Source organism: Aythya fuligula, chromosome Z, assembly GCF_009819795.1.
Source record: "Aythya fuligula isolate bAytFul2 chromosome Z, bAytFul2.pri, whole genome shotgun sequence".
NCBI classification, from domain to species: Eukaryota; Metazoa; Chordata; class Aves; order Anseriformes; family Anatidae; genus Aythya; species Aythya fuligula.
This window is the reverse complement of record NC_045593.1, coordinates 14,965,985-15,110,163: the sequence shown is the minus strand read 5'-3', so window position 1 is coordinate 15,110,163 and position 144,179 is coordinate 14,965,985. Positions and strand designations below refer to the sequence as shown.

General features: G+C 41.6%; 1 protein-coding gene across 1 annotated transcript; it reads left to right on the top strand.

Annotated features, from left to right (window-relative positions):
• Positions 1–34,137: 34,137 nt before the first annotated feature.
• Positions 34,138–121,921, top strand: PLCXD3 (phosphatidylinositol specific phospholipase C X domain containing 3). Its single transcript, XM_032205493.1, has 3 exons — positions 34,138–34,284; positions 88,296–89,004; positions 120,627–121,921. The coding sequence occupies exons 1-3, from the start codon at positions 34,182–34,184 to the stop codon at positions 120,781–120,783; spliced, it is 969 nt and encodes a 322-aa protein (XP_032061384.1). The 5' UTR covers positions 34,138–34,181; the 3' UTR covers positions 120,784–121,921.
• The last annotated feature ends 22,258 nt before the right edge of the window (positions 121,922–144,179 follow it).

Below are 144,179 nucleotides of genomic sequence, written 5' to 3'. Positions count from 1 at the left end.
TGTATGCTAAGACTATCTAGCGATGATCAGGAGTTTGTCCCTTTTCTTTGGTGGATGATTAAACCTCAAAATGAAGAGAACTACCACTATGCAAAGGACACTTCAGATAACCTGCCTTTTCCTTGTGAGCCTTGAAATAGTACTTTCTTGGAAATACAACTGATCATTTCAAAACACAGCAGAAGACAATTCTGCTGCCACCTCCAGAAATTAGCACATTGATAAATTGATGAAATAATACAAATTCTGACCATGTCAGGTCAAACTCAGCTGCACTTTGTACGTGGCCCCACATTGCATTATTGTTTTATGATGACCATATTAAAAACAGAAAAAAGAAAAAGGCCAGAGAAATCAACATCCCTGCAGAAATCTCATTCAGACTCCACCTAAGCACAGCTGAGAACTCTTGTCTTCTTGGTGTTACTATTACAGCAGGTACATAGATCATCTCTCTCCCGGGCATATCTGCGTTGGACAAATCAAACTCTTCAACAGCTCTGTAATGCACAGGTTATGTGCTTCATAATTCTGACAGACAGTTATGTTTTTAAGTGTTCTCTTCTTGTTTCTAAGGCAAAATTAGAGTGATGTTTTCTTAGACAGAGGTATCAACACCTAAAAATTTGCCTTACTGGAAATAAGAGCCACTGTCTCAAGAACAACCCAGAAGCTGTTAGTGGTTTAGTGAACACCAGTTCAGAGGCTGCACTGTCCTCAGGCTGCAGTCACTGAGAACAGCCATTTTTTGAGGCTTCTGGTGGGACTGAACATTAGAGAGGGTCAAAGATTTCACATGAGGGGTTGTGGCCCTCCATGCACAGAGATACAACTTTTCGGATCCTAGGTAGACAGACAGTTTTGGCTATATCGCTGTGTTCAATGGTGAGCATACCAGGATCTCTTTCTCACTTTTTTTTTTTTTTTTTAATTTATTATTATTATTATTTTTCTCAGCCTCAGAGAGCTTGTGAGGTGTCACTCACACTTTTATAGAGATAGAGATAGTTTGCTGTCCTTTCCTTCTTTTTGTAGAAACCCCAGAGCTTCTAAAATTTGAACTGATAGGCAAAGAGCAGTAGACAGAAGTTTTACCCAGGTTGGACAGCTTTAGTACTTTTGTACCATTATCACGAAACACTTTGAGGATCACCTTCGTACTTTAATCTGTCTCACTATGATTTTGAGCAGCTGAAAGCAGGCTAACAAAATAGAACATAGCATTGCTTCATGTTTAGTTTTGGTCAGAAAGTTGTTAAAGTTCCACAAACTTTCTTTTTTCTCAAGCAAGGAAACATATCTACTGATCCATATTCTTGTCATGTCCAGCACAGACTCTCACAACTCTTTTTTCCTCAGTATTAATACGAACACTACAGGAAGACTGTGCAGCGTGCAGCGACATGCTCTTAAACAATGATGGCCAAGGCAAGCAATTCACAGTGTGCTCTGCTAACTGTGTCATCCTCCTCAAATTCAGAACAAAGTTCAAAATCTTCATCATAACCTACAAAGTCACTGGTAGAATAATGATGGGCTCTGCTTTAGGGACTTCTCCAGCCTCCGGGGATAATAATGCTTCTGGGACAGCTTGTCTATAGCTTGAGATGCACAGGGCATCTGCAGTCGAGTATCTCTTTAGTAAGAAGGGGGGTGTGCTGAGCATGTGCCTGAATGCAATAATATACAGAAGCGTATGGAACATTCTTGTTTAAGACCAGAGATTGGTACTAATGCATGTTTAATTTAAAAATAAAAATAAATAAAAATATAAAAATAATAATTAAAAAAATAAAAGTAAAAACTCACCCTAACCTACTCCAATATATATGTATTCACAACCTGCAGTAGAATAAGGGAATGAGACAAGCAAGGGAGAAGATGACATGACTTGTGATAAGGGTCTTGCCCTTAGGATTTACTGTGCCTCATGACTCCTGTTGCCAAATCTGTAGTTCTTTCTGGACTTTGCTATCTCATCTCATCATTGTAAAATGATGGCTTGAAATAGGGCTTTGATCTTTTGTCCAGATAAGATAAGATTATGTTAATGAATAATTGTAAGAGACTGGGATATTATGTTGAAGGGAAAAACTACATTTGTTTTTGACTCTGTGGTCCTACTTAGATAAAATCAAACTACAGCAGAGATTTATTTATTTATTTTTTTTAATTACAAATGATGGACAAATAAATAATCCGAGATATGTTTAATTAAAGCCCTTGGAGCAGACTGGGTGAAAGTCACCATAAAATTGCTCGTTGTATTCCTACACAGAACTAAAAAGTAGAAGCACTATAATTATTACTTTTTTCATTCAGCCTTGCTTTCTTACTGGCATGTTTGATGTCACTGATATTGTTTCTTGCTTAAACGATGAGGCCACTTTTTCTACAAAATGGCATGGATCCAGAGCACATATCACACTTGTGCTTGTCCGAGAAGTCACCACAATATTCCATGCTGTGCCTACAAGTGTGACTAAGCCACTGTTGTCAGTAGCAATCCATGCCCTGGTTAAACCCCAAATAACAGCTTGCTGCTGATGGTGAAGAAGCTGCCAAGCTGAAGAACTGCCCCCCTCATGCTGCTTATTGCCCTGCTGCCATGCTCAGGCTGGTGGGATGGGAGGACATGTGTCCTCATAGGCTTCTGCTGATGCTCAGGAGAGCCCAGACCTGCCCACCACAGGCATGCATGGTCAGGACAGAGGTGGGGAGGACATGTCAGGCTACCCACAGCAAGCACTCAGGCAAAACAGCAAGCACTCAGGCAAAACAAAGCTTTCAGATTGAGCTTTATGTGTAGCAGCCTAACCAACGAGTCTCAGGCACAGGGAGATGTTCGGCTGCTTTTATTTTGTCTTAGAAAATCATATGGTAAGAAATTACTTAGTCTAGCTAGGATTTAATAAAGCACTTCTATTACATTTTATGTTGTGGAAAATGATGTTGAAGGAAGAACATATTTGGTAGGAAAGAGGATTTGCCCTTTCCTCATGGCTGTCTCCCTTAGAGAAGATGTCTGCTTGCTGCCAGGACTGGCTGTTCCACCTCTCCCGATATTTGGGGTCCCAGATCTCATTGTCATCAGTGAGGCTCGCTCCTTAAAGCCAGCCCTGCTGGCAGCAAGAAAATTCAGCCACGTTTTTTCCCTCCCTTCTTCAAAGTTTTTGTAATTTTGTAAATAATGGCTATTACTGTTTTGAAATCAGTGACCTCTGAAAGTGTAAGATCATGCAAATACCTCTGAGAAAAAAAAAAAAAAAGACTGTGAAAATGGTGTTGCAGGTAGCAAGTACAGCACTATGAATTAAAATTGGTCACGTTACTACAGGAAAATCTATTGTGATTATAAAGTAAATAGCATGTTCAGGGTTTATTCCCAATTAATTTGATATACATGACATTCATTCTCTTTGCTGTACACACTAACTATTTCTACATTAGCCAATAAAATTAAGCTATCCATAAACCTGAAGGCTCTGCTCTCATATGCAGTTTAATATGCCAATAAGAACAATGCAATTTCCTGAGGATGAATAACTGGGGGCTTGCTGGGAGCTAATGGGCCAAGGTGTGCAGAGAAACAATCAAACCCTTCTGGTCATTAATCCCCAGGATCAGCATGTTCTGATTATTACTGCATAATTAGTTAATAAAGCCCCTTTTAACAGGAAGAAAACTGCTTTCTCTGAGCACAATGTGCACAGCATCTGTGATGGTTTATTCATTGTGGATGAATCTGATACTCATTTTAGAGGACGTATTCTGCAAATATAACATCTCCATTTTAATGTTTCTGTTGCTTTCAACACTGAGAAAATTAAAGATGGTGATGATAATTAATTATTTTCAACTGAAGCAAATTTTTTAAAAACTACTCAGATGGGGAACAGTGTTTTGGGCTAGGTATAAAAAGTAGAGGTGAAGTAGGGGAAAGAGAGAGACATTTGCATTTCTGACTTAGATTTGCACATCTGACTTAGATCTGACTTATATCACATATAACTCGAACAACAAATGTTTTAATTTTCTGTTGACCAGAAATAGGGTGAGATTTGGTTTACCGGTTGATTTACTATTTGATGCATTTTTAAAATAACTGCTTTGAAGAGCAACTAGCCTTCAAAACAAATGATCTTGAGCTGTTTTAATTTAAAACAAACATTGCATGGCATTTGGGTTTGAGTTGCCAGGCCAAAGGTTTGGGAATTCAAAACAACTTTCCATGCCAGATCACAGGGTGAATTCATTGAACAAAATGTTCACATAAACAAATACAAAGAGACCTCCTTGTAAACAGGGGAAAATCATGTAAAATCTTAAATGAATATTCACAGGCAGTTTTGCTGTTGGTGGCTTTTCTTTTCTGGCAGTACTTGGACAGTTTGACTGACTTCTCAAATGAGAAAGCAGAGCTTTTCCATTCCTCTGTGAAAGCTTGATATGTTTAGGTCCTAGTCCAGAAGATGCTGTGGGAATCAAATCCAGTCAAAATTGTCTTAATCCCTGATCAGTGGCAGCTTAGTCTTTTACATTATTAAAAATCTCTATTTCAAGATGCAGATAACACTGTTTGCAGCCTGAAATGGGAACACTGAGCATCTTGTTGATATTACTTGGCCAATGGAGCTATTACAAGTCAATGCAAAAAATGAACAAAAATTTACCTCCTCCTACCATCAGCAGAGTCTATTTTAATTACAAATCTCTGCTAGAAAATCAATGGGAGACCTTTGTAGCCTTTTATTGTACAAATAAACCTGAGTAAGAGGTGGATTAGGTGGACTGAGTCCAGTGAAGGGCCAATGGGATGTTCAGGGGTAGAGCACCTACCATGCAAATGGGCTGCTTCAGCCTGGAGAAGGAGAGGCTTTGTGGGCACTTCAGAGCAGCCTTCCCCTACTTAATAGCAGGTCACCAAGAAAACAAAGCTAGGATTTCCACAGGTGTGCAAGGCAGCAGGATGAGAGAGGTGGGTCTAAGCTGAAAGAGGAGAAGCTCATATTAGATGTAAAGGGAAAACTTTTTTCCCATGGGACAGTCCAGAGAGGAGAAGGTTGCCCAGGAAGGCTACATGTATGTGGCTTTCTTGGAGATTTTCAAGAAAACAAAGGGATAGAGAAAGCCCTGGGCCACATATTCTGACCTCCTTTCAGTAGGAGGGTGCACCTGAGGCCAACTAAACCCTTCCAAGCTATGTTATTCTTCAAGACCTTTATAAGACGGCCCAGGAACATCTCTGGGTCATGTTTATTTGTCAAAATTGTGATGTGCTGAATTTGATGAACCATGGAAGTTCTTCCAGTCCTCTCCTCATAAGAGTTTTTTTTTTTTTTTTTTTTTTCCTGTTTTGTTTTTGTTTTGATGGCTTGTTTTTGTTTTGTTTTGTTTTCTGTTTGTCTAACTTGTTTTCTCAAGTGCATGTACCTCATTTAATTCTGCTGCCATGCAAGCTTTAGGTATAATTGAGCTTGTTTCATGCTTTTGCTCATTGCTTAGGTTATAAGCAAACCACTGTGCACTGGTGTTCAAGAAACGATAACTAACAATGCTTTTTTTCAAAATTCAGGGAACATTCTTCTCTATTATCTTGCAAGAAATATTCCATCTCATTAGACAGTTCAAGTGCTTTGAAAATATTTTAGTCCACTCATTTTTCAGTCATAAATTTCTATAGAACAAAGTCAAACACACATTGCTAATGTTCAAGACTTCAAGCCAGTTACCTTTATCCACTCAATAAATTAAATCAGTTGTCTGGCAAGACTTGTTTTACAGAAAATCACATTGACTCAAGTTAATTATTGTCTTCCTCTAATTCTTTATCAGTTGTACTCCTATGATAAATTAGATAGACTCTATGCAGCCAATGAAGATTCAATATACAAGTTTCACCATCAACAGCTGAGGAGTGTTGGCTCTGGAAAGAGGAAGGAAGAAGTTAAGAAGCATGGAAAAGGCAGAAAGGTGCGGGTAAGGCCAAGAAGGTTTTAACCTTTGAGTTAAGTTGGATCTTGTTGTCTGCAGAGCAAAAACCTTCACTTTTGGGGCAGAATAAAGAGCAACAGTGGCAAATATGTTGCTATGGCAGATGTAAGATGGCTCATTTTCTGTGGGCTGAATCTCCTACAATTGATTATTTGATTTCCCACTATTTTGCCTGAGATTGCTATCAAATTAACCCACCATCTGTCATCCTGTTTGCTCCTGCTGAAGTGTGGACAATGTTGCAGCTTTTACAGTCACCAGGTATTTTCTCTGGCCTCTCCTGAATTTTATTTTATATAGAAAATCAACAGTCTAGAATCTTCCTCAGTAAACTGATTCCATGACTTGTGAAGAAGTTAACAGGCCCCATTGTATCAAGTGTTTATCCCCTATGTGTAGCTTGATGTGCCTCCTTGGTTATTGCTGGCCTGGGAATCCTTTTATCATTGTTGTGAAATTAATTTATCTAGTGCTTCATCTTGCCTTTTTTCCAGATACAGAGCAGTAAATGATTGTAGAAAGGATGTTACTAATGAGATATAGTTTTTTATAGTTTGATAAAAGGGTACCCATCTTGCTTGCCTTTTTTTTTTTTTTTTTCCTCCTCTTAAAACATGTAGATATGTAGATGGAAATTACTTAGTTCTTTACCCTGCCTGCCACGGATTTTTATCTAACATTGTTAACTTTTCTTGTTACACTTTCCTATATTCTGAGCTAGACATTATGTTCATTTTGCCCATTTCTCCTTGTTTCTTTATTATAAATCTTTTTGTCTTCATTTATCCAATAGGAACTTTTCCTCAAAGAAGTTTGGTCTTGATTCTAGTTTTTTTGACCATCTAAAACTTTTCTTAAAGAACTAAATGTTTGTTCTTATTCCTTCACTTTGACCTGTTTTTTTTTTCCTTTCAGATGAAGTTGCCTAAAACTTTCCTCATATGCAAGAAAAGACCAGTACTGACACTAACCCAAAGATCTTACATTACAAGATTCAAAAGAACTGGAACAGGTAAAAGTTTCAGACTTTGAAAGACTTATAGGCAGGAATGTAAATAATGAAATTATAGGGAGAATAAAAACAACTTTGTTCAACGATCTTTTAATGCTGAAGTACATTTTATGAAAATTTACAGAAAGTTAGAAATAAAAATAAAAACACCAGTTAGCACTCTGAAGGGGTGAACAGAGGAGGACAAGATCCACCAGCGTGCCAGACAGCATTTGAGTCAAAGAACTGAATGTCAGAATAGCAAGCTGGCTAAGATAACAGTTTTATCCTCTACGTATATACTCTTCTAATCGATGTTCAAACTATCCATATGCGTCAAGCACAAAAAAAAAAGACCTAAAAAAAGCAAACCAACTCGTAGGTGGTATACCCAGATTTCAAGCTGCCGCCCGTTCTTCTCTTCGTTATTATATTTATTCTCTGTAGTTTCAAGTCCCTAAGGTGAGCAACCAAACCTGTGACACATGGTATAATTCTTGGTGTAATTCTCTTACCTGCTTTATCCCTCTTAACCAGGTTATAAGCAATGTTTTTAACATTCCAGGCATGAAAATCCTCCCACTAGGTTTCTATAATGCCAATTATATTAAATGTCTTCTTGTAAATGAGAAATTTCCAATTCTTATTGCTTCTTACTGCAAGTTCCAGCAATTGTGATACTACTTCTTTTCACATTTTCTGTCATTGTAGGTCAATTTGTTCATGATTTGCTGGGTTAGTGTCTGTGTTACATTTGTCTCCTTTGCATACTCCCATATATTTTCTGAAGTAATACGTTCTTTACTGCTCTCCTTGCCTTCATTCACAATAATTATTGCTGCAACACAGGAGATACTGATCACCCAGTCTTTCAAAAAAAATAAATAATAATAATCCTCCTGCGTCAGTCTCTGCAAAAAGAAAACCTGCTTCACTTTAGTAAAACTATTAATGTGTCTCCATTATTTTCTTCCTGTCCTGTCTCACTAATGGGGACCAAAAAAAAATGAGACGAGTTTTTTTCTTCTGATCTGTTTAGTTTAGTTAGATATAATATTGGTCCCAGCGTGTATCATTATTAGCAGTGGTTTTCTGTATGTCTTCATAATTCTATCCAATTCCTGCAATTCAAGTAAAAAGACAGGACTTGTACTTTTCTCCTTAAGAGAGACAATATGCACTGTTATGTTGTTCTTGTGCCAATTACTAAAGTCTTCCTTCACACAGTGATTTGGAACCTCCAAGGGGAATGGTTCATAATCTCAGTATTGATAATAGCTGTCTTAAAGAACATCTCTTGGTTGATGTTTCATACCACAGGGGTGACTAGCAGGTTACACCCCATTTAGCTGAATATTGTTTCTCCATCGGCAGGTTTCTTGGCAGCTGACTTGCTGACAGCCTGGTAACCATTTGATGCCTCCAGCTGAGTTAAAAACTGTTTCTGTTTCTAATTTTTTACTAGCATTCTCCAATCTGGACTGCACGTGATTATGAATAGAGGGGTATGTGGCTTTTATCCAGACTTGCAAAAAGTCTTGGATATCACCGCAAACTTGAAGGGACTTTATTTTAACATTTAATTTGATTGTTTATTGAAAGGGTCATTTGACCTTGGCCAACATTGCTATCTGCCTAGCTTTGTAGAGTGAAGGAGATTTTAAAACTGTTAAAGATCTCAGCTGAAATTTCTTCATTGGCATGGCTGAGGATGAGAAGGTCACAATTCTTTCCTACAGCTTGAGAAACATAAGGTGCCAGTGGGGTTCCCACACAAAAACTGCAGAGCACATCTTTGTTATTTATGCCTAAGCAAACACAGGGATGCCAGCAGAGTTAAAAATCATACCATATGAGGCTATAGTGATATTTTGTCCTTATAGTTCACCAGTGAATAAACCATGAGGATGAGAAATGGTGGAAGTGGTTGAGTCACCACTCCTGAAGTTATTTAATTGTTGTGTAGATGTGGTGCTTAGAGACGTGGTTAGTGATGGACTTGGCAGCACTAGGTTAATGGTTGGACTTGACAGTCTTAGGGGTATTTTCTAACCTAAATGATTCTACGATTCTCAGACCTTGTATTTGGCTGATGACTGCAAAATGCCCTTCAGAGAAAATGCTTTCTTCAAAGGAAGGGACTTGTCTAACTGCTCTTAACATACACACAGGGCAATTGTCTTGTAGTTAATGTGATGTTGCTTTCATTGAATTCTGAGATGCACCTGGGTGTACAAGGAAAGCTTGGGCCAATTATTATTTTGTAAGCAAATAGTGATATTTCAGCACAGTCTGTAAGGCATGGCTGTAAGCAACATAGGAGAGAAAGGGAAAGAATTGTGCACAAAAGAGAATAAACAAACAAGGGCCCCAAATTACTTAGTAGATATAAAGTTACACGTCAATAAATTATGACCATGCTTTATACTTTGAGTGATAGCCTGCAGGTGCTTTCACCCGGGGAATGGACATGCAAACACCTGATTGTTGTTACTCCTCTGACATCCCTGTGCCCTGGTGTGCTATTGCCTGCACATCTTATGCCTTGTCTGTTCCTTGGGCAAACCGACCATAAAAGCAACTATACTGTGGAGAAACACAGTGAAAATGGGTCCCAGTGAGTTTCTGACTGTTATTACCAGGACACCGTGAACAGCAGGCTGGAGGAAGCGTGCCTTGGCTTAGTGATGTGGCCGAGGGGCTGGATATTGATATGAACGAGAGAAAGGCAAGATTAAGAGAAGTTGCTAAGCAACGAGGGGAAATTATTCTTGGAAATGACATTTGGACTGAAAAGGGCCAATGTCTGATCTCAGTCTTCCTGCTGCAGAGGGGTTAACCTAATAAGAGTGCCACACACAGTTATCTGCAGTGGGCTCTTCACCGTCTTAAATAGAAGTTACTTAATAGCAAGAGAACTAATTTGACGATGGAAAAGCTGTAACTTGCAGAAGTAAAATTGGCTAAGATAAAACTAAAGGGAAAAGACAGGATAATAACTGCTTGCAATGAGGGTGGTAAAGCCCTGTCATTGCTGCAGTTTGAGCACAGATAACAGTGTTAAAAAGAGCACATAACTGTTCAGCACATCAGGTTGTATGCAGTATATTTATGTGTGGTATGTTAAGTATGTTTTTTGCTTAAGAATACAGTCTGACAGTATAGTAATATGTTGAAAAATGTAACACCATGCAAAAAGGGAAAAGAATTATAATGGATTGCAACAGCCACTCATGCATTGGCCTTCTGAATTCATGTTCATTATTTTAAAAAATCATATAGTTCATTCCCAGTGGGTAAGAAGAGTGGGAATAGTCACTTGATAACACCACATTTATAACCTGATAGTACACTCTTATAGAGATATAGATGATATAGATATAAATGTGATCCCAGGGAAGTGGTCACTGCACCGAGCCTGTCTGAATTTAAGAAGAGATTGGACTGTGCACTTAGTCACACGGTCTGAACTTTTGGGTAGACCTGTGCGGTGTCAAGAGTTGGACTTGATGATCCTTAAGGGTCCCTTCCAACTCAGGATATTCTATGATTCTATGAAATGATATAGATGTAGATGATAGATATAGATATATAGATGATATAGATGTAGATACAGGTATAGGGATAGATAGGCAGATAGACAGATAGATACATAGATACATAGAGGTAGATGTGTGTGTGTGTTCTTCAGTGCTTCACTGGCAAGGTCAAAATCTTTAAAGGACTCTGAAGAGTTCAGATGACATGGTAAACTCCCGTTAATTTCAAAAAGAGATTGAGTATTGGATTATCTCAGGAATTTGGCCATGGTTCCTACCAAAGGATTAGAGTCTCATCTAGACTGTGTCAAGAGTACAGGTATGAAGTGTTTATTTCTAATAACTTTTATGATTAAAATGCTTTATGGATAATAGTCTGAACTGGCAATGTCTGTTGTACTAGTATAACTTGCCTTATGTCTCCATGAGGAGGGATATAGCTTATTTTGGTGGAAGAGAGAAGTGTAGAGAGCTGAGCCAAGTTCTCCTCCTTATCGAAGCAGAAGGATGCCCTAGGCGGTCCCAGAGTGCCAAGAACAGGCTCACATTAAGATCAGGGAAAATCGTTATATGGTTCTAAACTCTTACATTTCTCATTTATCCATGTTGTTTTGCACAAGTCATTTAGCCCCCCAGAAAAGAGCTGGAGTAGGCAATGTTAAGAGTTATTCTAACTGGAACCAATACACTAATTTTTTACCTTTCTGTAGCACGGACATTTACAATGATAGAAAAGGATTTCAACAATATAGATCATTTCTGCAAATTTGTTGGAGAAGGTGGCCTTTTTGTTATGAAACCACTGCATGAGCCTCAGCAAGGAAAAATACACTCTTAAAAAGAAGAACAGTTTGGTATTTTAACTTTGAATTTGGTATCATGAAAAGTTAAGGTCTAAATTGGCTACCATTTAAACATTTTGACCATTCCTGTAGCCAGACACAATACAAGAGGAGTTGGCACCCTTGATTCTTGAATTCTTGCTCACCTATCTTCTTTTTCAGCATATGCTATATGCTTACATCTCTGCTGCACCAAATGAAAAACAAACCCGACTTCCCCCAAGCAAAATAATGCCAAGCAGTGCATGTCTGCTGTCAAATTTTCAAAAGATGTCAAAATCCTGAAATAATATCACTGGTTATACATCTGGAAAAAAATGTCTGAAGCAATGAACCAACTTTTGGTTGAAAATGCCCATTTTGTATCTGCAAAGACTATATGATTTCCCTCAAATAGATCTACCAAAGATGATTTCCCACAAAAATGAAAGTCAGCTGGGAGCAGAAAAAGTAGACGAGCTTTTTTTTTTTTTTTTTTTTTTTTTTTTTTTTTTTTTTTTTTTTTTTTTTCTGTTTATGAATAAAAATGAAGTGTAGAAGGAAAATGTATTGGTTCTAAAATCTTGAAGGACATCATCACCAGGAACAATCTGTTCAGTTCAGTGTATTTCTTAATAAATCAGTTTTTAATGTAGAATATGATTTAATAGGCTTATTTTTCTTCTTTTGTGTCCAGCAAATTCAAGGCAATTTAACAAATAAAACTGCTCTTAAATTCTACTGCATGTAATTTAGCTGCCTTCCAATTTCCATCTAAATGTTGCTTTGACAAATACAAAGTTTCTTAGAGACAGGGCATACACTGCTTACATTTATGGAAGCAGCTATTTGATTGTAAGTGGTTATGTAGCTTAACACAGTTATTCAGTCTTATTTAATCTTGTGAAGACATTGTACATGTCCTTGTGTTACCAAAATTACGAAATTTAGTGAAAGAACTATAATAGTTGAAAATTCACATCATTATAGCTTTCACGATATGAATCATTTTTTTCTTCAGGAAAATAGAAAGAGAACAAGATTAAAATGTGTGACAACATGAATGAAGTCTTCTTCTGTGGTGTTGATATGGTGTTTTACATCAATTTATCCTGAGAAAACTTTGCGGCTCAGGCTTTTGAGTCAGCCTAGCATCATTTGAGCATTAGGAGACATCAGACACTCCAACGCCAGCAGGAAGGGCTGCAGCCCCAGATCTGGCAGTGCTGGAGAGGATGCACCAACAGGGGTGTTGCATTTTCCTTCCCCTGAGTTTTAACACCACTTAGGATGGGGAACAGCATTGGGATTGACTTAACACACACAGATAGAAGTTTTTACCAACAGAGAGTGTTCTCCGGCCAGTTGTTCTGTAGCCGGGAGTCAGATGTAAGTGGCTTAACTGCAGGGTCAGGGGGTCCGGTGCATTAAAGCTGTCTCTCACTCCAGGGAAATCTCCTGCTTCCAGAAGGACGGCTTCCTGGCCTTTTCTGGCATTAAAGCACTGCTCTGAGTGTAATGGGATTGACCTGGTTTTGATTAGGTGTCTATAGTAATATCTGCAGTCACATAAACAGGCTAAAATGTAGGGGAGGAAATGAAAAGACAGGAAACTTGTTGCTGTTTCAACTGTGTTTTTCTCCTGTCTTTAGACACTTAAAGCAGCACAACTTTCTGTCCAGTTCAGCAGGTGAATGCATGAGTGTTTGCTGTGCCATGCTGAGCAGTGGCACTGTTTGACACTGTGTGGTGGCCCTGTTTGTTTGTCTGTGCCAGGGAGCTCAGGGACTGACCATGTTGGTGTCATTACGGATGCCCTGACTGCACCTCTCCATGGCCATGGCAGAAGGTTGTCACAGATACAAGGTTACCACTACATCAGGAGACATCACTTACCACTCCATGAAGACATGTGGCAGCACTAAAGTTACAAAAATATTGCACTTCAGATTTAATTCCTATAATGACAAAAATCTCCCTAGCAAACCTTAGATTTAAGACAAGCAGAAACATCCATACAACATACAGGGTTTTAGTGTCAAAGGCCAACTTTTGAATTCTAGTTGCACAAACCTGCTCTCTTGTTCTCCTGCTGTGGCAATAAGCACCTAAATAATTCAAGCAGATGCTGATGGGGACAGCCCAACCTGGTTCCCAGCTGTGATTCCCACCTTCCTTTCCAGCTGTGCTGTGAGCCTTGGTGTAGTCCATGTCATAGTGTCATGCATGATCAGTGGCCCCACCAAGGCTGTGTGCAGGTGGGTAGACAAAGCCACAGCCCCCCGAGAGCCTCCTGACCCTACTGGAGGGTGCAGCAGACCTGGGTGAAAGCTGAGACTTTGGGCAATGCCTGTGTGTTGGGCAGTAACGTGCTGCTTCTTGGAATTTTCCTTTGGGTTTGGCAGCCCAGGATCTGGTGCTTGCTGCAAATCCAGTGATTGGTTTGAATGGTAATCTCAGAAGCCCTAAATATTTCTTAAAAATCAGTTTAAACTGAAAATTAACATCACTGTCGGGGTTTGTTTATGTGTGAGTAACAGGAATTTAAGCTTTTTAAGCTGTCATTACAGCTGCATTAGTAGAAGGCTGCGTGCAACTATTTTATTTCATCTGACAGCACTTACGAGTTCACAAACTGAAAAACATAATGAAATAATATGTATCTGAGTTTTGGAAGAGCCAGGGTGTCCTTTCTTCATCCTGTGTCCAGATTCCCAGAGCGATGGGCATGCAACAGTCACAACATGGGATCCTTTGGACTGAGGATGCTGAACGGATTTGTATCTGGCAACACGGGTAATATTTGCTTCATCTGATTTATGTTTTTATGCTGGCATACATAAATATCACATCTAGGTGCGCACAAGCATCTGCTGCCTAATTGCTTATATGTTGGTAATGGCACTCAAGCTTGCTTTTGGCTGCTTTTTTATTTTATTTTATTTTATTTTGGTGCATGTAGCAACATAGAGAAAAATGGAAAAAGGAATAGAAAAGCTGGCCTCTGTCAAGGCAGATCGAGGCAGCTATCAACCAGCACATGAGCTTCTTCAACTTCCTTGTGGGTGTTGGTGCTGAGGCTGCTCAGCCAGAGGCTGGGACACCTGGTTCTTGCTTTTTGGGAGGCAGAGGGGAGCCATACGGCTGCATGGCTTGCAGATAACTTCCTTCTCCTCAGGGTGCCTGTGGGCACAGCATAGTTCTGGTCTCACCCCAATTTCTTCCTCACCACACTTCCACATCCATCACACTGAGATTTTAACCACTGAACTTAATCTTTTCAAATTATCAAAAAGGGTAATTTGTAATTCAGATCAAAAATTTTTAATTGCAGTTTAAATTACGTTTTGCATTACCAGCATGGGGAACGCCCCTCCCTGAGTTTCCTTTTCGTTCCCACAAGAGGCTGTGATGACTGCAAGGCAAATGCTGCCCATAAACCATGGCCATGATCTGGCTGGCTTCTCCTCCATCATGAGCATCTTGGGGTTGCCCAGGGAGATGGTGGAGTCACCGTCCCTGGGGGTGTTTAAGGAAGGTTGGGCAGGGAGCTTAAGGACGTGGTTTAGTGGGTGATAGTGGTGGTAGGAGGATGGTTGGACCAGATGATCTTGGAGGGCTTTTCCAACCTTAACGATTCTGTTATTCTTTGATTCTTCTGATGATCTCTGCAAAGTGTCTCACCTCCTTTTAGATTCTGTGAAATAAACAAGAAAAGAAGTTTTTTGCTTTGTTATATGGGCAGGGACACGTGTATGTATGTATGTGTGTATGCATGTATATGTTCATACATGCATAAAATAATTCTTTAAAACTCTTTTCAGGAAGAAGGACAGTCATGAAAACTAAGCAGATGGAATTTAAGAGGCAGGAAAGTCATCCAGGCTGTTTAAAATCCTAAATCTCATTTACGGTCTCTCTTAAAACAGGCCTATTGAATATATGAGTGTTCCCCATAATAAATAGATATATTTTATTGTGCTGTCAGATGCTGTCAGATTATCTTGTGGGAGAGATACCAGAATCTTAAAAGCAATCATAATCTGGTTATCAGTTACAAACTCTATTGATTTACTTTTTAAATGAGAATGTAACTGGGAAGGTACAATATTTGCTTTTAAAAAATGACAATTTTACTGACTTGTGTGGGTTGAAAATAAAAGTGGCATCCGACGGAAAGCCTGCAGATCTGACTGAAGAATCAAACAGAAAATGATTCCTGCATGTGCTGAGGCACAGACAAACAGCCTGGTTTGCTGTGTTCGTGACAGCTGTTAGTGGTCTGGGATCAGAGAGGAGGCAGGGATTAATAATATCATAGTGCTGTTTAGGGAAATTTTAAACGGAGCCATCGTGTGCCTGGTTAGAGCCTCGCTGGAGGATTTTATTCTTGAGAAATGAGTCTGCTAGGGAGCGAGGAAAGAAGCAGGAGCTTCTCACAGATGGGTTTTGCCTGTCGATGGGGAATTGGCACCTCGAGAGCTAATGTATGTGCTTGTGCTATGGATTGCAGGCACAGAGGACTACTTCACCAGCCAGACAGAAACCTCTTCTCAAACTCTGCAGGCTTATTTTAAGGCATTTTTTTCAACTCACATAGGCCAAAGAAAAATTTTGGGGAAAGAACATATATGCCATTTAAAGAAATCTTCAAATCTATCACACTGCTCAAAGGGAGATGGAGAAACAAAAAAAAAAAAAAAAACAACAATATATATAGATACATTCACAAAATCCCAGCTATGATGTACTGAGCTGCTGCTGAAAGAGGTGTACCAGGACTGGAAGCCCATTTCATAAATATAAAGTGTAGGTATTTTAGAGATAATTCTCAATTCCTATAGCAATAAGAAAGGAAGGAAAAGAGGAAAGTGCTGAATTCAGGATATAAAAATTCCAACAATGAGCTGCTTCAGAGGGCAGAGAGGTATGGTCAGTTCAGTGTTTTTTTCCCCAAGATGTAGGAAGTCACTCCATAATTTCTGTGCTCCCAGCAAGATGGAAGGTGAAAATTCCCTAGCCTCCAACACTGAGTGTCCCAGAGGGTCAGGCTAAAACCCTCTCACACTTACAAATCTGACCTTCACATTGTGAACCCCTTGTTATTCACTTTTTTTTTTTTTTTTTTTTTTTGTAATGAGCATGCAGAGTCTGGGCCTCCCGCAGAGGGAGAGGATTTTTCTGCCATCATCCACCCTGGCCTTTCTGTTCCAATGTTCCAATAACAGGAGAGGGTGTAGGATGTGCACCTCTCTTGGCCTCTCATCCTCTCCCCTTTGGGCCAACTCTTAAGGAGTTGCAAGAAGAAAAGGCTGTCTGGTGGACATTAGGTTTGTTTGGGAGCTTCTCTCTAACGATCGCAGACTGTTTCCTTTAATTTAAACAACAAACCTGAATGAAGTTATGCCACTTAAGGAGAGCTTGCCAGAAGCAAACAAGTGCACATTAGACATAAGGGCTAATAAAAGGATAGTCTGCCGACAAACAATAAAACTTTTAGTACTTCTAGCTTAGTCTTTAAACAGTTCTATAAGGAAGGGGCACCAAAGCCAAAAATAGTTTGTGTGATTTGAAACATTTTTTGTTTTTTACTCTTTCAGGCATAAAATCTGCAATTCCAGGAAAGCTTACACAGGGTTATTTCCATTGGGGTTCTTTCAAGCTTCATATTAAAATACATATGCAAATAAGCAGGTGAGCATTAAAACAATAGGAATGGGTTTGTATTTTCCACAGGTCTGGTTCTCCTTTTGCAGCAGTTTGATAGAAGAAAAATGTTATTTGCTTCAGTATATTTACATGCGCAAGAAGTTTCAAAGTTTTAGCTTTTCAGAGTGACTGTGTTTGGAAGGGGCCTCTAGAGGCCACCTGGTCCAGCCACCCTGCAGATGGCCTCCAGAGCTCTCTTCCAGCCTCAGTCTCTCCGTGACTCCAGAAGGACCCCAAGCTCTGAGCCGTTAATAGGAGAGGTGGAGAGGCAGCATTTCCTCATGTTGCACAGAGGATCAGTTTCTCCGATTAAGCCACTTCATGCTGAGAGGCAGCATGCCTCACTGCAAATGGCAGCAGACAAGTGCAGGCCATGAAAGTGTATTTGAATTTGGATCCTCAATTAAAGAAGATATTTGAGCCTTTTGTTAGCATTAGGCATGCAATTAGTCTCATGGATTTGGTGATACTCTTCACGTGGTTGAAGATCTTTTGTAACTCATAAAAGAAATTAGACACATTCTTAGCTATTTTGCTGTAATAGGGCCAGATAGCATTTCTTGAGCCTCTGAAGGCTGCAAAAGTTCGATTATGCTTGGTTAAAACAGGGAAATGCCTGATTTTGGTGCTTTTTGCTCTTAAAGATAAACTGCATTTTTGTTTGTTTGTTTTAATATTTAAAATCACAGTGAGACCTGAGCTAAAACAACAGCATCAACAGGAGTGTATAGCTGGCGTCAAGTAACAAATTCTAATTTATTTATTTGTTATTCAATATTTAGCATAAATCCAGGCTTTTACCACTGCAAGTATTTATCACTTCAGTGGGAAACAACTGTTGATATATATCAACAATTTTATGTTCTTTTTAAATTAAGGAACAGCTGCCACTGATGATAATTTCAGCAGCTTGTCATAAAAAGTTTTAAGTGGTAGCTCTCCTAGGGAAGCTGTACAAAAGATAACTTTTAAAATCAGGACAAAAATAAGAAGCTGTGGATTCCCCATCCCTGGAGGTGTTCAAAGCCAGGCTGGATGGGGCTTTGGGCAACCTGGTCTGGTGGGAAGTGTTCCTGCCCATGGCAGAGGGGTTGGAATTATATGAGCTTTAAGGGCCCTTCCAACCCAAACTGCTCTGTGATTCTGTGATGCTACCAAGAGGAGCAGCACAAGGCAACTTGCCTCCAGAGGCTCAGTGCACCCACGCAGAGGTTCAGAGCCTGACCCTTCCACAAAGCAGGGGAAGCCTAGCCATCTTCCATGTGTCCTTCCTGTCTCCCAGCCAATGTTTCTGGGCAGCAAACACCACTATATTTTCAGCAGTGGATTGAATATTGGTATTTTAGGGGGTTTTATGGATTTCCAGTAAGAGCAATTTAGGGACAGGTGTGAAATGTTGACTTGAGGGAGTGTTTGCTTGGTTTTTGTAACCTGCAGGTGTTCAGGTGTTAGCTCTGCACCTAAAATGCATTGGCTCAAACTGATGCATAAACTGCAGCTTTTTCCTCTGAAATCTCAGTTTTCTAAGTAAATTTCACCTTAACTAAAACAGTATTTTATTTATTTATTTATTTTAGGAGAACAATGCTATCTATCATGCTTACATTTGGCAAGCCTTAGTACCTTCTTGTTATTTAGAAACTCAGTGTTTGCTGACACAATAACCATTGTATATGTGAGTCTCTTTACTTCAAAGAGGAATTAGTTTTGAGATGGCAAATGAAAATTTTGGCAAATTGTGGCAACTAGTGTAACACTGAGTTATTACTGTAAATATTTTTTGCTATGCCATTGCTCCATTTTCCCCACCGAGCCAGCTCTGGGACAGCAGGTGTAGCAGCCCCACGTTGGCATGCTAAGGAAAAGTCTCAGCAAAATACATCTACATCTGCCCCCTGAGTGCTGCTTGTGTTAAAATAGATTATTCTTCACATACCCAGTGCCTGGCAGGCCGAATGGAAATGCCTGGGTTGCTCGATCGATTTCCATTTCTCTGACAACCTCGTGTTTGCTCGGTCTTGCCTCCTGCTCGATGCCGGAGCAGGCGTTGGGGCTGGGAGCTCATCTCATCCCCATCCCCATCCTCACTGGCATCGTGGTGGCTTTGTTGCTTGGAGACAGCTGCGGGGACACGCTGGTGGCACCGAGCACACCTGGCTCAGTTGCCAAGGAGATGGGAGCATCTCCTGCTTCCCCTTCAGGCCTCATCACGAGAGAGGAGAGCGAAACCCATCCCCAGGATGTTTAAAATATTGCTTTAATTTAACCAAAGTGAGAGGGAAGCTACCTAATGTGCATCTGCAGCAGCCTGCCCGGGGAACAAGTGCTGTGTTTTGTGTCTTCTGGAGGTGGTGGCTGGAAGCACGAGGTTACAGCACATTGTGTGATGAAGGAGAATAATTAGACACAATCTGGATTTAGGGCATAAAAATGCCATAAACTTTCTGGAGGTTTTAAACTCACAGAACAGCACCTTCTGCTCACCCTAATGTTTATGGAGTTTCAGGGAAAAACATGAAAATTTTGCTACCAGAAGCTTGATTGCAAAAGTGAAGATTGGACTTGAGAAGTTCATTTTTCCTTCAAGACCGTAAAAGAAACAAAATCCAGGCACATCTATTTCATCCCTCTCCGTGGAGAATCGCAGATGCACACTTCAGCTGGCCTTAATAAAATGCTTGATACAGAGGTAGCGGAGAAAATGTATTTGGGGAAGAGCAAAGATCCTGTGAACATATTTTCCAGTCTCCCTCAGCTTTCTCAAGGCTTCTTTCTCCTTGACGGGACTGGGAAGGGGTGCAAATGAGGTGGCTGCTCAGGAAGGCATCAGGCATCAGCTCTTTCTGAGCTGTTCTCTCCCCACAGTGAAAGCAGGTACAGATAGCTGCTCCCCTGTGACATGGCTTTGCAATGGGCTTCGTAGCTTCTGACCTTTCTTTATCTTTCCTTCCTTCCTTCCTTCCTTCCTTCCTTCCTTCCTTCCTTCCTTCCTTCCTTCCTTCCTTCCTTCCTTCCTTCCTTCCTTCCTTCCTTCCTTCCTTCCTTCAAACAGGTTTACTCTCTTTTATCCTTTGCAAAATCCACAAGTCACTCATCAGCACAGCATATACATGTATGGGGTTGGGTGGTGTTGGAAACAAAGTTTTTGATTTATAAAGCCAATAAAACAAAAACCTATCCCAGTCCCTAGGCACTCCTCCTAACTTTTGAGGTAAGTATCTTAGCTCACCAAGCTTTACCAGACAGAACACCAACAAGGATATTTATCCCCCGTCATGAATATTTTAGAGACCCCCCCGTCTCGCAGATCTCCCCACCAAAGGGGACTTCAGAGCCACAGAGGAGAGCAGCAGAAACACCAAAGCAAAAACCCACCCTGAATTTCACAGGCACGTTTTAACCACTGGAATACTGCTGTGTTAATTATTCACTCGGGATATGAATTTGCATGGCATTAATGAGGAGATGTCGCTATTAGCACGTCAATGAAAAAATAAAAAAAGCACCTGAGCTGAAGAATTTACTACTGTATTAGAGAAATTATTGTAGGGCAAGGGGTGAACAGCAAGGAGTGGTAAAGGAAAGAAGCAGTGAGGCACTTCTGGTCAGGGTAGCGTGCAATGCTGCTGGTGTGTCTGCCTCATAATTGCATGGTTTTTTGTCAGTGCTGTGCTGTAAATGGATTAAAAGGAGAATTTAAAAGAAATTACTGTTCTTTCTCCTTTCTCCTGCCCTCTTATCTCTCAGAGACAGAGGCAGTTTTAGCAGATATTCATTGCCTTTTCATACTTATACTTTTAAATATTTTCTTTGTGAATTATGTGTACATGAAGTGCCAGAAGTTCCTTCTATATCTAGCAAGACTTCCTTTTTTTTCAAGCACTGGATGCACAGTAAAAGGATGTTCTGATTATTCCAGTGTACTTTTGTGAAGACTTTTTTTTTTTTTTTCTCCAAAGGTATTATTCCTTGGTCAGCAAGCCATTTATCCACGGCTGGCACACACTCAGCTACTGAAATCCTTTGCTCTCACAATTTTCTTAATTATTCTTCCTCATTGTCCTACAGCCCCTCTCTGTGCATCAGAAAAGAGCTGGCACTTCAACCCACTCTCAGCTGAACTGCTCTAACTTCCTGAAAGTTGCTCAAAGAGCTTCTTCCAATAAAGACAATTTCCAGAAAATATTGCAATGAGAAGTACCAGAGAAGAGAGTCGGAGTGGTGACACACCACATCCCAGATGGACTTTTGTGTGCACCCATGAAAGTGTGCATGCACTTTGCTCAAAATTACTTTGCTTTTTCTGGAGGGAATACCATTTCAAAGCACTTGCTTTTTGGAATGCCTTTGGTTTGTGGGGTTAAGGATGTCTGTCTCCACACAGGTCAAGAAAATTTTTGACCTGGGATCCCCAGTTTGTTATCAGGGAAGAGGAGAGATGCAGTAGGTAAGTGCATGGTTCTGGTTCTTGTTTGCAATGGAAAAAAAAAAAAAAAAGAAAACAGTAGTTCCCAATTTTCCTTTTTCTTCCACAACACTGTGGCTGTTTAGCCAACAATGTGAGTTGCAAAGCTCTTGCTACATCCCAGGGAAAGCCAAAACAGTGCCGGTGAAGGCTGGCTCCCTCATGTTTGGAGCCAAACCTCCCATTGACTTCAAAGGGGAGAGGATTTTACCCACTGCATCTTCTCCATCTGTGTGCCATTCAAGCTGCTTATCACTCTGAACATTCACAAACCTCCCGCTGCTGGTTCTCTTTCAGCAACGGAAAACTCTTCCAAAAATGAAATTCTAAAAATGGGCCCAAGTTTTGCTGGCATTTTCACTTCATATGGCTGGTAGAATAACACATCAACACTCCTGCTTTTCAGATGGCATATGCTCAACGTAACAGCAAGGAAACATTATTGGTCTATCCTCACCATGTAGATGCTGATGAATGTGCTGCATCACTTCCACACAGAGATTTTCAACAACATACTTACACTGTGAATCAATGTACTCTTTCTTCCATTCATAAATATGTATTGTCTGATTTTGAGAAGCTTATATACATATACAGGCATCAGTCTGTTGATTTAGACAGAGCTACACCTCACCATACTTTAACACAGAAATCATATTGTTAAAATAATAGACCACTTAAAAATCGTTAGATTCAACCTATCACTTTAAATGAAACTAATTAAACTAAATAAATTCTTTTCAAATTAAAAATTAAATTAAACTAAATAAACCCTTTGTTATGTTCTGTCCCTGTGCAGAAAGACCTTTTAGTTTGTCCAAAGATGAATCCAAGTACAGGGCTCTCTCCCTGCAGCTTCAGCCTCTTCTCCAAGTCCATCTGCATCCCCTTCACTTGCCCGTGCCCATGCTAGTGCTGGTGGCTGTCCTCATGGCTGCTGTGGACAACACTGAGCCATTCATGGGGCTTTCCAGGCCCAGGCTCTGCTTCTGAGCCACTGACACCTAAATGCCCAGCCATCTCTTGCCACTTGCCATCTGAGGTTATTTTAATTTCATTCTCAGGTAAGAGGGCTTTGTGAAGCCATAATTACCAGGTGAAAACTTCCCAGGATCTTCTCCTAGGTGTGAAAACAGCAGGAGCACAACCCAGATTAAGTTTCAGCTTTCCACAGCAGTAGAAATTGGAAATCATCACTTTGTGCAGACACAAAATGTATTTCAGTAAAGTTTTACACCTGTGTGCAAATTATTGTAGCCAGCATGGCTTTGGGAACTTGAATTCTTTCACTTTTTGTTGTCTTGCCTGTGTGAGCCCCATAATCTCCACGGGTCTGGAGTCGACATGAGGAAAAGCAGATACTGCACGTTACAGCCCTGCGCTGCTCTAGCCTGCTTGGCATGTACAAAAACGTGTGTTGGATGCAGCCCATTCATGGAAATACCATGGAACACTGATAGCAGCAAAGGGTTGATTTTCCCTATTGCCTTGAAAAACTGTAATGAGAAGACCGGGTATCTGGAAAAAAAAAAAAAAAAAAAGGATCAGACATATTTTAAGATAAAGCAGTTGTACCTTGCGTTCAGGCGAGTAGGTCAAGGAAATGAGCTGCCCAGAGCCCTGTGAAATGCTGGGGCTTTATTTCATTGTAGGAGTGAGACTGAAAATGAAATTCACTGGCGTGATCCTTCACTGAGGGCTGTGCCGCCAGCTGGACCTCACTGTGCTCCCCAGGACAGTGGGACTCGGGCACAGCGAGTTACCATAGTGGGCCGTAACCTCTCCCTCCAGCTTGCTGGTTTATGGTGCTTGCAGGTTACATGTAGAGAAGTCTCTGACGAATTCTTTAACCCCATTTTTTTTCTAAGGGAATTAGCCAAATATTTTACAGCCCAGCAGCTAAAATATGTGACTTTATATTGAGAAAAAAAATAGTTCTAATCCTAAGGGGTTTGTATATTTACTACGAATTCTTCTTATCTTTTATTCGCCCAGCGTCATATGGATCATTACTTTTGCAAACTTAATTATCTTTATAATCCAGAGCTACACTGCATTTAATGAAACTGTTTTTAACATCTTTTCACTCTGGTAGCAAGTCATGATGCACAGTAATTAGGGCTCGATCCTGTGGACAGAAAATTACTTTGGAAACCGATGCCTGATTTCCAAGCTTTAGCTAGAAACACTTGTGTCCTTCTGGAATTGTTCATTAGGTACAGTGCTATCAAGCAATTAAGGTGTTAGGTGCATAATTTAATTTGCTGCACAGGTCAAGGGTGAGGAAGCAATTCAAAGCAGAGATGAGTCCGCGGGTATTGGGAGGAGCCAGGAGGCAGAGGGACAGATGCTCTTTGAAGGAAATGTGGTCTCTAATCACTGGAGCTATCTCTGTTTCTCCAGTGCTCAGCAGAATTACATAGCTGGCTTCCCATGCAGACATGTCAAGGACTACATGAGCCCCTGTGAGAAAACTAGAATTACAGTGCAACTTCTCTTACATGCTTCTTTTACAAGGGTGTGTGGGATGCTGCTGTGGTCCACTGGCCCCTGTCACTCTTTCAGTTCACAGCCAGCCCTGCCTTACCAAGCAGCCTTGCTTGACCCCCAGACACGGTCCTTTATTAGGCAGTAAGAGAAACCATACTGTCATACAACTGTTATGCAAACATCAAGTTCCTGTGTGTACTCGCCAGCCTGGATCCAAAGCTGTGATTCCATGTTCCCCTTCTAATTATGTATTTTCATTGCATTGTTTCAATTGTTCTATTGATTACTTTTATATGTTTAATTCAACCACTATCACATTGAGTTTTGCAGGCTATATTGTGTGGTTCCTTCCATTCTTAAAGACCTTGCAAGATCTGAAGAGCAATCTTGCACTATATTTCTCTCCAGGGCTGATGTGAGTCAAGCCCTTCCTTTAATTAGCCTGGGTTCAATAGCATGTTTAGTTTGGCCTGTTGACGTCTCCATTGCTTTGTTACTTGGCTGCAAACAATTAGCCCCACAGGCAGGTTAGATGAGATTTCCAGGTGTGCGTTTTTCTTGTGCCCAGCTGTTAGCTACAGGGCATTTGGCTGAAACAAGCTGTGCTTGCTGTCTTCCAAGCCTTTGTGCTTTATAAAAGACATTCATCCTCCAAGCTTATAGTTCTCCTCCTTTCGCTGATTTTGGAAGATATGTAGAACAAGGTGTTTAGGATCTTGATGACCTATGATCTGCACATAGGTTTCAAGGTGTTTCATCACCCAGCAGACAGCTAAAACCCTGCCATCTGCTGATGAAACTCCTCTGCCAACAGATACTCGTGGAGTCTGCCTTCCTGGGGATTTGGTCAGGACATAGCATCTGACAGATTTTTTTGCAGCCTCTGGTTTGCTGACAACATTGAACCCTGTGGTAATCTGCAGGCATGTCGTTATCAGGAATCACCTTTGGATTTCAGCATTCTCCATTTCCTTGAGCAGTTACTTTCTCTCTCCATGACCAGCTACTTTTTGATTCTCTTCTTCTTTCCCTCTTTCCTTCTGACCTCATTCTCCTGGGCTGGAAAAACAAATATTCCTGGTTTCAGGAGAAAGGTTCTTTGTTGTTGTATAGGATACTACCTTTGAGCAATGACTGTATAACATTCCTTACTAACACACGGCAGAGCCTGGCATGCTACAGAAATGCCGACTCCCCAGAATTAGTTGTCATCTTTATTTCTTTGGCATCCATGCCTACCTCTTCCTCTAGAGAAGACAGATGAATCATGCATTTCTCTGGAGCTGAGACTCTGCCCTGCATTCTGTACTACCTGGCCTGCAAATACCAAGACAGTATGAGTATTTTGTTCATACTGATCACGGGGTGTGTCTAATTAGAAAGGAACATTACTTCTCATTCCCACAGCATGCACTGACTGCAGCCCATAAAATGTGGCTACCCTACTGATTCCAGAAGTGTGCTAAAATCTCATTACTCCTGCTGACCATTTTCAACACCGCTGCCCAATGCTTCATTACTATGCAAACAGCAAGAGCCTGTTTAGGAAGCCTTGTCCAGGACGCTGAAATGCATCTTTCATGAAACATAGTTCCAGTTGCCAAAAGTGGAAGTGACCACTGTTAACACTCTGCAGCTCCTGTTGGGAACACTCTGTGTCATCCATCATGGTTTCTGTTTAAAAATAGAAGAGACTTCTCATCCCTAGTGGCTTTGGATATAAGCACTGTAGAAGCATCAGCAATTAACCAACTGACACTGGTTCTCCATCCAGGGAATCCAAATCCTACTGAATCCAGCAGAGAATTTCATTTTCTTCACTGATTTTGGTTTATTTTTCCAACAGGCAAAGAAATAAAAATAATTTGCTTATTATTGCTTAATATTAATCGCTTAAGGAGCCATTCTATATTTATTCACTTTTGCAGTTTTCTCACTTAATTCAGTTCCCATTTCTTTTAGCCTCCTTTAAATAACATTTACTACAGAACATGAATGGCTTGACTGATGTTTGCTCTTTTAAAAATAATCCTACAGCAAAGAAATGGGAACTACACAGAAGTGCATGTGCTCTTCATTCACAGCCAAGATCAATTACAAGATATCATTCAGAATATCTTGATTGTGATGAAAGCTCTGTAGAATTTGAGACTCGTTTTTTATAAAACTTGTTTTCCATACTTTAACAAATAAAAAAAACTATTTTCCTCTTTTCCCTTGGTAGCTAAATACCCTGTCAGGGAGGTCTGAACTTCATCCTAAATGGCTGACACACACAGAATGATTGCATCTTCTATTTCTGATGGTCCACTGTAAAATCCTGCAGATGCTTCAGGGTGGAAGATTACACAAGTGGAAGATTATCCACTTTGGGTAATCTCAACCATTTTTTTCCTGCTACATTCACTGATTTTTCTGTGTGTGGGCTTGTCTTTTCATATTACCATGGGATAACTTAATAAATATTGACAATTTCTTTTTCTTGACTTGGTTCTGTCTTGCATTTTTAACAGTTTTTACCCTGCCATGGAAGTTCCTTATTTGTCTCTGCTAGCTACAGCCTCCTAAAGTAAGATCTCAGTATCTAGATACTCTGAATTCTTCTGGAATATATTGTCCAGTATCATATCACTTTTCAGTGCACATTTTAATTAGACTAGCCAAAAAATATATTCATACAAAGGGGTGGGTTTTCTGACAAAACTAGGTAGCTTCATTGTCTGTCTGACTGCCTTGAAAACTTTTTTTTCATACGTGCTGCTGGAAAACTTAAAACTTGGGAGGAGGGAGGAAGAAATTGGAGGAGAAGATATTGATTGGGGGCTTTCAACTCTACTTTTTAACCAAAGGTAGACATTTTCCTGTTGAAGAAGTCTCCTGTGACCATCTCAACACTATGCTGGGTGGCTACGTATTTTATGATTAGCACTGGGACTTACTTCTGCATTGTCTGTGATACCTCCACCTTTAAACTAGTTCAGTTAGCTCTGGTTTTGTTAAATCTCAGTTTTCATTCCTGACAATGAGCTGAAGTTAATATGCTGTAATTCAGCCTGCTGTGAAAGGTTTTCACTGAGTTAAACATGGGGCCTTCAAAATCACAGAGACACTTATTAATGGCAAAATGTTCCTGAGCTTCTGTAGGGTATTTTGAAACATTGTCAGGCCTGTTTGGATTAAAAACAAACAAACAAACAAACAAACAAAAACACCTCTCTCCAATCCCTCCCTGTACTGAAGTTGAGTATATATATTTTTTTCTGTGATCTTATGCTACTGTGCAGAAAATAGGGTTTATCATGATTTGCCATCACCAAAATCAGTAATGCCACTACAGTCTTTGCAATTATGCCAATATTACCAACCTTGTTTGTTTTTAACCAAATAAAAGAGTAGTTACCATAGCTGTATTTTTAAACAAACTTCTTTGATAAAACATGCTGTAGGTGATTACTGAACATGTTTCATTTCATCACAAGTACAATGTTCTGTACCTTTTAGTCATTTTCTTGTTTTATATAGCCTTTTCTAAACAATAAATAACTCTGCATGACAATCTTAGAAACGAGAAGAAACAAAACAAAACACTCTCTTCCAGAAACCTTAGATATACACGTAATGTTCATAGAGGGGTAGCTATGGTGAAATTGATTTCCACCTGCATGCTGGACATTTGTATTATAATTCACCTTTCAGCCACTTTATCACAACTTTTGAGAGTTGGTTAATTATAACAAACTGTCTTTCCATACATGTTAATTATTTTATTCTGGGTTAACAGTAGATGGAGTATACATTTTGGACCTGTGTTTTTTGTTTGTTTGTTTCGGTTTAGTTTGTTTGTTTGTTGTTTTTCATTAAGACATGCATATTTTCTTGGGTCACCTGTATATTATAGTGAAGTTTCTACTTTGGTTGTAAAGTATGCTACTATAAATGCAAGTTGGATCTTTAGATTCACCCGTTTCATTCGTAGTGCCTGTAGTTCACTATGACAAATGGGAATAACATAGAATCCTTTTCATCAGCTGCCTAGTACAACTACAATGACTTCTGCTCAGATTCAACACCAGTAACAGGAAGGATGTTCAGTTCTTCTTAGCAGAGAATAACAAATCAGAGTGCACAGTAAAATACTTTTTTTTTTTCCTTGAAAAAAAAAAAAAAGACAGAAACACAAATATTCTTTCCTATAAAATGAAAAGTAGACTATTTACCCTAATTTTACAAGCCTTCATTTTATATTTACTCATAAATTTTGTAAGCTGTTTTGCCAGGATGAGTACTGCCAAATAAAGATTGCTTAATGAAGGCAATCTGAGATTGTTGAAGTATCCAGATGAAGTCTGAAATGACAAAAATACTTGTCACTTCTTGTATTAATCCATATGGTCATTTTAAAAATCATGTCCTTCAACCAACCTCTGATTCTTTAGGGTTTTGCTTGTTTTCAGGATAAAAATGTCTATTTATTCCTGTTAGCCGTGAGGACTAACAATGCTGAGAATAGCATGGTTTCAGTGTTTGTGGAGGTAACAAGAAGATAAGTAGAAATTCAGCTGCAAACAACTGGAAGGATTTTGCTGTCCAGTTGTGACTGATGGCATCATTTAAAGACATGAGAGCTGCTAATGTGGGGTTGTGGCCAGGATGTATTCTGAAAAACTTCTATTCATAGAAATGGGCAAAGAAGGAGGAAGAGACCAAACCTCAGAAGCAGGATCTACTGCAAAACTTCAAATATCTAAAGAATATCAGTTCTTCTGTGCAGAGCCTCATTGTGAATTCTTTAACAACAGATTTATAGTAGCCTCTAAATAAATCACATGTAACAGGAAAACTACAGGGAGACAATGTCTCGCTAAGCCATTTTTTTTCTTTTACCTTTCAGAGTAGAATGTACTTTATGCTATTTAGAGAAAAAGATCCTATTACTACTCTTTTGTTATTCACATGATCAAAATAGATGCCAAGGACATGCGAAAAGACAAAGCATCTGACTGTTAAAATGACAGAATTTAACAATGAATGTTTACCATTAAAATGCTAATTTTTAAGAGAATGAAAACAATGGAAAACCTTTTTTTTTAACAATGAAATTAATTTTGAGTGCTGAAGTAACATTCCTACTGGCTAAATTACTGTGTTTTCCTGTTCCAGAGAAGCAGAGGTGTCACTGTTCATCAATGCGGTTATAGTTGCAGACTGGAGAGAACACAATATGCCATGAACAAATAGTACAATTTCAATTCTCCTTCTCTTCATGGCGTCTTCAGTGAGCTCAACAAAGTTGCGAATAAAAGAGTGAAGATGGTATTTTTCACTATCTGTGCATTGCCTTTCATTTTCATTGTATCTGGTCCCTCTTAAACTTTTAAAGTATTTAATTCCTGGAATTTGCTTCCTTGAACACTCCAGACTTGCTGTGTGTAGGGATTAGGTAATTTGAACAAAGATGCAATTAAAAAAAAATATATATATGTATATTTTTATATAATTAAATTAAATATAATATATATTAATTATATTAAATATAAATATATTAATATATTAATTATATTAAATATATTAATTAAAATATAATAAAATAAAATAATATATTAATTATATTGAATATAAGTATTAATATAAAATTATAAATATTAGTATAAATATTTATATATTTAAATATTAAATATAAATAAATGTTTATAAATTTATAAATATTAATATAAATATAAATTAATTATATTAAATATAAATATATTAATTAATATATATATATATATTTTAAATAGGAACAAAAGATTGTATGGAAACTCTGGCTTTGTTTTACTTGCTGCCACAGTTTAAATTTTCTTTAAGATAACAAAAAATGTTTTAAGATAACAAAAATTCTTTTTACAAATGTATTAACAGTAAGGGGAGAGCCAAAGAGGATCTTCATCCTTTCTGGATGCAGTAGGGAACATGACTACTGAGGATAAGGAAACACTGAGATTCCCAATGCCTTCTTTACATCTCTCTTTAATAGTCAGATCAGTTATCCTCGGGGTACTCATCCTCCTGACCTGGAAGTCTGGGACAGGGAGCAGAATAAACCCCTCACAGTTCAGGTGGAAACAGAGTTGCTGCTTCACCTGGACTGCCATAAGCCCATGGGGCCAGATGCAATCAATCCAAGCTCATGGTTGGGCTGCTTTCCATCATCTATCAGCAGTCATGGTCAACTGGAGAGGTCCCAGATGACTGGAGACTAGCCAACATGACACCCCTTTATAAGAAAGGTTGTAAGGAGGATGCAGGGAACTGCAGGCAAGTCAGCTTGACCTCAGTGCCAGAGAAGGTGATGGAACAGGTCATCCTGAGTACAATCACATAGCATGTGTGGGACAATCAGGGGATCAGGCCCAGTCAGCATGGGTACATGAAAGGCAAGTCCTTCCTGACCAACCTCATCTCCTTCTATGACCGGGTGACCTGCCTGGTGGATGAGGTTGTTGACATAGTCTACCTAGATTTCAGCAAGGTCTTTGACATGGCCTCCCCCAGTGTTCTCCTGGAGAAGCTGTCAGCCCATGGCTTGGACAGGTACACTCTTGGCTGTCTTAAAAACTGGCTGGGTGGCTGGACCCAGAGAGTGGTGGTGAATGGAGTGAAATCCAGCTGGTGACCAGTCACCAGTGATGTTCCCCAGGGGTCAGTGTTGGGCCCCATCCTCTTTAATATCTTTATTGATGACTTGGATGAGGGAATTGAGTGCACACAGTAAGTTTTCAGAAGACACCAAGCTGGTAGGAAGTGTTGACCTTCTGGAGGGTAGGAAGGCCCTGCAGAGGGTCCTGGCCAGGTTGGGTCAATGGGCAGAGGCCAATGGGATGAGGTTCAACATGGCTAAGTGTCAGATCCTGCACTTTGGCCACAACAACCCCATGCAGCACAACAGGCTTGGGACAGAATTGCTGGAAAGCTGTGCAAAGGAGAAGGCTCTGGAGGTTTTAGTAATGCTCACCTGAACATGAGCTGGCAGTGTGCCCAGGTGGCCAAGAAAACCAATGTCATCCTGGCTTGTATCAGGAATAGTGCAGCCAGCAGGACCAGGGAGGTGATCGTCCCCCTGTACTCTGTTCCAGTGAGGCCACACCTCGAGTACTGTGTTAAGTTTTGGGCCCCTTGCTACAAGAAGGACATCAAGGCCTTGGAGCATGTCCAGAAAAGGGCTACAAAGCTGGTGAAGGGCCTGGAGCACAAGTCCTGTGAGGAGCGGCTGAGGGAACTGGGGTTGTTTAGTCTGGAGAAGAGGATGCTCAGGGGAGACCTTATTGATCTCTACAACTACCTGAAAGGAAGGTGGGGGGAGCTGGGGGTCAGCCTCTTCTCACAGATAACTAGTGATAGGACTAGAGAGAATGGCCTCAGGTTCAGGTTGGAAATGAGGAGACATTTCTTCTCAGAAAGAGTAGTCAGGCCTTGGAACAGGTTGCCCAGGGAGGTGGTAGAGTCACCGTCCCTGGGGGTGTTTAAGGAAAGGCTGGATGTGGTGCTTAGGGACGTGGTTTAGCAGGTGATATTGGTGGTAGGGGGATGGTTGGACCAGATCATCTTGGAGGTCTTTTCCAGCCTTAATGAATCTGTGACTCTAAATCCGTTAAAATCCATAAAATAGGTTTAGGCCAAACCAAAGTAAGCTGCTCTTCAACCAAGAGAGGCATTTGCTCTGTTTTTTTTTGTTTGTTTGTTTGTTTGTTTGTTTGTTTTTTTAATTAACCTCTTCCCAAACATGGATGTTTTGTTATTCTGAATTTACAGATCACTGAAGCGCTCAAGAGAAAGCTATCTTTATGTTTTAAGTAAAAAATTCCACATAAGTGTTTTCTCAAGTTGCTAGAGAAGTATTTCCTACCTTCTGTCCCATTGGAGCTTCCTCTTCTGCACCACTTCCCTCTAAATTACTTATGTGTGCTTTCTCAGAAGTTCATAGGGAATCAGTGACAGATTACAAGTCTGCTATCTTAGCAGTTACAGTACATTGCAAACAGAGGCAAACCTCTTCAACATGGTTAGTGTGAGACATACTAGGGGGGGACTGGTTTTTAGAAAGCAGGGTATCCATGGTTTGAAAATCCAGACTTTTAAGATATCCTGCTTTGCATGCTGAAACAAAAACAAAACAAAACAAATAAAAATAAAATAAAATAAAATAAAATAAAATAAAATAAAATAAAATAAAATAAAATAAAATAAAATAAAATAAAATAAAATAAAATAAAATAAAATCAGATACAAAAGCTCCAATTACCTGTGGAAGCAAAGGCCCACAAATTTCTAGCTATTACAAAGAGGGACACTTACAGTTCTCCAGTAAAGTAGAAAGCATTCCTGAGAGACCTGGAATGATATCAGATAGTTCTGGCATTATTATAAAAAATAATACATCAAAAAATGACAGGACTTTCATGTATTTGTTTTATTTTGCTCTGAGTTAGACCCAAAGCTTTAGAGACTGAAAGAGATCAACAGTAGTTATTAATAACATGTTTAACCTTTCAAAAAGCAATATACATCAGTTTTGTGTCAGAAAAGATACAACACATAGTGGAGTGGATAAAAATTCAGCAGCCGTTTTCCAGGTAAACAGTGCAATCCACTACTAATGTTGCCACTTAAACTGATTTGTTCCAATCATGTTAATAAAAATATTCATTACTCCTCACTTGAATGCTCTTTGGAAATTTATAATTTTTGACTATTATTTCTTACCATCTTTTGAAAATTAAGTAAGGCAGCATCTTCCTTTTCCATGTCCTTAGTGGGTTTTATGCCTTCATATTCAAAATCTGGATTTTTTTTTTTTTTCCTCATGTTTACTAATACCAGTGATTTTGGAAGGGGCAGATTAGCATACTAGTATTCAGGGAACTAACACTGCAAAAATTAAACCTGTCACCATGACTGTTTACTCCATCCCTTTTTTCATGTACTACCAATTGCGATCCAATGTCTCTCACAAGGTCAACCATCTGTTCACATTTCTGCACACGGATCCCACCTTAAGAGCTGTTTCTATTGCAATAAGTGAGTCAGCAATTTTCCTTTTTTTGAATACCTCAGAAATATTCAGTCATTTTTCAAGAAATCCTTCTTTTGAATTGTGCTTGAAGGAAGAGGTTTTTTTGTTTGTTTTGTTTTTCAAACTTGCACTGAAAAAGAAATAATGGTTATTAATAATTGCTCCTTCCATGCTTACTTCCAAAGCCAGCCGCTAGTGAAAATGTTGAGGAAGAACACAAACTACAGGACCAGAGCTGGCTCTCCTAGGACTTCAGGGCAAAGCGAGCATTGCTTGTGTATCTCTTCAGGCATTGTTTATGGCAGATCCACCAGGTGAACATCTCCAGAACTCCACATACATATCACCTACTAGCTACTTTAATACAACATAAGTGGTCACATTGAGGTCAAAAGATCAGGATTGCTGTAACAGCTCAAGATGGTCACTGAGCTTTATCAGCTTCACTAATTCATTGATCCAAAGGCAGAAATAAAATTGCTTTGCCAATGCCAACCTTTAAGAAGCTGCCTCTCGAAATAAAGTTTGGTTGGGAATGATAGTGGATGATACTACTTTACACCATCTTCAATAGCCACTACAAAATCACAGACCCTAAAAAAAAAACATATCATTGAAGAGGGTTCAGGTGAGGAACGATGTTTTTTAACGCAACCCACTGCACAGAGTTTATATGAGGAGCAACCTGAGCCAGTCATGGGCTGAGAGACCCCTGGGGGGCCACCTGTCCCAGCACAGCAGGCATTTATTTAACCCACCCCCTGCCGAGCTCAGGGGGCTGTCATCGACCCCACTGCTCGCCCTGAGGCAGAGGAGGCAGCCGACCTCCCCCGGAGCCCCCTCCCAGGAGCAGGCCAAGCTCGCAGCGCCCGGGTGGCTCCGGGGGGTAAACGGCGGAGCCCGGCAGCCCCCCGGGGGGCGGCGGCAGCGGGGGCCGAGCGGAGCCCGGCGGGGGGTGAGAGGGCGGTGGCCCCGCGGGGGAGAGGCGGCGAGGAGCGGGGCGGTGCCGGGCGGGCGGAGCCGAGCCGGGCCGGGCCGGGCTGGGCTTGGGCTGGGCTGGGCTGAGCTGAAACGAGCGAGCGAGCGGCTGGCGGTGGGAGAGCGGCAGGGGCACGGCGGCGGCATGGCTTCGTCTCAAGGCAAGAACGAGCTGCGTTTCGCCGACTGGATGGCAGCCCTGCCCGACAGCATCCACGGCACGCCGCTCACCAACCTGGCCATCCCAGGTAAGGGCCGCCCCGAGGGTTCCCTGCCCCTCAGCCGCCCCCGGGGCTGGTGGGGGAGATGGACGAGGGACGCGGTGGCCCGGCGGCGGCTGGCCCCTCGCCCGGGACATCGCGGGGTCTGGGCCTCGGAGCCCGGCTACAGCCGAAAACATCAGGAAAAAGAATTTAAAAAAAAAAAAAAAAAGAAAAAAAAAAAGCATGCGGTGTTGCTGTCCGGGCTCCATCCCGGCCGCAGTTCCAGCGGCATCGCGGCGTGCCGGCTGTGAACTCTGTCTCTCTCTCTCTCTCTCTTCCCCTCCTGGACTTTCGCATCCTTTCCCTGAGGAAGATGAGAGCCGCGGCTGCACCCAGGCAGAGCAATCGTCGCAGTCCAGAGCGCCACGGGGCTGGGGCGGCCCTGGTGAGGGGCACCCCACCTGCCAAACCTCTTCTCCAGCACCCCGTCCCCTCCACGATCCCCTCAGGAACAGGGCTGCAGGGGTGCTGAGGTGTCTCATAACAACCCCCTTAGGAGAAATGCCCACTTCTTGCAAGTTTTGTGTAGCAGCTGCTTGCGTTTTGTAACGCTGGTCAAAGAGGGTCTTAGTATTTGAAGTCTGTAGAATCGTAGCGGCATTTTTACTCAAGCGTGTCCTCAGTAGTTGCTCTGTTCAAATGCAGGTGTGCTGTTTTAAAACACTTCATGCACCTCGTAGTCCCTCACAGTTTATGCAGGCTATGGGTAGCATTTTTACTTCTACAAGATTTTATTTATTTATTTATTGCTTGATTGTATGTTGAATGTATGGTGTAAAAACCTGCTCCTCCTCAGCATAGGAAACCAGCATCTGTAACTGTAACTTGACATATGTCAAGCCCTGCTGGAGCTATAAAAACCCTTTGGTGTTAATAATTCTTCCACAACCCATAGGCTGTAGGATATTCTTACAGAATACTGGCTGTGATGAGGGGTGAGGTGGTTTGCATTCGTTGGGTCTTTACAACTTAAGTATATTGTTCTAGTCTTTTTCTTGGTTTTGAGATCACGATCAAACTTACTTGTGTGAAATTGCTTTAGAAGTGCATCAACTTTAACTGGTTTCCTTCACTGAGGCTTTACTGGGGCATCTCTCACCAAGTGCTCACAGTTACTTTTTCATAGTCTTTTTGCAAAATACAAGGCAGGTTTTCACAGTAGACCTATCTCAGAGCTTTGGTGCAGCTTAGGCAGTAAATAATACAGGCTTTCAGACGTTTTATTAACATGTCTGAATTGTTTCTTAAAAAATAACCTCCTGCAGATTCTAAGTGCCAGTTAATGCCAGCACACCATTAAGCAGTGGGCAGGTTCTGCAGCCTTTAAGTGCAGACAGTGACCCCTCATATTGACAGAAGGGTTTTCTTGTAACAGTGATGTGTGCAATCTTGTCTTTTGTGAAATCAGCTTCAAAACTTCTATTACTTATGTGGCATATGGTGAAGACCTTTGAAGTTTGCCCTTCTGTTGACAGAAATTGGCATAAACCTCACTTGTTTGTCCATTTCGCTTTTAAAATGCTATCTTTGGAAAAAAAAAGAGCTGTCTGGGGAGTGGAGAAGTACAGCTCACAAATTTGTCGGTATCAGAGCATGCAACACAGGCTCTGTGGGTATCAGTGCAGTTGAAGTAGTAGCATCTTCTGAAAGTAGATTTACTATCATGTTCAACATATGATGCATGGAAATACGCAATGTTAGTGCAAAGGCAAACCTGGCATTGATTTAATCAGTCAAGAACAAATAATACTGTAGACATTAATCATGTTTGTTTGCAGGTTTTTTCCTATATGACCTCAGCCAAACATTAATGCTATATGTGTGTTATAGCTATTAACAAAAGTACTGCTACCCAAGTAGGTAATGTAAGGAGTGTGCAGAAGCAGAAATCTATTATGCCAGGTTTATAGTTTTAACACGAATTTTTAACTATTTTTGGAAACTAATTTTTTCAACTTTCCAATTACTGTCTTAACGCAGTCATAGAATTATTGCTATGTCTTATAAATAGCATTTTCTCTGCATTTATTTTTATTTTATTTTCCATACTCAAAGAAGTAAGCAGTAATTTTTTTGTTGTTGTTGTTTGTGTTTTTTTTTTTGAGCAGGATATAAATTTTACTTGCAGTAGAAGGAATACTGACTTTGAACTTAATCCAGCCAGATAGAATTCAGTTCAGGAGCCTGAGTAACAGTCCAATGCTAATGTCAAGAAAACCTAGTATTAGCTTGAAAATATTAGAATGAATTTTCCAAATGGATGTATGGATTCCAAATGGATCCAATACGGATGATGTCCTGGTATATTAGGGAAAAATGTTGTTTTATTAAAAGTCATTGGTAAAGTTCTTATTATTTAGAGGGACTACCTGGAATTGAGGTGATACACTGTGTTTGCACTAGCATGCATGCTGTTGCAGAAGTGAAACACCAAAAATGTAGCATTTTCTCATGATAGTATTTGAACAATTCTGTTGAAGGTAGTGCTCATACTATGTTTAAAAACACGATAGATCACACATAATCTGTTGTTGTTGTTTTTTTAATGGTCAGTTAAGCTTATGCAGGCACAAATATATACTGTTCATTAACACTTAGGCTTCTATAGTGTTGGATTTTGTCAGTATCCCAGTAAATCCATTCACTCATTTCACTCTCTGCAACTCAGGCCAAGAATTTTTTGTGAGATGAAGAGTCTGATAGAGTATGCAGAGATCCCTAACACCAACTTTATCTGTCAAACTTTTCCATTTGAGTGAGGATGGTTCCATATACCATAGTGTTTCCTTTGGTTCTGCTGGCTGTACCTGTGCTCTCTTGTACTGCAAATGGCAGATTTTTCTCAAATGAAGGATACCAGTAACAACTAATGGTATGCGCTATGTAGAAATAACAAAATCTCTTAGCTACCAGGAAATAATACCATGCATATTTAATCTTCTATTGCTATGACAATTAGAACAATGAAGGAATATATTCAGCCTTAGGTGTGTGTCTCCTAGTGCTTGTAAACTCCCTCGTATGTTAAAAGATCTGCCTGGCTGAAGACTAATAGTGTGGTTAAGGAAAAGGTGAAGGATTGTGGGTTGCTGCTTGGTTGGCTGTGGGGGTGTTTTATGGTCGTCAGTAAGGTGTAGCATTGTTGAATGCCTGTGCCTATTTTACCAGGGTAAGAAATAGCTTTCTGTAGATAATGCAGGTTTATAGAACTGAAATCTTTAGGCCCCCAAACTGAGGTTAGAAGGCAAAGTATTGAGTCTGCTCTGCTGTAGTAATGCTCACTTCTTAATCCAGGTTGAGGACATGAGCTATGTGCAATGCAGTAAAATAGACGTCAGTAGGCAGCATTTCCTCATGAATTGACCCACTTAGTGATCAATTAACTTTATCTTATTGACAGTCTGGAAATATGTATGTAGTTTTATGAGTCTGAAGTTTTTATACAAATCATTTCTAATATGTTACCTTTTCCCCTAGTGCTGATATTCCAAGCTTCTGAGAAACTCTTTAAGAATAATTTACAGTGGGGAAAAAAGTGTTTTCCTTCCCCAAGTAGCTATTCCTTCCACCAAAATTGGTGCTTGCCTAAGATCAGCTTTATGAGCAATTCTGATGTGTGCTAGGGATGTGTCTATTGTCCAAGTAGTGCAGATAAAATCTTCTGAATGAATTTAAGGCCCAAAATACCTCTTGAGTGCCTCATTTTGAGAGCTGGGACTCTTCAAGCATTTGTTTCTTATGTTTTTTGTGCTGTCTTTGAGTAGATGAAACCTTTGGCCTCAGCATGTGCTCTTTTTGCCTCAGGATTCTCTGTGAGCAATGAAATTCTCAGTGAAAATTATTTTCACAGTGATACCAGCTTGGCAGCAGAATTTTCTCAATGTTACTTCCTTAGGAGGAATGCACAGGATCTGAAGAACGTCTTTTGTTTCTCAGATGAGATTTTTTTTTTCTATTTTGACCTATAAAGTTCTTTGTTCATTGGCCAGAAAGCAATTACTAGACACAGTAGAGCTAAAGTTGGCTCATTTTAAATGAGAAGGAGCTTTTGGCAGGTGGAATTTTTTTTTTGTGCTACCCAAATTTAGAAAGAGGCTCAGAGACTTGAAATTTGTATTCCCTACTCTCCTACCATCATCATGCTTTGAAAAGAAAAAGCAAGACCTTACAAAAAATCATGTTATAAGAAGGGACGATGTCTGTCAGTGTTGAAGATTTTTAGTAAGTGTATTAAGGTACGGGAGATAGTGCCAGGAGACCTGGGAAAAGCATGCATGTTGTAACTGCAATATTTTAGCCATTTGTGAATGACAGCACTGCTGAAGTAATATAGCAGCTCTTTTCCTAATGATACTTTAAATTCCTGTCTTTCATTTTAATATCTTGCAGATGTTTGAGTGATTACTTCTTGGGCGGACAATTCTCATTTTCAGCCCCATGGGGAACTTCTTTCATCTTTAAAAGGGCTAAAAATACTTCCTTGTCGGTTACATACATACGCGACATTTTCACTTTTTAAGTGTTACTAGGGAGCTCTGTAATTTTGAGCCCGAAGAGCCAATACATTGGATTACCTTAGAGTAATGTATTTGGGAAGTGTCTGGGACCTGTTTCATCCTTATCTGTCCACTAGTGGTCAACAGAGTACCTATTCTTCCCTTTCCAGGGTCTGTACAAAATTACTTCTGCTTAGAACTGGGAACTAATAATGCAGGTAACCTTCTAAATAAGTTTATAATGCAAGTTGCTCACTTAGCTTTTGGCCTAGACATCAAAGTCTAGAAGAACTCTTTCCAGTGCACCCTCTCTTCTTTTTCAGTGTTCTTCTACCTGAAATAAGTACTTCACACTTTATTTTCTGGTCTGAAAATGAAGATCATCATAACTGACATTCCTGACTTTTTTCTTTCCCTTTGGTAGCTATTTTCTTGATAATGAGCTTTTTTTCATCACTTACTGTATGATGAAAACCTCTCACTGGCCTTCGACATGCTAATAGGTTATTACCAGTCTGTTCAGAAATATTTCTGTGTCACAGTTTCTTGTAGAATTCACCATTAATTCACTCTGCCATGATGTGTTTCTAGTATGCAGAGAATGAGGCTGTATGGTTCCTCTTACTGCCACGGAAAAAGGGGAATTCAGGCCCTTAAGTTACCTGCCCATCTAATACAAGAAGTAGTTTGAAACTGCTTTTTCTCGGTTTCCCAGCAGGAGTTTCTTATTTAATAAAGCAGTCTCCTCTGCCTTAGTTCCTGCAGAGCTGGCTTCTTCTCTGACCCTCCTAGGATCCCACTATGTTGGCAGGTGCAGCAGAGGAAAAGGCTGCATTGCCATCTGGAATTATTCCTTTCTTTCCACCTCACTGAATTTCTGTTTCATTTCATCTCTTGGCTGAAAACTTCCTTCCTCTTCTGTCTGTGTATCAGAACTGCACTTCTAAAAATTTTTAACTCTGCAAATGTTTTATATTTGGTAAGTTTCTGCAGTTCTTACTGCATTACAACTTGTTCTGTATCTTTCATATGAGACGATACTGCTTTGCATATGCTCAGACATACTCAAACATGCAAATAATTAAAAACGTAGGAGCAAAGCAGACCAAGTAATTAAAATGTATCTTTAAGTAGAGGGTTTAGCCCTTATAGTGGGCTTATTGTATTTAAAGAAAAACTGTAATGTCTTCTACTGCTCTGCAGATAGAGATTAACTACGTTACTAAATCCAAAAAGTATTTATTAAAAATCAATATCTATTTCTAATATATCTATAATCAATATCTAACTAAAATGTTAGCAAATAACAGAACTGTTAAACAGCAGTCTCTTCAAAGATCAGAACAGGGAGAATAGGATTTTTACCCATACATATCTATTTGACAAAGCTTTCAGTACTGTACAGAATCCTTCTGGAGCACATTTCCAGCATACAGATAGACAAAGACATAATGTGATGGGCAAGTGATTAGCTGATGGGTTGGGCTCACAGGGTTCTAGTAAATGGTGTTACATCAGGCTGGTGGACAGTCACCAGTGGGGTTCCACAGGGCTCCATTTTGGGTCTAGTTCTCTTCTATGTTTTTATGACTGACTTGGATGCAGGACTTGAAGGTATACTGAGTAGGTTTGCAGATGGTACTAAACTGGGAGGAGCTGTTGACTCCCTTGAGCGTGCAGAGGCCTTGCAGAGAGATCTTGACAAATGAGAGGACTGGGCGATCACCAACAATGTGCAGTTTAACAAGAGCAAGTGCCTTATTCTGCACCTGGATTGTGGCAACCCTGGCTATGTGTATAGAGTGAGGGATGAGAGGCTGGAGAGAAACCCCACAGAAAGGGATCTGATTTTGGTTGATAGTTGAATGTGAGCCAGTATTGTGCCCTGGCAGCCAGGAGGGCCAACCATACCCTGGGGTGATTAAACCCAGCACTGCTAGCCGGTCAGTGGAGGGGATTGTCCTTCTGTGCTGTGCTGGTGTGGCCTCACCTCCAGCCTCACTGTGTGCAGTTTGGGGCACCACAATATAAGAAGGGCATAAAACTAGTAGTGTCCAGAGGAGGGCTACAAAGATGGTGAAGGGTTGAGAGGGCAAGATGTAGGGGGGAAAGCTGAGGTCCCTTGGTTTGTTCATCACAGAGCAGAGCAGGCTGAGGGGAGGCCTCATGACAGCCTGCAGCTCCCTCACGAGGGGAGCGGAGGGGCAGGCGCTGAGCTCTGCTGGACAGCGACAGGACCCGAGGGAACGGCATGGAGCTGGGACAGGGGAGGGTCAGGCTGGGGGTTAGGGAAAGGTTCTGCACCCAGAGGGTGGTCGGGCACTGGGACAGGCTCCCCAGGGCAGTGGTCATTACAGCACCGAGCTGTCGGAGTTCAAGAAGTGTTTGGACAATGCTCTCAGATGTATGGTTTTGTTTTTGGTGGTCCTTTGTGTAGCCAGAAGTTGGACTTGGTGATCCTTGTGGGTCCCTTCCAACTCAGGCTATTCTGTGATTTTTTTATGATCTTGTTCCTTCAAAGTAGGTGTAAGTTATGGGTGCTTAGTTTGTGAGCATATCTGCTTGTGTAGTCCTTACAGTCCATGGGACATTGCAAATAATATAGTTTGGGAGAAAGAAGATTCAAAATCTGAAAGTGTGGTTTTTAATTTAAACTTTTACAACTTTGGATGTTTTCTGTTTGACCTACAGTAGCATATGTTGGTTTAATCTTTTTTCACTATTCTCAACAGCTCTATATTATCAACTGATAACTATATGGAAGTACTGAAATGCTAGGGTAGGCATAAATCAATGTAAACAAATGCATTATTTTCCCTTTTCAAGTAGCCTGCCAGAAATTGGAATCACTAGTGGTTTCCTCTAGGGGGATTTCAGTGATGAATAGTTTGTGTGCTTATTTTCATGTATATATGCTTGTGATGGAAAACTGTGCTGCTTATGTTTGCATGGCTAGACCAACTGAGGTCATATTTCACACCTTTGTAGTAAGGGTTCGGTTTCTTTATTCAGTATAGGAAGGTAGCAAAGAGATAGTTTGTGCTGAAAGTGGTTGGGTAATCTGGAGCTCTGAAACAATGTTATGTGGTTGTGTTTTTTTCTACTTTTGACTGTAAAAATACAGAATTGCAGTTTATAACAATAGTAGCCCCTCCCCAAATTGTCATCCATCCAAAATGCATGAAGCAAAGCTGAGGATCTTTTTTTCCCTAGAAGATGGATGCCTGGTAGATACCCTGCTAAAAGGTGCTGAGTGCTGCCAGCTCCAATGGGAGCTGAGGGTGCTTGGTCTTTCATCAGCTCAAGCCCAAGTGTTCTGAAAGGATCTTTTTTGTAGTGTTCCTAATGTACCAGAATGTCATATCAACTTAAAAGGTGTTTCTCTTGGGGTGAGATGTAATATATTCTGTTCTCTTCTTTTGGAAGTACAGATTCTGTTTTTTCCTGTCTAGAATGAAACTGTGTCATGGTTTCCACCATGATCTAAAACAAATCACCAAAATGTTTTTCAAATGCTTCGCTGCCTTTTAAAATGTCCCTGTTCCTATTAAATAATGTTTGATCTTTTCTTCATCTATTCTTTTATCTGTTTAGCTTGCATACCCGGTGATTAAATGCTTCATCTGAGTGTTTCAACTATGGAACAAAGTATTCCAGAATACCTGGAATAAGAGAAAAGGAGGGAAGGAAACAACAGACGCCCTTAGCTATGGTTCCAGACTTGGCTCCCCTCTGTCTGTGACACTTGGGTTGTCTCAGGTGATTGGGAATGTATGATGAACTACTGCTACAAAGGTGAAAACTATCCAGGAAGTTTACTGGATTATAATTTTTGCTAGTGATTTGAAAAAGCCGGGATAAAGGGCATTGAGCTAACCTGACCTTTAAATAACTTCTACAGCTGCTTTTTTTAACAAAATGAAGCACAGTGAGATGAGTAGTGTACTTTCTTCTTTTCTTTGTTGTGGTGCTATCATCCACAATGTATTAGTGTTTTTTGTTTTCTCATTTTTTTTTCCCTTTAAATCTTATTAAGCATTTGGCAAGTACTTATAGTTTGGCAGCCATGCAACTTGCTTTTTTAACTACAAAAGGTTATGTTGTGGCTTAACCTGACAGGCAGCTCAGTACTGCAAGGCTGCTCACTCACTCTACCTGGGTGCAATTAAGGAGAGAATTGAAGAGGTAAAAGTGTGAGAACTCATGGGTCGAAACAAGGGCAGCTTACCAGGTAAAGCAGAGCAAACCAAGGAACCCACTCGCTGCTTGCCATCAGCAGGAGGTGTTCAGCCCCTCCAGGACAGCAGGGCTCATCACCTGTAATGGTTTCTTGGGCAGACAAATGCCATCACTCTGAACGTCCCCCCTTTCTCCTTCGTTACACCAGCTGTTATTGCTGAGCACGGCACCACACAGCGTGTGACATCCCTTTGGCCAGCCCACGCCAGCTGTCCTGGCTCTGTCCCCTCCCAGCTCCTGGTGCACCCCCAGCCCCTCGCTGGCAGGGCGACAAGAGGAGCTGAAATGCCCTAGGCTCTATGCAAACACTGGCAATAACTAACACATCAGTGTGTTAGCACCAGGGTTTTCATGCTAAATCCAAAACATAGCATCATGCAAGCCTCTGTGAAGCAAATTAACTCTATCCCAGCCAAAATCATGACAGATTGCTAAACTGGGACTGAAGTGAGAGCATTTAATATGTGAGTAGTGTAGAGCATTATGCAATCAGGCTGTTGGTTTACTGCCTCAAAACGTTTTAGTTTGTGTTTACTAAGTACTTCTGGAATATACATGTTGAGGAATATTCCTCAATTCATTCCTCAAAAATGAATTGCGAATGTGTGTGCATGGTCATGCCGAAGCCAAATGACATGTTCAGAAGATGTGCTAACCAGAGAATGACTGGAATTGTCTTCTGATGTTTCCCTTTGGTGTCTGCCATTAGAATGTAAAGAAGATATGGAGAAGTTTTAGCTTTTATTATCTGTGAAGGTGCTGTATGATCTTACAAAAGCTGTCAAAAATCTCTGCGGTCTCTTCCAGTGTAGACTAGAGCTATTAATCTCAGGAAGACTACTCGTGTTATGCTCCATGGGATGTGGAACAATACACTCACTCCTAAACAGTTTTATAGGAGAAGTTTTTTTTTTTTTTTTTTCTATTTGTGAATCATTAGTCAGTGCACTGGGGTGAGCTGGGGCTGGATGAGGCTATTCATTATCAGAAATTCCTGTTATCCACAAAAAGGGGGAAGAGGGTGCTGACTGAAAGTTCTCCTAGAGACGAAGATCTGACTTGGACATTAAATAGCAGATGTGGCATGCATTCATCTCTGTATCCAGCTGCACTGAACAGCATGTTTGGGGGTTGCATCATTGGATCCCCAAAACCTCCTATCCACAGAAGTGCACTGGAGGTGGCTTTGCTCACTGCCTGTGTGTAACAGGCCTCTGAGTACAATGCAGGAGTCAGCAGCATATTTCTTGGTCAAATGAGCGTGCACTTAAATATTATTTAGGCCATTTAAGTATGTGAACACAAATCCAGAATTTTCCATTTCAGGCAGTGTTTTCTGGTGTGTTTTGTGTTTTTTGTTTTTTCTTTCTTTCTTTGTAGTACAACTTTCTCCTATTTGTCTCATCATTTCTAGAGCTGAAATGGAGGCTTTTGCAGTGCCATGGAGATGCTTAGTTTTGATTAACTTTAATCTGTAAAGTGTAGCCCAATTGGAGTTCTGGCTTACCCTACTTATGATGCAAAATTGACAGCCTTTACCCTTTCCAGTAGGAGAGGTTGTCTCAAATGAGTCCTGTCTGTGCTGGGAAGAAGTGCATGTATTTTGACCTTCCAGCCCATGCTTCAGAGCTTATCTAGTAGTGCAGGCTTTTGCTGCAAGAGGGAGTTGGACTCATGCCGTCAGCTAAGTGTTATTTAGGACATGTGCCTAGTGAGTGTTTTGAAAAACATATTTTATAAGTTGACAGTAAATAAGTACAAATCAAGCCAGCCTCAGTACTTTTTGGATGTAGCTGTCTTACAGGGGAAACAAGCCAAGGGACACTGTGAAGGACATGAACAGTGCATGTGCAGTTGAATGCTGTTGTTTCTAGTGTGTAAGAAGCAGGAAACACTTTGGCAATCACAGTGTATAATATGGAGAACGCTGGGTATTTTTCTAAGGTCAGTTTTAATGAAGCGGCTGTTAGTGATGCAGCCTCTTCTGGATGGAAATAGCATGAGTATGAACTGATAAAAACAGACACTGAATTGTTTGAGAGCTCAGGACAGCGTGGTAGTGGTAATGAGGAGACGTGGTTTGGTTTTGACCCATTCTGCATTTGGTCTGGTTGGGTCCCCCTGCTTTGCAGTGACTGGAACAAGTCACTAAAAGACTTGTCTGGTTCGTCCTATGATTGAAGTCCCTAGCTGTTGGGAAGTGTACTGTCTACACCTCGGAATTACTGGTTTGCTTTGAGACTGCATCCTTTACAGAACCAGGAATGATCTCTGGATTTGGAAAGTGTCTTCCAAAGTGTGGCAGGAGTGTCCTGTTGTTATACAGACAAATAGACTTAACGAGGATTAAAATGAGCTGGGGTTATGTGGCCATGTGTAAGACAAGGCTAAGAACTGCTCTGCTGAATGAGATCAAATGTGTGGTTGGCTTAGGGTACTGACTTTGCCATCTTCTGTGGCCTGTGTCCATTGCTCCTCTGGCCTGAGCATTTCTTGGAGCAAAAGGTGTCATACAGATTATTATGTTTTGTAATCCTTGATGGATTTTTTTTTTCCCAAATAGCTTTCAATCCATTAGACCATGAGTAAGGTTCAGTCAGTCTTTCCCTATTCCCCTTGGCCATTGGAGAATGCAGGGTTTGCAAGATCATGAGGAGAGGACACAAGGCTTTGTGACACTACAGATCAGTGATGGGAAAGCTTAGCTAGGACAAGAGGGGATGGAGAGAAGTTTGGTTCGTTGCCTCTGCAATTGCTCAGGTTTTTGACAGTAAATAGATGCTGGAAATAGCAACAGAAGGTGTCCTGGGAGCAGCAGATACAACCTGAGCTCTTCCTTCACAGCTGAGCGTGGCTGTGTGACAGTGATGGAGGTCTTGTTCGTGGTCTCCTGGAGCCTGTGAATCTCTGACTGCTGCAGACTTGGAGGGGGGAGTCTGGAAATTGTCCTCATTGTTCCACCAATGCTCAGCAGCTTCTGGCTGCTTACAACATTCCCCAGCTTTGGAGGAGGAAAGCATCTTTCTGAATCTCATGCAGTGTGCTGCTTACCCTAGAGGGGCTAACATTTGTGGTAGTATTTGTCCAGTCTAGCCTGCTTCTCAAGTCTGCAGGCAACAATAGGCCACCGCTACAATGTTCAGATCTGGATTTTATCTTTCTTTGGCATTGCTTCCCCAGATGTGCCAAGAGATAAGGTTTCTTAATCTTCAAAACACCTTTGTCAGTGTGAAATAGCTTGAATTTTATCAGAGGGAGGTAGTGGTGGTGTTTTGTTGTCATTTTAAGCTTTTAATAATAAGTGCTTTCATATTTTGAATAGCACTCAGAAGTGCTGATAAACAAACAAACTTAGTGCATTGAAAGCAACTTCTGAGTCAAGTGGGAGATAATGCCCTTTCCTTTCAAAATTACTGTTGTCTACAAAAGTATCTGTTCTTGGAACACAGAAGCAGGGAAGGTAAATGCAAACTGTTTTGCATTGAGCTTTCTTTCATCTATTATTTTATTAAGTGTGCGGTATGAACTGAAGCTAACAAACTGATGCTTTGTTAGAGGATATGTAAAGCAAGTGGAAGTATGGAGGCACATATTTCTAACACATAATCCTTTAAAAATAATTGGGGGGGGGGAAATCCAGCAATCATGTCTCTCAAACTTGAATAATAAATCGTGAACACTGTGCTAATCTAGGAAGCAAATTAATGCATTTTCAAAGCTTCCACCAATGCATGAGTAAACCAGGAAAGGCTGTGTGGAGGGAGGGAAGCAAATCTTATACTCAAAGCTTATTACTGGAGTTCAACCTATTTCACAGGCAAGTTTGTTTTGGTATTGGATATTTGATTGGATAATAGAATTTACCAGCTGCTAGGACAAATTTTGAAATCACTCTGCTGCTGCTGGGCCTGGTTTCCCACTGCCATGCACTATGTGTCATAAGTTCAGAACTGTCCAAAATGTCACTAAATCGGAGCAATTACTCTGTATTTTTACCTTGCGTGGTGTATTTAGCTATGTGGTAGGGATCAGAGTCTCTTTTGGTTAGCTCTTGATGAGCTCTAAGCGGCTTAAGAAAGCAATGCTGATTAGGTGACGGACTTCAATACGACCCTGTTAAAATACCCAATGCAACTTATTTGTCAGAGGGATGAGTACCAGCTTACGTTGCTTCCAGTCTCCAACTGAACCATTATTAAATAGCTACATGAAAGGAAAAATAGTCTGTCTTCAAAGTGCTGGAGAATTTCAGAAGTTTTACAACTTAGCCTTATCCCGAAATTCATTGTCTTTCATTATGACCTAAATATAAATTAAGGAAAAACTAGAACAGAAAAGGAGGATTTGGGATCTTACCTACTGCACTGTTAAAGTCAACTGGCAGATGCCCTGCAATGACTAATGGTGCTGGATCAGGCCTTTGGTTTGTTGTTGTAGTGGGTTAAGGAATGTACAGAAGAGAAGCAAGTCACAGGTAATGTAATCCTTGTTTGAGACAATGTGTTGCTGAAATATCACGAACTATACTTTGGATTTGGTCTGCAACATAATGGTGAGTGAAGCCAATTGGCCTTTCACAGACTTGCCCTGTTTTACTGTAAGAAAATACATGAGGCTTTCAAGTGCTTCAATGTTTACTTATAATAACATGTTAACATTTAGGCAGCAGTATTTCAAAACAAGCTAGTTTATTTTCAAAGCCTTCTCAGGGCTTTTCAGGTGTTCATTTATCTAAGTCCAGATAACTCTTGGGACAGGTCGAGGTTATAACTTCTGGTTTTGTCTCCAGTCCAAATGTAGTGAGTACAGAGGGGTTGAGATACACACAGAAACAGAAAATATTTTCCAAGAAAGGGCTTTAAAATGTCCATGGTGTATCTGAGGCAGTATATGGTTGTTTCATGATACCAGTATCAGTCTGTTTTCTGAAGCCTTGAAACACCAGGATGTTTATTTTTTCTTTTGAGCACCTTCCTCCAGAAAATCAATCCTTTTGCTTTGATCTCTGTTTGATCTCTGATCTTGATGGGATTGTTGTGTGATAGCACTTGGTGTGGGATAATTTGAAACTAAGTAGTTTAAATATTTAAGTTTTGGGGTGCAAGGGGAGAAGAACAGCTGTCAGAAACAGCATGTGGATTTGTGTATCGAAGCTAAGGATTTTTAGAATTTTGATGTCTCGACTGGTGCTGAGAAGAGCAGTGGAGATCCTTCAGATGTCACGGTGCAAATTACTGGGCTGGATGGCTTTGATATTAGCACAACCAAAGTGTGCAGCAGACTAAGGCAACATCTCTCTATCAGTGTGTAAGAACACAGATACTTGGTGTGGCTCAGCAAGGACCGGTGTCTCGCTTCTCGCTTTTACTGATGCTTCCAGAGCAAGGTGTGAGATCAGATTTGGTAAAGGGGACTTATGGTCTGACATGTACTTAAAACTTGTCTAAAAGAAACAGAACTTGAACAGTGTGCCTGTCACTTACCCATCTCTGCAGCCTCAGTACTGAAGACAGATTGTGAAGGGTTCATATCCTGTGTTACGGCAGGACTTTTTCTATGCTTCACAGAGACAGAAAGTTAAATGGGTTGTTTAAAGTGGGGAGCTGAAGCAAGACGGGAAGCGAACCCAAATTTCACAGAACTTGATGTAGTGATTTAGCCTTTGAGCCATGCTGTTTCCTGAAGAGTAGTGTAATTCAGAATGGACGTATTCTGCTCTGACAATGAATTACAGCTATTATAGAGGACAAATGGGTATCCAAAGCATCTCATTACAGACATCACATTAGAAGTTGATGTCTTGTACATGAGACTTGTGTGGTTTGTGCTTCATAGAATCGTTAAAGTTGGAGAAGCCCTCCAAGGCCATCTGGTTCAACCATTCCCCTACCACCACTGTCACCCACTAAACCATGTCCCTAAGCACCACATCCAACCTTTTCTTGAACACTCCCAGGGACAGTGACTCCACCACCGCCCTGGGCAATCTGTTCCAGTGCCTGACTTCTCTTTCTGAGAAGAAATGTCTCCTATTTCCAGCCTGGTGCAACTTGAGGCCATTCCCTCTAGTCCTATCACTAGTTACCTCTGAGAAGAGGCTGACCCCCAGCTTCCCACACCTTCCTTTCAGGCAGTCGTAGAGAGCAATAAGGTCTCTCCTGAGACCTTCATTACATCAGTGAGGAAAGGAAGTGTTTCTTGCAGGAGAGTGTCACAAGTTCACTGGTCATCAAAGGGCATGATGGCACACAGAGCAATAGGTTGCACAGCCTTGGGGGTCTCTGAAGAGGAAGAACAGTCCAAGGCAAGCAATCATAGGGAGGCTAGAAGGGGAACCAACAAAGCCAAGGTTCCTCACCTCATTTGAAAACCAAAGAAAGCATTACAGTAATGTCAGCTAAATAGCAGGTTTGCAAGTTCTGGAGAGAAGGAGCTGGCCAGTCAGCCATGGTCGTGCCTACTGCCTGTGAGAGTGATGCACCCCCACTACCTGTTCTGCTGAATGTTTCACAGGGCTATCCAGCAGCACTTCTTTCCTTCTCCCCAGCTGAATCATAACTGGTTTGTTTTATCCACGGTCCTCAGTCCCTCATGCAAAGCTTCTGAGTGTGGGGTTTGTTTTCTGAAATTGAAATATTTGAGGAAATTGTGCATCACTATAGTCTTTGGTATATGCTATTGCTGAGGAGTGGGAGCACTCAGAAGCCTCCTCTTGCGCTGTCTGAAAGCTTGGAGGAGGCACGAGTAGTTTCACCTGTTCATCCAAAACCATGCAAGAGACAGAAGACAATATAGTAAGTTGAAAGGGGAATAAATATCCTGTGGGCTGGAGGGATGAGTACAAGCAATTTAGGTTATTTCAAAATAATGTTTTTGTTACCCCTCAGTCAGCAGAGATGCATCTGGGTGACTTCTTGAGCACTGCAGAAGATGGAATAACCCAGGGAGGTCGTTTGCACTCTCCTTGTCTATCTCACTGATGCTGCGTATGTGGTTGTGTAAGACAACTGTAAATACCTGTTACCATCTCTCACAGATTCACAAAGAGAAGGGGATTATAACAGAGAGAAGGTAGGCTGCTGCTGTGTTCACTTGTTAAATTTGTTGTATCAGCCTAGGGTATCGTCATGCTCTTTCACTGAAGCATGATAAAGAAACTGAATTTCTGAGAATGCTGAGTCCCAGTCTGCTCCTAAACCCAGGGGCTTCCACACAGATTAGAAAGTGAATGCTGCCAGATTCATCTCCATCTTTTCAAAGCATTGTTTCAGAAAGCATCTGGAGTGCAACCCAGGAGTGGTTTGCCGACTGATTTTGCTTCTAATACTTGAGCAAAAGCAAAGGAAAACATACCCTCAGAAAGAGGGGGCACAGGCATTACAGTGTTATTGGGAAAATAAGCAAAACTTGCAATAACCAAAATGATACTTTACTGCTAAACAAAGAGGATATACCAGCCACTTCAGCAGATGCTGAGATCGTATGTGGGATCTGAGAAGACTGATTTATTTCTGTCATTCTTAAGTATGTTCTGAAAATACATATTGTTGTGATATCCCTATCCTTTAAATTTTACCCTCAGGATCTCTATTCGGAAAGAACTTCCTGTATACTGTTGCAGCACAGATCCTTCGTGCAAAAATAAATAAATAAAGCAACAATGCTTGCTGTAGAGAAGTTAAAGTAAAATGAGTGTTAAACCATACAGAAATGTGTGTTCCTAGCAGGATGAGGCTCTATTCTGAAGATTTGGCACAGAGACTGAGTTATTTTTGCAGTATTCAAATATTCCTTGAGTGCCAAGCTAGAATATTTAAAGTGAAAGATATCGAGGGAAGATGTCTTTATAGCTGCCAAGTTTAAATCAGTATATGGAACTGGTGAGGGCCAAAAATGATGTTTGCCAGTAGGGCTGTTTTTGTTGCCACATGCATCTCGACAGTGAATTTGTATTGATTTCAGAGTAAGTTTGAAGTATGTTTTGAGGGTGGAACTGATTGATGGCTTTAGGGGGAAAGAAAACCACCCATAGTTTAAAACCCTTTTACTGTTGTGTTCTATATCTGTATAGCTTGGTAGCAGTGCTTGTATCCAGTCAGTTTGAAAGGCATTCAGATGAAGACAGCACAAACTTGGTGACATTAAGTTCTGGGCAGAGCTGTTTTTTCGCTACTAAAATGTCTGGATATTGTTTCATTTAATGTTTTTCATTAATGAGCTAGATGAGAACAGGCTCATTACTGAAATACAGGGCTAATAACAGTTGAAAGAGGAAAACATTACCCCATACTGCACCACAGTGAAATGAACTTCAATTGGATAAAAATAAACTAATAGGTTGGGGCTGGACTACAGAATTATTTTAAAGTTACTGGGCAGAAGAGGGACTTACGTAGTAATTCTGGAAGAGATCTGTAGGGGAATGATGGCTGTGATTTTAACACATGAGGCAGCAGGGAAGAAATTGCCATTGCAGGTCTCAGCTGCGTATTCTGAAGTGTTGTGTTTATGGTGGAGATGCCTGTATGCTGCTGCTGCAAATGCAGTATTGTGTTTGTCGTTACTAAAAATATATGCAGAAATAGAAGCTGAAAGTAAAGTGACAAAACCCTTAACCATGCCTGAGTGCAAGGAGAGGGAGTGAAGTAACACTGTAAGGATAGTACCCAGATACAACTCTGAAAATAGCACTGAGATGAGTAAGAGGTAATAATGACAGGAAAATACGTTGTTGGTGGATTAACATACTACATTATTCAGGAAAAAAAGAAATGAGGTATGATCCCCCTGAACTCCTTTAAACTTGGCTCACAAAGTCTTCCCTGCTATTACACAGGAATTTACATACTACCAGGTAGGTGCCCTGCCTGACACCAGAAACAGACTTTTCCCATCCTTTACTCATCTTCAGAAAACATGAGTTAAAATATGGTGTTTTCAAACCAAACTCAGTTGAAGTAATGAGCTGTAAATCACAATAATCCATATATAAAAACTAGAGGGCTTCTGCAGTATCAAGCTTACACAATCTTGTTGTGGCTGCAGCTTGGTATGACTTCACCATCACCTCTAGCTATCTTCGTATCTCAGTTCTCTTCCAATAGCTTTGGCTTTCAGGCTTCTTAGAAAAGCTACACTGCATGGGGGTAATGTCAGATGGACTGCAGCGAGCACTGGGCATCAGCAACACAGTAAGTCTCATTGATTTCTTCCAAACTGAGATCACCTTCTGGCAATATATATATATATATATATATATATATATATATATATATATATATATATATATATTCTGTAAAAGTAATTTAAAGAATAGCAATTCATATTATTTATCCTTGTTCATCAGGGACAAGACTGGAGGGGGTACTCTACATTCAGAGGGCTGCTAGTGCAAACTGTGTGGGAGTTGCTCTAACTGATGCTGTATAAAAATTAATGCTGCTAGTGCCTTGGGAAGGTGTTCTTGCCATGCTGTATAAAAAGCCTGGGTGTGTATTGGAAGATTGAATTCTCTTACATGGCTTGACCTGCTCTATGAGTTCTGCTCTGCAGGGGGCATCAGACTCTGTCAAAGTGATGCGCCTTTTCAGTGAAGTTTTGTGCTGAGTAGCTCTGTCTGGTAAAGAGCCAAGATCTGTGACCTTGGAGCCTCTCTGTAGACGTTTTTGTGTATGGCAGAGCCTAGCCAATTGAATTACAACCTAATAATTATGGAGAAATCACTCCTCATCAAGAAGCAAATTTTGAACTCTTTTGCCACTGAGTTGTGTGTGTGTGTGGGGGGGGGGGGGGGGGGGGGGGGGGGAGGTTTTTTTCTTTCTCTTTGTTGTTGTTGTTTGGTTTTTCTTTTTGCTTGAATAAGCTCTCCAGTAGGATGAGAACCATGGAGGATGGAGAACCACAGTTGAGCCTTAACTAGCCATTGCCCATTGCTATAATTCACATGAGAATTAAATCCTTAATGTTCTGCAGGAACCAAGGTGTATTCTGTCTTAGCAGAACTGAAAACTGGGCAGATGCAGGGAGAGGCACCAACAATTAAATGCACTGCTTCTTTACAAGGTGTAGTAGTACTTGTAGGTTAGCTGTCCCTAAGCCATGAGCAACACCTTACCAAACACTGTACGAGAGTTAATTCCTGACTGTCATACTGCCTGTAGATTGCTTCTCATCATTCTTAACCTAGGCAGTCCAAGGCATTGTTTTTGGCTACTGCCTACACTGCCCTTTACTGCTGTGCCAGCACTTAAGCCCTAATCACATGGAGAACCCTCTGAGAGATCCAATCCAGGCAGCGAGAAAATGTGATTCCTCCGTGTGGTTCCAGGGTGCTAGTCATGTTCTGTGACGCAGAATCACTTCCATTAGGTGAAGGCAAAACAGAGGTTAGACGATGTTGGAAGAAACAAGTGGTGTCTTCCTGTCTGAAGTTCATTTCATATATTAAATCTAACAGGAATTATTTTTAAGTGTGTATGTATAGAGGTGTGTGTGTGTGTAGATATATACAAACAGACACTATTTTTTTTATCTATTCTTACAGTTCCTAAGTGAGTATATTATAATGGTGTGATGCCTATGATATCAAATTACCCTGTTCTTTTCTGGAGAATGGTACTCGTTTCCTGACCAGGTCCTGAATCCTGAATCTCCAAAGAAAAGAAAGAAAGAAAACAAACCCCAGGAGATTACCACCGTATCTGTTCATCTGTCCATACTATCTAAACAGCTCTTCCATCCCTAAATAGTCCCCTTTTTACCTGTGTAAAGACATTATGCTTTTCAAAAAGTAGTTGAGGTTCACATGTGTGGCAGTGCCATTCTCTATGAATAAATGCATTTCTTACTGTGCTTTGCTTCATAACACAGTGCTGTGGTTGCTTAAGCTGTGTGTCACTGTGTAATCTCTTGCAGTGGAGTTTCAAAGCCTCAAGAAGAGCAAGTGGTGAGGAATTGCTCAGCCACAGGGAGGAGAGGGAAGCTGGTGGTGGAGGAGAGGACCAAATCCTTGCTGCTTCCTTGCGTTTCAGCCCTGGTATCCTGAGGGTTCAGTTGAAAATGATGTCCTGTAAATTATTGCATGAGCTGCCCCTTTACAGCTTTTAATGACGTTTTATTATGATATTAGAAATGATGAATTCCAGAGGAGGCCATTTGCTGCATCAAGACCATGAAGAAGATTAGTGTTAGAGACCCTGTGAGATTCATATTTTTGATGGAACTATTTCTTCCTACAGAGTATGAAAATGTTTCTGGGTCTGATTAAAGAATATGAGCAATGTTTTTGCAGGATGGCTCTCCTGTAGGAACATAACTATCACAGCATGCTCTGGGGGTAGTCAAGAAGTGAAATATAAATGTCATTTCTACTCCACATATATTCAGCTTGGAATTAAACAGTGTTCTTTTACCAATGAGGCTGCTAGCACAACTGATGGATTGAGAAATGAAATCTGTTAAAGCAAGATTAGAGTTCTTTCCAGAAAAAAAACAAAAACAAAAACAAAACAAACAAACAAACAAACAAACAAAAAAAACAAAACAAAACAAAACAAAACAAAACAAAAAAAAAAAAACAAAAAAAAAAAAAAAACCTTGAGGTTTCAGGGTTGCTGTAGAGTCTATCAAATGCAATAATTCTGTGTCCTGAACTGATTTCTTGTGTGCTACCTAACAGTGCAACCTGAGTAATCATTATCTATCATGGCCTTAGAAGTCTGTAGAGATCCTGATCTGAAATCCCTGAAGACTGTCATCTCTTTTCCAGTAAGTTCCATGTTGTCGGGGAAAAAAAAAAACCTTGGGAAGTAAGATACCTTTTTTCATTAACAGTTTAGCAGTTGAAAAAAGACAAGAGAAAAGGAATGCTTTATTTAGGGTAGAAAAATATTCATTTTCTGATTTAAAATAAGTTATAATACAGTTATGAACCAACTTAACTGCATGAACTCAGTAATGGCCAGATACATCAAACATAAAGAAATATTTCAAACCAAGACATTGTTTACAGCACTATGTAGATAGATGTACTAGCATCTCCTTCTTATCTTGCTGTCCAGCAGTGACTGTGTTTGCAGACTCCTAGGGAAGGGCAAGAACAGAGGCAAGAAGATCTGCTACTTCCCGTGTATATTCTTGCAAGCTTACTTTTATTTCACTGAAATGCTTGTGCATCTTCTAAACCTTGTGGTGGTGCTAGGTTAAGAGGCGTGTTTTTTCAAGATAATGAAAAAGTTCAACTAGTTCTGTTCAGAACACCTCTGAGGTTGAAATAACTCTTTATACTGTGACTTTCTCTGGATTCGAGTGTTTTCGAACTTCTGGGTTGCTTTACAAATAGGACATTTCTTATAAAGGACTAATTTGCAGGGAGCTGAATGCCCCTGTACAGAGTACAGTACTCCACTGAAACACTCCAGATTAACCTCCTATTTTAAAGGTGTTTGAAAATGGAACAAATTTTTAGTTGAAAGCTTCCTTTTCTGTGACATTTGCAATCGAGATTTAAAAAACAGCAACAACAACAAACACACTTGTCACACATAGTAGTCTTCTGTGAGTGTGGACCTGGATCAGAATCAGGACTTGAAGAATGGAAACTCTTGAGAGTGCCAAGAGGAGCTGTACGTACCTGAGAACTACATACATTTCTACATACTACATACATTCCAGTGTTTTCAGTCCACTTCTCTTCTGTAGTTAGTTGTTGATGGCTGTCTTTGTTGAATAACCTATATTGAATTCTGTTTGGATTTGCTGTGAATCTGCGATTGTGGTCTGCTAATTCCCTCGGATGTTTGTTTTGTGAACCAACTGTGTAAGATTACTTTCCTCCAAAATAATATACTGTAGGCATTCTTGAATAGTAAGATATGTAAGCTTAGATCAATGGAATCACACACTTAAATCAGAATTACTTACTTATTTTTAAGTAACAGGAAATATTTCATGAAGTGGACAACACATCTCCTTAGTTTAGGATCAGTGATGTTACAAAAATAATCATTTTTCTGTTATCTTCAAGATATGAAAATGAGCTAATACCACCACTTGCAGAGAATTATGAGATATCTGTTAGAAACAAAACCATTATCACTTACTGTTATTTATTTATTTATTTTAAAAGCAAAAACAAACAAAAAAGCCTGCAAAAGGCAGAGGATGCTCCTGACAAGGTAATGAAAGAATGTTTCACTGTAATACCACTTCTGCTGTTTCCCCCAGTAGGAATTGTATTCAGTAGGAATTGTACCTGAATGACTAATGAAATGATTTACTTGTATGTGCCCTGAAGAACTGAGTTGTCTTGAGTCTTTAAGGAGCAAAAGTTTGTTTTCTTTTTTTAGAAGCCAGAAACAGGCAGTGATTTCTGAAAATACTCTTCTGAACACTGTGCAGAGAATATGTGGGCTGATGCAGTTTTTTGCTCTCCAGATTGAACAAGGAGTGAGAGTTGTAGCACAGTTAATCAGGGGAGTTTAATCATGGATTCAACATTTTATTACAAACAGATTTTTTCTCACTTTATTGCTTCCTTCATACCCGTTAGACTTACTCAATTGACTCACACAACAGACAGTTAATCCCATTGGTTGATAGATTTTTTTTTTAATCTTATTGTCTTTCAACATTATTTATGAAAATTTTATCCTCAATCTTTTAAAAATCAAACTATTATTCTGTAGTATTTTTGTTAGGTAGTTGCTTTTCTTTTCCTCCTTTTTTTGGGCAGGAAAAAATGTTTGGTAGGGATTTTTCTTTGGATTTTTTTTTCCTGCAATAATTAAGATCCCAAATATGGATAGTTTAGAATTAATTTATAAACATAGACTGTTTTGGGGTAGATTGTGGCTGGATGTTTTGGGGCAGACCTGAAAACAATGTGTTTTCCATTGCTTTAACTTACATTTTTAGTTTTTCTGGGTGAAGTATAATCCATCTGGTATCACAGTTGCTTGGGTAGGGCTCTTGCTCTCAAGATATTTTATAACGCTCAGATTCTAGAAGCTTACTCCTGTGCTCAAAAGACAGAAGGTCAGAATGTGAATAGGGTACAATGTGGCTGTGGTCTTGGTTCAGCAAGATGAAAAAAGATTGGTATATGCTGAATTAAAAATATGAGAAGGTATATCTTGAATGAAGTGACCCAGTGAACTTTCCTGAGCACTCATCTAGCTATTTTTATGAAAAGCAATTATGTGTGTGAAAGTAATATGAAGGAGTTTACTCACCACTGTGTGCTCTAAGGACTGTTCACAGGAGAGCAGATTGATGAATCTGACTGATAAATAGGCTGCAAAATGCAGACAGTATTATTAGTCACAGCTAAATTCACTCTTTCAAAGTAGAATGTGGACTAAGCTACATAATAGGGAGAGTAAGTTAAACTTCTAGGTCTGTTAAGTGTAAGGACTGGAAACATAAGCAGCTGGGCTGCAGAAGGTTGTTAGATGTGCCACACAAAGGCAGTGGACCTTTTTGGCAGGTGATCAGCAAAAAGTGAAGGTAGTATAGATAAAAACATTTTTAATTCCTTGTTTATGACATGAGCACCAGACTCCCAGGAAACAGATGATACCTGTTTTCAGGCTTCCAGGTGCTTAATGTCAGGTGGTGATTTATAGAAAGCAATATTTTTTTCAGTACATAACAGTGACAAGTGCATACCTGCCAAACTGGGATTTATTTTTTTTTCCTGGCTCTTGCTGAAATACGGTGTATGAGTTCACTTTCATGGGAATTGGTAAAAGCTTAAATAAGGATTTTCAGGTGCACCTGGAATTCACCAAATGTTGCTCTCAAGAAGCTGGACTTAGTCCAGTGATGAGGTGCACGTACATCTTGCCCTAGGCTGACCCATTCAAACCTCTAGCAAACCCATCAGCTCCCCCGAGGGCAGCAAGCATTTTGTTTTCTCAAGGCATTTTAAAAGCAACATCATAGTGTGTCCAAGTTCATGATTCCCTTCCCTACTCCAGGCTAGGATGCTTGTGTGCCTCCGTCTGGGCATCCAGATTTTACCACAAATTCTTGAATTGCTGGAGAGGAATGGGATTAGTATGTAACAACAGCTGCTTGTGAGGATCCATCATGGCCTTATAAAGGTTGTTCTATGAGTTGCAGGGTAGCTCTTTAGACTGCCATTCAAAAAGTCCTGCACACTTTTTCATATATACATAATTCATGCATCAGTGTTTTTTTCATCCACCTGCTTAGACAGGATTTCATCTGTGGTGGTCTTCTCAGGTAGTTACCGTCTGTGTCTAGTTCATCAGGGTAAAGATGTAAAAATGCAGTACGACTTTTCTACTCAAAAGATCATTGCTACTTGATTTGTACATTGGAGCTGGCAATATTTAGTATCCGTAGCTCTGTGTGGGACACCAGCTGTGCAAGGGATTTGAGAGGTAGTTATTAAAAAAAAAACAAAAGACTGAATTCTCCTGATCAGATATTGTAACCAGCTGAACACAGGGCTTTGTAACAAACCTATGGCCTTGAACCTGAGTGAGAGCAGTAGTATGACTCTATCAGGACTTCAAGGCTGCTGGCTCTCCTTTCCTCCAGAGGCACTTTAGCAACCCATGTTCCTTTCTTAAATTCTGGAAATTTGTTCTTTGAAACCCATTGTTAGAAATGGCCTCCCAGGGCAGGTAGGTCCAACGTTTTCCTCTCCCTGCTGTGAACGCTCAAAGGATGGGAAGATTAAAGAGAGCCTGGGCTTGCTCTGCACCGTGCTTGGGCACAGACCTCACATGCTGCAGTGAGGAGTTCAGAGACACATTATTTTGGAGGCTTGTTGGATTTGTGCAGTTGCATGATGAAAGGTGTACTGGAAGGCAGCACAGTGCTGCTTCTGAGATCCAGAGGCTTGTTAGAACAGCCCTACAGGTAGAGGACGTGCGGGTGGCCCTGGAGTAGCTGTGCTTCTCTTTATGCACCGGGAATAACTATGCAAAACCAACACGAGCATGGAAAAGGAATGGAAAAGTGAATTTTCTCCCTGATCATGGTTTCCACCAGTAGTGCTATGCAACGTTGTCCTTTTCCTCCTTTAAGCTCTTTTGCTTGCCCATCTTTTGTCCCTGTTTTAGGTTGTATGATGTCCTGGGCAGAGACTGCGCACAGCTTAGCATCTTTAAGATCTGCACAGGTGATGCATGATGATGTTGCATGGTAAGCTCCTAAATTCTTCAGAAAAAAAGAACAGGGTCGAGGATCACACTTGGTGTGCCCTGGCTGTTCTGATGGGTGATTGAGAGCCGAGGTGTCCAGAACTGAAAAGCTGTCTTGAGCCAAATCCAGATGGATCTGAAGTCACAGCAAAACTTTTCCTTTCCAGGAAACTATGTTCCCCTTTCAAAGGTTAAAGAACTACGTTTCAGGTGATGCTAGAAAAATCAGTTGGTTAATGGATACTTTGTATTTGGACATACATTAATCACTGCATTGACTCCAACTAGATACATGGGTATGCCTGTTTTTATGTGTGCGCATATGTTTTTCTCTTTGGTCATTCAGGGGACAGCTGCCTGTTAAATGTTTTATAAGAGATGAAATTAGAATTTATTTTGCCAGCTTTACAAAGTATGGGATGAATTGAATGATAGAAGAGATGAATGAGCTAGGAGAACTCTTAGGAAAGTCTTTTCTTACAATTTTGCTCAGCTCTTGAGCATTTGCTACTAACGATCCTGTTTTCAGAGAAAATATTGCAACCTTCCCTGATTCTCTGTTCCCATTTTCCATGTGTTGCACCGTTGAGCACATGGGTGATGCAGAAGCAGCTGAGCAGCAACACCCATCTTGCTCAGACAAGAACCTGTCTGGAAACTCTCAGAGAAGAACCCATGTAAGTTGCTTCATAGTAATGATTGCTGTGCTGTTTGATGAAGAAAAAAAGTGTATGTGCCAAAACAAGTTGTTTTATCTGCTATGAAGTTCATACCTTCACTGCTTGTAAATGAAGGTACCCAGGAAAAGTTAAGTTCAATTACCAGAGCTTTGCACAGACGTGCTACTGTAATGTCTGGGCATCTCACAGGTATTTGTGATATAAATTATAATTATTTCCTTTATCTCAGTTTATTTTTTTCTCTCACATTTGTATATGATCTAGCTGATTTGTCTGGAAGAAAATGCTGGAAGAAAGCAAACTGCAAGTGTGATTTGTGTTTTGGTGCAGGGTGGTTTAATGCCAGAGCTCCTCTTGGTGTGAATACTGCCGTTCACCCTTTTGTTGCAGGGCAATTGCAGCAGACCCATACTTGGATCTTGCGTCTTTGTAAGATCACTATGGAGCTCAATAACCCTGTCCTGAGAGTACGTTTCCTGCAGATAACTCTGTGCTGATACATCCTCTTAGGTTCTGAAATTCAAGGACTTAGGGACATAGGTCAAGTGCCATCTGTCTACCCCAGAGCCTATCTAACTTATGCCTTTCCACAGCTCTGTCTGTGTGTGGACAGCAGCATGGAGTCTCCTCCTTTGAGGCTTACTATTAAGAGCAACTTCGCAAAGCAGCATCCCTGGAACACACACGTTTTGCCTATAGACTAAGCCATGGGTAATCTTGAAGCAAAACAACAAATTCCTAAACCTCCTCTACATTTCTTTGGCTCTGCTGAAAATCTCCTGCACTGCAGGCAAGGTTATTATGACTGTTTCTATTTCTGTCATCTACCACAGCCTTTTCTTCTGTTCTTGTCTGGTCTCTTCTGCTATAGATGATCTGTTTTACTGCATTGTCTCATCCTGCTTGTTTGTTTTTGTTTTGTTTTGTTTTTTCATTTTCTCTTTGAGTTGTGATTTTTGATATTTTCTCTCTGCCCTCCTTTTCCCCCTGCACTCTCTGGCTGCTCAATATTTGTGTTTGATACAGCAGTTAAGAACCATTAGCAAGACAGTCATTTTTTGCCAGGAGTCATCATTGCCAAGGATCAGTAATGACTTTCTCTGGACAGACAGATTTTTCATCTCCCTTCTCAAGAAGAAGAGTCATGGTGAGAGTCTGGAGTAAAAGTTAAAAGCAATTCAGAGAGCTGCTGCAATGAGATTGGAATTTGAAGCTGATGTGGTCAGATTAACCACATTACTCAATGCCACAGTTAGTATCCAGTTATAACGTTGTTCTGATGACTTTGAAAGGCTTCAGAAACAGTGATAGCTGTGGAGAGAGCAGTCACCAGTCCAGAGGCAATATTATGAAAAATGTGAACTAAGTTATAAGTCCAAAAATGGTAAGTTGATTGTGTTTTTCCCTTGCAAGAGCAAGCAGAAATCAGTGTTATCTCTGTAAATGCACATACTGTCAGCTGGACCGAAGGAGAAGTCTTAAAGTTCACTGTGATGCCACTTTTGAAATAAAGGTTTTAAATCTCTAGGCAGAACAAAATGGTCACGGGGACCTTGTTTGCCAGGGTTCAATAGAAGTAAGAAAACTTTCCAAAGTATGGAATACAAGATGTAGAATTAAACTTGTGGCAGTGAAATGTGCACTGGTTTTGGAACAGTGTGAGAAAAAGGCTTGAGGTAAACTCTGTCCTTCTACCTTCAGCTATAAACGTGTGTCATCCTCCCCAGATCCACTGTGATTGCTCTGTAGGACACTCCTGGATGCATGCTAAGGACGTTCGCTACTGAATGCAACCTGATAGTGCTTTGAAATATTGATGAATAAAAGGTTAATTTTTAATTCCCCATCAATCTGAACTAATTAGAACTCAATGTGTTTTTCTCCCAGAGACTTTCCTACGTTATACGACCTGATATGGCTGCCCATTTAAATAGACACAGAGCTACAGAATAGTACTGTACCAGGGGCCAAGATGTTAGGTTTAATAGAAGAAAATGGGTTTGCCTGCTTCTATTTGTGGTGATGCCAGTGGACCAAATTCTGCTTTTACAATTCTTTGACTATCATCATGTGATGCCACTTGCGTTGAGCTCATCTTGCCACGAGGTCTTCAAGAGCTCATGGAGCAGATCAAATATGAATAAATTAATATTGAGGCCATCTGAATAATAATATTCCACATGCATAGACCTAAATCTTGTTGATGCATATTTATGAGTTGCTTCCTTGTATTGATCACCAACCCACTTTGGCATCAGTCTTGAATGCCTGCATTTGTGCTTATGGCTGGGAAGGCCTGAGCCAGCTAGGGTGATGTTTATCTTGCTTCTGTCCTCATTCATATTTTGATTGTCTGTTTCACCTAATTGAAGTTCATATATTCCTGTTGTATGTCCATATTCAGAAATATAGAACAGCGGTCACAAGTCCTGATTCTTCATTAATGGGATGGAATTTATTAAAGTATAGTGGAAAAGAAATTTTAATCCCTCTGTGTCTTAGCCAAATGTTGCTTCATTTGAAACAGATTAAATATGAACACCTGATAGCCTCTGTATGCTACTAGAATAAAGGAGCTAATCTCACTCTGAGCAATAGTAGCAGAGAACTGAAGAAGATGAGGAAATATACTTCTGCCCCAGGAATGTGCATTATTCAGTGACTGCTACTGTGATATGTGCATGACTGAGCCAAAACCCGAAGTAGTTGGTGGTCATATTGTTTCCTTTTGAGTGGGCTGTGTTTGCATAAACAATAGCCATGCAGTAGGTACAGCCCCAAGGAGAAACTCCTAATGGTAGGTCATTGAAATACCTATTTAGTTGGTGGTTAGCCAAAAGTTCAGTGCTGTTTGTGTATTTGCTATTGAAACATTCATGTGAGGCTATCTCTGGCATCGGGAGTTTAGCTGCTCCACTGCCAAAGACAAACTTGGACCCTTTTGCTTTTTGCCTTCTTAATGTGTTTTTTTTTTTTTTTTTTTTCCTGCAAAACTGGGTAAGTGATTGCTGGTGTATGCACAGTAATAAAGCTTGTCAGACACAGCCAGCCAGAATTCTTCTGAATTCACATTTAATTTATTCACAGCACAGCATGCAGCAGAGCTGATGGCTGCAAGTTAATGTGCTGCACTTTAATGAGATAACCATTTACCTCCCAGGTTTTGAGGCGTATGGTAGTTTTATTTGTCAACCTGGCCAAAGCTAGACCTATAAGAAATCTCTACACAGGAGTATTTTATTTACTTAGATGCTTTTGCCGGGAAAGAAATCAGTGAAGTAATTAAGTAGTGCTTCTTTTATTTTAGCACAGGATATTTATTTATTTGTTTATTTAAGTTATTTATTTATGGAGCCTGCAGTTTGCAATATGTCCTTGTCTGTATTCTGGCTCACAAGTGTTACCTAGATAAAAATGTTCTATTCACAATTTCTTTGTACTTGTGGAATTAAATTTCCACCAGTGTCTGAAAACAGATCGTCTCCTTTCCTTTAGATGCATGTATTTCTGGGGAGGACAGTCAGCAGGAGAAATGCAGGAACTCTGCAGCATGAGATGCAGATACAGAAGTGTCAGTGTGACAGAGCTGCACAGTCTGCCTTTAAACAGTAAATTGTGTGGTTCCACTCAGGTCTTGAAATCCAGTTGATGTCCACAGAGTCACAGAGTGGTTTGGGTTGGAAGGGACCTGAAAGATCACCCAGTTCCCATGCCCCTGCCCATGGGCAGGCACACCTCCAACCAGAACAGGTTGCCCAAAGCCCCATCCAGCCTGGCCTTGAACACCTCCAGGGATGGGTGCTGTGCTTTAACCCCTCGGACAGCTCAGCACCACACAGCCATTTGCTCACCAGTGAGGTGGGGAAGAGAATTGTAGAAAATGGTAAAAGCTCATGGGTTTAGATAAAGATGGTTTAACAGGACAGAAAAGGAAAAAAAAAATAATAATGATGATCGTAATAATAATGATATGTACAAAGCAAGCGATGCACACCACCCCATGCCCAACCTGTCCCCAGGCAGCAGTCCCCCCCACTCCTCCCTGCCAGCCACCTCATATAATTGCTGAGCACAGCACCACATGGTGTAGGACATCCCTTTGGGCAGCCCAGGCCAGCTGTCCTGGCCCTGTCCCCTCCAGCTCTTGGTGCACCCCCAGCCCCTCATCACTGGCAGGGCAGCATGAGGGGCTGAAACATCCTGGGCTCTTTGTGAGCACTGCTCAACAGCTAACGCGTCGGTGTGCTATCAGCATTGTTCTCATCATAAATACAAACCACAGCACCATGCCAGATACTAGGAAAAAAAATAACTCTCTATTCTGTCCAAAGCCAGGGCAATGGGGTGTCTGCAACTTCTCTAGGCAACTTTTCCATTGCCTCACCACCCTTGTAAGTGAAGAATTTCCTTTTAACATCTCATCTAAATCTCCCCTCTTTTAGATAAAACCATTCCCCCTTCTCCTATCACTATTTGCTTAAGCAAAAAGTTGTTCATCTTTTTTATTAACCCCCTTTAAGTATTGAAATGCCACAATGAGGTCTCCCCAGAGCCTTCTCTTCTCCAGTCTGAAAATCCCCAGCTCTCTCAGCTTGTCCTCGTAGGAGAGGTGCTCCAGCCTTCTGGTCATTTTCGTGGCCTTCCTCTGGACCCTCTCCAATAGCCCCACATCCTTCTTGTGCTGGGGGCCCCAGCCCAGGACGCAGCACTCCAGGTGGGGCCTCACCAGGGCAGAGCAGAGGGGCACAATCCCCTCCCTCCACCTGCTGCCCACCCCTCTGTTGCTGCAGCCCAGGATGCAGTTGGCCTTCTGGGCTGCAGGCACACGCTGCTGGCTCGTGTCGAGCTTTTTCTCCACCAGAGCCCCCAGGTCCTTCTCTGCAGGGCTGCTCTCAGTGGGTTTTTCTGCCAGTCTGTGCTCATGTCTGGGATTGCCCTGACCCAGGTGCAGCACCTTGCACTTGGACTTGTTGAACCTCATTAGGTTCACGTGGGCCCAATTCTCCAGCTTGTCCAGGTCCCTCTGGGTGCTTTCCCTTCCTTCTGATGTATCGACTGCACCACTCAGCTTGGTGTTATTGCAAACTTGCTGAGGGTTCACTCAATCCCACTGCGTATGTTGTTGATAAAGATATCAACAACAGTTGTTGATAAACAGTACCCGTCCCGAGACCCATCTAGTCCTTGAGTACAACTCAGTCTTTTAACAGTGGCAGTTCCTCCTCATAAACAATCATGGCATCCGTAACAAAAAGATGACCCTTCCTCAAGAAAAACAAGGCCTTGGTGCACCCCCAGGGAGACCATTCGTGCCAGCCTGTGGGAGCTGAGGCCACCCATTCCCTAAGGTGGCTGTTGTGAGTCCCCTTGTGGTGCTGCTGTCCTGGCTGGAGCCCCTGCTGGGATGGGATGAGTTGGGACAGGATGGGATGGGATGGGATGGGATGGGATGGGATGGGATGGGATGGGATGGGATGGGATGGGATGGACTGTCACGGACTCCCTCTGCTCTTCCATGCCACGGTTGGTTTCTAGCCTGCTCCAGGAGCACAGCACACAGACACTATGTTCCTCTTTAAAGTTGGCTTCCATCAGACTTGCTGTCTAAGCTGCTGAAATCAATGTGACCATCCTCAGAGAGGCCTGCATTGATTTATCTGAAGCCAGCTAAAATATCATTTTAAGTCTCACTTGTACCCATGCAGAAACATTGTTTCTGTACACAAAAGAGTGTTTGAAAAGGAGTCTTGAAGATGGAGCTAAGGTCTTTTGTGTGTGTTAACCTTTAATGTTTAAAACCTGTCAAAGTGAAGGTCAGATTGACCTTTCACTTCAGCCATTGTACTCTAGCAGTATGTTTTCTGCAAAAACAAAGCCTGTTGGACGTCCCACCATGTGCAGTGGGAGTACAGGCATGCTAAGAAACCTTGTTGTTCTCTGTCAGTTTTGTGCACCATTTGTGACACGAGCTATTGTCCGTTCAAATAAAAATGCACAAATAAGCCATTATTAGGAAATAACCGATAGATTTGTGGGAAAAATGTTATAATAGCCTTCAGCTGACATGTGCCTGGCATTGGTTATAGCCTCCTGTTTTCTTGTTTCTTTGCTGTTAACAGACATTTAGGAGAGGCGGAAGGGGTAGGGAGCACATGTGTAAGAGGGAACGTGCCACTGAGCATAACTGGGGTTGGGAACAGGGAGCCCTGTTTGTGTCCAGCCCTTTGCTGACAGACTTCAAAAAAACCAAAGATGTGCAGGCACTATACTTGAAAACATTAAACTGCGTTTGACAATAGTCAGGCGATGTAGCCTGCAGAAAGCACCAGATTGAGCCAACCTTTCTTTTATTTATTCAACAAAATTTAAAAAAAAAAATAATCTTGGTTTCAAGCACCATGCAGGTGGAAAGAAGCATGTAGGCAAAATACAGGCACATTTGCCTGTGCCTAATCCTTTTTGTGTATAAGCATCCTACCTCTCTCTTGGACGATAAGCTGCCCGTTATGTGTGTGTTTTCCCCAGGTACGTATAGCACATCAAAAGGAGAAATCAGGAGTCTGGCTTTGCCTTTTTGCAAGTGCCACTTCTATGGCAAGATGGTTAACACAGCTTCTGGGGTGTCTTTATGCTCTTAATGACAGAGCTTTAGATATTGGAACAGTCTGAGATTAATAGTTATGTACTTGGCTGACGAAAAGTTAAATTACAGCCGTGGATTGCCAAATGCAGTTTCCTGTACCATTAGGAACTGGCAGCCGAGTTTGTTACCTGTTGATCAGAAGTTAATGGGATTAGCTTAATGAAGAGATTTAAGGTTCAGAAAATTATTAAAAAGTTTAAGAGGTCTGGGTTTTTATTAGCCTCCTGCCGTGCAAGAAATAAAGTCCTATTAAGGATTTTGCTACAAATTTGTGTCCAAGGTTGTCCAACCTGATGTCACTGTTATTTTTCTTGATGTTTTCACAGGGTTCCCAGGTCAATTTGTAGCTGGCAGTGGGTGTTTTCATCATGTTAATGAGATTTCATATTTTTCTTGTTTTGTCTGTTACCAAATTATTTTGGCAGCATTTTAGGGTTTGCTCTATGGTGCTTGTTGTTTTTTTTTGTTGTTGTTTGTTTGTTTCTGGGGTGTTTTCTTTTAGTCTGTTGGAATGCATTTCTTGTTTTGGTTGTTTCCTGGTGAGTTGAATAGCTGAGTGCACGAGATGGTTTCTCAGTGCCTTTGCAGTTCTCTACCTAGTTGCACAGTATAGCATGGTAACTAAAAATGAGGAATACTTAAAGGAGTGAGGGTAGTTTTCTTCTAAGGACAGTGTGTTTCTGTGTAAATTTGAGAACTAAATGATAATGTGGCCTCATTTTTCTTCATCTTAAGCAATCTCCATTCAGATGACAAATTCAGTGTCTCCCTATATTTCAGTAGTTTCCTTATGGCTGTGATAGCCTACAAATATCAAGACCTAGGCATGTAGCAACAGTTATATCTTTTGAGGACCAGTGGCTATAATAAAAAAGATTACATAAAGTTTCAGGTATAGAAGCCTTTCTCCAAGCCTGGAATGGAAGCAATGGACTTCAATTTAAGTACAAAAATACATCCTGACACTAATCTAATGCTAGTGCCGCCTAAGAATAAACACATCCTGAGTAGCTCAACCTGTGAAGCATGAAACTGGCACTGCCTGCATATTCAGCGGAGTCTGGCCAGGGTTGGGCTGGGCTGGGACTACCCCAGAGGCTGCTTTTCCTTGGCACTCCAGCAGTTGGTTGTCTGGGCACCGTCCTTATGCAGTAGGCTGGGGGAGAATAACAAGAGTTTTGCTGTTGTTGTAATTGTGACTTTGTCCTGCATGACAGCAGCAGAGGTATGGAGGATATGGAGGAACAATGCTTTAAAAAAATCTGGTGGTTTTGATACTGTGGGAAGGAAGAGAATTGTCAAAAACATTACTTTTCTGTTCAAATGATGGTGTACAGTGCAGGTAGGAAAGACCAGAAAGTGGTCAGGAGAATCAAACCTTCAAAATCAGCAAATACTTGAATTAAGGTTGCTCGTGCAGTTTTTTGTTTGTCTCCACTTTGTGTGACACACTTTGTGTGAGACACAGAGTATTACGGGATGGTATGCTGTTTCTCACTGCAGGATTCCTGTCCCGTAGCTTCTGGTGAGTGCTCTGGTAAGCATCTATTTTGGTTCTCTTTGGGCCGCATAAAGCTTCATACCTTACTGCTTTCATGCACAGACAGAGCAGTTCAATTTCCCACAGATGTTTCTGCAGGAGTGATCTTGCAGGCTCTCCTTTCTCTTGTCTTGTCCAGACCCCCTTGCCTGTGGTATCAAACACAGAGTGCTCATCCTTGGCTTCAGAGTCCCAGCTCACCTCACCTGACCTGAGTCCTGGCTGCTGTGGAGGGCTGATTGTTGCCATTTTCAGTAGCGGTGGTCCCTTCTCTTGAATGACAGTCAGCATTTCCCACAAGCACCATCACCTTTTCTTTTAGACTTCTCTGTATTTCTGGGATGGGGTTGGAAATACTGTTTCAGAATGGGAGTCTAACTCCCATCATTTCCTAAAAGTAAGCTCCACCATGATGCAAAATTATCAAGCACTTGGAAAACAATTGATGAGCTGTGACCTTTTTATATGCTGTTCATAATTACCTTAGTGATTCTTTCAGCTCTCCTCTTTGGATTGTTATTTTCTAATTCATGCATTTCTTTTTATTCTTAGAGGGTTAGATCCTTGCAGAGATGCAGGCTGTCTGTGAAGTCTCTGAAAAAGTGTCTGTAACAGGTACCTAGAGCAAGGCAGCCATGCCCAAGCATGATGAGGACTTTTTGCAGCTATCCCAGTACAGCTGTTGCTGCTACAATTGTATCTCAATGAGACAGAAAAGAAATGGAGGTATGGCTGAATATGGGAGAGTATGTTTAAAAACAAACAGAAACGTTTCTGGTGCTCAATTTGAAATATCGTGGGCCTGGATTTCCAGACTTCTTATGCTCCCAACAGCCGTCACACCACCACCACCCCCAGCAAGCACACCTCAGGCTGTAACCACAGTCCTTTCTCTGGACTATGTGGCCTGGTGTCTGTACTCATCCCCTTCAGGTCTGTCTTATGTTGTCTTGGATGTGATTTAGAGCAATGACACCTTACGTTTCTGGGCCCAAACAGGGTTTATATGCTTTTTGGGCACTCAGCTTTTCAGCTTTGAGACTGACTTGGTTGTGGGCAACTGTCGTGGCTTGGGAAATACCATGGTAAGGAGACTGTGGCACATGAGCAAGGCATACAAAAGGGTTTTCAGAGTCACAGTTTTAGACTTTAAGCTTCAGTTCCACATAGTAGGTCTTTAAATTCTTTTAAAATATGATTTCCACCCTCTCAAGACCATGCCTTGCCCATTAATAATAGAGAGATAATATTTCTCTTCCCTTAGATGTATTCATTAATACCTGAGGTATGTATGCTGGGATTCACCTAACTTTAGCTGCTTGAATTGAGCTGTTTGTTTCATCAAAAGAGGAGAGAAAAGGACCACCTCCACAGGAGAATCACTCTGAAATATATTAGACACCTGAATCTGGACAAGGATGAGCAGCCACCACAGGTCTCCCTCTCTTCCTCTGTCTCTGCAGGAATTTAGATGACCAGCTTAGATTAGAGGATTAATTTTAAGTGGCTACAGTTGAGTTGGGAGGCTGAGGTAATAAACATAGAACAGAAAGTGGATGTTCATCCGTGTGATTAAATATCCAAAACATTGCTGTTCCTACAAGCACCATGTGTTCAGCTGGGGACAATTGTACTTCTAGAATCAAGTAGAGATTTCTAACACTTATTTTTTGGTAAGGAGGATTTGAATCCACCAAGATCCTGGGAATCTTCTCTGCCTAAATACCACTTTACAACTTCACTCCTTCAAGTATGTTTCTATCCTTTGGCTTGGTTTCAAATAGGGTGACATCATTTTTATCAAACTGCCTCTATTAGTGCTTTAATTCAGCAAATAGAGATTGCTAAGTAAGGTTCCTTTTCCAGCCAAAGTGTCAATCAGCACTGCATACTCCCCAGAGTACTGTACAAATTAACATTTTAACAACGCTATTGTAGTAATTATTCTGAGCATCTTTCTTTTATGACACTCACAAGAAAAGGGATGACTTTTTGCTGAGTTTCCAGACTCTAATTTTCTCCCTGTGTAAGTGTGCTCTGCCGACATCTCTTTCCCCTCTGGCTGTGCAGTGTTTCTCCACGGCTGGCACCCAGCTGGGAGCTCTCTGGCTTCGTTATTGTACTGCCACAATAGAGGGCAGGAAGGATCCAAACAGCCTTTGTGTCTGTGAACAGGTGGTTTGAATGTTCAGAGGAGCTGATGAATAGACAAACATATGATTTGACTGCTAGGGAGATGATTTGATAGCAAACAAAAGGTCACATACTGGCAAAACTTTTCACTGGTGGCATGAGGGTGGGGACTGCTCTGCTCACTACTCATTTTCCTCCTACACTGAGGGATGGATTCTGCCGCAGTTAAAACTGCTTGCTGCACCAGACAAGAAAGCTTCTTGGGTGATGTACAGCAGACTTACCCTAGCACAATCACTAATGGAGCATGCAGCAGGCTAGGAATGGATTTCAGAGCAGGTTGATTGCTCTGTCTCCTCTTCCTTTTCATGGACGTTTTTGTGCAGTCATATACAAAAATGTGCCTGGCACCTGCCTTCATGCTTGCCTTGTCATCCTTGAGCTGTCATCCATTTGCTGTCCACAGCGCAATGCCCATGTGTGCCTCTTTGTGTCTGCTTGACTGCTGAAAGTCAACCAGTGCCATGAAATCTGGTTTCTGCATGCAAATAATTGAACTGTCTTGTTTCTGGACTTCTTCAGAGGAGGCTCACTCATGGAACAAGAAAGCAGTGTTTCATGTGGATTAATGTGGGTTTTTATCTCTTCACCGAGAGAGATGTGTTAGTGGAATAAGGTAAAAGGTAGAATACATCTTTTGCCTGGGGATTGGGTACAACTCTTTTTCTTTGTTTTTGGTTGTTGTTTTTTTTGGATGGCTAGGAACTTGGAGTGAGAAACACCTATGCTTGAAGTGCATTGCAGCAAATAAAATAGCTGTTGTATTTCCAATCTCTTCTCAGACTAAATAGCTTGTAAATTCAAAAGCTTTTCTTCTCAAGGCTTTGTCCTGATTATTCCTTTGGCTTTCATTCACCTGCATCTCCTTTTTTTGTTGTTGCTTTTGTTTGTTGTTTTTTCTTCTTAAGGGAAATTATGTTTCACTCAGTAGACCCAGCAAATTCATAAAAACCTTGCACTGGTAACTGGGCTGTGTTAAACCTGCCTGGAATAGTGCTAGGAAATATGCTGCTGAAATAATGAACTGTGGATGCTGAAGAACTGTACAGTAATGAGATCTGAACATTAGCAACACCAACTGCTACCTCACTATTATAAAGGGTGGAGATCTTAAATTTCAATTTCAAACTTCCTCTTCAATAACAATGAAGCACTGCCAAGCTTTTAAAGTGTGCATCTTGCTCAAAAAAGCCTAGATGTCACCAAGTCCCAGCAATAGCCAGAGCCAGAGTTTCAAAGGGTTTGGGGAACAGAAAGGTACAAGTATATGGGTTTTCAAAAGAACTGAAGTGGATTAGTTGAAATATATTTAAAAAAAATACTAGTCACTGTAGCAAAAGAACGATTTCTTCCCCATTTCTGTGTTGTGTTCAGTGAAAAGGGGTTTTAATACTTGTAACTACCAGGGTGGAAGTGCCTTTCAAAAACCAGAGGGTAAGAGAGTTCTTAATGGAAAGACAGGGATGTCACGGATCTGAATTCTTGGTATAGGAAGAGCTCTTTTCTGTTGCATTAGTGACTCTGTAACATTAAAACAACTGTGTGTTGATAAAGATGCAGATCTGCTTCATAACAAGTACGTCACAAATTTTCTAGACAGTGATTATAATGTGTGAATTAGAGCTAATTAAAGTATGTCAGTGACATGATGTACAAAATGGCTGATTGCCAGAAGATGAACAGAATTAGGAACTTCCTGCAGTTTTTAATTTTTAATGAATATGTTTAGATTTCAAAACACACACTCTGTTAAGACATTTATTCTTTGTTTATATGTCAGAGCAGTTGTTAGCAATAGGAGATTATGGACTAGGTGTTTGTCATAGGTGAGAAATAATTTGCTGTGTAATTATTTTAATACTTTCTTCTTATAATACTAAACATTTTCACTGTACACAAGGGTGAGTGTATTGCAGTTATGATCACAGCACAGTCTACTAGACCCAACCACTGATGAAAGTCTTCTTTTGTGGTAGGTGGGACCTGTCAGCTTGGTGGTGACAAGATACCAGGTTGGAGAGGAGGACAGTGCTGTGGTGGCCGTGCCCAGCCTACAGAGCTGGTGGTGGCACTGTCCTGCTCCCTGGCTGCCAGTGGGTTTGCAGGGTGCAGGGAGGCAGTGTGTCAAGCTGGCCCTTCTCGTGAATGAGAGGAATATCCCCATGGATGGTGATGAGCATTGTTGGTATTGTTCAGCCACTGACTGAATGCCAACTTGATCTAGGCACTGCCTCAACTGAAAATTCAGTGACACCTCGTTTTTATGCAGTATGTTTATTAGGAGAATTGTAATGGAGGAGAGAGTACTAATATCCTCTGTTTTACAGAAAGGAAAGCTGAGTGATGAAGACACTTCCACCAAAGCACTGAATGTGTCTCCCAGGCAGTTATGAAGCTCTCTGGGTCACAGCTGCATGTTGGAGGGACAGGGGATCACAGGAGCTCTGTCCCCACATGCTCCCCAGCTTCAGCTTCAGCTACCCAGCTTCACTCCTTAACAGAGTGGCCAAGGTTCTTAAAAAAACTCTTTAAATAAGGTTAAGTATGAAGATCCAGGTCTCTGTCCAACTTGATCCATTTTTAGATACTTGCAAGTGGCTTGCTGGATATTGTTGTCCATTTTGTTTATGCAGTACAGCTACTCCTGAAAGAAGTAACAAGGATTTTATCTGTTACTCAAAATTCATTAAATTCCTGAATTAGTACATATGTCTATAACTGGGAGAAAGGCAGATATTAAAAATAACAACAACAACAACAAAAGCAGTCAGATATAGACTCTGCTTTGACAATCTCCTTGAAAAATGGCAATAATAGCAGTGTGGAACAGATGCTATTATGTTTGGTTGTGGAGCGGGACTGCAGAACTGAGGTGCTGTCTGCCAGTGCCGATTTATTAAGTAATAATGTAATGGTTTAGAGCAAAAAGGAAAAGGTCTCTTTTCACACAAGCCACTCTTGTCTTTTCAATAAATGGGTTAGAAATGGACCATCTGGAGCAAGTCCTTGCAAACACCCAGAAATAAATATTCAGGATGGCATAAAGGTAGGGAGCGAAGGGAAGGAGGATGTGAAGGCAGTTTGCCATGTGATGCTCATGCTTGAGTAACAAGGGCCATCTTGGCCCAACCACATACCAGTTGCTACAGGAGAGAAGTGTGACACAGAAGTTATATAAGAATTCAAAGGAAGCATGAAAGAATTTGTGCTGGAATCATCACTGTATTGTAAGTGTCAGCTTTACCAGCACCATCACCTTTACTAGTATCAACAGCTTTGGGATTATTGCAGATAACAAAGAATGCTTTGACTTCTAAGCTGAGGAATGTCATGTTAAGGCCAAAATGCAGTCACTGGAGTGGACTGTTGTCAAAGCAATGTTCTGAGAAAATTTGATTCTTTTGGGTACATTCAAGACTGAGAGCATCAGAACTGAGAGTTCTGATGCTTTGAAAGCACCTTGACATACACTTACTAATTCTATAGTATCAATGTTAACTTTTGAACCAGGAGGATGAAAACAGCTGAGATGAGTTAGGAGGATGAGGACAGACTCCAATTACATGTTAGGAAATTAATATGAAATGTTTTATTTATGTAGTGTTAGTATAAAACAGCTAAACTAATTACTGTTTTTAAAGACATGAACATATCCAGTGTAAATTAGATGTAATCAGCGCCTGGACAAAGTGCAGATCAGCTGACTGTTCATTCGGTTAATCAATAATGCTGCCCGTGCTTTTTCATTGACTTCTTGATGCTAAATGGTGAACGCTAACAGCCAGATTTGCAGCAGTCTAAATTGGCATAATGGGTCATTAGAGTTATACTGATAAATACCAACTGGGAATCTGGTACAGACTGGAAATTTAGGAAATGGAACAGTTAGTTTGTAACTTGCTTCATTCATTTATTATTGTCCACTGTGTTGTATAGTGGCTTGTTTGATTGCTGTATTGAATCAAGTAGGGATACAGTTTGCAACAAATAATGCAAGAAGATCTGAAATTGGATTGCTGGGCATGGCGTGTTTGGCAGCACTCCAGGTTGATTGATTGTGCAGGGCTTTAAATTGCCTGCTCAGTGATGGTAAAAGAGATGAGTAAAAGGCAGGCATTGACAGTTTGATTCCTCTGTATTCTGTGTGTCTTTACTTTTTGCCATTCTGTTTGCAAAATGAAATTATTAGTCTCTTTATGTCCCTGGACCAGAGTGGATATGCACCGGATGATGTAGCTGATAGACTCATTTTATAGTCCTAGCTAAGACTGCTTCAGCAGTAGCTCTGGGTGATGCTTACCTGTAATACAATGTGATTTTTTTTTATTTGATCTACAAGCTGAAATAGCATCAAATTGAGTCCTGTTTCTGGCATATTTGTTTAGATTGAGACCTGACTTTAGGTCTCTGGTGTTTTGCTGCATTTTCTCATTTGTTCTTTTATGATATCTCCTGGTCTGAAAGGACAAAAATGAAATTAGTGGCATGGATAGGGATATTTTTTCAGACTTACAGTTAAAAACATGAAAAATTTTGAAACCTCATGTTTTGGGGCTTAACTTTGTTCAAATGCCAGACTGTGACCCTGTGGTGAAGAAGGGGTGGCAGATTATCCCATACATTTGTCGAGAGGTATAGCTTCTGGAAGAGGACACTGCCCTGTCACAGCACGGCTAATTGGACAGTGCTTGCCTTAGCCATACTCTTACCTTAACCAATCTGAAGTACTGGAACATGGATGTATTTGCACCTGGCTCAGATAGGATTTGTTTTTAAACCTCTCCGTTTGGCTCCAGAAAGGTCTCCTGTCATATCTCATGTTCATATCTGATGGTCAAGGAGTTAAAAAGCAGATCACTTTTGCTTGCTATTCCCTTCAGTACTGTGATGGCAGCCAAACCCCACCACAACCACTCCCTCACTCCTCAAAAAAAGAGGGGGGAGAAGAATGGAAAAAAATATAAGGGTTGAGGTAAGGATAATTTAACTGAAGGGAAAAGGAAGAGGGGAAAAAACAAGCAAAGGCTATGTGGAAGCACAGAGAAGAAAAAGTAAATTCTCTACTTGCCATCAGCAAGTGATGTTTGGCCATGTCCCGTTGAGCAGGGCCTCCATACATGTAGCAGTTGTTTGGGAGGACAGATGTCTTCACAACGAGATCCCCCCTCCCCTCCTTCCCCTTTCTTAGCTCTTATTGCTGAGTGTTATTAGGGCTGTTCTAGCTACAGGTGCAGAGCACAGCACTCTGTGGGCTGCTCTGGTGAGCTCCATCCCAGCTAGACCCAGTACAAGTACTGACCAAATACATTTATTTATTTTTTTAATGGATTCTCCTTTTCCAACGATGTGCATCTTTCCACTCTTTTCCTCTATAAAGCCTCTTTGCCCACTGTATTCAAGGCTGGGTGTCATCTGATTGCAAATGGGTTTTCTCTTTTATTTGTTCGGTGTTTTACAGGTGTCATGATTGCTTTTCTTCACACACTGTGCAGCCAGACACATTTTTCTTCGTTATCTCCTAGGAAAGATGGTTTATAGTAAGTACATGTGGCTGTGGAGATCTTCCAGGAGAAACTGAACAGTACAAGAAAATGGTAAAATGTGAGAGTAGCACTGGATGCTAAGAGGACATGCAAGATCAGAGTTTATCGGTATCTGATGGTTCATGATGTCTTAGAATGGATGTCTTGTGAAAGTTTTGAACTTTCAAATGCAAAGTCTTTGGGTGAGGTTACTTTCCTTGCTCTGCAGTTGGATGTAAAAGTCAGAGACTGGTTATGTGGAAAGAGGAACTTCATAGAAAGCTTTTTTTTTTTTTAACTCTGCAGAATTTTCACAGAGAGCAATTTGGTAAAACAAGCTGTAGATACTAAAGCAGAGCTGTCCTGCATTTGCAGACCTCCGACATGGGGTTTAAGAAGGCTGGTGACACCATGGTGTGGTAACTTGGTGGTGTGACGGTGTTTGCAGCCAGCAAAGCGAGCCAGCGTGCTTCCTCCTGGTGACACTTCTTCAGCTGCCCATTCTCTTGTGCCCTGTTTAGTTCCAGCAAAGGAAAGTGATGGCAGGAGACACACACATCTGAGAAGGACCCCACTTGTACATGTTTAACAGGTGCCTTAATAAAGCTCTGGCTCCAAACGCTTAGGACCATTTTTCTGGAGCTTTGCAGGGAAAAAAAAAATGCTTTGGAAAAGATACAGTGTTTTTCATTCACATTTCAGGCCCAAGGGAAGTATTTAGTTATTTCCCTTCTACTAAACATGAAGCCAAACATTACAGTGGCTTTGCTTATAGTTGAGGAGACCTTGTGTAAGAGAGACTTTCTTTTAGAGCACCCATCCTCAGGAGGTATTTCATGTACAGCACCAAGGCTGCGGGAGCTTTGTTTGCAGCAGTTTGTCAAATGTACCAGGCAATACACAAAAATAGAAGAACCTCTAATGTGAAGGTATGAGGCAAACAAAGGATAAGGAAGTGGGCAGGGCAGGGGGAACAGTCAATATATAACAACTTACGTGCTTCCCTCTTCCTCCCATTCCTTTGCAGTTCTTTGCAACTTTTCATTATGTCTGAGTCATGACATGGTTGGTCAGCTAATATTATATGGACAGCTTGCTAAAAGTGATCTTTAGAGAGGGTTTTTGTGTGAAAGCTTTTGTGAACTGACTCAGAATAGGGAATAATATTTCTCCCACTCGCTTTTCCATCTTTCTCTCGCAAGAATCAGATTAACTGCTCAGATTTGTCCCAGCTTTTCAAGCTCAGTGACTGAGAAAATGAAAATGAACCTGCCTTGGATTTCTTGCATGGTAATAGAAAACTCTACCAGTACCACCCCTAGGACAGCCCATCCTGGAGTGCTGATGCACTAGCTGGCCGTGCTCTCATTAAAGTGTAGGAGGAATCCTATACTTTGCTTCACAGGTGTCCTTGCAGCAGAGTTTGGTGCTTCTAGATACCACGGAAAGATCTTGCCTTTAAAGTTCTTTTGGAGATGCATCTCAGACCGCATTGTATTTATTGCAGAGATCTTTGAAGTCACGGAAAACTTGTTTAAGGCATCATTCTTTCACAAACTTTGCAATGCAATCTCATTTTATCCAGCCACACCTCCCAGTTTTCATTTTCTTGGCCCTAAAATAATGGGTAATGCAGAAGCCACGCATGCCATGCAAGTAATTTTTGTCAGTTACAGGATTGCTACAGTTGTTCACCAGTGTTATTCAGATTTAATAGAAAATATTACACTTGTTTAAAAAGGAAAAAATAAAAATAATAATAATAAAAAAAAGATCACAATGAAATAGCAACAACAGTGAGGCTAATACATGCTGTCAATGCAGCCATGAGTTAGGAAAGGGCTATACTGTATATGCCAGAGGGGAGGGAGAAAATTACATCAAAGAAGAGGGGAGAGGCAAGAAATGAGGGAAATGCAAAATCAAGAATCCAAAATGCTCTCTAGTGCTGAAAAGATACAGTAACTGGCAAAAGTCTGTGTAATCAGAAGCAATTATTTCAAGGGATATTTGTCTTCTTACCAAGAGTATTAAAGGCTGTTTTTCATGGAAAGAAATCAAATAAATAAAAGCACAAGAAGCAGAGGTGGTCTGATTTGATCCTATTTTCGGGTGTGAACATTGCATTACTTGTGGCTATACATAATAAGTAGTGCTTTATGCTCCTGTGTGCATGGAGAGGGAGAGATATGAACAGATCAACAGCAGCCTGTTCTCATTTTTATAAGCCTCCTCAGCTGCATGCTGCCCTTGAAGGCTGTCCTGTCAGTGGTAGCATTAGGGTTATGAACAAGAATTACGATCGGAAGGCATTCACTGTGAGGAGATGCCATTTCACATTCTCAGCAGAGCTGCCTGGGGTCATCACAGCTTCTTGCCAGTCCCAAAGCTACTGGCTTGCAATGCAAGTGTTGCTGATTGCCCCAGGAGATATGACTTGGATGCTGATGACACACTCAGCCAGACTGAGCTGGTGCTGGAATAAAATACGCCCCGAACTATTCCTGGCACATTAATTTTATGCTTAGAATCAGATACACCTTTTGTACTCTGAAATGCTCACATTCATATGCTATTCCTTGAGTTAAGAGGAAAATAGCTAATAGGGTAATTCTAAGACTAGTGTCTAACTAAAATGTCAGTTGTGATAGAGATCTCAGATGGATCTGTACAACCAGCAGTGAGCTTGCAGAGCAGAAAGAAAAGGTATCACTGTAGATTAGTCTGTTCTGTTCCCAAAGAAGCAAAAACTTGAAAGAATCCTCATTTGTGGATCTCATTTGTGTAGCTAGGGCTTTGCCCCCCAGGGATTTTATTTCCAGGTAATTACATGTAGATACCTAATCTGTCTTCAGGTTATAGCTGTCCGTAATATTCAAGGATGTATGTGATAGTCATTAATTTGATACAAAATATACTATTCAATCTTCATATATGCAGTTAAATTCATGAATAAAGCCACAGCAGTCTACCTATCACAGTGCTTGACCCACAGCTTTCAAGCCATACAGCTGTGTCTGCTCTGGTGTTGAAATAGTAACTTACCATCATAGACTATATGTTTTAGGTGCATGGTCAGACTTGATGTAAAGATTCCTTAAAAAGAAAAAAAAAAAAATCAGTGGCTACTCTTGCTGTGCCAGAAAGAGGAGTTGCTTTATGAGCTTTTTTTAAGTTTGAGCTGAAGCTCTTGTTCCATGAATCCTGCTAGGTGTTAGCTTGATAGGTGAAACAAGCCTTCTTCTATTAAAAAGTATGCTCTGTGTCTGCCTGCTAAACATCTTGAAGTCATCCTTACAATTTCATTTGAATAAATAAGAATGGCTTTTCTAGTTTCTTACTGTAGGGCTGATTTTAAAAGTTTAAAGTAATTCCTACACCTTTTAAGATTTTTGGTGCAGTGCACAATGATGAAACGGTGTTTCTGCATTTGGCATACATGAAGGCAATATCACTGCCTTCCTCCTCCACCTTTTCTTCTGTGTTCAGCTAAGAGGTTTATAAGATCACATTTAGAAAAAGAGTGGGGAAGGAACACCGACTGATTCTTTCAATCCTTGGTATGATCATTTACATTTCTACATATATAGTACAAAAATGTTCCCTGTGCTGTTTGAATTCAGGTGTCTGCAGGAACTCTGGTAACCTACCTTGTGTTTTGCAGAGCAGCTGGGGACGGCTCTCGGGGCATGAGAGATGGAAAGAGGCTGTGAGCAGAGCTGCCACAGGCAGCTTGCCATGCTGCCGCTGTGCCGTGGTGCGAGGTGTCCGCTGAGCTGATTAAACCTGAGAGCAAGCCTACTCTGCTCTGCGCTATGGCCTGATCCTGCAGTCCCTTTTCAGGCTTCCTCTGATGTTAATGTTACATTTGTCTGAGGGAACACTAGCTTGTTCAGAACCGATCTGCGATGAAACTAATAATTCCCTTAATGGTGGGCTTTCTGAGTACAGTAATCTGGTGCTCTCAGAAAGCCCCTGGCATTTGAGCACTGCTCCATCATTCTGTCTTCTCTGTGTGCTGTCTGCTTGAAGTCCACACTGAAATCCGGCTGGAGGTGGTTCGACTGGGAAGAGGTGGGAGGCTATTTACACTTCAGTGTCTCAGAAAACATTTAAACACCTCCTCCCACACAAATAATTACAGGACAGTGAGGAAGTTATAGAGCAAGAGGGGAAACATGCTCTCAGAAGGGCAGCATGTGCTGATTTTCCGTTAAAGAATAGTTTCCTTAGCAGAGCTTTCCTTGTGGTATCCATAGTTGTGACATGTGCTCATACTTTTTGGAGAGCTAGAAATGTAATTACAGGTTGCTTTTTCTTATTTTCTCACTTTTTAACAGCGCATTGAGAATTTGTGATGTGATATTAACTGATGTGTTCTAAGGAAAACGGGAGTTGATCCCTGTTTTTACAAGAGGGAGCTGTAGGGGACTGAATGTGGGTACATTTTATGTACACCAGACGTACTAGCATGAATTGAGTAATCATTAACCTAACCAGGTTTTTAGCCAAAGTGATAATTTCCAGTTATCTTCGGCTTTAAAGCAAAGAAGATCCTTCTCCACCTTCTGTGCTCTTTGATCTTAGAAGTTGGATCCTCACTCAGTACTGCCTCTTTCCTAAGAGGAACACCTTGGCTTAGTCGAGCAATCAGAAACACTTACCCAGCGCAGGCACTGCCACAGACCACAAGCTGTCACGTAAAAAAGCATTCAAATGGTAATGTCTCTCGGAGAGGGTAAAGAGCAGGACTTGGAGATTGCAGGCAGTGTCAACAAAGGCTCCCCTCGGAGGCAATTGTAGCCATGTTCAAAAGCACACAACAAAGCATGAGCTCAGGAGTATTTCATGCTTGATGAAGAGACGCTAGAGGAACAAGAGTAAATAGTTGCTAAAATCATTTCTTGTGCATGAAAATTTGATTTGTGCATAGGGAGAACAGAAGCAGGGAGCCATTCCTGATCTGAAAGTTGGTCAATAGACATGGGATGCTGTCTCTGGACTGAGGGACTAATAGTTCATTATTCTCCCTAGCGAAGAAGCTGATGCAGACAAGTCTTTTTAAGCAGTCTTCAATGATTTGTAGCTGTCTGTCAAAATATCCTTCTGTGTTTCACTTCCTTCTCTTTAGACACAGGAGAAGGGCAGTTGGACCAGATGAGCTCCAAAGGTCTCTTCCAATCTCAACTATGTTGTGATTCTCTGAAGGATAAAACTCTATTCTGTATTATGTATAAAGTAATTGAATCATAGAAAGGCTTGAGTTGGAAGGGACCTCAAAGATCATCTAGTTCCAACCCCCCTGCCACAGGCAGGGACACCAAAGACATTTGCTCATTTGCTTTGTGCTGGGCTTTAAATGTTTTATACTTTTCCACGTGGAGCCCTAGGCCGTGGCTATTGGTACGGTAGCTGCTGTCTGTTGTAGGTGTGCTGTGCTGCTCAATGTGGATTAAAGTGCTCCCTCCATCTGAGATGCGTTCGTTGAGCTATGCAGGGCCCACCCATGGCAGTAGTATTAAGTAGTATTGAACCCAAAGGTTGGCAAAACGTGGCTTTTCAAGTTTGGTTTTTGTTTGTTTGTTGTTTGTGGTTTCTGTTTGTTTGTTTTCATTAGGGTTTTGTGCAGTTCGGGTTGGGGTCCAGGCCTTCTCTGGTTTAAGAGGGAAAATCTACCTTTCTCTCCAGCAGGAGGATGATGGGTGAGGGGAAGGCTACCACTTCCAGGAAGGATGGGAGCAAACTCTTCCTTTCCTTTTCCCACATTATCCATGAGGTCTTCAAGGCAGAAGGGGATATTAGCTTCAAGAGAAGGAAGAGAAGAGTTGCTGGGGCTGATAAAACTGGCACAGAGGATGTGGGCAGACTGTGGAGTAGATTTCAGATGGGGAAATTGTGATTGTGCTGTATTTGCAAGAGCATCTAAAATCTTGCGAAGTAAATAGTAATCTAACAAGTGTTGCTTTAACAGCTTCATTCTCTGTCACTCCTGTCACCTTTTTGCTTACATTCTCAAGCACGACCAGAATACATTTTCTCCTTTGTCACTGCATTCCTCTTCTTGCTCCCAGATATTCAAGGACTTCAATTTAGCTGGTGTGACTTGAAACTCCAAAGCAATTTGGAATTCTATTATTCTGAAAGAAGCTAGAGGAAAATGGGGCTCTTTCCTGCAGACATTTGCACTTGTAATTAAAAGCATTCAGACAGCTGAGTGTTCCTAGAATTGGGCTCTGGACTTGGACTTTATCTGTAATCTCCCAGTGAAAACCAAGGTTAATTCATCCCTGTAGTTATACTTTGGAAGAATTAAAATGCTTACTTCACAGGTTGCAACTGTTGGCTTTGAGAGATTTGACTGTCTGTGTATCAGGTTGTTTGTGCTGTGTGACCTGGGGGAAGATTTGATTTTTAAGAAGTGGATTGATTTGTATTCATGTTTTCTCATAGACATTTCAAGTTTAGTGGCTTTATTTTAAAATATCTTCATTTTAGTTTGTCTCACTCAATAGAAACGTTAAGGCTTTATGTACAAAAAATAAAACAGCTCTTCTGTTTTCACCACTTGGGATGGGGCTATTCAGTTTGATTTATGTATGGGCTAGCTCACCACCTGCAAAATGTGGGCTTGTAGAATATTTTTTTCTTATTTTCAGATCAGACAATTCACTTGACTAAACGCAATATATTGTTACCTATTAAAAGATACTGTTCTCTTTTAGAGAAAAGTCTGACTTAAGAAGGGATTTCAGTGCTAATTCCAAGGTAAAAGAATATGAGGCTCTTTGGCTTACTGGGACTCTGGGAAGAGAGCTGACTGCTTTGACTTTCCCTTAAGTTTTCCTGAACCTTCAGAAAGCCAAAAGCTAGGTGTGATCCTGCTCATGGCTGGTATGGTCATGACCGTGGGCTTGAGTAGGTGAGACCTGAGAGGTGGCCAGTTCCACCTCTGCAGGCTTCTTGATGCAGGTACAGAAGAAGACAAAGGTCTGGGGGAAGCTTCCTGGTCCCACTATGGGATGGCACTTCTGAGCTGTTTTCCAAATCCAAATAGACTTGCACAGGGCTGTCTGTGCATCTAGTTTTCTTGGAACAGCAGCATGGTGCTTGGAGAGCCCAGTTATTTCTCATGCAGTTTTGACAGGGTTTTTGAGGTTGGGCTGAGGTACCATGGGTAGCAGAGGGCTGACTGCATGCATTGCATGGTATCCTAATGTATCCAGTGTAACAGTTCAGCACCTGGGCTTATTTAACCAGAGTAAGCTGTATGTGTACTCATGCTCTGACCATGACTTGTCTGTTACCTGGATTTTTGCATTACATGAGTACTATAAGCCCCAAGACCTTCAGATGGAGTTATGGGCTCACAACTGTTGATGAACATCAGAAGAAGAGCTGATAAGCCACACAGCTACCTCTGGGGAGGTTGGGCCACTGCACAATATATGGTGTGTTCTTTTTCTCCCCAGTTGCTTTTGTGTTGCTGTCTTGGGCAGTCTTTTTACCAAACTAAGTTTGTGTCACCCAAGCAGTTTAAATACTAAAGGTTTTATGAAGCCTGAGTTCCATTGCCCTTGGCAGCACGTTTTGATTTCCTGAGATGTGCTGTGGCTTTGGCTAGGAGGGCAGTGAGTGCTCAGCTGTCTTAAAAAGAAGCTGAAACACAATATTAAGCTGCAGCAAGTCTAGTGTTCATGCATGAAGACTTTGCTATTCCTTGATAACAATGTTGTTAAGTAAAGATTCAAAGAGCTTTTTGTCCTTGTATGACTGGTTTTTTTTAGGACAAACAAGATGGCGATAACAGACCAAATGAAATGGGGAGCACATGTGCTTCGGTTGCCTTTGGTACCAGATGTCAGGGAATCTGTCCTTGCTGTCCTCTGCAGCATCCGAGAAACGTTGTGATCTGGTGTCAGTCTCTGTAGAGCCCTCTTGGCAAGGATGTTTTCCAAAAGGTTAGACTGCATCGGCATGTGATGCTTCAGCAATAGTCACCAAGGGATGTCATCTCCTAAATATAGGAAACAACAGCAGGTAAAGCTTCTAATGACACCCAAAGCAACAGTAAAAGGCTGTACTTCTGGCAATCACTGGGTAACTCCCACTGCAGAGGCAGGAGTTTGAAATCTGTGGGAGAAGGTGAGGAGGGCAAAGTGTGCTCCTGTTTGGGGTTTTGCTGTGGCTTGTGCATCTTCAGAACGTGATTGCTGCTGTCAGGGGCGTGTCGGGCAGCGCTGTGTGAATCAGTACCTCTATTTTATGTGCCATTTGCCAGGCGGTTGTTAAGAGGGATGGCCAGAGCTCCCAGTGAGGCAAGGGGAGGGAAGAGCGAAGTTCAGCTGTGCCTGCCCTCTTTATGAATGATGTCTTAAGGCTCAGCCACTGAAAATAGTAGCTTTGCTGTGCCTCTCTGTAAATCTCTGGTGGGATTGAAGAAACAATTCTGAACTGAAACACATTCTCCCTGAGGGATTTTTTCAGTACTGAGCCCAATTATTTTTTAAATGGGGGGTTAGCCCTCCAGGGAAGCCATAAATATGTCCATAGCTGAGCAACTGTGGGTTTTATATTCCCAATTGTCCTATTAAGGGAATTCACTAAAGAAAACAGGAGACCATTCTCCATAGTAAGAGTACAAGCAGCTGTTCTCTTGCAGTCCAAGTGATACTGCATATTTTACCCTTGAATGTCTGAGAAGTGTTTAGCTGACGTCTAAATTCAAAAAATCTGTAAGGGGTGTGAAAGGCAACAGGGAGCTCCTGCTGTTAAAGAAAGCTCCAGCAGGAAAAGAAAGCAAGGCAAATGCTGGTCCGCTACTGAACAGGGCAGGAGACCTCATAATGCAGGACAAGAAAACTTATGAAGCAAATGAGCAGGGGTTGGAACAGATGACTTCTGGAGCTCCCGTCCAGCCTCAGTTATTCTGTGTCTGCTTATCTCCACACTTCCCAGAGATATAAAGACTTCATTTCTCATCTCTCAACCTTAGAAACAATTATCAAGAGACACTTAAAATACATGCACCGTCATCCAGCAAAACTAAACTGGCCAGTTGCAATTACTCAGACAGTAAATTGAGACAAGGCCAGCTCACCAGGTAAAGCAAAGGCCGTGTGTTCAGGCAGAGCAAACCAAGGAACCCTCTCACTGCTTCCCATCAGCAGGAGGTGTTCATCCCCTGCAGGACAGCAGGGCTCATGACCTGTGATGGTTTCTGGGGCAGACAAATGCCATCACTCCAAATGTCCCCCCTTCCTCCTTCGTTACCCCAGCTTTTATTGCTGAGCACAGCACCACACGGTGTGGGACATCCCTTTGGGCAGCCCAGGCCAGCTGTCCTGGCCCTGTCCCCTCCCAGCTCCTGGTGCACCCCCAACCCCTCGCTGGCAGAGCAGCACAAGGGGCTGAAACGTCCTGGGCTGTGTGAGCACTGCTTAACAGCAGCTGAAACATTGGCATGTTGTCACCACTGTTTTCATCACAAAGCACAACATCATACAACATACCAGCCTCTATGAGGACAATTGACTTAATCCCAGCCAAAAATAGGACAACCCTGCATCCTTTCTTTATAGGAGCAGAGATCTGGCTATACAGAGAACCAACAAGTCCTCTTCCCAGTGGCAAAATAGTACAAGAGTGTCCCTGTGTATCAAAGCAAGATTGGAAAGAAAGATGCTTGCTAAAAACAAGTGTATATCCATACAGGATCCTCTCGTTACCAGGAACACAGTGATTTGGGACATGTGAATACAAAAGGTCATACACTAATTTGCTCTGCCAGGTGTAAGGATTTTGAATTTCCTAGAGTTAGGCGAGCAAGCTGGTTAAGACAGGAGTGCAGGATGAAGGCAGAAGGAATACAGATGAGTGCATGATGAGAATAAATATTTAAATGACCTGATCAAACTACTTAAACATGTGGAAAGAGAAAAACATTTGCTGTTTTTCTTTCAGTCAGGAGAAACCTTTACATACTTTGGAAGAGCTCACGTCAGTTCCTTTTGTTGTAAACCAAGTTTAATTAAGCTTTATTTTTTCTTTGTGAAATTTAGTGGGTCCTTCCTGTTCTAGTTACAAAACATGGACTTTCTCAGTGTCCTGTGTCCTCTTCTCTGTACCATCCACCCAATGTGAAATTTTACCCAGATTTTAGATTCATACATGTGCATGAGGCCCTTAATTAAGAAGAAAAAAATGTAGTCTATCCTGCTTGTAATGGTCAGTAGCTTCTGTCTATGATGTTCCCCTATGCCCTCCCACCCCATGTTCTGTGTTAGTGATAGCTGGTAGCTGCCAGCTGTCAAGTTTTTCACCTTAGTTTTCTGCCTTGAGAACTGTGCTGCCTCTCTTGACTTCAGTATATTTAAGTAGCACTTGGCACAGTATACATTGCATATTGGCTGTGGTGGTCAAGCTTAGCTGCCTCTTCTGCAACTGCAGCTTCCCAGGGACTATAGAACTGACAATAAAGGGCAAATGGTTCAATTAATCTTAGTACCATTTGGGGCCCACTGCTGCAATCAGTTATTCTTGTTTATACATATATACCTATTCTGACATAAATCCTACTGAAATCAAAGGGACTTCAGTGGACAAAGTTTGCAAAAGAGTTTGCAAAAAGTTTGCAAAAGAGTTTGCAAAATTTTGCAAATTTTGCATTTTTTGCAAAGTTTGCAAAAGAGTTTGCAAAATCCGTCCTTGATAATATCAATAACTACGCTTTGTTTTAAACAGGACTGGATTTACTTTGATTTCTAGATTAGTGCAGGTTACATTGAGCAGAATGTTTAATGTATCTCATTGATTTTTCACTGTAACACTGTTGAAACATAAGTCACTGCTCTAATCATTTGTTTTACCGTTAAAATTCTGTATGCAGATCTGGCCCCCTGGGATATCAGTGTGTAACGAGATAGTCCGTGATCTAATCAGATGATGTGAAGAATACGGTATTGCTTCAACACATAGCAGTAGAAATCTTCATCAAAATGAAAAACTTATCTAATATTAGTAAAATGCAGTTCAAAGAGACAACTGTGGAAAGCAGGGGTGTACAAAATTTTAAGACGTTTCTCAGATTAAACAAAGCCAAATTCAAGCCAGAGTTTAAGATGATTTGTCATGACTCCATTTATTGTTAAAGAAGAAAATTTTACAGCTGTCACTTCAGTTTATAGGGTTTGCTCCAGCTCAGTTAAAATAGCATTGCCATCAGAAATGACTGACTAGCAGGATTTCTCTAATGTGATACTTATTTGCCACAGCATGAGTGCCTTGGAAAGTGATTTTGAAAAGCACCTAAAAAAGCATCAATAGCAGAAGACATGACTTGTTCTCTGAACTCATTTTGATGCTTGGAGTTGGGTCTCTGAGTGCTTAGCTCTGCAGTCCATTTTAGAGATGCAAGTCCTGCTGACCCTGGAGGAGTTCTGCAAGTGGTGTGGCGCAGGTGGAGGAGCAGACCTCCTCTCCGTGCTGCAGTGACTCTGAGCAGCAGCTTTCCCCACCACTGGGACAGAGAGGCTGGTCAGACAGTCTGTATAGATTGCAGAAAGCTGGTAGTAGACGAGGATGATACCATCTTGTAGGGTGAGCTTATCCCTCCATAAAGCAAGGCAGAGTCCCTTATGGAGAACTGTCATTTTTGCAGGTGTCCAAAACATCAGCATTATCAGCTTCATTCATGTAAAGATCTAAAGGCATGTTAAAATAAGTGCGTAGGTTTTTTTAATGGACATACCTTGACACAAAGAGAATTTTGCAGAGCAAATTGTCTTAGGTATTTTTGTGTGCAACTACCTTATGCTGTAGAAAATGGCAACCCCTTTACATAGGTATGTTAAATAGCTGTTCTGTTTTTGTCCAGGGTACACAGTGAAGTTCCCCTGTTTTAGCAGAGAAACACAATACCTTCCTTAGCTCTGTTTTATTTATATAACAAGGGAAATCAAAGAATTTTAGAGGTATATTTACGAAGGAAAACAGCATTTAGTAACCTTACGGATGACCAGATGAGACTTGAAATAAAGGTCAGAAAGGTTAGGTGTCCTTGGCATTTTTCAACTCAAATAAAAGTGCATTTTTTTTTTCTTTAGTTCTGTAAACTAGACAGTGCATGATTCAGTGTGGAGGGCCAGATTCTCATCTTCTTGTTGGCTCTAGGGATTTGTTACGTGTCTGACTTTGCTGGAATTACATCAGGTTTGTTTTGACGTTCAGAGCCCTCCGAGTTAAGTGGGATAAAAGGCGTAAGTAAGAGCTATAAGAGTGAGGGAGAGCCCAGATAAGCTGTGAAGCAGGTGCTGCCTTTCACTCATGTTCTGTGAAGCTCTGGTGGGTAGATGCTGCCAGACAAAGGTAGTGTATTGAGAAAAAGGACAGGGGAGGAGTTTGTTGTCAAGTGCTGGTACAGATCACAAAATTACATTCATTAAGAAAGAATCACTAATGCCTTCTAACATGTAAATCCAATATTGATTGTTTTCCTTTGTTGTGTTTTTAGGGTCTCATGACTCCTTTAGCTTCTACATTGATGAAGCCTCTCCGGTTGGGCCTGAACAGCCAGAAACGGTCCAGAATTTTGTGTCTGTTTTTGGGACTGTGGCTAAAAAGCTGATGAGGAAGTGGTTGGCTACACAGACCATGAACTTCACCAGCCAGCTGGGGGCAGGCATACGGTATTTTGATCTTAGGATTTCCACCAAGCCAAGAGACCCAGACAACGAACTCTACTTTGCTCATGGCTTATTCAGTGCCAAAGTCAAGGAGGGCCTGGAAGAGATCAATGCATTTCTTGCTGACCACCCAAAAGAAGTGGTCTTCTTGGACTTCAATCATTTCTATGGGATGCAGAAATATCATCATGAAAAGCTTGTCCAAATGCTCAAGGACACGTATGGAAACAAAATGTGTCCTGCTATATTTGCCCATGAAGTAAGCCTCCAGTACCTGTGGGAAAAGGAACACCAAGTGCTGGTTTTTTATCACAGCCCAGTGGCTCTCGAGGTACCATTTCTTTGGCCAGGCCAGATGATGCCAGCTCCATGGGCAAACACAACAGATCCGGAAAAACTGATTCAGTTCCTGCAGGCATCAATCACTGAAAGAAGAAAGAAGGGCTCCTTTTTTATTTCTCAAGTAGTGCTGACACCAAAGGCTAGTACAGTGGTGAAAGGGGTTGCTAGTGGTCTCAGAGAAACAATCACAGAAAGGTAAGTTCCTGGTGGGTGACGTGGGCTGACGGTGCTGAATGTGTGTCAGAAATGCTGCATTTTCTAATTTCCTTTCAAGAAACTCCAGCAGATCTGTTTTTACCATGCTGCTGTGACTAAGAGTCAGAACTTGGGCATAATCCTAATGTATTTAGTGAAATGTGTTTAAGGAGGAGCTTTTGTATCTCAAAAGAAAATCTGGCACTAAATCATCATGAAATATTATGGATTGGCTTGACGTTTATTTTTTACCTGAATGCAGATGTTTTGTTTTCTTGAATGTGGTTTCTCACCATAGGCACTGATCATCTTCACTCAGATTTTCTCACTGGATGTGGACAAATTTGTCTGAACAGAATAGTTCAGTTGCCAGGGAACTATAAATACCATCTACTCCCTCTGCCTGACCACTTCAGGGCTAACCAAAAGTTAAAGCATTTTACTGAGGACATTATCCAAATGCCTCTTGAACACTGAGAAGAACTTGAGGGTAATGACCACTTCCCTGGGAAGCCTTTTCCAATGTCTGACCACCTTCACAGTAAAGAACTTTCTCCTCATGTCCAGTCTGAACCTCCCCTGGTGCTGCTTTGTGCTATTTCCCTCTGTCCTGTGATCAGTTCCCAGGCAGCAGAGACCGGCACCTCCCTCTGTGCTTCTCCTCCTTAGGGAGCTGCAGAGAGCAATGAGGCCACCTCTGAGCTTCCTGTTCTCCAGACTGGACAACCCAAGTGTCCTCAGCCTCTCCTCACAGGACATGCCTTCCAGCCCTCACAGAATCACAGAATCACAGAATTTCTAGGTTGGAAGAGACCTCAAGATCATCGAGTCCAACCTCTGACCTAACGCTAGCAGTCCCCACTAAACCATTTCCCTAAGCTCTACATCTAAACGTCTTTTGAAGACTTCCAGGGATGGTGACTCCACCACTTCCCTGGGCAGCCTGTTCCAATGCCTCACAACCCTTTCAGTGAAGAAGTTCTTCCTAACATCTAACCTAAAACTCCCCTGGCTCAACTTAAGCCCATTCCCCCTCGTCCTGTCACCAGGCACGTGGGAGAACAGACCAACCCCCACCTCGCTACAGCCTCCCTTGAGGTACCTATAGAGAGCGATAAGGTCGCCCCTGAGCCTCCTCTTCTCCAGGCTGAACAAGCCCAGCTCCCTCAGCCGCTCCTCGTAGGACTTGTTCTCCAGGCCCCTCACCAGCTTCGTCGCCCTTCTCTGTACCCGCTCAAGCACCTCGATGTCCTTGTTGTAGCGAGGGGCCCAAAACTGAACACAGTACTCGAGGTGCGGCCTCACCAGAGCTGAGTACAGGGGGACAATCACCTCCCTAGCCCTGCTGGTCACACTATTCCTGATACAAGCCAGGATGCCGTTGGCCTTCTTGGCCACCTGAGCACACTGCTGGCTCATATTCAGCCGAATCCACCCAGCGCGTCACTTTGTCATAGAAGGAGATCAGGTTCGTCAAGCAGGACCTGCCTTTCATAAACCCATGCTGACTGGGCCTGATCGCCTGCTTGCCCTGCAAGTGCTGCGTGATGACTCTCAGGAGGATCTGCTCCATGAGCTTCCCTGGTACTGAGGTCAAACTGACAGGCCTGTAGTTTCCTGGGTCAGTCCTCCGGCCCTTCTTGTAGATGGGTGTCACATTTGCTAGCCGCCAGTCAACTGGGACCTCCCCAGATAGCCAGGACTGCTGATAAATGATGGACAGTGGCTTGGCCAGCTCCTCTGCCAGTTCTCTCAGTACCCTTGGGTGGATCCCATCCGGCCCCATCGACTTGTGCACATCTAAGTGCCGTAGCAGGTCACCAACCAGTTCTTCATGGATAGTGAGGGCCCTGTTACTAGCTTTGTTTCCCTCCTCTGGAGGGCATGCCTTCAAGTATCTTAACGCCATTTTTATATTGTGGAGCTCAGAACTGAATACAATATTTAAGTTTAGGCTGCACTGAGTTTATTTAAGTCTGTTTTATGCACCAGGCCTCGGGTACTGAGTAAATCATTTTTCTTTCATTTTGGCTTGTCAGCAAAGTCTTGACAGTGCAGAATTTTGCATCCTTTACTATCCTTATACACCTTAAAGATGCATAACTTCTTTCTGCATATGATCATATGCTATATCAGCTGTCAAGACACCATTAGGGTGCATTTGCCTTCTAACAGCCCTTTGATTATCATACAGAATTTTTTGAGGAAAGAAACTCTGGAGACCACTGTAGAGGTTGTGTATTTGGAATGCTGTGTTGGCAGGCCATTGGTTGTTACATTGCAAAACGTCTGTGCAAGACTTGCATTATTTATACTGTTCTGACTTTGATAAATCACAGCCAATTTTCAGCTTAAAGGCATATATGTGCGACTATGTTCTTGACAACTTGCTAGGAAACCTGAAATTTAATGCCAAAGCACAAGAGCTTCTTTTTTTCCCTTAACAAAAGAAAAAAAAAAAAAAAAAAAAAAAGATACAGAAAGGAAAAATATATAATGGGGATGAATGGCCTGTTAATGTTCTGCTATCTGGCTGGATGTGCCTGTACCAGGAACGTCTACTGGGAGCATGGTCCTCTTTTCTGTGATGAGTGGCGCAGTGTCTATGACACTATGAAGACACCCTGAGAAGAAAACATGCCTCACTTTTGAGAAGGATTGAACTGTTTTCATGGCAGCTTTCCCAAGTGACTGTTAACTAGGAAAACAGGGACACATGTTACCTGAAAAGACAAAGTGGTGACACAAATGGTTTTATAGGCAGTTGAATATGATTCACAAATGCTTGTGTGACTGTATTTGCAGGTGTTTGTATATCCTTCATGAATGCTTTTATAGACTCCTTTGGGTTGTGTGTTTCTCTAACTGGTGAATCTGAAGAGCACTTCTTACAACTGAAATCCCACTTTGCCAGTGGGTTTTACTGTTAAACACTCACCTCATTGTTCAGGAATTTCTTTTCTCTGATAAACATCTTTCCGAGTGTTCTTTAGAACATGAAGTAGCACAACTGAGAAACGACCAGGTTCATCTTAAAACTTGATACATTAATAGAATAGCCAGCTAAAAACCTTTCTTTCCCCTCTGGCTCATAAAGTGTTTCCTTGAAGCTGTTTGAAAAAATAAAAGGTTCAAATGGTTTCTGGATATGTTTGTCTAAGCTCTGAATGATTTGTGTTTGAACTCTTGGTATGCTCTTGTCCACAGCGCATTTTGAGATTACAACTAAACCATTTGAAATGTTAGTAAGTAATTGGGCAGAAATACCTGGCAGTGTTGTTTTTTCCAAATTGCAACTGAGATTTTCACTTGAGCCGTAAGTGTGTAATCGTATCTACTTCATGGATACTTTTTTTCTTCTTTGCATAGCTCTTTTAACCATCACAAAAGAAACAGAGTTTGAAAATCATTTCCAGAGCTGGTATGGAAATTGAAATCCTAGTAGTTATTAAAAAAAAAAAAAGCATACGATGCATGAAGGCACAGGCTTGAAATATGTGTTAAACTACACAGAAACAGAGCTTGTGTATTGAGTTAACTTCTTTGAAAGTAAACATCAAGTATACTCAAAACTGCTCCTTAATGTGATGATGATCCTGTTAAAAATAAATACATGAGCAATTAAAGGTGGAATGCAATTAGTGGAATTTACAGAATTCTCTCCAATCTGCATTAATATATCAGTAACTTAAAAGTATGTAATCCATACTAAAGGAGTCAGGGTGTATGTTCCAGCTGCACTGTGTTTGCTGCTTTGAACCATCTAATGATTATTTGTGGAAACATTATTCTGTCCTTTTCAGAATGAGTACACATGTCAGATCCCATTATTGTGGCCAGGTAGATCGCCCATGTGCTATCTGGCAGTCACTGCAAACATGTATAGATTTTTATGCTACTTTCTGCTTTTTAATAAATGCTGACAAAGAGCTTTGCAGCGTGTTGCTTTTGGACACAGTTTTGTAACTGTACCTGGAGAGGTTTTTTCCCACATTGAATTTTGGAGCATTGAATTTGCGATGTAAATATGGAATAAGGCTGAATTTTTCATATATATATATACATATGCATATATATATATATACATATGCATATATATATATATATATATATATAAAAATATATCTTTTTTTTTACCTAAATGAAATGCTATATTTTAAAAATGTTCCTTTTCAGCATTTTCAAATAAAACCTTTGTTTGCCTATTTTTCCCCCTCAACAGTGGTCACTGTCACTAACTTATCTACTTAATTCTGAGAACAGAACAAAGTTCAGATCCTTGTGGATACAATAAGACATATCAGATTTTCATCTCTGAAATTGTTTGTTACTGATGAGATTATTTAAGATTGCAAGAACAATGGTTTGAGAGGGAGGATGTGGTTTCTGTCAGCTGCAGCATCTGTCAGCCAAGGAAAACTGCACGCAGACACCGTGCAGCGAACCATGCTCCTTTCTGTTGCTTTGCAGCTCATGTCGCATGAAGGAACATGGTGGAATATTCCTCTGTAGCCAACAAACCGGTCAGGTTGGCAGCTCTTCGGTGTGGCTACTTGTGGTGTAGGCCCACCTGCTCTAACTGCAGTGTTGCAGTCTCCTGAGGTGGTGTTGCTCATGCCTTTCCAGAACGTTCCTGACCCTGTTCCCTGCTGCACAGTGTTTGAGGTCCTGCATCTGGGCCAGGGCAATCTCAAGCACCAATACAGACTGGGCAGAGAATTAATTGAGGGCAGCCACGAGGAAAAGGACCTGGGGATGTTAGTTGATGAGAAGCTTGACATGAGCCAGCAATGTGCACTGGCAGCCCAGAAGGCCAACAGTGTCCTGGGCTGCATCGAAAGCACTGTGCTCAGCAGGGCGAGGAAGGGGATTGTGCCCCTCTGCTCTGATCTTGTGAAGCCCCACCTGGAGTCCTGCACCCTGCTCTGGTGCCCCCAACATAAGAAGGACATGGATGAATTAGAACGAGTCCAGAGGAGGGCCACAAGATTGACCAGAGGACTGGAGCACCTCTCCTACAAAGACAGGCCGAGGGAGCTGGGGTTGTTCAGCCTGGAGAACAGAAGGCTCCAGGGACACCTCACAGTGGCCTGCCAATACCTAAAGGGGCCTACAGGAAAGCTGGGGAGGGACTCTTTGTCAGGAAGTGTAGTGATAGGACAAGGGGGAATGGCTTTAAACTTAAAAAGGGTAGATTTAGATTAGATATTTGGAAGGAGGAAGTTATTTCCTATGAGGGTGTTGAGGCTCAGGTTTCCCAGAGAATCTGTGGATGCTCCATCCCTGGAAGTGCTTAAGACATTGAGCAACCTCATCTAGTAGGAGGTGTCCCTGCCCGTGGCAGGGGTGTTAGAATTAGATGGTTGTTAAACTCCCTTAATCCAAACCTTTTTGTGATTCTGTTTTTTTACTGACTACCTTTGCTCATAGGTGTGGCTGTTGTCATAACACTTGATACTCGGTGGGATAATAATTTGAAAGAAAGACAAATGAAAGAGTCATCAAGCTTTCTATCCTGCACCAATACAGGAGGAAAAGCTGTTTCTTGTGAGCTCTCCCCAGGACCACAGATCACCATTACAGAGCTTCATTACACAGCTTTTATCTTTGTTACTTGAATGAGGAGACTCACTTGCATGCACGTACGTTACGTTCTTGGATTTGATGAAAACTTGGAGGACTAACAATATGTTTTCAGGCTTAACATTCTGTCATGCACAGTTTACGTGCCAAGAAGTACTCTTTGATTAGCAAACAGTATGTACCAAATGAATTACATTCCCTTTGCTTATTGAATTAACTTCACAGTGAGGCAGCTGCCTTTAGTACATCTGAAAGACAGTTGTGAAACAACCTTTTGATGCGTGTAGAGCTGTTCCTTATATTAATGTAGTTTGTTTTCTGATTTGTAGTGAAATTACTAATTTTATCTCTGACTGGTAAATGACACTGGAGACGAGTATTATATTTTCTTTGTTGTCTCTGGTTGAGTGATACTGAAGAATAACAGATCTTGTTTAGAGAACGGAAGAATCTTGAGGTACTTTTAAAGCTTTTGAGGAAAGGAAGATAAACACAGCCTATTGTCCCCCTTGATTTCCAAATTAATCTGTAAGGATAATGTTCCCTACAACTCAAATGTGACTAAATCCTTGCCCACCATGCTAAAGCTTCCCCCTTAGCAACCAAAGTGAAATATATATATATATGTATGTATATATATATATATCCTACAAATGGGAATGTTTGGCAAAGAAGTAGGGGCAAAGTGTAGGCAGCATTAATAACAGGAGTTGTAAGTAGGGCACAGAAGCTGTCTGGAGAAAAGCCATCTCTGGGTGCAGTCATAAACTAAGCAGGGTCAGATTTAGCTAGCAAATAGGTAGATATTAAAAGAAAAGTAATCCCTGAAATTGCAAGAAGCAGGATTTGGGGGAAGCTACAGAGAGTGCATTCCTCCTCCAAGCCATATCTCATCCAGCTTAATTTTTGAGGGTTTCTGTGTTGCTGGGAGAGTGAGAGTTTGTTGTTTTGGATCCACACTTGGTACTGACTGTTGATGTTTTTAAATTATGTAGAAAAACAAATATTGGAAATGGCAACTGTATTTTGCTAATTGCGTGAGTGCACTTCCTCCTTGTAGTCTTGATGTCTGTCGATGTTATGGGCTGCCTGACAGCAGCAATTTCAAATGAGCTGTTTGGCTTTAGTTCTCAGCAACCCATGGCACAGAGGCTGTGTGAGCTCTTAAACTGCCAGGAGGCAAGAGCAGACCCAGTCCCTCACTAAGGTCTGTAGTGCTAGCATGCTAGGCCATCATTATGTCATTATTTTTGACTTTGGAGGCAACTCTTCCTCTTTTTTTTTTTTTTTTTTGCTTCACTTTCCAGAAGGCACAAACTATCATTACTATGGACTTTATCAGTTTGCTGTGCAGTGCAGCCAAATCCTTAGTGTTTCTATTCATCAAATTACTTTTCTAGCCCTTCCTCAGAAAAAGCAGTCTCTAGGTTTGCACACAGACCAGCATGATGAGACCTTGCTGTCAGCGGAAGCATCTTGCTGCCACATCAATGGTCCTCCACAGTAAAATCCATAATCGTCTGTGTGTATTTGTCTGGTTTTACTGACAGATGTTTTAGTGGCATTTCATCACTGGAGCATCTGTGTACGCAAGGATTTTAGTATAATGATCCCTTGGGAGGTGCTGGGTGGTTTTGTCTGATGGGTTTGTCTGGTCACGAACCTGGGACAGTATTAAAATACCACAAAATACAAGAGCATGGGATTTTTAATAACCTTATTACATACTAATGTAGATCTGAGTGCATATTAGTAGCCTCTGGGATTTATTCCAGAAAGGAAGGTGACATGGTGGTCACCAGCTTGACCACCCACATAATTGGTGGCTGGGCTTTGGGGGCTTGGAGGGTGTTTTTGTTTTTCCCCAGAGTCTTTGCCTTGATTTGGCTTGCTTGTAACTTGTTAGGCATCAGAACACCTGTTTGCAGTCCTGGTGTGTGCTGGGTGGCTGCTCATAAAGATATTTTATGTGATGCTATCATCACACTCTCCAAGTACAGTCTGACCCCGTGTATACAGAAAACAGCAAGTGTTTTTCAGCATGTAAAGTAAATGCTCATTCTCCCAGCACTGCTGCTGTGTGCTGTCACTAGTATCTACTTGTCTCAAAGACTTCATGCTTCAATCTGCACGGCAGCTCTAGTGAAATTGCAAATGGCTCATTAAGTCAGTTGGGTTTTCTTTGATCTTTCTGACATTACTCAGATAACTATGGAAATTCTACAACTAATAGATGCTAACAAGTACTGACCCTGGGGGAAAATGTGTTTGCTGGTACAGGGTCTGTCCCTGCTTGTCTGCTTTGTACCTCATTGTGAAGGGAACAGTTCCTTGACAGGTTGGTCCTTCTCTTTGTTTGTAGGGTACAAAATGAACACAGTGATTTACACAAACAAACCTTTCCAGGGTTACTCAAAAGGAGGCTTTCAAGCTGATAATGAAATTCTGTAATACAAAGACTCTTAATATGAACTAGAGTGAATAAAAGCTCAGTAGGTATAAAAACATTCATGTCTTTGTGTTGTATTAGCACTTGCATACTTCAAAGCACTGCCTTCAAGATTGTATAAGTAAGTAGAACAATGGGGGGATTGTGGTCACTTCTTAAGCAGAGCACTGGGCAGTTCTGGATGCATTCATGGTATTTTTGGAAGTTTGAGCAGTCCCTTGTATCTGCTATATGTTTCTGGAGTGGTAGGATGTGGAAGGCAAGTTGTCAAAAACTTTCCATCAGCTCTTAAAATCCTATTGCACCATTCAAGATGCATTAAGGCAATTCTCAGCAAGCTCCAAGGCCATAGAGGAGTGTTTTCAAGGATAATCTAGAGAGAATGCATCCACACACTCACTATAGAAGTCACTTGCCTATCTCCAGCTTCTGTTTCCAGACTTGGGTGGTAGGCTAAGGAACCTTCAGCTGTGGAAACCCCTGGGATCCATTATCTGTCCTACTTTTATGGTCTGTTGTGATAGGGAAGAAGGCAGGGATGGGAGCTAAATGGTCTGAAAGCATGTACTGTCAAGAGAGCAGAGACACTGATCTCTGGCAGTAACACTAGCGACAGAAGATACTGGCACTTACTATTAAAATGTCTGAACTGTCCTTGAGGTTAGTAGAGGAAGAATGAAGTGTTTGTCTCACCAGAAAACAGCCGTAAATGAGGAAGATGAGCCTCCCATCTGTGAAGTATACTGCCAGACTGGTCTAAGTTTTCTTGATGTTACTCCAAGCCTGAAATTAATTTTATTAAATGCTGACCCATGCTTGCAAACAGACAGCCTTCACAGACTGAATGAGTAATTAGACATGCAGGATATAGACAGAGATGTGGCTATGTGTGTTTTAGCTATATAGCCACATGTGCCACATATATAGCCATATGTGTTAGCACAAAACGTACAGGGAAGGCAATAAGAGATTGTGGCAATGTGGTAGTACATTGGTACAAATGAAGTGGCTGGAACAGGGGGAGTGGAAAAGGACTTGGCAAATAGGAAAGCCAGACAGACAGAAGGTCTTGGTGATATACCAAGATCCAGAACTTGCAGAGGCTAAGCTTGAAAATGTTCATCCTCTGTTTATCAGACCTTTTCTCTAAAACTTAGGCAAAACAACAATTTCTCTGCAACTCTAGGCAAAAGTTTCATTTTATTTTTGTGGCTAAGATACAAAGTTCATGTAATAGGAGATTATAAGAGTATGTCTATAGTTACAGTGACAAGGTTACACATACTGTCCCAGGCCGTACTGTTGCTTCAACAGAGCACAAGCTATTATAGTAAAATGTCTCAGAATTTATCTCAGATGCTAAGGAAAATAATAAAAGACATGTCTTTAAGACACTGAATGATCATGCAGTGGGATCTGACCTTTGGCAAGATTTGGATGTTGTAGCTGTTGATCTGAGAATTTTTGTAACTAAGCAACTGTCATCCGGAAGGTGTTAGATCATAAAATAGTATTAAGGCATGAAGAAGACTGACTGGTTCAAGTCAGAGCCATGGTGACATGCTGGCACTTTTGCATTGACATTTTTTGTTTTCTGAGTTGTAGCACAAAGGAGTATTTACCATCATTCTTTTCATAGTGGGATATTAAAACTTGCTTAGCTTTATCTTTCAAGTAGTGCCATAATGCTCTCAGTTGTATCAACAAGCACTTTTGTGTAGGAAATCAAGAACTGATCCAGATCTTGGGTGATATAGCTCCTTGATTTTGCTGCTGGCCAGTGATGGGGGACAGCCATGGACCTTTATTTCCTCCCTACTTGGATTTACAAACTCTGAAGTCAGAAACTGACTTCTCTCCCCCTTTACAGGGAAAGCAGTTGAAATTAGAGCTCCTAGACAATGCTGTAATACAAAAAAAAGTCATGCAGGTAGTAGTGTACTTCATCGTTCGAGTACCTGGGGAATGATCATTTTAGTCAGTGCATTTGGTGCCTTGTTTGCCAAGGTTTGAGCACTAGCAGGACTTTTTTTCAAGAGTTAATTCATTATGACTTGGCCCTATGTTGCTACTTGCCCGAGCTTCTTGGAAGGAACTGAGAACATGGCAACCTGACTCCCCACTGCCCTTCCCAGAGAGCATGGGGTGAGCATGGCCTGTGGTCACCATCAGCTTTTCAGGGGCACATTGTCCTTTGGCACATTAGCCCCTGTGCCTAGGGGCTGGCATCTGCCACCGCTCAGGACTGATTCCATGTCCTCCCAGAGGTGTTTCAGGCAGCCATAGGGTGCCCCTGCGGGTCATTAAGCTAAATGTGTGTTATGCCAGTGCAGTGCTGCTTCTTTGAAGAGTATGACTGCATGGCATGGCAAGTGTCTGTGCTTTGTTCAGCCCTTCTGCTGAACATCCTTCTGTGGTAGTGACAGGACAGGACTCACCTGGCAGGGATGGGCAAGGTCATCGCAAAGGCATCAGAAATGAAGTGCCCTGAGAGCCGCTCTCTCGCCCTTGTTTAATGCTGTGCTCAGTAAGTTCTTTTGAGCCTGCTGTTAATCTCGGATCAGAAAGCATTTGGTTGATAATGATCTCTTTCACCTTGTGGTGCTTACTGCTGGCTCCCTCTCTCCCTCACACAGTTTGTCATGCTATTCATGTCTGGCTGCAATAAAACAAAGATGAAAATGCAACTGGTTAGCTTCTTCTTTCTTGGTGGAAAGCTTTCTTCTTTGAGAGCTACAGTCTGAGGAGCATTTGTGGAAATAGGAAATCATATGATGAGCATCTGGGTGTTTTTCTTGTAAGCTATTTCTCATGAGATTTGCAGGTAGGTTGCTTCTTAGAAAAATATTTTCTATCTCAGGCAGGACTTTCCTTTATTTGGTGGTAACTCTGGAAATGCACTGTATGGACTGACCACAGGCTCACTTACAGTAACTCCCTCTCAGTAACCTCTGGGCTTGTCTCCTGCTTGCAGCCACCACCGGTCTTACAGCCAGGGTTGACCATCCCAGCTGTCTGCTCCTGCACTGAGCAGCTCTTCTCAGGGTACGCCTCTTCTGAGATGCAGACTCACAGCAGCTGGCAGGGAAATCATTGCTTTATTCATTTATCTGTTTTTGTTGTTGTCATTTGTTTGCATTTTTTGTTTGCTTTTTTTTTTTTTTTAAGTGAGTTGTGTGTGTTTTTCTCCAGGCCCATGCTTGTGAGCTCTTGTTGTGCCTTAAATAACATGTCCACTGATGCACAACAAGGTGCCAGCCCATGGGGACACATGGACAGAGGCTGTGCTGTCCAGAGCTGAGTCAGTGCTGGCTGGAGGGGTGCAGGGCCTGAGGCCAACCAGCAGCATCTGGCCTGGGAAGTATGTAGGAGGAAGGGGACTGCTTTTTGGTACATGTGCAGCTTGATGTGTATTTCACAAGAGGCACACAAGCCTCCGCAGCGGCTCTCACACTGGTTGTGTGACTGACGTGATGGATCTGTGTGGTCTTCTGCTGATGGAGCAGAGTGATCCAGCATGACTCATGTCCCGAAGGATGAGGGAATGCCCTCTTTGCTGTGGCATATCTCAGCTGAAATCTATCCTGGCTTCACCCCAGAAGGATTTTAGTTTATTGTTGATGCCTCCTCTGAAATCCCTTGCTACACTTTTTACAAGCTATATAATGCATTTTTTAGTTTACTTTTTCCCTGGTGGTCTGTGATGTGGCTTGTTTCATTTGTGGTATAGCAACCCTAGTTCATCAGTGTGGAGTATTTGTTAAATAAAATATGAGATCAATTCAGAAGTTACCAGTATTACTGGAAGCATGAGACTTCTCACAATGTCTGACTATTTATAGTGCAGATCAGAACCAGTAAGAACTCTCCAAATCATCATTTGCACTTGAAAAAAAAGCCCACAAAACTTAGTTTTTAAAGCTAAGCTGAGATCACTTCAGTGCTATATTAGTTAATATTTTATTTCCTTTTTTAAAGTTTTGGTCTACAGTTGTTAGATTTGTTAGTCGTGGCAGCAAGTACATGCTTATGTTAAATTGTTTTGACCCAGCGATTACAAAACCATTTGTTCCCATTGGTGCAGCATTTTGTTGAAAACTGCAGATATCTTAGTCTACGCTTTTTTTTCAAGACTGCATCTTTCAGTGTTTTTCTCCAGGGAGAAGTCTACTTTAGCAAAACAGTTTATGTCAAAACATTTCAACTTTGTACTTCTATTAATTCCATCTTGTCTTTAGGTTTATGTTACAGTGCTAATTGCAATATTTAATGCTGTTGCTGTATCCACAGCTTTCACTTTTGTATTCAGAAATAGATTTTGAACTTTATGTGATGGGAAAGGCCAACACTTTGCTTTCTAATTTGAAATAGAATCACATTTTGAAATGCTGGATTTTGTCACAGAGTAGAAGTTCTTGGTTTCAAGCCCGATCTATGAAATATCACACAGGATGTCTAGCACTGAAGTGCCTAGCCTTTACCATTCCCTGGATTATCGTTGTTGATCAAGTGACAGTCTACAGACAATAACATATTTTTTTTCTCATTCCTAATCTCCATTTTAATTTTGCTCACGGCTATTGGAAATTACAGTCTTACCCATTACGTATATGGTGGGTACAACTGGCCAAGCAAAATAGCAGTATTATTAACAACAATAATTCACCCAGTGTGCATGGAAATAGACACAGTAGAAGGACAGAGTTCTTCAGGGGGAGTCTGTCATCTGAGTAATGTTCTGTGTCATATTTCCAGGACCTTTATTTATTTATTTATTTATTTATTTATTTATTTCCAGGAAAAATAAGTCAGAACCTGTTTTTATTTTTTCTATAAGAAAGTTGAGTGAGATGGCCCAGCTGGCACTTTAAAATTTAAAATAATTTGAAACTGAGGTAGACAGCACGATGGTAGATGTAATCTAGAGTCAGTAATATGCAGTGTGGAAGAGTCTAGTGACGATGTCTTCGCTTTCTGAGAGAACTGAATTTTGGTGCCAATCATGTTATGTTGCCAGTGATTGCTTCATCACTGAGCCATTTCAAGACCGTTGTCTATAAGGTTGAATTATAAGAAAAGATGACTGTTAGCATTTTATTATAAAATCTGACAATAACAAATGGCAAAAAGCATGGCTCAAAGGTCAGCAAAAATACCTGCCAGACTGACGTAAGTGGATTTCATTCCTTCCAGTGGATTCCGCAGCACAGTGCAGTATATGAACTGTAGCACCACTGCATTAAAAATGGACCCTCTTGAGTTGGCTAAAATAACTGTACTAACAGTGGTTATCTTTATATTAAGTTCTGCTTCATTTATTCAGTGTGGAGCTTGGAAGTTAGATTTTTATCCTGTAGATAAAAAATATAATATGAAAATATTTTTTCATATTTTTTCAATATTGCATATTTTCATATCTAATATAAAATATGTAATACAAAAATGATATGAAAAATAAGACCTGAATGTATTAGCAAGATTTCTGTGCTGAACGATCTGTTTCTAGGTGTACACAGACTCTTAGGGATAGACCTCTGTGCAGCTGGATAAATTCCTACTCTGTAAGGCCAGAAACCTGGGAAGATAAGATACATGTAAAAGCCAAACTGCAGCCTGAGATCCCACTGTCTGAACTGTCAGGGTTCCTCCTGCAGTCTTCTTTGTGACCCCAGATAGTGTTGAGGTAGATATTTTTTAAAAGCTGTACGAACTGGATACAATCAAGCAAAGAGGAGAGTGGCATAACTGGAATGGCATAATTGCTAAATGCATAAGCATAGCCCATATTAAAACAGATCTATGAAAACAATGGCTTAGAGTGGAGAGCAGCAAATGTAAAATTTGCTTACGTTACAATGATAGGGGGATGGTCTGAGCTCCAACAGGCTTTCAGGAGAAGGTGAGACAGTCGACCTTAACTGGAAAGAAGTGATAATTGAAGTTACAGAGATTAAAGGAAAGTAGGGCAGATCTTGATGAGGTTTTGCCATAGGTGGATTGTGTCAAACTATATTGATTATTTTTTTTAACTAATGTTATGGAAATTTTACAGAAAAAGTAGATTACTGGATTTCAGTGATGTAGCTGGTAAGGGTTATTTGATTGATATAGGATATTATCAACCAAAATAGAATTTAGGCATCAGAAATGGAATTTAAACTGATTGGAAGTACCAGACTGAAGAGGAAGTAATGGTAGCATTCCTTAAAGAGAATGGTAGTCTTTAACGTTTCCATGAAGGACCCTTGGTTCACCCAAAGGAGAGTGCTATTGCAGTTTGCTGTTAACACAAAGAAAGAGGCCAGTATCATACTAGAGGCAGCCTGAGGAGTAACATACAGGAAGAACTGGATCACCTTAAGACCTGCAGAATTTAGAAACAAGCTGGAATTCAGTGGTACAAAATGCAGGGTGATGGCAATGGGAACATGCTCTGGTGAGGTGGGATCTCATCAGCTGGGGAAGCCAGGCACGGTGGCTAGGGGAGTATCACCTGTGGCTGACTAAAGCGACACCCTCAGTAGAAAGCATCTGGGAAAAAGAGTGGTACCATCTTGGTACGTACCAGTGCATTTTCAGCGTGCACAGAAGGGCTGCGATGATGCTGCCCAAGGTGCTGTTGGATATCTTTTTGGATACCCTGTGCAATTCCAAGCATCCCTGTTCTGGGGAGGTGGTTAAGCCTGGAACAAGTGCGGAGAGGGACTACTGGGTTAATCAGGAAATTCATTGCTGAAGACATGGAGAGCACTTGTCTTGTTTATCCTAGCACAATGAAGCCAGAGAGGCTATGTGATTATTGTCTATAAATATCACAGGGGAATAAATACCAAAGAGGGAAAAGAACAGTTTAGGATAAAGGCCAGTGTTCTCACAAGAGCAACAGCGATAAACTGACTAAATAAATTTAGGCTGGAAGTGAGAGAAGGGCTCCCTGCCACCAGAGCAGTGAAGTTTTACAACCCTCTTGGAAAAACGGGAGGTAAGAAAGCTGGCGGCTTATAAGATGAGCTTTATCAGCCCTTGAAAGGAGAGAGATAATTAGTTAGCAGATTCCTCCCAACCTGTTTCAGTGGATGAACAAGATACTTCCGGTATTCATTCACAGCCCCACTGGTTATTGGGAAGTCAGAGCCAGACCTGCCTGTGGTAGGGGGACAAGTCTTGCTGAATTGGGAGCATACTGGCAGGAAGAGCCTCATGAGCATGTCTCCCCCAGCTGCGTCCAGAGCAAGAATTTCTTGTCGTGAAAGAGAAGTGGCTATTCTGCCCTGTGTCCTGGACACTGTGTGTGGCATAATTATAATTGGTGTAGCACAGGGCTTATTCTGTGAGTGTCTGGGGCTTGTTAGTACTGGGTTGCTTGAAAAACAACCAGAAGGAACAAGGATTTGCACAGGGAAATCTGCTCCTGCTAAATGCTTCACAGGAATGCCCAGAATACTATTTAGAGAATATTGCTTCTGGGATCATGATGATTAACAAAGTTGGTTTTGCTATGTGAGGCCAGAAGCCAGAGCAAGAAGCCAGAAAATGTATAAAGGATACTAAGCATCTCAGTCTCCTGCTCTTGTGAGATTAAACAGCTGTTGCAAAGAGAGTTGATGTTTGAAGATCCTAGACCTGCACAACCTGTGGTCTGGCTGCTGGGCTGGCCTTTGCTCTGACGTTTTGTGTTACTGCTGTGCAGTGACCACTGCTGGGCCCGAGGCCGCTGTGTACCATTCACCACTCTCCAAAAAAGATGAGTTACAGTTGCTAACCCAAATCAGGTGCTTCCCAGACGTCAGCACAATGACATGACCATACCAGAGTGATCATGGCATCCTGAACCCGTAACCAAGACCTAACCAAAAGCTTGGTACTGAATGTCAGTTCTTCATTTTGTTTGTTGATTATGTGAAGTTTTTAAGCATGGTTTAGATGAAAACCTTGGGAACAATGATAGCAATGTACTATGGGTTTGAAAATGTGTATCTGTTTGATGTGGACCTTGCAAAACAAAATGATGAAACTAGTTTTGGACATACAGGCTTGGTGGAGGAAAAGGTGGAGGAGCTCCGGTCTACATAAGAGGATGGTTGTAGGTCAAAAGAAATGGCAGCAGGAATTAGACAAGGTGGTACCTCTGATGAAGGGATGTGTACATTAGGGAGAAATGTTGATGCCAAACAGAAACTTGCTAGAAAAACAGATTTGTAAGAAGCACTGATGCGATTTTTGAAATTTGGTCACACTTGAAAAGTAATTGTATTTGATGAAAATATGTAGGAAAACATTTCATCTTGATATTTTCCAGCTTAATGTTTTAGAAATATTGAAGTGCTTTGACAAATTCAAAATAACTTTAAAGACACCTCATTTAAAATGATTTAAATTTTAAAAGAGCAGAAAGCAAGAAAACAAGGTTTAATTGGATATGCTGAACATTAGCTAGACATTTAATTTTTTTAATTAACTGAAAAATTGTGTATGCTCCTATATAATTTTGTCCCCCACCATCTTGCATCCTGATTTTTTTCTTCACAACATCATTCAAATCAGAGCTGTAATTATTCTGAATTTCCATTACTTGAATATGCAAGCCTGATGCTCATATTATACTCTCTGGTTCTTCTTGTTGTCCAGACAGCAATAGTGATGAAAAATGCCTGTTTTTCAAAGGCCTTTTTTCAAAGGCAGTGATTTATGTCACAGTTTTCCATTTCAGCATTGTTGGGTGGATTGCTTCGTTGTGATCTACTCAGTGATGTTTCACAAATGAAGCTTATTTCCACCTTCTCTGAAGAATCGGGTATTAGCTTCCTAGGAATGCCACAAGCTCTTCACTGGGGCTTTCTCTGGGGACACAACAGAGTCGGAAGGATTTGAATGTGGTTTTTCTCTTAGCATTTTTCAACAGTGAATTCAGTATGAATTATTCTACATTGTATCTATCTCTGAATAATGTATTATGGAATACACCAAACAAGGTACTATGGCAAACAGCTGTGTGCAGTTTTGTGTACTCTGGTTGTCAGCTCTGTTTCTGCAGACTCCTTGTACATCTACTTGATGAAACAAAAAAACTAGAATCACTTAGAGCAGTTTGATTTGAAAGGAAATGGAAATTGCTTTATTTTGTATTCAACAGTAAAGGTTCAAATATAGGTGAGATTTAGTTTAATTTTGAAGCATTTGCAGGGAGTTGGGTAAAAAAACATTAGTTTTACGGGCTACTTTATTAGACTGAAAAATCTATATATTATCTATTTAATTAAGTTGGATTTATTGTATCTGTTTCAGTGGAAACTGTTCAATGAATAATGTGCAAAGTTCTGTTACAGGTCATACAGCAAAGTGATGGTGCTGGCAGCCAGAAGTTTATTAAATACACCCTGCCTTCCATCTAGCTGCTCTGTTTTCCCTGATGGTGATGCATACTTTTTTGTTCATTTTTCTAGTTACTCAAAAGCAGTTTTTGTTCAAAATCACTTTGCTAATTCACGTGTTTTGCATGCAGGCTGCTGGGCAGGGCTAAACATTAGTAAAAATCCCCTTTTCTTTTCTGCTTTGGTAGTCTTTCATTGTTCTCCACGTCTAATTTCAGGGTGTTTCTTCTGTGCACAACATTTTAATTTTTTTTAATTTGTTGTCATGTTCTTTCTCTTTTATTTCTTGCATCCTTCAAATTTTACTTGTTTAAGAAATTGAGTTTTGTAACGAGGGAGGGGCTAAGCCATCAAAAGCAAGTGAAATCACGAGTTGGGGAGTAACTGGGCAGCTCCATACCTGGAGTCCCCTACCAATTCCCTCAGCAGGAGAGCTCTTTGAAAGGTTCCAGGCAGCGCGTGGTGGCAACTCTCAGAGAAAATGAACCCCCTGGTCAAGGCTGATGGAGGAAACCTTGATCATGAGTAGTCCAGTGCTGGCTACAACTTCATTGCAGACTAAAACCAGTAATCACCCCCTATCCTTGCTGTAAATCACTGCACAATAAGTTGTTTTCTATGTACTCTCTGCTCCTACATGTGTTGCTAGGACCTCCAAAAGCAGCTCCTGCACTTTTTTGCACTTTAGAGGAAGTCAGTCCCTTAATTCTCTTAATTCTTAATCTTCCTGGGCATGTTGTGGGAGTTGTGCAAGAGCACTTGGAGCCATTAAATATTTGAGTTATGCAACCTGTGTTCCTTACTGCATATCATGGAGTTTAGTAGTGCCCCACAATTTGAGCTTGAAGTGCAGCTGATACTGATACACAAGATAGCTGGCCCTATTTTATATCACTGCCAAAAACTGGTTAAAGGGTTGGTTGTGTGGGCAAGATGTGGGAGGCATAAGCTGACATGAAATGAAAACAGTCTGATGGCAATTGATGTCAAGTTGAGGAGCAAAAATCAAGGAGAGGAGATACGGATGACACAAATTGTGGGTTCCTTTCCCTTACACAGTGCAGAACCCAATTATGTCTCAGGTTGCTGCACATGGAGCCCTTCCATGGTGGTGAGGTGCCTTCATTAAGCTCCTTGGCATACAAGTGGTAGAGGCATCACTCGGTGTGGTAGGAAGATGGCCAAAGCTAGAAAAATTTGTCCTTTCATCTGTCAGTGAAGCTAATGCTTTTTACATATTTGTTCTTGCATGTACACATGCTTTCTTCCCTCATTTCAAGATGAATTAAACCATTTGTATCTCTTGCTTGTAATTGCTTGTTTATTTGAATATGAATATTGAGTGCAGCTGCACTAACCACAGACGCTTTTATACTGTTCTGTGAAGCTGTCCTTTATGTTAAAGCATAAGAAATCCCTTTGAAGCCAAAATGACATCTATTTTTTTTTCTATTTTGATTATAATATTTAGGATATCAAATTATTAATAAGAACAGCCAAATTTAAAAAAAAAAAAAAAAAAAAAGAAATTTTGAATAGAAATGAACAAGGTATTAAAAATAACTAGTTGAAGTCTTTTCAGTTATCTTATTATTTGTTTTCACTTAGGCTTCCTCTTTCCTGGCTTGTTTCCATAACATCAGAGCATTTATTTTTTTCATTTAGAAAAAAAGGATTGTTACGTACTGTGATTTCCAGGAGATGGGGCTGTAAGAAAAATGCCATCTGTCATGAGACCCATAAGAAAATATGGTAGTTAGCCCCTGATGACAGGTTGGAAAATTGTTGTGAAAACTTTTGAGCTTAGTGCAAAATGCATCGCTCTGATTCCGGAAGGGAGCTGTTAGCAAGGGGAGAAGGTGGGGGTTTTCGTACTCTGTCAGACCGTTGCTGGGCACCCAGAAGACACGATTTTTTAAGATTGCAGTTTTGAAACATATACTCACTTTTAGTGAGATTCTTTTTTTTTTTTCTTTTCTTTATTATTATTATTATTTTCTAATTTGCAGGCTTTAAAGAGAGAGAAGTTTTGCAGTGACAAAAGTGCCTTGTGGCACTGACCTCTCGAGGTCTGTGTCAGCCCATGACCATGGTACGGGATCCTTTCTCACAATGTTCTGCTCTGTTCTGGCTTCTTGCTCGCAGTTCCACTTGGGTAGTCACGTTGTATACCACCACTGGGTCTCCGAGCATAGCATGATTCGTCAGAGACGTGTATGGATTCAGATTCCAGTTAGTCCATTATAATTTCAGTAGCTCTAATGTCAGTGTTTGATTTTGTCTAGCTGTCTGGTTGACCCTGGCCATTTTATTCTTGTTCTCAGCTTTCAGCTGAGTGTTCCACCACAGGACTTGCAGAGCATCTTGATGCCTCGCTGTCTGCTGGCAGAAGGCAGAACACATATGTGCTATGCTTTGGAGAAGAAGAAAAGGATATGTAGTGTACACAAAGCACCTTACAAGCAGGGAGATGGTAGCAGCCTGCAGCTATACCCCCTCAGGCACTTGTCAGATCAGTGCAGTGAGACTGATCTGCACCATACCTGAAAGCTGCTGTGGATGCCTGGGAGCTGGGGGCTGCTGTGGGCAGTGTGGGTAACATGTTCAGGACACATTTTCGGGAGACTGTGGGTAGCTGGAGTTGCCTGAAGGCAGGAAGGGCGAGCCTGCTGCCTGCCTGGGGCTTCTTCCTTGGTGGTGTTCAAAACATGGCATAAATACAGCATAAAATAACTCAAGCCTTCTTTCTTCAGAAGGTAGGAGATTAATTGTTAAGTGTGATAAAGGCAGGGAAGTTGTAGCCTTTGTAAGTGGCAGAATTTGTAGTAGACATAGTCATGTACTGTAGTTGTAACAGTACTGATGGCTTTATCTTAATTAACATATTCACCCACAAGTTCCAGGTAGTAAGAAATTATTCCCCAGCCACCATCACTGATGAAGATGTACTTATGAGCATTTTTTGGAAGACACCTCAGAGCCTCCTGGGTCTAGTCATTTGCCTTTACTTCATGTAACAGGACTTCTTCCACTATGTAGAGCTTTGTTAGCTTTAAGTCTGGGCAAGAGACCTGGACTGAAAAAAAACAAGTATCAAAAAAGCAGCTTAGTGGTGAATAAACACATTTGATGAATAGTGATTTGCCATTGGTGACAATGCTGGTCTGCTTTTTTTGTGGGGTATTTATTCACGGAAGTTTCTGTAATGGCATAGTTCCTTGTTTGGATTTGTACAAATGAGGCTTATCAGTATTTTATCAGCTGTATTTCTTGCAGCTTAGAAAGAGTGAAAGGGGCATTGATGATGCAGCACCACTAAGGTTATGTGTTTGTGGCACTCAGAATCAGCTGGCACTGTTTCTGTTCAGTTCTATCAGCTCTGTAGGTGGGTGCTGCAGAACGGTAAAATAGAAATGTTTATGCAATGTGAAAAGGAGATAATTCTGTGTGACAATAGTAATGTGTTTAACTCCTTGCAATGGGAATCATGTAACTCATGTAATTAGAAGGAAAAAAAAAAAGAAAAAAGAAAAAAAAAAAAAACACAATACTAGCTTGGCTCAGGAAGTGCTTGACAACTCAGATCATGACATGATAGGGAGCACAGGGACTGACAACAAATGTCAGTGAAAGATCTGGGGACACAAAGCAGAAAGAACACTTGACAGATCATTACACACAGGTGACACAGGTGACCAAGCTGTCCCCGTTCTGTGGTCAACTGTAACACACAGTTTTAATGGTTTTAATGCGGTGAAACAAGTATAATGAGTTTATAAATAAATTATAACTTTTTTAAAGAACTAGAAGATGAGAGGAAAAAAACAAAAAGCAAATATGTAGCTAATCCCTTGATGGGTGGCAGAACATTGTCTTGTGTAAAACAGAACTTCTGTGTTTCATGGGCAATGGGCTAAGGTCAGTTTTAATTTCTATAGTCTGCTCTTACTGTCATTGCTGTGTTTTTCTTAGCATTTCTTGAACAGCCAGATTTCCATTTGGAATGAAACAACTGCCTAAAGCAGGTGAACTTGATAAATGGGTGTTCAGGCTTCTCTCTCTTTGACCCACAAAAGCGCATCTGAATGCGCGAATGGCATCTGAACAGGTCTCAGATCTCTCAGCTGAAAGGTTGATTAGGAAATGATGGCAATTCTATTCCCCTCTGTTTTCACAGCTTAGGACTTAACACCACTGTTAATGAAAGTGGGAGATGTTCCTCTCCCGTGTGATCTCCAAAGAGACGACAGATTAGAACAGTTACAGAGCTTGTCTGACTTGATCTGCTCCATCACTGGAAAAGCCAGGCATCAGGCATCCTCAGGACAGACAGTACTTTTCCAGTTAATCCATGGACTATCATGTACCAGAAGTACATGTGTTACAAGGCCTCATGTCATAAAAGCTAAATGCCTCAGTTTGTGTGGTAGAAGTTAAAGCTTTTAGCTCTGCTTTTTTCCCACTTCAGTTCCCCACCATGTAGGCCAGGAGAGTGGCCATAGTTCTATCATTGCCTCATTAGTGAGATCTCTGAGAATATGGGGTCCGCTGAAGCCTTTACTGGCTGATATGTTCCTAATGGTATTAGTTAATGCTCAAGGTGCAATGGCTAAAAACATAATGAGGAAAATAGGATGTTGAATACTAATCACCTCCAGAACCATCACTTGCTGCTATTAAATATCCCATTACATTTTTATACAAGCATAGAGGTGTAGGTACAATAAATACAGCTGAAATTTTTTTGAAGGGAGGGCAGAAAAGGGCACTTTTGAGCTCGTTTCTGACTCCCCTTTAAAATGAAATCCAGAAAAGCAACAACAGCTCAATAGAAGAGCATAGACATCTGGTCCCTTGTGACTCTGCAGAGTACAGTGCTATGATCAATTACACTAAAATATTCATCTGGCCCCAGCACGGTAGTCTGTGTCATCTGATTAGATGTGCTTCTAAACTGTATAAAGCAATTGGAGATGACTGAATTATAGATAAACATTTCAGAAGAATAAATTCAGAGCTGTTGGATGTTAACATAGGTTGTACCTGCAACCTGACAGCTCGTGGGCAGTGTAACATGTCCATTCACGATCCTGGAAAAGGAGTTCCCACCTGTGTTTCTCTGAGCCTATGAATAACAAAATTCACTTGTTTCACCCAGTGTTGCCCAAATTTTTTAGTTCTAGTCAATCTAGCCTTGGTAGTGACAATTTTATGACCACACTGCTGCTGCCCAGAGGACATGAGAACTAAAGAAGCAGATTTAAGGAGTTCTGTCCCAGCTGGTCCATGCTTGTACGTGGCTAGTTCATTTGTTCCTTGGTTGTGCCAATTCAACATTTATGAGCTCCTGATATAAATCAATTCTCTTCAGTGGACTGGGGCCATTTGGGACAAGGTAAGACTGAACACGGTTGATTTATTTCTCTTAATCCAGAACACTTCCATGTGCTGTCTTTCGTGTTGTCACTGGAGGTTTATTAACACAACTGAGAGAATGGTAAGTTGTGATCTGGGGACAGAAACAAATGGCTGGCATAAAAAAGAAACATAAACCTTTTAAAATAGTTCTACCACCAAATAAATAAATAAATAAATGAAAATCACAGTTGAATGATGCACTGTGGAATGGTTTGTGTTTTGCAGGGAAACTTTAGTGATGAACAGTTTCTCATCGGTGGGAACAGTATGTGGACGTGATGAACATTTCTGAATAGCACACCATAGTGCCAGTATTTTTGGTTGCATCTATTTTTGGCTCATCCCATTAAAGCTAGTGAGAATGTGTATGGATATTTATGTAGAAATGCTCTGAATTCAGAGGAAGGTTGTAGAATATGCGAAATCACTGGAGGCTTCTAAGAACTGATTAAACTGAACATTTGCCAGGTGTAGTTTGTATAGTTGATCTTCGTGTAGCTGATCCTGCCTCAGGATGGGCTGTATGAACTTGAATGACTTTTCAAGGTTCTTTCCAGTCATGATTTTTATGATTCAGAGACACACGAGACATCCACTGTTCCCACTGGAGCGATGAATTCTCAGCATCCTTGAAAAGCAAAAGTCAGCATGTGCTGACTTACGGCTCCAGAATTAATCGGTGTTCTTCAAATACGAGTAAAATTGGATGAAAGGGTGGGAAAAGTTAAAGTGTAAGCATTCTAATTCTGGCTCATATGAGCACATGCTCCTGCAGAGGAGAGCTGTTTTTCTCGAATAGTAACACCTATTTGCAAAAGGCTTTGTGGTTCACTGGAGTGGGAGGAAGTGCCCTGAGTATTTAACTTTTGCCCTAAGCAAGTGGACCTGCTTCAGTTCTCTTTGGTGTTGCTGGTAGTGGGCATTTAATGCTAGACAGCTCTGCGCTCTGGAAATGAGACCCATTTCCCTTTCTGGATTAGGTTGTAGTGTCTCTTTACACTCTAAAAGAAAACCTGTTGTCTGCCATTTAGTGCTCAAATTCTCATTAAACAGTGAACACCCCTTCTGTTTTGTGCTTGCAGTGTTACTTCTCTTCCTCCTCCTCCTCCCTTGAAAGCTCTCCAGAGAGGAGTGGCTGTTTCACTATGGGAGGTCCGGTTGTGGAGCACTGCTGCTGTTAATGTTCTGTCATGTTGTCAGGCTGTGATGACTCAGACATTAAAAAAAAAATAATCTCTTTATGAGCTAAAATAGCCTAACAGCAAATTTTTTCAAAAGAGAATTTTAATGCAATTAGTTAGGTCATATCTTCTTTCTGAAAGCGTATAATGCACCTCTCAGCTTTGCTGCTTGAACTGAAGCTACTTGAATATATTATTATTTTCCAAACAAAGTTTAATTCCATTGGAGTCCACCTGAGATATTTGACAGATCGAGGAAAATAAAGAAGTCGTCCTGAACGTTAAATAGCTTTGAAAAGGGCCAAGCATGTCTTGTAGTTTAGGGCAGAGTTTCTTAGGTAAGTTCTCTAGCACATCAGAAAATGGTTCCTCAAAGAAGTGCAAAACTTAAAAACAAAACAAAACCACAAAAAACACCTGCACGCATTTCTGTTTATAAGAGCAAGCAAGCAGAACAGGGAAAATAGAGGTAATAAAGTAACTGTCAAAGCTGAGACTAGATTTTACTGAGTTGTAAATAAAAATCACTCTAGCAACAGTATATGAGAAAGTACATGGCTTCTCAAACAACAACAACAAAAAAAGCCTGAGACAGTGATGTAGGGCATGTTTCCACGGCACTGATGTAAGTCATCTCGATACCGAAGGCATGCCCAAATGATTGATGTGTCTGACAGACCCAGTGAAGGTCCATCTAGAGAGAAAAGCTTTGGACTCAGAAGAAATGCAGCCACAAATGTCTCTGTAGGACATGGCATTGCCCAGTGTGTGTATGTCCCTATTACACCCATCTCCTCCACAGTCCCCCTTCCACATGCACCAACCAGCTTATCTGGGTGGCCGCAGGAGACTGCTGCGGAGCATGGCAGTGGGGTGGGTCACACTGGCCGTGTGGAGAGGCTTTTACATGTCATGGCTGTCCATGTCACTTCAGTGCCCTGTTCTTCTGCTTCAGCAATGTGAGGGCAGCAGGCTCTGAGTGCAAATAAATGATGTATCCTACATACTTCCTTAGGACAGAAGATTTTTTTTTTTTTTTCAAAGATTGGAGATTGCTGTGCACAGTCAGAGCTGGGTAAAGTGCCAGTCCCTTCCTCGGAGCAGCCTTCCCATGGTGGCTCAATTCCCCATCCTATGGTTTGCTTTTCCACACTGCTGGTACCACCAGCTCTGCCCCAGTGCCAGGGGACAGGACGAAGGAGTCAACCCCAGGTGCTGGTTGGTGGGGCAGCGCTGTGTGGGCCTGCAGGAGCGCCCTGTCTGGCCAGCCCACACAGAGGTTGGTGGATCTGCGGTGCTGTGAAAGCATTGCATGAGTTACTGCAACAAAAGGTGGATGCTCCTCTCTAAGGCTTTGCAGACCACTGTGCCTTCCTTCTGTGTGGTTTGAGGCTAAGGCAAGCAGCACCCTTTTGTGTCCATGGTTCAGACTTCTACAGTGGCTTTTGCAACCCTAGAAGTTAGATACTCTTCCTTCTGAAACTTCTTACTCTGCCATTGAGGGCTGAGTTTCACAGCTGTGGGACAGAAAAGTCTTACATATGTTTTAAAGGGCTGACAGCATTCTGCATATTCAGGTTTTCCTGCTACCCAGCTCTTAGTTTGTAACATGCTAATGTATGACTTTCCATCCTGTGTGCGCTTTGGAGCATTTATTCACAGGGCTGAGGTCCCACAACACATGGGTTTATGAGGGGAAGGTCTTACTTAACAAACTTCATTTATTTTATGTCAAGGTCATCCATCTGGTTGATCACCATCCATCTGGTTTCAGGTGGAAACAGTTAGAGACCTGCTGCTCCATCTGGACTGTCACAAATCCATGGGGCCAGATGGGATTCACCCAAGGATGATGAGGGAGCTGTTGGATGTGATTGCTGAGCCACTTTTGATCATCTATCAGCTATCATGGTCAACTGGAGAGGTCCCAGATGACTGAAGATTTTTAATCACAGAATCACAGAATTTCTAGGTTGGAAGAGACCTCAAGATCATTGAGTCCAACCTCTGACCTAACACTAACAAGTCCTCCACTAAACCATATCACTAAGCTCTACATCTAATGTGACACCCATTTATAAGAAGGGCTGTAAGGAGGATTCAGGGAACTGCAGGGAAGTCAGCCTGACTTCAGCACCAGGGAAGGTGATGGAACAGGTCATCTTGAATGCAGTCACACAGCATAGGTAGGACAGCCAGGGGATGAGGCCCCATCAGCAAGGGTTCATGAAAGGCAAGTCCTGCCTGGCCAACATCATCTCCTTCTGTGACCGGGGGACTCACCCGGTGGATGAGGGAAAGGCTGTTGATGTAGTCTACCTAGACTTCTGCAAGGCCTTTGACATGGCCTCTCGCAGTATTCTCCCTGAGAAGCTGACAGCCCGTGGCTTAGACAGGTACACTCTTTGCTGGGTTAAAAATTGGCTGGACCTCCAGGCCCAGAGAGTGGTGGTAAATGGAGTGAAATCCAGCTGGTGACTGGTCATTGAGGGACATTGAGGCCCTGGAATGTGTCCAGAGAAGGGCTACGAAGCTGGTGAAGGGCCTGGAATACAAGTCCTGTGAGGAGCAACTAAGAAAACTGTGATTGTTTAGTCTGGAGAAGAGGAGGCTCACGGGAGACCTTATTGCTCTCTACAGGTACCTGAAGGAAATGTGTTGGGAGCTGGGGCTTGGCCTCTTCTCACAGGTAACTAGTGGGACTAGAGGGAATGGCCTCAAATTGCACCAGGAGAGATTCAGATTGGAAATGAGGAGACATTTCTTCTCAGAAAGAGCAGTTAGGCATTGGAATGGGTTGCCCAGGGAGGTAGCGTTCTTGGGGGTATTTAAGGAAAGGTTGGATGTGGTGCCTGGTGACATGGTTTAGCAGGTGATATTGGTGGTAAGGGGACAGTTGGACCAGATGATCTTGAAAGTCTTTCCAACCTTAACGATTTCCTTAATGATTCTGTGATTCTGTGACCAAGAGAAGCCAGTTGATGTAATCTTTTTGCATTTCAGCAGTTTTCAATACTGTTTCTCACAGAATCCCTCTGGATAAAATGCCCAGCATACAGCTAGACAAATAGATAATGCAGTGGGCGAACAATTGGCTGATGGGTTGGACTCACAGGGTTCTGGTAAATGGGGTTACATTGTACCAGTGGACAGTCACCAGTAGGGTTCCACAGGGCTCCATTTTGGGTCCAGTTCTCTTCAATCTTTTCATGACTGACTTGGATGCAGGACTTGAAAGTATACTGAGTGAGTTTGCTTATGGTACTAAACTGGGAGGAGCTGTTGACTCCCTTGAGGGTGCAGAGGCCTTTCAGAGAGATCATAACAAATGAGAGGACTGGGCGATCACCAACAATGTGCAGTTTAACAAGAGCAAGTACCTTATTCTGCACCTGGAATGTGGCAACCCTGGCTATGTGTACAGAGTGAGGGATGGGATGCTAGAGAGCATCCCCATGAAAAGGGATCTGTCTTGGTTGATAGCAAGTTGAATGTGAGCCAGTATTGTGCCCTGGCAGCCAGGAGGGCCAACCATACCCTGGGGTGATCAAACACAGCATTGCTAGCCAGTCAAGGGAAGGGATTGTCCTTCTGTGCTGTGCTGGTGTGGCCTCACCTCCAGCCTCACTGTGTGCAGTTTGGAGCACCACAATATAAGAAGGGCATAAAGCTATTAGAAGGTGTCCAAAGGAGGGCTATGGAGAAGATGAAGGGTCTGAAGGACAAGACGTATGAGGAGAGGCTGAGGCCTCTTCGTTTGCTCAGCCCAGAGCAGAGCAGGCTGAGGGGAGGCCTCATGGTGGCCTGCAGCTCCCTCATGAGGGGAGCGGAGGGGCAGGCGCTGAGCTCTGCTCTCTGGGGACAGCGACAGGACCCGAGGGAACAGCATGGAGTTGTTATGAGGAGAAGGTCTTGCTTAACAAACTTCGTTTCTTTTTATCTCAAGGTCATCCATCTGGTTGATCACCATCCATCTGGTTTCAGGTCGACAGAGGAGGGTCAGGCTGGGCGTGAGGGGAAGGTTCTGCACCCAGAGGGTCGTCGGGCACCCCAGGGCAGTGGTCACAGCACCGAGTTGCTGGAGGTCAAGAAGCATTTGGACAACGCTCTCAGACATATAGTCTGATTTTTTGGTGGTACTATGTAGAGCCAGGAGTGGGAATCAGTGATCCTTCCAGGTCCCTTCCAACTTGGGTTATTCTGTGATTCTGTGATTAACTTCTGAAGCTCCCACTGCATCCTTTGCAGCAAAGGCAGCTGAGGTATGGGAGGGTGAAGAGAATAAGAATTGCCCTGTACTGTAAGGAGAGTTGGGGCCTGTCCTCTCTGTAGTTTCAACATTGACATCACTGGCACTGCTACCAGCATTAACCTGTTTGATTATTATAAGAACTATTTGCACTAGTGCAGTGCAGGTGTGGATGTAATTAGAGTGTGCCAAGACCACTGCAGTTAGTGGAATTATTTTTGCCGAGAAGCAGAGATAGATAACCTTGAGTATCTACAATTGCAGCCCATGCTGATGTGGCTGGACTGTTCCCAGCCCTTACAGGGTCAGGATCAGAACCTTTGTTGACAGATCCCCAGTGAGACTCTGAAATGCGGACAGCAACAGCTTCCATAAGAATCATAAGAGAGCCAGGTTCTGCTTAACACAGAGTGGTGCTGTCAAGGTTGGTCTGCAGGCTGAGAGGCTTGCATATCCTTATGCACAAAATCATTTTTATCAAGATTGCAAGAATTTCCATTAAGACCATGGTACACACTGGGTTTCTGTGAGCGCAATCATGTAGGTGGCTGCCACGCAGCATGGTTTGTGTTCCTCTTACTAAAACCCTTAATGAGAACAATTACTAGTTTGAGGCATGCAGAGACTGGAAATTACAAGGAAGGGTGAACAAGGTTTGTGCTGCTATCACAAAGACACCCTGAGGAATGTTAAAGCAGGCTTATTCTAATAATTACTGTGAGCATGTATTTGTACTGCAGCTGAGCAACGCATGGTTTCTTACAGTCAGTGATCTAGATCCATTTTCAAGATGGCACTGTGGGAGGAAGATGGGAAAATGTATGTGTTTTTCTGTGAATTTCTGTCACAAGCAGAGTTGCATAGACCAAATCCTTAAGGTCAGTAAAATCTTTTGTTCAGGTATATGTTTTTCCACGATGTGTTCTTTGGCTTTACTATGCAAATAAGGTTTTTATTGGATAATCTGATTCACTTTTTGACTTACCTTTGAACACTTGTCAGTCTCTTGAACAAAAGATTTCTGTGACTTTATCTAACAAATCATGTATGGACAAAGGGTCGTGCAACTGAGTTTTATTTGAAATATCAGTAAAATGTAAACAACCCATTTTTACAACCAATCCTATTTGGAGATGAAATGGCAGGGCAAACTGAGTTTAAAATAAAACACTATTTAAAGGAACATGACTGTCTATTAAAGACTGAATTAATAACAACACAGTAGGAAAAATTAAAAAGTATTTCAGGGTATGTGACTGAGTGTGTAGACAGGAAGTGCAATGGTCTCAAGGCCGAATTACATATCAGAAGCAGATTCAGAACAAATAAAGGACACCAAAAGAAGGTACTTATGCCTCAAGGAAGACTAATATGTCAAAGGTATCAGCATATGCAGAAGTAAAAAAAAATCTGTGCCTGCCTGTACTCTCTCAGTTCACCTTTAAACCTGCAATTCTTTGAGCTACAGCAGGCACATATCAAAGACAAAGGCAACATGCTGCCGTCTTAGATGTACAGCCTCATGTCTTCCCTCAGTGTTCAGCAATGTTGTGAAGATGAGGTGGATTTTCAGCTGCTCTGGGTAGCTGTTTCACAGAATCACAGAATGATTGAAGTTGTAAGGTGCCTCTAGAGGTTGTGTGGTCCAGTCCCCCAGCTCAAGGCCATCTAGAGCAGGTTGTTTTGAAGATCTCCAAGGAGGAAGACTTGATTGGTTTTGTGGTCCCAGCCATTTTACTGAGATCCTAAGTTTCTGATGTCCTGAGTTTTCAAATAGCCCAGGCACTACAAAATACATAACACCACACCTGCATCTGTTACTGTCCAGTGAGTGCAACTTTCCAGGATTGCATAAATCTAAAGATACCAATTTTTTTAAATTATTTTTTTTTTTACAGTAGATTGCTTAAGCTCAGTTTTATGGGCTGGTGCATATATATGCCTGTGCTTCAGTTGTAATGAATCAGTGTGTGAAATAAAATGCTTTACTGGTCCTAGACATATGTCTTACAATGTATTTAAGCATACGAACAGATGTTTTGCAGAAGTTAAACCTTTATGTTGTGCATTCACCTGCAAAATCATAGGTAATTGTAACCTTTCCTTTTTTTTTTATTTTTTTTTAAGACTGATTCTGGCCAGCGACAAGTAAAATCCGTGTCTGTTAATAGTTCCAATGGTCAATTACACTTTTGTTTTGAAAAATCTGTACCATATTTTGTTTGAACTTGTTAACTTCTGTCTTCTGAACGTTGGATCTTGTTTATTGACTTAGGGAGTCCTTTGTTTTCCCATATACATTTCTAGTGATCACCAGTTTATATTTTCATGATATCAGAAAGATTTCTTTATATTCACCAACCCGGTTAGGGAGACATCTTTTATACCCCAGTGTCCTGTTGTCGACGGAAGGAAGACACAGACGCTCAATATGAGTGAACAGTGAACTTCAACTTCAATGGATAGCTCAGTCGCCTTTTATCTAGTTCGAACATAATCAACTCATACATATTCCTAAACTAAACTCAGGATTGGCTAACATTTCCCGCGCTTTTCAGTTGGTTCCTCCTTCTTTTAGCTACCGTCCCGCCCCAGGGGGCCCTCCTGATCGCCCAAGGGCATCGTGTCCTTGAGCCTGATTGGCTCTCAGCCAGCTGCGTACGTGCCAGACTCATGTGAGTTGAGTACGGTACTTCACTAGCCCATTGCCTCCTAACTGCCCAACATCAACATGTCCTATTTCACTTAACCATTCCTCCACAGTGTCCCAGCACTAGGGGTCTCACATAATAAAGATATGCTATTTTTAAAAAGACTGAATATGACTGTAGTGCTTCTTATTTCAGTTATTAATCACTTGTATATGACAAAATATAATTATGACAGGGATACTAGTACTAGGAAAGAAAGAGTATTGAGGATATGCTGTACTTATACTATAAAAACCATGGTTGTTTTGTGTCCCCAAATATAATATTTTCAGTATTTCCTTGAACATGTCAAATGTACTTTGCATGTGTCTTGAGTCCTCTGTTGCTTCTTTTTCCATAAACAATTCCCGTGGAGTCATATGGCCATATGATACTGAAAAGGTGTCCGGTCCATTCCTGTACCCCTAGGCAAGATCAGTAATCACTGTGAGCCTGTATAACCTTGCATTTATTCTTTTCTACTGAGAAGTTGAATAAAATCAACATAATATTTCCACAGAGAATAAAAAGTAGGGTTCCCAAAAAGCCTGAGCAGTAACACTTGTCCTTTTTCATGTGCTTCGCTTAGAAACAAAGTAAGATCAACGGGAGTCACTGCTAGTAAATCCTATATTTCTCTCACTGCTTTATGAGTAATTATTGTTCCTGTTTTCTCCTTAGGGCTCTTCCCGCAATGATGCAGTGGGTCCGAACTCAGAAACCAGGAGAAAGTGGTGTGAATATTATCACTGCAGATTTTGTAGAACTCGGTGACTTTATCAGCACAGTCATAAAGCTCAACTATGCCCTGGATGAAGGTGAAGATGACACTACCTGATAGTGTTCTAATATGTTTGTTGTTGCATTATTTAAAATGAAAAAGAAAAAGAAAAAAAAAAAAAAAAAAGATTGCATTTTAAAAGAATTATCTTGTAAAACGTTGATCTTCCTATAACACCCTCTGAGGTGTTTAGGGCTTTAGTGGGTGGGCATAAGGGAAGTGTTTTAATCAATTATGATCATTTTTTACATTTGTGTTTCATGTGAAGAGCAAAGCTAACCATGTTTACAGTGTTTGATAAAAGAAGGCCATTTACATGTTTTCCATGAGGTACCAAATGTGATTCATGTGTCTTCTGTGGTTATGAACAGTGCCAAGAAATGTGCTTTCAGTGCAGTGGGATGTGTGTTTCCCTTTGTCTGCCCACAGCAGGATTCCCGAAGGTGTGAACAATACACCAGAGGACTAAGGACAGTATATCTGTCCCTAAAATTTTAAGCCGCTACACTTCATCTGTTAGGTGATTTAATGGATTCTATTTATCAGTGAGCTACAGATTTAAATGCCTTTGTGAAGTAAATACAAAGTCATGTCTCCAACGCACTCATAGTTAGTGGACAGTAAACATGATGCATTATGTAGCTTGCACAAAGCACAGACTAAATCTTGCTTGCTTTTCATTCTTGAAATGGGGTTTTCCGGTGTTTTTGCCCTAGGTAAAGTCAGCAGTTACATAGTGCTGGCCTAACTCTGTACTAACTCTGTACGCTGCCAGTGTGTATTTTCCATGGCTTTAGCAGAAGCAAAGTTAGGCCAGCTTGGAGCACCACTCCTTCCCAGGACTAATCTCATGTAGAAGTCTGATCCAACATCCACTGAATTTAATAGGGAGATTTCCTGTGTTTATTGTGGAATGAGCATGGGATCAGTAAACTGTGTGTACTGTAAGGTGGGCAGGGTTTTGTCCCATAGCCAAAATAGGCTTTCTGTAGGTTTAAATCTACTCTTTAAAAATGTAGGTGCAGTCTGAGCTTCTCTTTAGGGCAGCTGTAAACACAACGCTCCTCTGCTGATTACAAAAAACAAAACCAGTGCCAGTTTAATCAGTGAAAAACTGCTGTACTAAAGAGTGTAGTAGTTCAGTATCTGGCTAAAAACATTATGCTATAGTCCCTACATTGTTTGCAGGAAATAATACAGCATAACACAAAATTGAAAGTCTACTGAATGGCACTGTTCTAGTAGCAGAACCTCTATCACCCTACTTTTAATGAAGCATATAAAACTCAATTATATGGAAAATTCAGTGAATTATAAAATAAAAGCATTGCAAGTGTATGACACCAAATTGGATACCATCAATCGTATGTCCTAGATCCATCAATGCATATGCACACAACTTTGGAAAGCAAAACATTTTGTTTGTGCAAACCAATAGATGCTTTACAAGGAAAATTCTCTTTGAAATGTTGCTTTATAGGATAAGACTAATGTCAAGTTTCCATTGATAATACTAGAACTTTCCACTGAGTAAGAAGAGAGAATGGCTTCATGGGGTCTTTTGTTATTTTCTGTCAGATGGTAAGGGCTGCAATGTACCATCAGATTTTTTTATTTTTTTTAAATGGTCTCATCAAACAGGTGGGTTATGGGGTGTTTGTTGGTTGGTTATGTTTATGTTTATGTTTTTATTTTTATTTTTGGTTTTGTTTTAATTTATTTTTAAAAAGTGGAATAAAATGAACACTTGCTGCTATTTTGTACTGAGAGGGTGCCTTGGAAAAAGTGTGCGTGTGTGTATTGTAGAGAAACATTTAAGTGCATCTGTACTATAAAGACACGTTTTAAATGTATGTATATGATACAAAGACATCCATGCACACTTGCACAGTGGTGATCTGGCTTCTGGACAGGAGTGTTATAAATTTGCCTGAAGAAATCTGCAGGTGTTACGAAGTTATGATGCCTCCTTCTGTAGCAGATTTTTCTGTATGGATTATGACTGTAAAACTCATCCTTAGTAAAATCTGTGATCTAAGCCAGTTAGTACTTCTATAGCATTAAAATTTAACCCAAACTGATCCAAAAATCTACCAAGAGCCACAGCCCGTCTTTGCATTGAACAAGGAAGGGGTAGGACTTGGTGCTTTCACCCATGACTAAGCATGATGTGGGGGTGGGTAGATGCACTTTGTTTTCAATCTTCACAGGCTTGCCAAACAAAATTAATGTAATGGACACATAAAATGAAACAAGTGCATGTGTTCTTGAACCCTGTGCAATCTTAAATCTTGTGGATTTTGCACAGTTTATGAAGCAGTACCTTTTCTTCTATGTGGGATGAAAATGTTAGCTAATTTATTGGAGATGTGATGTGAAACGCTCTTTTCATTCTTCTGTTTCACTGGATTATTTGCTTCCAGATTCTTTCTGTTATTCTTTAGCTACTTAAAGTATAGTTGAAGCATTTAAACTATCCTTTTAATATGTTAAAATAATCTGAATCTTTAGGTGGAACAAAAAATAATAGGTTTCATCTTCTGGATACTGACTCAAATTCTATTAGATTGAGAGCACCAACACTGAGTTCCTCCTGGGACCCCTGGCTCAAACATGCCAGACACACCAGGCTTTTTGCTGACACAAAGGTGTACTCAAAGCAAATGTTCTGCTTATTGAAGAAAAAGTGTGTGTATGTGTGTGTGCGTGCCTGTATATATGAATAAATATAGAGCTGTATCACATCTTGAGCTTACTAGCATTGTTATGAGATATTTGCGTAGCATCAGTTGTATTCTAATTGTCATTTGGGTGCTGGAAAATAAAAGCAAAGCAAAAAAAAAAAAAAAAAAAAAAAAAAAAACAATCCTCTGACAAGAAGGATAATAGACAAATCACATAGTTTCTCCATTAATGGGGGAAAATGTTAAATTTTGGTCAAAAATTGTTTTCATTTAGCTGTCCATCTCCTTTATATTGGAGAAGCACAGCACTTTACGAAAGGGGACAGGTAAACAAGCTTGCCTTAATTACTAAAATAAAATAAAAAAGGGGAGCATGCTATCCACACTTTTCTGGTGATTTCATATGTGAGGCACCAAAACTTTATTTGGACTGTCCTGATGGGGATACACTCCCAGTTGATAACAATTTGGGAGATTTCACCAGAAAAGAACAAGCCAGAAAGGACTATGCAACACAACTGGACCACTGTAGAGCCCCGTGTTGCCATTCATATGCAGCTAGAACTTTTTGATTTCAACCACAAAATGCTTGCAGAAGGACTGCAGGGTTGGTTCAGACTAATTGTCTGACCTGATTCATTTGGGAGGCTTCTACCCGAACCCGTGCATTCTGGGCACTCCTGCATGGGAAGTCAGATGACTGTAATCAGCCAATCAGAAGAAAAATACCTGTCTACACTATTGATCTTCATGAACATCTGTTTATTCAAACTGTAATGTCATTCTCTGTCAAAACACGTTTCTCTTCCTGTGTACCTTTTTCCTCTCACTACGTTCATGTTGCACACATGAAGCAGTATTGCTTTTCGGCCTTTTCGTGGGATTACTCACCCTCTTGTTCAGTTTTGCTTAAAAAATTACTCCTGCCTTGCACAACACGAGCTGAAAGGAGCCGTTTCTTAGCTGGTGTAAATCTAGGCAGCTCCTTCTTTCAGTTTGTGGAAGCTGAGGATCTCTTTGTCCAGTGCTGACCCAGCTCATGTTGATGTGAACCTGTATAGCAGCTGGTTCATGAGCCTGAGTCCTGCCTTGTGCAAAGAGATGTAAGGTCAGAACCAGACCAAAGGAGCCTAGTTTTAAAATCAGTGGGCTATCCACATTTATTTGCTGTTGGTTAACATCAAATGTTACAACAGGTTATGTTACTAGTTTTGTAAGTTCTGCCATTTCAAGCCATTCTTTTAAACATATATATGTGTGTATATATATATGCATATGTGTGTGAGAGAATGTACAATTCTGTATGCTGGGCTAAGTCCTTCTGTCATACTGATACAAACCCAGACCATTTCTAGTAACTTCAAAGCATTTACTAGCATTTTGCCCTGGGATGAGAGGGAACAGATAGTCAGTGTGTAGTAAGTATATGCTGTGTTGCAAAGGAAATTAAAAATGTGGAGGTCAATTCCACAATATCAAAAAAGTGGAGCGCCCTGAAAACATAGCTCCAGTGCTGTTTATGCTGAATATAGTATATGGAGCACTAGGTATTAGCAGCTGAGTAGACTATTTGGTGATTTCAAGAGTTCAGTTAACACCATTTTAAACTTCTAAACTCCTTTTCAGTGAAGTAAAAGCTAATAGTGTATATGATGTATTTGCCATATCTCAGTGGTAGCTTCTGTGTTACATACAGTCAACATTGTTCTGAATCGTATATGTTTACCCAATGATGAGGTTAAAATATGCTGTATAGTATGTGCAATGTATTGATTACAAGTATGTTGGAGTTCAGTGATCTATTTAGTTCTTACTGTGCTGCTGTTTTGTAGGTATGTGTGTATATGGGAGTATGGATTGTCTACAGTGTACAAGGAAATAATTAATCCTAAAGGAAAAGGGCAGTTATGTAACCTGCCTGAATGCATTCACATAATCTTGTTTAAGTCCCATAATTACAAGTTCTGATTTCAGATGTTAGTGAGGATTGTCTGTAGGGCTGACTCCCTCACTTCTCTGCATTAAGGAGTTAAACTTGAAGTTACCTGGAGCTCACTTACATATTGAGAAATAAAAGAATAGCATGCTTGCACGACCTTGATTGTACATGCTGTCAACGATCTGGTTTCCTATGTGATACGGAGCAAATCACTTCTGTGCACACACAGCTCCTGTTGATGCCAGCAGGAATTGTGTTTAAGCAACTGAAGGGCCTAAAATTCCTCTTCTGGTATACAGTCATGATGCTGAGGTCGTGGTACCCTGGCTCTGTGGAATTGCCTGAATGCTATGCAATACTGCTCATGTCCCGTGTTGGAACGTAGCTCTGAGTTTGCAGTAAGAGTTCTGAACTCTGCTCCAACCCAGGTTGGATTGTATAAGTCCTTACATAAAAAGGATGAATGTCTGAGGCTGAGCAGCCTGGCCTGGCATGCCCACATACAGCATTCTGCTTTCAGGAGCCTTGGCAGCTTAAATTAAGAAGGTTCTAATAATTTCCTGGAGACTGGCAGGACCTACTACTCTTCTTGGGAAGGGGAATATAAATCTGTCCATTGCCCACAGGTACGACTCCCTTACCATTCCCACAGCTAGATCTAGCTCTCCTTTCATGTTTTCTTATGATGGATGCATCTGCTTGATGTTAAGGGTGGTGCTGAAAGACATGCAGAACAGAGAGAGAGTCTGCCTTGTGCTCAGCTGGTTGGTCAGGAGAAGGCAGAGCGCTTTTGTTTGGTGTGAAGTCAGCTTCAGAAAGACCCACATACATGGTGACTGAGGGAAGGCAGAAGTCTGGCTGGAGACCCTCTTCTGTTATCTCTGTCTAGCTATAATGCAACATCTTCCCACTTCTCTTTGTCTCAGCTCAGCACTCTTTATGCACTTACGCATCCTCATCCCTGTAACCACCAGCTGTCAGCAGCGCTGTGCACTGAGTGTTACAGGTTTGTCATGCTCACGATGCCATCACAATTCACATGTTCTTACAAGGGGTTGAGTGTGGGGCTAAGAGGTGGCAGCATCCCACATCTTGTGGTCTATCTCCACACTCCAGGTGATGCACACATCTCCACTTAGATGGACCTCACTTTGGCTGATAAGTCAGTTGTAAGCTTTCTCTCTCCAAAATAAAAACAGACTAGAAGATAATCCAATGAGTACCTCCTAAGATGGGGATGCAGTTAGGCTTTTTTTCTGCAGTGGAATGACCAAGACTAGTCTCTTCCCTTGGTTTTTGGTCCTGCAAAAGATCAGAAGAGATTCCTATAACAGGTGAAATGCTTGGCACTGGCAAAGTGCACATCACTTTTGATGTGAAGCTGGGATCCTTAAAGCAGAATCCTGGGCTTTATGTGTAATTATCATTACTAAAAATAAGAATACACACTTAAAAATACAACTTTAAAAGAAATAGCTGGGCGTGTCAGGACAGGTTAAGTTTTTTCCTTACTCAGTCATGAGTATCTTTACGATCATGCAAGGTGATGATTAGGATGTTATTGCCACACTGCCTCCTGACGATGTTCAGGGTCTCTGTACAGAAGCCTTATTATTCCAAATGAGCATTAATGCATTTGAGAGACTTTCTCCATTTCTGTGGGAAGGATGAATGTGTAACACTGAGGACATGGAGCTCCCTGTGTGTTGTGCCCACAAAGGTTCACAGAGCTGCACCTTCTCTTTTTAGGATCTATTTAATGGTACTTTAATAAATGTTGTGTAAAAAATGCCTACAGTTCTGAATAGCAAATGTGAATTTTTATGAGACGAATGTGTATTTAATGTAAAAAATAAAAATAATAAAAAAATACTACTATAAAATCCAGTTTCTTTGTATCCAGTGAAACATCTAATAAAGCTCTGGTACCTGTATTATTGGTTTATGGGTTCTTTGCTCCCTTCGAGATGTTACAAGTTGGAGGCTTCTTAAATGCTGTTTCTAAGGCAGGCTGAAGTCAGACACTGAGCTCGGACTGTGCGACCATGGCAGAGGTGTGCATGGATGGACTGTCCCGTGAGGGCACCAAAGTGGGAGGACTGATTCCACCCCGTTCAGGGGTCCCAAACGGGGTCTGGGATGGGTTTGTGCCGTGGGGACATGGCAGGCTCTCCAGCATCTCTCCCACCCAGCAGGGCTCTCCAGCTCAGGTTTGCCTCAACCACCAAACCTGCAAATGTTCCTCCCACAGCCCCCCTGGGGAGGGTGCCAGCCACCAAGGCAAGCCTGGACATCCTGGAGGTGCAGGTGGAGCAGGCACTGCCTCATGCCTGGCTGCAGGTCGTGCCTGCCAGCAGGTGAGCTGCCTCCACTTCTCCTCGGTGACCTCTGTGGGGTTTGGGAACCTGCTCCATGGAGGGGGACTCAGGTGGCCCTACACCAAGAGCTCCCTGTGCCCAGGAACACAGAGAACGTGGCTGGGCTTTGTGATGTCCTGCTGTGGTGGCACTGTTTTTGTCCACTGTATCCTGCTGTTGCAATAGCTACTTTACCCCCAAAACAGGGTGTCTCTGTCCTGGCTTGTGCAGTGGTATGATGATACACAGAACACAGCCAGCTGAGATGCTGGTGCCTTTAAGGAGCCGTTTGCAATGCTAAGTGAAGCAGGTATTTACTAAATGATTCCAATTCCAAAATGTAATTGTGCGTTGTGCCACTGGATCTGGGAAAAAAAAAATATAGAAAAGAAAAAGAAAAGAAAAATGGGCTACCTGTAGATGTTTTTAACATGATAAGCGAGTTCAATTAAAATGCAACTATTCTCTTGGAAGATCAATTTTAAATAGATTTTATGGAAATAAGCAGTATGTGGGCACAGTGCACAGTGTATGTGAAAAATAGGACCTCCACATTTTTGGCCTATCTTCTTGCTTCTTAGTGACCTAGCTGCAGTTTCTCACGTTTTTTATTTATTTATGTTTTTCTCGCAGCAACTGGGAGATTTCTGGGGAAAAAATAATTACAACGTAAGTGTATTGATTGAAATAAAAGTAACTTAAATAACTGGTCTTAACCAAGTGTAAATTTTCAAGTACAAGACACTGATTTGAACAGTGAATTTTAGTCTTGTTTTGCCTTTTTGGTCAATTTTTGATGACTGGTTAATCCTTATGTGTAGCCAATAAGACCTGATTTAACAAGTGCAATAACACATTAGACTCAGTATGTCTTTGCTAAACGGGAAGCTAAGCTATGCATGAGCATAGTTAAGCTATGCATGAACAAGTTTCTCTTATACATGAATTTATTCATTTTTGAGGTGTTTTTTTCATGCTGCCTCCTAATGATGACTACAATGAGTTATCATTTATGTAGTCTGTATACCACCAATAAAACAAATAAAACAGAGCTAAATATTCTGGATACCAAGGAAATCTGTATCAATACTGATATCTATGAAAAGTAATTAAAAAAAAAAAAAAAAAAAAAAGGATAAAAAAGTTTTGTCTATAGTTAATGATTGAAATGTTATTTTTTAATAATTACCAGATTATTATTTATTTATTTATTTATTTTTTAGGGCTAAAAAGCCCTCCAAACTTGCATGTACATTTTGTTCATAGATTAGCAGAAAAGGGAAACTTTCTGGCTTTTAAGTCAGTTTAAGAAAGCTAATTATTGAATTAAAGTGAAGAGAAGAATGCTTACTGATTTGTGCTGCAGAGATCCCACAAGACAAAAAGAATTTGTCACTCCAGGAGGCTTTATTCCCGGGCACATAGCTGGGGGGCTCATTCATCTATGTTTCAGTGTTAGCAAAGTGCCAGTAATTTTACATTTATTAACTAGTAAATGTAAGCTTTAACTTGGATCAACATAGATCAGCACTTCTGTAGATTTTTGTTTTTTAAAACTCTTTCTAAGGTTATCCTTTTTATTTTTAGAAGTCATTTGTGTTAGTGAAACTGGGGTACAATACTCTGTACAAGGCAGATGCATTTTCTTAGATGGGGTGGAATCTTAATGCTGCACAAAGCTTCCATTTCTCCTATAAAATGGTGGAAAGGGAAACCCATTTTTCATATAACCACTAGTAGCTAGCAAACTTGCCCAGGGCACCTGGACTAAAACCTGGAGCTCTTGGGAGACAGGGAGAATTTGGCTTCTGGGGCTGGCAAACCTGCAGAAGAATTCAATCAGCTTGAAGGGACCCCAACACAGGAATGAAGGGTATAGGGTGGTTCCCCATGGGACATCCCAGGGGGCTGTGCTTATAATGAAATGGGTTTTGGGGAAATATATTTGGGGGACAGTCAGTGAGAAGGTGGGAAAAACTAAGAGCAGGGGGAAGAGCATCTGTAGGCTTTGCATGGGAAGGGACTTGGTTTGCCTCTTGGTAAAACACAACAGTAAATGCTGCAGGTGGTTGGTCTAGCTGGGAAACGCAGATATAAATGTGGTATCTATACATACATATCCTATTTTCTTGTTCCTTTGCAGTTTGAGATGTCACGAAATTGTCTTCCTTATTATCTAAACTATTGTCTGACCAAACCGCTTCCCATTGCTGAGCTGAACTGTCACATTTCTGAAACTTCTAAACAGCTGATAATGAAATCTGTGTAATTTGCAAAGAAGAACTGGAAATCACAAGCCAATGTGCATTTCAGATATGTCCAGCACAAGGAGGCTGAGACAGGCAGAATAGGTCTCACCTTGAAGTACTAAAGCCTGTGATGAGCCAGTTATGTGTCCTCTGGCTGTGCTCTTCTTGTAACTTAGGGAAAAATAAAAATTAAAAAAAAAAATGAAGACCATCTCTCTGCTTACGTTGAAATCCAGGAGAAAGGTGTGTTTTGTTATATCATCCCAGTGTGGGCTTAGCTGTGGCAAGCTGGGACAGGGGCTGATGGCTCTGGAGGCGCTGAGGTGGGGTCCTGGGCTCATGGGAGGTGTCACTGGGACATGAGCAGGTCTGTCCATGTTGTTGGTATATAGAAATAATTGAATAAATAATCTTCACAGTAAAGTGAAGGATGCCCCTGTTATTTAAACACTTCACATAACACAAAATCTAAGCAGACTCCTTTTCCCTTGTCTGTTGATACCTCACATATCTACCAACCCATAAAATTCACCTCTGCTCTTCCTCCAGTTACAGCACTCAAATGCACAAAGTGCAAGAAGTCAGAAAGAAAACAGTGTGATGGTTTCACTCTGCTGGGCAGCTGAGCAACACCACAACTGCTCTCACACCCCCCCACCTTGAAGGGAAAGGGGGAGAAAATATGGAAATCATATTTTGGGTAGAGGAAAGGACAGGGAAATCACTCAACAAGTATTGTCATGGACAAAACAGACTGCACAGGGAGATTAATGTAATTTATTGCCTATTACTAAAAAGATAGAGCAGTAAGAACTAAAAGTAAACCAAAACCACCTTCCTCCCACTCTCTTCCACCCTCCCCTACCTCCTTCCCCCAGGTGGCACAGGGAAACAGGCAATGGGGGCTGTAGTCAGTCTCTGACACTTCGTCTCCACTGCTCCTTCACAGTCACCCTCTGCCCCTGCTCCCCGTGGGGTCCCTCCCACAGGATGCCGTCCTTCCCAAACTGAGCCTGCGGGGGCTGCCCACAGGCAGCAGCTCTTCAAGACCTGCCCCACATGGCTCCGTACCACGGGGTCCATCCATCCCCCAGGAGCAAACTGCTCCAGCACGGGTCCCCCACGGGTGGGCGGCAGCTCCCCCCAGACCCCCTGCTCCTGCGTGGGCTCCTCTCCACGGGCTGCAGCTCCAGCCCGGGGCCTGCTCCTGTGGGGGCTCTCCATGGGTCGCAGCCTCCTCCAGGCCACATCCACCTGCTCCACCAGGGCTCCTCCATGGGCTGCAGCGTGGAGATCTGCTCCATGTGGGACCCATGGGCTGCAGGGAGACAGCCTGCTCCACCAGGGGCCTCTCCCTGCACAGGGCACAGGAGAACTGCTGCTGCCTGCCTGGAGCACCTCCTGCCCTCCTGCTGCACTCACTTGGGGGTTTCTACCAAGCTGGTTCTCACTCCTCACTCTCCCAGCTGCTGTTGCACAGCATTTTATTATTTTTTTCCCCTCTCTTTGATCTGTTATCCCTGAGGCCCAACCAGTATCACTTGCTAGCTCAAATCTGGCCAGCAGCGGGTCACTTAGTGGAGCTGGCTCTGACCTGACATGGGGCAGCTGCTGGGCTCTGCTCACAGAGGCCACCCCTGCAACTCCCCTCCTACTGAAACCTTGCCATGTAAACCCAATGCAAGCATACTGGGTATACTTCTGCATGCTCAAGTCTTGTAATCATAGAATGGCTTGGGTTGGAAGGGACCTTAAAGATCACCCGCTTCTAACCTCCATGCCATAGGCAGAGATGCCACCCACTAGATCAGGTTGGCCAAGGCCCCATACAGCCTGGCCCTGAACACCTCTAGGGGTGGGGCAGACACAGCTTCTCTGGGCAGCCTGTGCCAATGCCTTACCAGCCTCCTGACATCTAAACTAAATCTACACTCTTTCAGTGTAAGACCATTCTCCCTCATCTTATCATTATCTACTTGAGTAAAGTCCCTCTCCATCCTTTTTATAAGCCCCATTTAAGTACTGAAAGGCTGCGATGAGGTATCCCTGGAGCCTTCTCTTCTCCAGACTGAAAATCCCCAGCTCTCTCAGCCTGTCTTCACAGGAGAGGTGCTCCAGCCCACTGATCACTTTTGTCGCCCTCCTCTGGGCTCACTCTGACAACCCCACATCCTTCTTGTGCTGGGGGCCCCAGCCCAGGATGCAGCACTCCAGGTGGGGCCTCACCAGGGCAGAGCAGAGGGGCACAATCCCCTCCCTCCACCTGCTGTCCACCCCTCTGTTGCTGCAGCCCAGGACGCAGTTGACCTTCTGGGCTGCAGGCACACGCTGCTGGCTCGTGTCGAGCTTTTTGTCCACCACAGCCCCCAAGTCCTTCTCTGCAGGGCTGCTCTCAGTGCGTTCTTCTGCCAGTCTGTGCTCATGTCTGGGGTTGCCCTGACCCAGGTGCAGCACCTTGCACCTGGATTTGTTGAACCTCGTTAGGTTCACATGGGCCCACTTCTCCAACCTGTCCAGGTCCCTCTGGATTGCATCCCTTCATTCTGTTGTATCAACTGCACCACTCAGCTTGGTGTCATCTGCAAACTTGCTGAGGGTGCACTGTATCCCACTGTCTGTGTCATTGATGAAGATACCGAAAAGCACTGGTCCCAAGACATAGTACAGAGTGACAGGAGTGACGGCAAGCTCCAAACTAGCCAATGAATTTTAATTAGTCCATTGCCATTGGCATGTTTGCCAGAATAAGTGTCTGGCTTTATATTTGAACTGAAATATTTGCTATAATGCAATTAGCATTGAGGGCAGTGAATGGCTGTAGTTTATTCTCCAGGCTGTTGAGAAACATGTGTTTGTTATCTGTCTACCTTTCAGCCTTCTAATGACTGTTAGCATCAGCACTGAAACAAACTGGAAATAATGGAGCAATAAAATTAATTTACTTAGGTGGTTGAAAAAGAAAATCACAGTAGGGATCATGAGGATACAAATAGGAACAAACCGGAGCACATCATTGTGCACTGTATTCATGAAAATCTCTCAAGTACTGAGTGCTGTTTGGTTACCCCAACTTAAGGAGGACGTGGTAGTTCTTCAGAAGACTTGGAGAAAGACAACAAGGATGAACAAAGTTGTGGCTAGCTTCCACATTAGGAAAGACTAAATCAGAACACTTCAGACTAGAAAAGAAGCTGATATGAGGACAGCAGAGACCTCTGAATATGGTTTAGTGAAGGGACTCAGTAGGTCAGGGTGACAGTTGGACTTGGTAATCTTGAAGGTCTTTTCCAGCCTGGATGATTCTAAGATTCTATTATTCTATGAAACCATGAATGGCATGGAAAGTGCAGATTGCAGCTGGTGACCCAGAAGAAGCAGGAGACATCACTTGAATCTTGCCAAAGTCATGTTAGGAGCAAACAAAAAGAGGTGGGCTCTCACCTGCTGTGTAGTTACACTGTGGAGCTCCTTGCCCAATGCAGCTGGGGTGCTGGGGTGCTTCTGTTTTCAGAAGCCCAAAAGGAGACTAGACAGGTTCATGAAAAATATATTGAAAGTTACTAAATACACAGAAACTGGATTCACCTCAGGAAGCCCCTAATCTGTAAATGGCTAGGAGCAGGGAGAGTGCTTAGGAGCTGGTGTTTCATAACAGAAAGGAAAGTTATTATTTTTGACTGGTAAAATCAGTGTAATCTTTCACACAAATCAAAATCTAATAGCACCTGAAGTTTGATAAACAGGAAAAAGTTAATTTATGTTATACTAATGTGCAGGTAAACTCTTGCCTGGATAGCTCACCCTTGAGAACCACACTGATTTGTTATCACAAAATGATTCAGGTTCCCCTATTTCCATGTTTAATCCTTCCTAATACCCTTGGCTAGACAGGATGATCAGATGCTAAAAACATTATCTCAGGGGAAAAGATCCTGTTATGCCTTCATACGTCTATTTGATGTACTGATTTTCATAAAGCTGTCTCTGGCTATTCACCCAACATGCATTTGGGTAATAGTATTCTGTGGGCTAAAGATTTCTGCATATGATTTACAGCAGACTGGAGCACCAGGAGTAGTTTATTAGCTGTAGTCACGGTTTGTCACAGGGTCTGGTATCCAACTGGCTTGCATGTCTCATCTCCATAGTCCAATCTAACAAGCTATAGTGTCTTCATGGTGTGTGTTCAATGAAATAAAGACCACAGCAGCCTTTTCCAGATGAAAAGCAAGCTAGCACATTGAATGCTTTGGGATGATTAACTACACAGTTACACAAATAGGTAATCATACCCACAATTCATGGACTAGCACAGAATAGCAGTGCCCCGATTAATCAAACCTTTTAGAGAGGAGTTTGTCATCTGCTTGAATTACTGCATTACTGACGCCCTAATATGGTCAAATCAGGTGCTTTTTTGTAATATGAGGATTATTACTCAGTACATCTGTTTGTGCAGACAACGTACTCTGCAAGAAAATCAGGTAATCTGTATTCTCCTTACTGGAGCAGTAAAATGTGCAAGCTAAACTTGGCTGAACCTTGTTGTCTGTGTGCATAATCAGCCTGCGGGAAAGGGGGCAGGAGGTGGAACGTCTTCAGCAGTCGCTTGTAAAAGCTGGCAGCACCACCACAAGCACAGACTACACAGCCTGAGGGCTGGGATCTTTGCCTGGGTCTGGCAAACTCAAAGTTGAGAGTGTGAGTGAAGGGTTGGGGTATTTAGCAGCCTTCTCCTTGAAATACAGCAAGGCAAACCTGGTGTGGCTCAAGGCTGGTGAGAATAGGGTGTGTGTGGGGGGCAGGTGGTATGTTCATATCACACATCTCCATCCACTGCTGCAAGTGCTTCTGCTTTCTTAGCGACAGCAAAGCCTCAGAATCACAGATGGAAGTCCTGCTGTGCTTCCACAGAATAAGGTAGAATAGAGAGCTATAAGGACAACCCTGAGCCTTCTCTTCGCCAGACTAAACAACCCCAGTTCCCTCAGCCGCTCCTCACAGGACTTGTGTTCCAGGCCCTTCATCAGCTTCATAGCCCTTCTCTGGACTCTCTTGAGCACCTCCATGTCCTTCTTGTAGCGAGGGGCCCAAAACTTAACACAGTACTCGAGGTGCGGCCTCACCAAAGCAGAGTACATGGGGACGATCACCTCCCTGGTCCTGCTGGCTGCACTATTCCTGATACAAGTCAGGATGACATTGGCTTTTTTGGCCACCTGGGCACACTGCCAGCTCATGTTCAGGTGAGCATCGACCAACACCCCCAGATCATTTTCCTCTGCACAACTTTCCAGCCACTGTGCCCCAAGTCTGTAGAGCTGCATGGGGTTGTTGTGACCAAAGTGCAGTACCCATCACTTAGCCATGTGAGCCTCATCCCAATGGCCTCTGGCCATCAACCCAACCTGTCCAAGTCCCTCTGCAGGGCTTTCCTACCCTCCAGCAAGTCAACACTTCCCCAAAACTTGGTGTCCTCTGCAGATTTACTGAGGGTGCACTCAATTCCCTCACCCAAATCATCAGTAAAGATATTAAAGAGGATGGGCCCCAACACTGACCCCTGGGGAACACCACTGGTGACCAGTTGCTAGCTGGATTTCACTCCATTCACCACCACTCTCTGGGTCCAGCCACCCAGCCAATTTTTAAGCCAGCCAAGAGTGTACCTGTTCAAGCTGTGGGCTGCCAGCTTCTCCAGGAGAATAGCGGGGGAGACTGTGTCACAGGCCTTGCTGAAGTCTAGGTGACTACATCAACAGCCTCTCCCTCATCCGCCAGGCGGGTCCCCCGGTCATAGAAGGAGATGAGGTTGGTCAGGCAGGACTTGCATTTCATGAACCCATGGTGACTGGGCCTGATCCCCCGGCTGTCCCACATATGTTGTGTGTTTGCACTCAAAATGATTTTTTCCATCACCTTCCCCGTCACCAAGGTCAGGCTGAGAGGCTTGCATTTACTGCAGGAAGAGAGCACAGACCACCTACACAACCATTACGGAGTACTTAAGATATGGGAAATTCATGTATTTATTTGTAATAAGTCATTAAGAGCTGGTGCCCTGGGCACCCTGCTGCTCTGTCCAGGAGCAAGCATGTCAAGTAGGACCTCAGCTTCCTAAGAGCTCAAATAAATACTTTTACCTATGTAAAATTTGGCCATAATTTATCCTGATGTTGACAAATTGTCACTTAAAAACAGGAAAAGAAACAGTTGAAAACAAATGCAGCCCCAGTTTTCCTGGAGCTACACAAGAGGGGTAAGTTTGCTGGTGAAAGGAGCTGTTCCTGCTCTCAAATGTTTGTCATCTTCCCTTGTCGTTCTTTTTAATAAAGCTTGAGTCCTAAATTAGAGATTACTAAAATGACTTGACAAAGAGAAATGTAAATTAATAATTTATGATGAAGCTGTTTTTCCATCTTTCAGAGCTGCTTTTTCTGAATGCTGAAAGTGTCAGTTGTGCAAAGGCTGCAGTTAACAAATACGTGTAAAGTGTGTTAATTTGCCTGTAATCATAATGTTGAACACAATAGAGCTCCGAGGAGCTTTTCCCCTGATGTTCTCTCTCCTCTACTTTCTTTGTGCAGCTATGATTAGATTTTGGATTAAATAAATACAACTTTTAAAGTAAAAAAAAAAAAAACAAAAAACAAACAAAAAAAAAACATAACTCAGTTTAAATGACCAAGTTGCCGATGTGAGAATTTTAGTATGTTATTAAATTAAGTGCTCACTGAACCCCTTGAAATTTTAAGAAAGTAAAAGGAACTTCTGGAAAAAAAAAAAAAAAAAATTAAATAACTTGGAGAACTGTTGTGCTGTAACTCTTAGTCACCTGGTGTTGTGCAGATGCTAGAGACTTGGATAGGAAAGACTCGTGTCTCACCTCAAACCTAAGGTGGTCAATGTTTTTTTTGGAGGGAAGAAGGAAGGGGGTGCTTGGGTGGTGTCTGAGGGTGGTTGGCTGAGTTTTGCCTGTGAACTGAAACTGGTGTTATCCAAATGCGGTGTTATCCAAAGCCTGTAGTCTGTGGAAACTGGGACCAGAGTTTAACGCCTGCTCCTACCAGACCATCTCTTCCAGAGACCTGCTGCTGGCATAAGGTGCTCTTTTTTATTTTTTGTAAATATTTTTATTTTTTTTTCCTTAGGCATAGTAGAAGGTATTGGGATGGGGACGGGGATGGGAACAGGACATAAAGCTGTTAACTACTACTCTTACCCAGTGTTGTTTAATGCCAATGTCCTGCTGCTCCTCCTAAAACCTTCGCTGCATCAATCGGATCAGCAAAGCTGAACCTTTACGGGAGCAGAACATTCATGTAACTTCTGGTCTTGTGCATCTTGTGGGACCCAGTGCATGCACAGAAATAATTTGTTAATAAATATAAATGGGATCTGTTTACAGGTCTGCACAGGCTCTCTTTTACTTCAAAGCAAGTGGATTCAAGTGTTGTATGTGGTAAATATTGCAGCATTGATGCTGAGTACTATCCTGATGCGTTGAGAATTTGTAATACTGAGTGCAAAACTCTTGCCAGTCTTTCTCAAAGGCCATTTAATTGACTTGGGCCAAACTACATTTGCAAATAGTTGCCAGTAAATCTGAATCTTTTTCTCCTCAAAGAAAAAAAGAAAGAGTGATTGCACCTATTGCACCTTGTAAAATCACGTGTGTGTGCATGTGTGAGCACTTGCATGTGAGCATGCATTTATGTGGGACAAAGGATGACTTTCAAAGAATTGTCCAATGCTTTCATATCTTACAAGCTTGCCTACTGGTTTTGTTTGTTTGTTTATTTGTTTCCTTTTTGAATAGTTTGCTTCCTGCAAAGTGCTGTTTTGCAGCACATAACTGTTAGTCTCTGCTTTGTTAGCCAAATATTTTGGGCAGGATTTGTAAATCAGCTACGCGTGGTGATGCACAGAGAGCTGGTGTGCAGCTCTTCTGTTCTCTTCTCTTGGAGCCCTTTTACATTGCATTGAGTACTTCAGTACCAATGGATGTGCAAAACAGAGTATCTGATTCGAGTCCGTATCCATACCCACCAAAAAAATAGCCAAGATGGAAGGGAATAAAAGGGCTTGGGGACCTTTCTGACTTTATTTTTGTGACTATAAGGAGGATGGTTAGATTTGAAAGAGTAAAGAAGACAAAAAGTGTACATCCTGCTGTTCCTCATGTATCTTTTTTCTCAAATTACTGCACAAACCCTGTGTGGGGGGCAGTTCAGAGCACTTTGGCCTTACAAATAGAAAGCACTTTTCCTTTCTGAGGAAAAAGTGATGCTAGTTCTCCCTGTCTGTTACATGCATTTCAATCAGTGCAGCTGTTTGTTTGAGGGTCAGGTGCCATCTTTTCACATGGGATTGGCTTGTGCTTTGCCTCTCACAGCACCTCTGGTGTGAGGACGTGTCCAGGTTTTGCTCTGTTGTGCCTGCTCTGAGTTTAATTGCTGCCCTCAGGGCTGGCCTGACATTCATACCTCTGCAAAGAGAGGGTAAAAAAAATATTGGTGCTCTAATCTGCTAGCTTTCACTTGGCAAAAATGTAAAGCTTTGGGGAAGGGAAATTTCTCTGGATTTTGCAGCAGTGGGGGACAGCGGTGGTGGGAGGCTTAGAGTCCAGCACAGACCTGGCTGCCCACAGTAAGGAGATACAGGGGTCCCACATGCTGGGCAAAATAACCTCTGCTACACCAAAATGAGGTGCAAAAGGATTATTTTTTAACTGCAGTGTGACTGCCAGTTTCTATACCTTCAAGCTATTCTTAAACAGCAGCATTTTCTTTGGCTGGCTGGCACTGGGGATTTTGCTTTTGCATCTAAGCTTTGTCATTCAAAATCACATTAATTGCTTTTTTTTTTTTTTTTTTTTTTTTTTTTTTTTCCTGAGAAAGAGAAAGGTGGAAATGGCTCTTACATTTCCTTGCTATATATTAAAATTTTCCTTTCTGAGGTGCAGCAGGCTCTGCCGTATGGGTAACACCTCCCTTATGATCCCAGGCACAGCAGGATGCAGCCAGGGCTCCCCGAGATGTCCCAGTGCCTCTGTGTTGCAGCTGTGTCTAGACAGCAGGCAGAGCTCTTTTCTGCAAAAACCCGTCTGCAAGCTCCACTCATCCTGCTGCTTTCAAGGTGATGAACTGTGTGATGCTGAGCGTGTTTGTGTATTGCTGAAAGAAATTAAGAATTGTCAGGAAACTCAGGAGAGAGATCTGGCTCTGAAATGAGTTCCTTCAGCCTGAACCTGGGGTTTGGGTCAGTCTCAGCCATCAAAGACCCGTTTCTTGGCTGCTGTAAACCGGTATGGTCCCATTGCAGTCGCTAAAGCAGCATGTGTACCTGCTTAATGCATGGCTCTCCTCTCTGTTATTGCCTCAGCTGTGTTTAATCACACTGAATCCATCCCTCTGGGAACCAACAGGGGTTCAAAATACTCAAGCTGACCTGCAAGTCAGATACAAAGAGTGTCTCACTGGTGCTGGGGATTTTACAGCAACCTTGCGATGGCTAATTACCAGCTAGGCTGTCCCAAGCACTTGTCAGTACTGGTCTGTCTGTTTTCAAACCCGAAAGCCTAGTATGGACTTCCCCAACACCACCACCTTGTTGGGAGGCTAAAAGAAAACATGACTTTCACAACAATGTATTTTTCCTCTCCTCTCCCCCCTTACATATACATAGGGTGATGAAGCAGCTGCAATTCCCTCATCTGGATACAGATAGAGAGGTTCTGCTGTGACTTAATTAATAAAGATTCAGTTTTCTTGGTTATCCCTGAGGACTGGAAAAAGATCAGTTATTGCTGACATTAGTAAATTCCCAAGTGAATAGTACAATTAGGCTTCAAATAATATTTGAAATATTAGAGCAATGTTTCAGTAGTACCTCTTCAGCATTCCTGCCTTGTGTCAGGCAGAAAACAGCAAGCCCAGCTACAATGAACACACGTGTACATATGTACATGCACATATGCACCAAGCAGTGCTTTTATTTGATCTGTTGTGATGTCTCTTGGGGGAACACTCATAACAAGCTCCCTGTTGTACTGCACTGCTTTTCTCCTGCTTCACCTGTAGCTGAATATGCCCCAGTAACCCATAGGGTATAATTTCAGTGCTATTTTGATTTATTTAATATCATAGCCCTAAAAATTGCCTCTGGATCGCATCATCTTTCATTTCAGTCAGACTGTGAGGATTCTAGAAATTAGAAGTGTTTATGCACAGCAGCTGTAAGATATCAGCTGGGTTAAGTGTAATTAGATGGCTCACACTCTGGATAACACTATGGATAATTGTTTTTATTTATTTATTTATTTATTTTGGTAATTGATCCTTCTTTTTCTTCGTTGCTCTAATTCTTCCGGGAGACTTTTACAGTAAAACAATAAAACCAAATTCCTCAAAATAAAGCTGAAACTCACCTCACTTACTTGTAAGAAAAATAAAACTGAGTTAATGTGTTGTCTTCAAAATTATTATTTTTTTAATTCATGTATCTTGTTCAAAATCAAAATTCCTTCATTGGTTTGTTCATACAGATCATGATCCACCTTGCTATCATCTTCTCCAAACTTCCAGCTCTAATCACGGTACTCATCCCTCCCGTGCAAGTTCACCTTCTGTTGAACTTGCTGAGACTCCCTGACATTTATTCTGAGAGAAGCTTCTTACCTGACTTGCCCTTAATGATTTTTTTATTAAAAAAAGCTCCGGCCACTATCATCACAAATATCAAAAGAATTTCAAAATGAAGAGTCCTTTGCTGTTCTTCCTAGTGCTCTGTTTGTGACCTTGCTTTTAAGTTTGACCTTTTCTTAATTTTTGTCTGAAGGAATGGCCTGATTATGCCTAGAGATGGAGCTAGCCGTGGCTGCAGCAGCATAATTGCACTGTGTTGTTTCTATGCAGATTAGAAAATTCGTGTCACTGGCCATTTTCTCACCTCTGCAGAGCAGAATTAACACCACAGTGTCAGTCGGACATTAATGACTTAAATTGCCTTTAATGAAATGAAAGGTGTTTTGTGTGACCTTCTTGTCTGGGGTGAATAGGAGAAAAAAAGAAGGCAAATCTCTGATATATGTTGCTTAATTTGTTTCTACAGATTCCTTTGGGCTAAATTACTGCAGCGGTACACTCAGCTTTCTTCTCAATGCCCACCATCATCAGCAGTGCTGAAAGACTTCTTTAGGACTTCTTCACATGGTGAAGCTGGTGTTAGGCAAATGTTACAAGTAGGGTACAGTGGGTTTGTCAATTGCAATATGCACTCTTAAACTCATTCCAGGTTCTTCCAACAGGTCTGACTCAAAACATCCAGGTGGGAAATTATATAGCCAAAAAGATGAGCCTGGGATATCTCTTTCTTGGACACTAACCGTGCTTGTGCAGCTTGTGCTGCCTGACGGCAGAGTGATGCTGTTGTACGCTGTAGCATCCTCTGGAGGAGAAACCATGACCAGGGCATCCTGAAGTGATGCCAGGCTTAGAGGAAGAGAGGGTAGGTGGATGGGAGGAATGGGACCCATGGTGAACAGCAGCAACACCAGGTCATAGCTACACTGCAAATGGGACAAGCAAAAATGCGAGTCACAGCTGGGCTGGTTACGCACTGTAAATGTACACAGAAGCTGTGAGCCAAGTGCTGGGAATAGGAGGGCTTAGTGGGGAAAGTGTGGGCAGGAAAGCAAGCCTGCCAAGAACAGTTGTGACATGCCAGAGGCCCATGTGTGGTGAGTTAGTCATGAGACCTCCATCCTGTGGAGTTAAGTCCTGGAGGGCAGTGTGAGCTTGCATCTTCACCAGCTTCCTCCATCAGCTTCCTCCATCAGCATTCTGCCTCCTTGCTCACAGGTGCAGAACAAAACCCACCTTGCTTAGCTCCTCCCTCCTGTTTAGAGCTGAAAAACTCTTTTTTTTTTTTTTTTTTTTCCAAAATAGGTGAAACCACTGAGTACAGAAATAGATGATGAAAAAAGCCAGAAAAGTAAGCAACTTGGCAAAATCCACAGAAGAGAAGTCATGGGACTGGGTGTTGTAATTTCTAGTTCCCAACCTTCTGTTTGGTTGTCTGGGTTACACCTCCCTCTGGTGCCCTATCTTGAATTTCATTAATTTAATTACTTCAATGGGAGAAGGAGCAAGACCTTAGGCTAGGATTTTCAAGGACAATTGAGGGAGTCAGAGACTCACTGCTGTGTTCTAGAGGGATTTTGTTGTCTTTGAAACCTATTCAAAACCCAAGATCTTTTAAATTGTGGCCTAGGGAATGTGGAGTTTTCCCCTCCTTCTTTCTGCAGATCAGGAGTTCAGAAGAATTATGTGGACCCTGGCAGAACTAACAGTTAATTGCTGTATTTGTTGGCTATTGCATGTAGCCATTGGCTTTCCTGACAGGTAGGTATACAGACATGCTTTGTACTGCAAGTGTTTAGGAAAATTCCAAGGAAATGTAAAACTAAGGGTGGTGTGACAGATGGTCTTGCAACAACAAAATTATAGCATGATGCTCTGGACCCACCTCTCGGATGCCTCCATGATGTATTAATACACATGTTTTGGTGGAAAGGCTGAAGATCATAAACTCCTCCAAAAAGGGTATTTTTCTCTGTCTAAATCATTGAATTTTACGGCTCTCACTGTCAAAGTGTCTCTGTCTCTGAAATACCAGTGACCCTGCTCTTGGCAGCACTGCTGGCTGTGGGGAGGGACGTGATGGGATGTTATTTCACAGAGCAGCTTCGACTTACTGAGGGCCTGGAGCAGGGGCTGGGACTGCCTGGGACTGCATGGACATCCACGGTGGAGAGCATGGGAGCAGTGGGTTCCCCTCATCAACAGTGTCTGTGTGGGTTTCCAGCCACCTCTGCTGCAGAGGATCGAGCAGCGTGAGTAGGTCGTGCAGCCATCACAGAGATCCCCCTGCACTTCCCTGGGTCTGCCAGGATTTACCATGCAGCTCAGGAGATGCAGCCACACTGGAAGCGGGGTCAGTTGGAGCAGCCCCAAATCTGTAGGAAGGGTGAGGAGGAGGGTGTATAGCAGCATGACTGCCTGAGCCATATTGCACATCTCACCTTCATGCAGATGCTCCAGGAGTCACGCACACACCATTATCCTTGGATGCAGAGGCACACACATTACATTTGCACAGCCAGCAGTGCTCTGCATGCAGATCACATGCTGGTAAATGCACATGCAGCGTGTCTGGCATGCGACTTTCCTTCACATGCACAAATGTCAAGGTAAGGTGTGAGAAATAAGGACCCACAGCCAAACTCCCAGCTATTAGCATGCAGAGCAGCTTTGGTACCATCAGAGTCCCCTGTGCTCTGCCTTACCATAAATGGGTGATGAATAAAACACTCTGAGTCATGGAGAAGAGCACAGTTCTCATAATTGCAGGTGAGGGATGTAGAGATGGCATGGCAACACCATCAGCTCCATCCCACTGTGGGACACAGGGAGTGACAGAGAAATAGTCATCTCGGTTCCCTCAGCAGGACCATCTCTGGTGCCTGCCACAGGCATGCGTTCACCTGCAAAGCATCATTTTATATATATTTATATATATATATATATATGTATATATACACTGCCACATCTCCTCTCAGTGTCTGTCCCAAGGCCTGGTGGAGAGCTGAGATCATGCCTTTCTGAAGCAGCTCCTCCGTTGACTTTTGTCCAAACAATTTCACTAGTAAATGATGTCTAGCATCAGGACTGTATCATCACAAAAAGACATGAAGGTAAATGTTCGTTCCTGTTTGCAGAACTGTAGCTAAAAGGGGTTTACAGCTGCGTTTGAGAAAAAAAATCCTTTCAGGATGTGTGAAAAGCTGTGGTACTGCACCACCCATGGCAAGGAAGTTACTGCCCAGCAGGAGCTGTGGTGCACCCTGATGTCTCTGAAGCTTTTCTGTGGGGTTAGGGGCACTAACAGCATAAGACAGAGGTGATGTTTAGTGACACAGGGAAAGGAAAGCAAAGCACTGTTTCCAGACTTGCCCTTTTTCTGGGAACACTTTGTGCAGGGTTCTCCATGTGAAGAAGGACCAGCTACTTGTTCCTCCACTGCTGTGGTGGTGACCTGTGAAACCAGCACACCGATGCGCACACACACGCCTGCCATTCCAGCTGCAGCTTTGATTACAAAGATCTAACCATGTACTTATTCAAGTTACTTTCTAAATCCATCGTGATGGGTGGCATGTCAT

What these genes read in the sequence shown, in the direction of transcription:
- PLCXD3 (XM_032205493.1), top strand. Translation starts at nt 34,182, where the DNA reads ATGGCTTCGTCTCAAGGCAAGAACGAGCTGCGTTTCGCCGACTGGATG. An exon ending in CACCAACCTGGCCATCCCAG is followed by an intron (nt 34,285 to 88,295) that starts GTAAGGGCCGCC and finishes TTGTGTTTTTAG; the next exon opens with GGTCTCATGACTCCTTTAGC. An exon ending in AGAGAAACAATCACAGAAAG is followed by an intron (nt 89,005 to 120,626) that starts GTAAGTTCCTGG and finishes TTTTCTCCTTAG; the next exon opens with GGCTCTTCCCGCAATGATGC.